The sequence below is a fragment of the Carex rostrata genome, chromosome 4, assembly GCF_964058835.1.
Source record: "Carex rostrata chromosome 4, lpCarRost1.2, whole genome shotgun sequence".
Classification (NCBI taxonomy): domain Eukaryota; kingdom Viridiplantae; phylum Streptophyta; class Magnoliopsida; order Poales; family Cyperaceae; genus Carex; species Carex rostrata.
The window spans coordinates 3,103,717-3,247,895 of record NC_135921.1 but is presented as its reverse complement, the minus strand read 5'-3'; the positions used below and the strand labels follow the sequence as shown (position 1 = coordinate 3,247,895).

Genomic DNA, 144,179 nt, shown 5'->3' with positions numbered 1-144,179 from the left:
GAAGAGAGACATTTCAAAAGAGTAATAAAGTCATTGTATTGTTGAAAATAGATCAAATCTCAGTAACTTTGGAAGAAAATAAAATGTTAGGCAGCTACCAATTCTATCAACGCAGATACATTTACGCACAACGCCGCTATTTAGCAACAGAAAGCACAAAATAATTAGAAGAAAAAATTAAATGCAGACTATCAGTTATTTCAAAAAAGAGAATTAAATGCAGATTGCTGAAAATAGCAAATCATGAACCTGTAAAACTAACAAACTAGATGCAGCCATAGTGACAAATGAATTATTTGGGTTCAGTTCGGTGAGATAAAAAATTACCGAGATTTTTAAAAATACCATATTACCAAAAATGATAAACCAAAAGACCATTATAGTGTGAAATATCGAAAAATAACATGGCCCCAAAATGCGGCCACCTTTATAGTGGCCGCATCTAGGGGATGCGGCCACCTTTTTTTTTTTTTAAACATGTTAAACTGCTCAATGAGAAGGCAAAAAAAAAAAAAAAGTGGCCGCATTTTGGGGATGCGGCCATGCTATTTTTTGATATTTCACAACATTATGGTCTTTTGGTTTATCATTTTTGAAAATATGGTATTTTTAAAAATTTCGGCAAAAATTATTGACTCGGGAATAATTCGGAATTATCCGGACAAGAAATCTCAGTTCTGCAAGAGAGCAATATATATATATATATAGAGATGGGCTATGGTGCATTGCAATGCATGAACCCTCTTATGCATTGCACTATAAATCATGGATTTAAAGTCCAAATGACCAATCCGAACCGTTCATCTTGTTCTTCATATTAATGTGCTTGGGGACCAAATTTTACATTTTTTGGAATTTTTTTACTATTTATTAAGCAATTTTGAAAGTCGCTGATCTGATGGTACAGAAAATTTTACTGTTCACAGCAAAACAGCAATTTTAAAAAATGCTTAATAAATAGTAAACAAATTCCAAAAAATGTAAAATTTGGTCTCCAAGCACATTTCAATATGGATTAAACATCTAACGGTTCGGATCGGTCGTTTGGACTTTAAATCCGTGATTATAGTGCAATGCATAAGGGGGTTCATGCATTGCAATGCACCATAGCCCATCTATATATATATATATATATATATATATATATATATAATGGGAAAAATTCGCGAATAATTCGTAAAATTAAGAAAAAATTCATAAAATTTGCGAATTATTCGGGTTTAATTCGGTCAAAGTTTGGTCAACCGAATAATTCGGCGTTTGGTTCGACTTCACCAAAAAATAAATTATTTAGGTATAATTCAGATATAATATGTAAATCTTGTCACTATGGATGCAGCTATGGACTATAGAATTCGTATCATGACCTAAATATTTCAAAATATAAAATCAAAAGTCAAATGCGAACTATTATTTTTTTTAAGATAGATGATATATATTTTTTCATATATAACCATCCTTTTTTCCCAATTTTATTTTATTTTTTCGATTTTTCATGTTAATATATATATGGCGTCCCACTTTTTAAAAAAAAAAAATTATTCGGGGCCTCCATATGATATGATGTCTCTAGAACATTTTATTTTTTTAGATAGAGGTCACTGTATGGTATGGCGTCCCAGCGGGATGCCATATCAAACACATGCCTTTTCATTTTTAAAATTTGTCCATATCCTTTTCTATTTTTTAATTTTTTTCTTTTTCTATTTACCATGAATAAAAATGTCGACAGTTCAACACTACACAAACAAGGCATATGTTAACACAGACAAGGTTTAAGTCAACACAAGTTAGTAAGTCTACCCAATTTGCACCCAAATTGTACTAGATATGTACACTAAAAAATGCTTTTGATAGTAGAAAACACACACACACATATATATATAAATAGCCATTTTAACCATACGAATTTAAAATAAAAATTAGCAACATGTTATTCGGCTAACTAGTTTTAACATAATTTTCATGATTTTGTGTTGTAATTAAACCGTGTAGAGAATTTATTCATCAACAAAAAAAAAAAAAAATAGACAAAAAAAAATACACAGTGCATAAAGAAATTTGAAAAAAAAAAAAGCAATAGCCTTCTTTTTTTCCCTTATTTTTTATTTTTCTAAGCAAGCCCTTTTTCTTTATTCAACTGTGCTTTATTAGACTTCTTTTTTGAAAACTTGATAGTAGCTATCAAGATTCGTGAGGGGGAATCGAATTCTCGACCTTTGGGTATAACAATTATAGAATATTTTTCTAGCCAATTGTGCTACCTCCCCTTTCGTGCCTTATTAGACTTCAGCGCTAGGTTTTAACATAATGATTTTGACACTTGAAATTGCAGCAATGGGCCTGAGAGCCTAAGGTTTTATTTCTCTTTTTCTAGTAAACTAGAAAACGAAGAAAAGTATGAGGAGAGGTAAATAACTAAATATTATGCGACATAACTTCAATTTTAAAGAATGATACCATCATATATACAAATAATTAAGGTTAAAAAATTGTACAAAGTTTGACAAAACATAATTAATTTTTAAAACACAATTCTCTAGCAATCAAATTAATAAATGGCAGCAATTCATTACATAGTTTTATTAATAATTACATCTATCTACCAATCACATGACATCGACAGAACTTTACATGCCAAGTATGTAGTTTTCTTACATAAAAACTGAATCAATATACACAGAGAGACAAATGAATTAATGAATGAAACTTCAGCATAATTATTAAACAGTAAAACAACTGAAAAGTTATATATAAGATAGAATTCTTCATCTTTCTCATTCCTTTGGCATCTTCAGAAGCCTCATGCGCCGCTCATCAGAGAGTATCTTGGCAAACCGAATCAATTCTTCTTCATTTGTTCCACCATTCAGCACAGGTTCAATATTTCCGTTCTCCAAGTTCACTCTAGACACCGGCTTTTTAAGAAGCTCATTTCCAATTTGGACTAGTTTTAGCAAGTTCTCATTCGACGAATTGTCCAACGATGCGGCGGTGCCCTCTAAGGAATCATCCTACAGTAACACAATACTGAATAAATTAATATTGGTACGTGCTTCAAACAAACTAATTATTTAGAAAATAATCAAATATCACCAATTATCATGCTAATTTTCTACCTGTATGCGTAAGTAGTTCTTCTCGCAATGCAACGCTTGGAAAAGAACGGATGCATGGATATCAACCAGATCAGCACTTGCTTGGCTAAAACAATCGATTAGGGGGTTGGAACCTTTATAGGTTAGCCAACTAAGCAGACCCCACTTGGCTGCTGCCTCTGCTTTGTACTTCTGTTCCTGTTTTGCTGATCCAGTTCCAAGTGAGATGAGAAGGAACTTTCCATAATCCACTGGTTTGACAGGGAAATAATCACCTCTTTGTATCACAATCTCCTTTGTCACATGATTGACAGCAAGAAGTGTCTGATATGTCACGAAAAAAGTTTAGAAGAAATATCAATCATATCAACTTCAGAGTTCAGACTGTAAGAATGCTTCTAACTATTGCAGCCAAAAGCGGTTTATACATAAAAGAGATCAAACTGTAAGAATGCTGTTTGTTATTTTGTTGCATTTATTTATGAAAGATATATTTGTACCGGATTATTTGCTGCAACACCTCCATCAACAAGATTGAAGCTCCGTGTTTTGCCGAGACGATCTTTAGTTGTGAAATGATGTGCCGGAAGATATGTTGGAGCAGCAGAAGTGCTGATACATACATCCGATAGTAGAGCATCCTTTGATGCATCCGTCTTTGCCTACAGGTTTTTAAGCTCATATGTAAATTTTAGTTGACATTGTAAATTTGACAATTTTAATTTTGTGGAAAGCAAATCGGTTGTTCCATTTTAAAATAAACAAAGCTCGAAATACATAAAATAAGATTTATAAGCGATATGTTTATATGTACCTCGTTCGTAGAGAAGATGGTTGGTTGGAGAAAATTAATGTCGAATGTCGGAACGACCACTTCTGTGACTGTCTCATGAAGCCTTGTTTCCCCGAGCAGTTCCCGAATCTTGCTTTGAAGGTATTTACCTGTGTATCTCGGACCAAAAATACTCGCTAGCAAGCCAATATTTCCATTCCTACGTACGTACAATAAAAGTTGCTCTCTATTATCTATATTGGAATATTTTACATATATTCCACAAAGCATATATACATTTACAAAGTAGATTATTGCTGAAAGAGTAAAGACAAGTCAGTAAGGCATACCTATTAGAAGGGAAAATCTTTGGGACGTTATCATTGTAGAAGCTTATAATATCTTTAGCTGAGAAGAGAGGTCGTTTTTGCTTGTTAGGAGCAGCAAGCATGGTTGCCACTAAACCTCCGGTACTAGTTCCTGAAATCACATCAAAGTAATCTGCAATTCTTGCATCTTCTCCATCAAGCTCCTACAATATTTACATGTACAACAACTAATTATGACCAAGCTAGTTTTCCTTAAATATAATTATGATACTAATTATTTCCATATTTATGAATAAATCTATATATGAACTCACAACACAAATTTGGGGATATATTATATTTAATCAGTAAATAATAAAATGATAACTCACTTGTAGCTTAGATTCGAGGAATGAAAGGATGGTCGCCGGGATGAGTCCCCTAACACCACCACCATCGATGCTTAGTATCGTCACTATGTTGCCTAATGAAGGTGGCGATTTTGGTGTAGCCGGAGTACTGTTATTTAGCACTGTTCTTGACGGAAGGCTTACTCCTAGAGAACTCATTAGAGAAGATTGTCTTACTTCGGTTTGGATGTCTTGCTAGAGAAAAGTTGACAAGTGTTGTATCTAGCAAGATTATATATATTTAGATCTTGAAGCTTATAATACTTGTACAATTTCCTTGGCTTTATTTGCTTAGTTGTGTAGTGTGGGAAGAGAGGTGTGCTTTCATGTATTATATAGACAAGAGAGAGGAGGTACAATCGTACAAGTAGGTCAAATTTAAGATTAAATTGTAGTAAGGATCCATTGTGTAAAGCTGTAGATATTTGAAAAAAAATTCCAATGATAAGAAATTAAGAAGGCGCCAATGCCACGCGACAAAACAAAACTTTTTATTTAGGGTCAAGTCACGTTGAAGATAAGATCACATCATCAAAACACGTGTAGATTTTCCAAAAAATAAAATGAAAAAGGACCGGGCTTCGTTTCTTCGTGTGTGAGCCGCGCGTGAACCATCGGCTCTGCTCTGCATTAGCAGTTGTGGACCGCGCCAACACCCAGTGATGAATCCTTCATATTGTCAAGACCGGTGTACACATCGCAATTTTAGACCGAGGGTCCAAGGCCCATCGAACTTTGTGAACCACCGCCTAGACCGGTGCGAGGAACTCTTCATTGTCTACTTGTGCACGGCACCAAATGTTTAATGATTCTCTCATTTTATCTAGTAAATTCAATTTTGCTAATTCGGGAATTGGGAAGCGTATCTTCCGCGGAGTCAATTTTTGGGAAGTTATGTAGAGTTTTTAATTTGATCCGTTCATTTCAGATCGGATGGATCAGATCAGATCTTGAAAATTTTAAGAATATATATATTTTTTAATTTGGATAAGATTCGACCTGATCCGTCCGATTCGAAACGAACGGACCAGATTAAAAGCTCCGCACAGCTCCACAAAAATTGGCTCCGCAGAGGATACACTTCCTCGGAAATTGATCGTGTCATTTTGACCAATCAGTTGATAAGGAATTCAATAGTCAAAACTCCACAAGCTTGAGACTTCAAAGTTTTAAAGGCGCACGTGCTTTAGCAAGTATGGTGACCCAGTGATGATTTTGGTGGATATTGTTCAAGTAATGAATATTTAATTCACTTGTCCAAACTTATGGTACAAGGTTAATCAAGTTGATATTTGAATTTTTTTGTGATAAGATGAGAAAGTTCAAATACTGCTCAAATATTTTGCTTAGTCAGATCAAAAATAGTGTACGGATGAAGTATATAATTTTCAGTTTGATTTGACTAATATTATATCAAGGTCCAGAAGCAACTGACTTCAACGGAAGGCTCTTCACGTGTGAAAATAATTTATATTTTAAAAATATTTTTTTGTAGTCGATTTCTCTTTGCAATAAACAATTCACAAAACAATAAAAGATCAATCCAACAAACCATTTATGTTATGAAATAAGCTATTACGTACAAATAAATTATCAAATAAACCGGAAAAAATATTATCGTTCGATTTACAGAAATAATTGATTGTGGTCAAGATATGACTTTTTACAAAACTAATAGATGTACCTTAAATTTTATTGCTTTTTAGAATTGCACTTTATTAATTGTATATTACAGAAATAAATCAATAATTGATTATGGTCCTGAATTGCAATTCTTTAAAATACGGATCGAGGTTCTCTTGCAGAAGTTGGATGTTTGACAATGCAGTCTAGAGTTGCTTATGAGTCGAGTTGAGTTTGAGTTACTATTTCAGTTCCGAGTCAGAAACTTTAATTTGGAATCAACTCGAGCAACTTGAGTCGAGGCAAGTCGACTCGTGACTCATAATATAATACATAGTGAGACAATCTAATTTAATTCTAACAAAATTAATATTACATAGTTTACCAAAATAATATATAATGAGACAATAGCTAATACATAATTAAAATTTTTGAAAATATCAAAATAGTACATCCTCTACTACTAATAGCACACATATTTTTTTGGCATCCAACCTTCTATCTGTCCAGACAAGATCTGAGCCACTCATCAAAAATATATTTCAATATCAGCCATTAACTATTAATTTCAATTTTATGTATCTATTTCATGTTGTCAATCGTGTAGAAACTTAAATTCAGAAAGAAATGTATCCGGTTCGATACAAAACAGGATCTCAACGCCACATATTTTTTTTACTTTATCTTTGTTGCTGTGCGCGGAACGCGCTTTCCTTCTTCTCGATGCAGAGAGGATGTTTTTTTTTTTCTTTTTTCTCTCCTTCCCCACGCGGTCTCCTTCTTTTTCTCATTTCTCCTTCCCAATGCCATCGACTCTCTTACTGACTCTTCTCACCTAGCTCGCGACGAAGCAACATCAATAAAAGGCTGAAGGTGACCTCCGTGGTGGTACTCCGTGCCGCGCCTCTCACGTCTCTCTCTCTCTCTAGCTTCGAAATCAGTAGCATGACTGAGAGTTTACCGACATTTTTAATAATACCCAATTAGCAAAATATTTTAATAATAATAACCATGGTTTAGGACGATTTTTAAACAGAATTTTTTATTAATAGAAAATAAATAAATAAAATATCGAAATAGGGGATAGCTTTTGTTTTTTGTCAAGAAATAAGTAGACCGGGTCAGTTTATCCCGTCCAACGGACAGGTCTAATTATCCCATCCGGCTTAATTTAGTTAACAAACAAATTAATCAAACTCAGCGGAGAGAAAAGAAAAAAAAAAGAAAAAAGAAAAAGAAAAAACCGGACGGTATAATCTGACCCTTCCGGAATAAAAAATATATATACATACATACATATATATAGAGTGTGACTAATATGCATTCGGTAGCACTTCGGCCGAAGTGCTACCAATTCATTTTTCAATTTTTAAAATTCAAATGATCGATCCAAACCGTTAGATGTCATCTCCATATTAAAATGTGCTTGGAGACCAAATTTTATATTTTTTCGAATTTTTTTACTATTTATTAAGCCACTTTGAAAATCGCTGATCCAACGGTGGCTTACCAAACAGTAAAAATCAGAAGCTACCGTTGGATCAGCGATTTTCAAAGTGGCTTAATAAATAGTAAAAAATTCCAAAAAAAAATGTAAAATTTGGTCTCCAAGCACATTTTAATATGGAGATGACATCTAACGGTTTGGATCGATCATTTGGACTTTAAAAATCGAAAAATGAATCGGTAGCACTTCGGCCGAAGTGCTACCGAATGCATATTAGTCACACTCCATATATATATATATATATATATATATGGAAATACATACATATAGAGTACGGCTAACGCGCTTCCTCTAGCATATGGGCCGAAATGCTTCCGGTGGAAATTTGAAATTTCAAAATCCAAAAAGTCGATCTGAACCGTTCATCTTCTTCTTCATATTAATATCTGCTTGGAGACCAAATTTTACATTTTTCTGAAATTTTTTACTATTTATTAAGCCATTTTGAAAATCGCTGATCCAACGGTGGCTTACCAAACAGTAAAAATCAGAAGCTACCGTTGGATCAGCGATTTTCAAAATGGCTTAATAAATAGTAAACAATTTCAGAAAAATGTAAAATTTGGTCTCCAAGCAGATATTAATATGGAGAAGAAGATGAACGGTTCAGATCGACTTTTTGGATTTTGAAATTTTAAATTTCCACCGGAAGCATTTCGGCCCATATGCTAGAGGAAGCGCGTTAGCCGTACTCCATACATATATATATATATATATGGAAATACATACATATATATATATATATAGGCTGTGGCTAATTTGCTGCCGGCGATGCTGCCACTGTTTTTTCTATTTTTTGATGTTCAAACGACAAATCTAAACCGTTAGATGTTTAATCTATATTATAATCTACTTGGAGACCAAATTTTACATTTTTTGGAATTTTTTTACTATATATTAAGCTGGTTTGAAAACCGCTGATTTCAATGCTGCAGAAATTTACTGAAATCAGCGGTTTTCAAACCAGCTTAATATATAGTAAAAAAATTCCAAAAAATGTAAAATTTTGTCTCCAAGTAGATTATAATATAGATTAAACATCTAACGGTTTGGATTTGTTGTTTGGACATCACACGGCTAAATATAGCCCCGGCAGCACCTCTGTCGAAATGCTGCCAGCAGCAATTTAGACAGACCCTATATATATATATATATATATATATAGAGATGGGCTATGGTGCATTGCAATGCATGAACCCCCTCATGCATTGCACTATAAATTATGGATTTAAAGTCCAAACGACCGATCTGAACCGTTCATCTTGTTTTTCATATTAATATGTGCTCGGGGACCAAATTTTACATTTTTTGGAATTTTTTTACTATTTATTAAGCAATTTTTAAAGTCGCTGATCTGATGGTCCAGAAAATTTTACTGTTTTTTACTGTTCACAGCAAAACAGCAATTTTCAAAAATACTTAATAAATAGTAAAAAAATTCCAAAAAATGTAAAATTTGGTTTCCAACCACATTTCAATATGGATTAAATATTTAACGGTTCGGATCGGTCGTTTAGACTTTAAATATGTGATTTATAGTGCAATGCATAAGGGGGTCCATGCATTGCAATGCACCATAGCCCATCTCTATATATATATATTTATGTATGTATGTATGTGTATATATATATATATATATATATATATATATGTATGTATGTGTATATATATATATATATATATATATATATGGAACGGTATGCTTACATATAATCATCTGGTCAATAATTCATCTAAAACCGTGGAAAAATACTTATTTATTTATTTATTTAAAAGCTATCTCCTATTTTCATATTTTATTTATTTATTTTCTATTAATAAAAATTTCGGAAAAATACCCAAATCGTGAAATTTTTTCATTGCTTGGAATTTTAATTACAAACCGTGGAAAAATTTCACGGTTCCAAATTTTTTTTTTTTAAAAGCAGAATTTTTTATTTTTTGTATTGAAATATTATAAATGTTAAATATATTTATTTAAAAATAGATGAAATACAATATAATTTGATTTATTAGAAAGACTGTAACAAATAACTCAGATCAACATTTTTCAGGCAGGATTTTTCACGGTGGTAAGAAAAATTAATATATTTCATTATGTGTTATTGTAAAAAAATAAAAATGCTTGGATTCTGAGTTATTGATCCCGATTCAAAAGCCACTTCTAGGTAATACATAAAATATTGTGATCCTGCTAGTACATTTAATTTCTAAAAAGTGATATCTATTTTAAGAATTCTTTTTGAATAATAATCATTAAATAAATTAAAGTTTTTGTTTTGACTAGTTTTTGTACCCATCTTAATAAATAGTAAAAAAATTCCAAAAAATGTAAAATTTGGTCTCCAGGAACATTTTATTGTAGAGATCATATCTAACGGTTTGGATTGACAATTTGGACTTTGAAAATGTAGAAAATGCTTGTTGTAACTCAAAAATTGTTGTAACTGATCCCTCCTCTCTCTCTCTATATATATAGAGTATTGTTACGGTGAGTTGCGAAGTAAAACACGTTTTTACTTCACGCAATATCTTCATTTTTAAAGTTCAAATAGCTGATCCAAACCGTTAGATGTTTAATTTATGTTAAAAATATGCTTGAAAACTAAATTTTATATTTTTTGAAATTTTTTTACTATTTATTAAGCCAATTTGAAAATATGAAAATCCGAGTGAACAATAAAAAACAATAAAAATTTCTGGACCGCTGGATCGGCAATTTTCAAAGTGGCTTAATAAATAGTAAAAAAATTCCAAAAAATGTAAAATTTGGTCTCTAAGCACATTTCAATATGGAGATCATGTTGAGCGGTTCGGATCGACATTTTGAACTTTAAAATCGCAAAATATGAGCGTGAAGTAAAATAGTCGCTTTACTTCGCAACTCACCGTAGCCCAACTATATATATATATATATATATATATATATATATAGAGAGAGAGAGAGAGAGATGGGCTATGGTGCATTGCAATGCATGAACCCCTTTATGCATTGCACTATAATCACGGATTTAAAGTCCAAACGACCGATCTGAACCGTTAGATGTTTAATCCATATTGAAATGTGCTTGGAGACCAAATTTTACATTTTTTGGAATTTTTTTACTATTTATTAAGTATTTTTGAAAATTGCTGTTTTGCTGTGAACAGTAAAAAACAGTAAAATTTTCTGGACCATCAGATCAGCGACTTTCAAAATTGCTTAATAAATAGTAAAAAAATTCCAAAAAATGTAAAATTTGGTCCCCAAGCACATATTAATATGAAGAACAAGATGAACGGTTCGGATCGGTCGTTTGAACTTTAAATCCTTAATTTATAGTGCAATGCATAAGAGGGTTCATGCATTGCAATGCACCATAGCCTCTCTCTCTCTCTCTCTCTATATATATATATATATATATATACACTACTAGAATTCCCAATAATAGCAACGGTACTAAGTGGTATTAGCAAGCGTAAGAAGGACCCTTGCAATAGAAATTGAGTTTTGATTTTTTCTGATTAAATTAATATAGTTGCAACGGCAGGCCCTTGCAAATAATCATGCTTGCTAATGACTCCTATTCGCCCTTGCTAATGTCTCATATTCCCCCTTGCAAATAATAAGACCCACCCCAAACATGAGTCCTAAACGGGCCCCACACACTAGTTGCAAGGGCCACCGTTGCAAATAATTTTAAAGATTCTATTTATATTATTTTATTGTGAAGTCCGTTACTATTTGCAAGTGACACCGTTGCAAATAATTTTAGTGTAGTTTTTTATATTATTATATTCAAAAAGACCTTATTATTTGCAAGAGCCATGGTTACAAAAGGCTTTAGGATGTTATTTATTATATTTTATTGTTTAATTTCTAGACATAGAGACTTTAATAGTTGAATGGTGAATATAAATATAAGCCACAACAACAAAAACTTTAATTATTTCTTTTAGAGAAGGAAAATTATAATACAAATTTATAAGTGACTACAATAATTTCATACGAAAGGTTCATGTAAATTTATTGGTGAATATATAATCTCTCCCTTTGAACGGTTAATATAATTATAAGCGATTACAACAAGAATTTTAATATTTTTTTTGGAATAAAAAATGATAATACATATTTACATCAAAACCAACAAAATTTAATGATATTTAAAAAAAAAATTATTAAAATATATCAGACACATACACTAATTAACTTCTTATAAGAGAGAAAATAATACTGTTTTTTTTAATATGCATTTCCACTATAAAAAATAATAATATAAGAGACAATTGGTGTTTAACGATTATCTTTTTTCAATAAACATTTCCAATCTAATGCCTTAATTGTTGTTTAATAATTAGAAAATATTTCTTATTATTTTTAATTAATACTATTTAATCACAATGAAATGTAATTAAGCAGCAACAACTTTTTCTCTAATTCTGACAATTTAATATATCATAAATTTTGAATTGAACATGATTTTCATAGTCTCATTTAAATAGCACAATTTGATCCGAAAAAAGTGATACAGTTACAGTAGGTAAATAGTAGTTAAATATTACAATCCTTCTTATATACCACAAATCACAAATTTTGTCTACACTTGTGTTGTCAAGTTACTGAAATGTCTCATATGTCCTCCTGCATATTTTTTTTACACATGAGATATAATCTAAATGAAAAAATTAGCATAAATTCAAAGTCACAAATAAAACTATACTTGAATTCAAGTATTTTAGCTAAGAGACTATATGCTCAAAAGCACATTTGTAAAGAAAACATAAAGAAACATTTGATATGGGAAAAAGGTCCTGTTGATGTTTCTTTTTTTGTTTGATGGACATAACTAACATAATGACGGAGGCGTGTGCACAAGCACGTATATTAAAGCCTTATCTAAGTTATCATGGCGAAAATGATATTAATATCTGGCCATCAATGGATTGGAATTCTTCTAACATTGTAAAGTACAGCTGTGGCAGCTATCTCTGACAGCTTGAACTCCAGAAAATCAACTCCTAAAATTGAATTCGGTGCAAATTTCGTCCCAAAACCTCTTCATAATTTTTTTTTGTATTCATAAATGGTATTCGCACGAGCTCATGTGCTTTTCCTGTTAAGCATCTAATTTATAATTGTTCATTGTAATGCTTAATTAAAATTAACATGTTGCCTCGATAATACAACCAAAACTGATTCCAATAGCAAGCACAGTATTAGCTACATAAAAATTTACCATTAGTATGAATCTGTATCGGGCTCTACACTAACTTAACGAATGTTAAAATTAAAAAATAATACCTCTAATCATGGTCAAGATGAAATCAGTTGACTGTAAAATCAGAAACTCCTTGGGGCCATTTCCGTCGCTGAACTTGTGGAGAAAATAATCCATGAAAGAGAAAGGTGTCACTGCTTGCATTCTAACTTAGTAGGGCCTATAATTATTTTGCAAGTCCTTAATTTGCACCTGGTTATTGCTTGTCATTTTCCTACACCTTGTCAGAATCTGAGTTACTACCATTGTATCCTACTCAAGCATACAAAAAAAATGCTTTAAACTATAGGCCCTACTAAGTGTAATTGTCTTTTTTTTTCTCTTTAAAAACTACTCTTTAAAATAATATTTTCTTCAATTCAAATTGTGTTTTAAAATTATATTGCTAAACTTTTCTTCATTTTGAAACTATTATCTTCATGACATTCCCATTAGAAATGACTTATTCTACAATTGTTTTCATCCTGTCACGAAAAGGTCCTTATCCAGGGACTGTTTTCTAAAACTATTTTATTTTCTGTCACATTTCAGTCCCTGAATACTGTCAGACTTGAAATTTTGCACTACAGACCCTGTTATTTACCAGAATTCACCCAGAGATGTATAGAATACTGGAAATTTACAGAAAAGGCCCTGGAATGTTGCAGAATAATGCAGAATTGTGCAGAATGCTGAAAAATTACAGAAATGCCCTTGAAAAAAACAAAACAGCATACCAGAACATAAAAGAGACGGGTAAAGGTCTGTACCAATGCTCAAAATTCATGAACAACACTTAATTTACTAAGCAAAACACTAATACTAACAGAAATTTTTACTATTGCAAATGCTGACGTTCCTTTATTTACTGGTAGGCTTCCAAAATTACCCTGTGTTAGTGAGATTTATTTTTTCAGTTTGCCTAGACAAGTCAGATTTAGGTCAAGGTTATGACTTGTGATGGCATATAAAATGCAAGCCTCAGGGAACAGTTGGGGTATATCATCATATAAAAAACAAAAAAAAGAGGAGAAACCTGAGTCGAACTTCCAACGGGTCCTGATCTGGGAACAGTTGGGGTATATCGTCATAGACCCGATTTGCACCTCCATCTGCACCAACCCTCAGCTGTGCTGCTCTACACATAATTTCAACAACATATGCTATGTCAAAACACTTATTCAAATTAAAGCTGTCAATAGTTGGGGTATACACCTTTTATGGTACATCTGTTAGGCATAATTGAGGGGAAGGGGGCAATTTCTTTACTTTATTTTTGTCCAATTCAGAACAGAAACCAGTTACAGTGGTCCCAAACATGCCCATTTTATGCTAAAAATTACAATTCTGGCAAGATGGAAACACGGACATTTAAAGTGCTAACATGAAAGTTAATTGAGACCATCTGTGGAAAATGTTGAACGTGTCAACTAGCACACTAATTATTCAATTAATGTTATTATAAATAATATATAACAGAAGGTAGCCTTTTTTTTAAAGCCGTGCAGCTGCACGAGTGAAGGTAGACTTTTTTTATTACTAACTTCAATTTCTTCAATTTCTTTTTGGTTCAGGCATTTTCTCGAACACTTTAAAGGCATGCATCCCTGTTATAGTGTTGTCAGTATACATACAAAAAGAAAAGATTGTGCTCCACTTAACCTAGATTCATTAATCGAGAGTTCAAATCAAGTATTATGCTCTGTCTCAGACTCCATCTTTTACTCATTTTTTGACCGGCCAACAACACAAAAGAATTCGTACCTTAATAATACACCTAAAAATTGAAGAATTGTAAAGGAGAGAGAGACACCAGGAAAGCCTAGGATGTGTCACGAGAAGTCGGCAAGCGTCGGCGGTGGTCGCGTGGAGGGGAGACACCGGATCTAATTTGGGTTCGGCTAGTGAGAAAGAGATAGGGAGACAGCAGCGAGAAAGGGCGATAGTCTTTGGATTTGGAGCGGGGAATCCAATTAGGAGGGAATGAAAAATCTCAGGCGGGAAGATGGTTTGGCGGCGGCAGTCAAAAGAGGTGGAGGGAAGATGTCAAAAAATTTGAGGGAAATGAAAATTTGGTAACTTTTGCCTCCACGAAGTCTGGTTTGGTTTTGAAAAAAAAACACCAAGTCCCAAGTCCCAGAGAAGAACTCTCTCTGTATCGCATTATGCACTTACCCACAAATTCATGTCACCTGAGGTATCATAATTTCTCCATTTTAGATTGGAGACGTCTGATCAGTTTTGGCACGAATATTGAAGGGATCTGCCTTTTCACCTAGGGCAGATTTAAACAGAAATATTAAGTTACCTCAGAGAATATAGATTTCCCTCCACAACATCTAAAATGGACACCTCCTTTGAAATCAAGACCATTCAACCCCCATCATACGCCTATAATTTACAAATCTACAATTTAAATAATAATTGTACATCAATTAATATGAAAAAAATTCAAAATAAATATTTTCTACTTTTTTACATCGTATATGGCCAAATAATACTTATGAATGTTAATTTTATATAATTTCATCATTGTTTGCCTCTTAAAATTGAGCTAATAATTTTGGACCGTTCAATTTTACGTTATCAATCAACGGTTGATTTGTAATGAAATGAATCCAAATGTGTTTTAAAATGATCAGGAGAACACTCTGAATATAAAGAACACAAAATTTCTCTAGTTTGGTTATGTCTAAACTTCGATCTAACGTAAAGTGTTTATAGCCATTCGATGATGCAATATTCCGTCAACTTGATGGATAGGTAAATAAAAATAAAATTTCATCAAACTTCGCTATAATAAAATAAATACAATACTCTTTAATTTCAACGGTTCCGATCAACCAACAAACGATATATTTCCGCATGTCTTCATTAACTTACAAAACAAGAGTTTTTGTATCATGTTCATGCATATAAGATATAAGTCATAAGCTCTAATTTTGCGAGTCGGTGAAGACGTACATAAGTACGTCGTTTGTTGGTCGATCGAAACCGTTTAAATTAAAGATCTTTCCAGTTATTTTCTTGCTACAAAAGTTTGATGAAAAAATATTTTTATTTACCTATCCATCGAGTCGACGGGATATTAAAACATCGAAGGGTTATAAACACTTCACGTTGGATCGAAGCTCAGACACAATCAGACTTAAGATATTTTGTGATAGTTACGTTCAATGTTTTCTCTAGATTATTTCAAAACTAATTTAAAATCATTTCACCAAAGATCGATCGTCAATTGCTTGTGCGAAAATGAGCAGTCCGCAAATGTTTAGAAATACCAAAAGGGTAAATAATAATAAAATTCTTCAAAATTGACAATTATAAGTATGATTTGACCACGCAAGCTGTAAAAACAAATTTAATATTTTTTTTAATATTATTTGTTGTATCAATTAAACTTATATATACACAAATTCAACATAATAAAATTAATTTTAGATGTCAAAATTTTCACTTTTATCTTAAATTTTTGCGAAAGATATTTTTGTTAAATAAAATTCAATCTAATTAAACGAATTATTTTGCTAAATCTGTAGTTTCTCTTCAATTCAAATTTTTTTATATCACCCTCTGCCAAAAATTAAATTATCTCTCTCTCTCTGCCGACTACCAAAATATCAAAGTTTTCATTTTCCCAAACCTAACCCATTCATTTTCGAATTCACATTCTCTGTGATATCTCACATTTTACGTGACTTGTTGGAAAAGCTCAACCGTTCAATACATTCTGCACGAATCTCACAGCTCAAATAACACTGGCCCCCTGTGCTATTGCCGAATAAGCACCGGACACGTCGATCACACAAAATATGAGATAACTCAGAGAATTCGCACACTTCATTTTCTCTCACTTTCTATTTTCAATTCCCTCCAAAACATCACTAGATTCATCTAACAGAGAGAGATCGAGAAATCTCACTTTTCTAACCTAGGCGCCGCTCCCCTTTCCTCTCAGAACAAAAAAACCAGCGATGCCCTCTCTCAGAAACAAAGAAAACTACCCGTTCCCCCTTTCCTCCGCCGTTCACCTCTTCCAAGCGTGTGAATCACCTGTCTCCTCCTTCGCCGCTACTCCACCACCTCCTCTGTCGCACCCTCACCCCTAACCACCACCTCGTCACATCCTAAACCCTAGTCAAGCCCTCCGCCGCTACTCCACCACTAAAACTCCAGCTAGCTGCTCCGCCACCTCCGTTGCCGCTCCACGAACCCAGCCGTACGCTCTTATCTCTGGTGCGATTCAGATCTAGAGGAAGGTTAGATCGATTTACTTCTTTGCTAGGGCAGACTTCTCTCAGGTTATTCTTTTCATTTCAAGCAATAGGTTTCTTCAACTATGATTATCCATTAATTAGGTCGAAATTTGGGATCTGAGCTAGGGTTTCTTCAATTGTGAATTGTATATGCCTAGGTTTCTTCAATTGTTCACAATTATCATTTCTGAGCTCAATTTTTGCACCGTGTGCTTTGACGTGCCTATTTGACCACTCTATAATGGTACTTATTTAATATGAATATGCATCCAATTTTCAGATTGCAAGGAATACAATGGAGCTGTTCTTGGGGCCTAGCATTAAGATTAGAGTTTGTTGTGCAAGAGAGAACACGAAACAGGTATTCAACCATTGGTTTATTTAATTAAAAGGATGCTGTGTTGATGCTACCATTGGTTTATTTGATTACAACTTAGTATTATTTTTTATGTACATTATCCAACTAAATGTTCCTCGATGAAAATGTAAAAATAGCCTTCATGACCTTTATGATTGCTTAAAGTGGTAAAACTGCACATGCCTGAAACTGCATATTTATTTACTTTACACTAGGAAGGATTATATGCAGTTTTTTCTACACGTGTTCTCTGAAATCCTGTGCAATGCACCAAATTACCAGAAAATAGTCCAAAGGGAATAAGATAAATAATGTTAAAATTTAGAGACATGAATTTAGGCTGTTGCTGTAGGAATCTCACGCGATAAATGGAGTGCGTGTAGTTGTGAAATTTGTGGTAGAGACCCATGGTTCTAATGGTGATCCTGCTCGTATGTGCGTTTCTTTCTCTGACGATGGTCATGCCCTTGTTTCGATCTGTCCTGAAGCAAGTATACCAGGTTTGTCTCTCTTCATTTGATTGGAATTCAAATGTTCAATTTGGGATAGAGGGAGGGGTTCTGTACTGATTAGAACCTTAAATTCATTGATAAAATAGATTACTTACGGGTTGATAAAAATAGATACTAGAGCTGTAGGCTCCAATGACAGTTCACTTGATGCACCCTAGCATTCCACAATATTTTACTCTCTGACCCTATCATTCCACAATATTTTCTTCAATATTTACACTTATAAGTTCAACAATTTCTTTAACTACACCCTTTGAATCAGTACCAGATTTGTTGACTCAAATCTTGACATTGCTATCATATTTGTTGACTCAGTATTCTTTTCTTTTGGCAGCATGTTGTGTGAAAAAGAAAAACTTAATCAATATATAGTTCTATTGTAGGGATATGGCCAGAATCGCCGAGATAAATCAGTGATATCGGAATTGTTTATGATTCAGTTTAGATAAAGTACAAGCATCTCATATATATACATATCAATGAGGTTTTAGGAGTTTCGGTGCAAAATTAACCGAAGATCACGGGTCACTATTGGCTGGTATGTAGTTATACACACATGCTCATCCTCTCTTGAATTGCAACCTACTTTATGTAATTTTTAATATAATAGAATGTCATTTTAATCAAAAATTAATTACTGCTTGCAAGGTCTCACTGTACCAGTCCCATTCCCCAACCCGTTAAGGATCCAATACTGGTACCAAATGCCCATTCAATCTATAAATTACATTATTCAGAAGAGACACATGCTCATACTCTCTTAAATTACAATTTGTTTCAGTTGGCTTCCATGAGCAAATTACCTTGATATTGGGTAATTTCTTTATGTACTGTTTTTTAGAAAACATGAAATGACTTGATAATTTGAATAATATTTTAGTTATAGTCTTGCCTTGAAAACAGGAAAAGTTTAGTTATAGTCTGCCTTGAAAACCTTATAGGACTTGTAAGTTGTAAACATATTTTAGTTTCTTATGGTTAAATATATGATAATTTTTTAATGTACTTTTTTTTTCCTTGTACAAATTACAGGATCGCTTCAAAGGATCTATTTGTTTTTCTTCTCGGTAATTGTTTATCATTCTGCCTAGAGAAAACTTGTAACAAGACCAAGTCAATGTTGCATATGATGATTGATGCTAATTACAAATTTTAGAATTATGCAACTAATTTGTTGACTGTAAATTATTGTAAATTTTTGTTAATGGGTCGTGGTTATATTTTTTGTACTGTTGTTGTATTGTTTTTTGGTATTTTAGCAAAATGTATGATAATACACTTTGTTGATTAATGCTTATTACATGTTATCTCTATATTTCAATCTGTTCTTGTAAATCTGGTTCAATGGAAATGTAACCACTTATTGGGTTGGTATCGGGTTGGTACCAGATTGGTACAACGTGAGAGGATAATAGGATTGGAGCATGCAAAAAGTATCAAAGATATTCTTGCCAATAGTCAGGTAGGACCACATTCATTACCCTTGCAAATAGTTAGGTGGGGCCTACGTTCGTTACCCTTGCTAATAATCAAGTGGGACCCACATGGGACATCTTTGAAAATAATACGTGGGACCCACAAATGATATCCTTGGCTCCTTGCTAATACTATGTGGGGCCTACACTACATATCCTTGCTTATACTCAGTGGGACCCACAAAACATAACCTTGCTAATACTCAGTTGGGCTCCAAAAATCAATGTATTAGCAAGCGTGCTATTTGCAAGCGTCCCGCTTGCAAATACCCTGGACAAGAATATTAGCAAGCGTAGCCCTTGCAACAAATCAGAATCTGAGTATTAGCAAGGGAGCTTTAACCAACGGTAGTTATTGCAAGCGCTGCGCTTGCTAATGGCCTTTTTCGGGCTTGTAGCAAGGGCACGCCGTTGCTACAATCAAAATCCTACCGTTGCTAATATTGGGGATTCTAGTAGTGATATATATAGGATTTGGCTAATATGCTATGGGTAGCTAAGAGGCCTCCCGTGCTACGGCTCAATATTTGACTTTTCAAAATCCTAACGGTCGATCCGAACCGTTCATCTTGTGTTTGGAGACCAAATTTTACATTTTTTGGAAATTTTTTACTATTTTTTTAGATTTATTGAATATCGTTGTTTTTTATGGTCCAGATTTGTTTGCAAAACAGCGATTTTCAATAAATCTAAAAATATAGTAAAAAATTTCCAAAAAATGTAAAATTTGGTTTCCAAGCATATATTAATATGGAGAACAAGATGAACGGTTCGGATCGACCGTTAGAATTTTGAAAAGTCGAATATTGAGCCGTAGCACGGGAGGCCTCTTAGCTACCCATAGCACCGTAGCCAAGTCCTATATATATATATATATATATATATAGACTTAGGTTGGGGTGCTATGGATAGCATAGTGGCCTCTATACTACGGCTCAATATTCGAGTTTTCAAAATCCAAACGGTCGATCCAAACCGGTCATCTTATTCTCCATATTAATATCTGCTTGGAGACCAAATTTTATAATTTTCTGAAGTTTTTTACTATTTATTAAGCCACTTTGAAAATCGCTAATCCAACGGTTTTACTGTTTTGTGCAGCCACCGTTGGATCAACAATTTTGTAAAATACTTAATAAATAGTCAAAAAAATTCAGAAAAATGTAAAATTTGGTCTCCAAGCAGATATTAATATGGAGAATAAGATGAACGGTTCGGATCGACCGTTTGGATTTTAAAAACTCGAATATTGAGCCGTAGCATAGAGGCCACTATGCTATCCATAGCACCCCAGCCTAACTCTATATATATATATATATATATATATATATAGAGAATGGCTAAGCTCAAATCGTTTGTTCCTGGGCTCAGGAACAAACGATTGGGTTCTCCAATTTCCGAAGTTTAAACGGCCGATCCAAACCGTTAGATGTTTAATCTATATTAAAATGTGCTTGGAGACAAAATTTCATATTTTTTGGAATTTTTTTACTATTTATTAAGAGGGTTTGAAAGTTGCTGTTTTTATTAAAATTCTGCACCATAAAAAAACAGCGACTTTCAAACCCTCTTAATAAATAGTAAAAAAATTCCAAAAAATATAAAATTTTGTCTCCAAGCACATTTTAATATAGATTAAACATCTAATGGTTTGGATCGGCCGTTTGAACTTTGGAAATTGGAGAACCCAATCGTTTGTTCCTGAGCCCAGGAACAAACGATTTGAGCTTAGCCACTCTATATATATATATATATATATATATATATATATATATATATAGGGATGGGCTACGCTACTCTATCGAGTAAAATGAGTTAGTGCTCTACGCCGCCATATTTTTATTTTGAGAATCCAAACGATCGATCCGAACCGTTAGATGTGATATCCATATTGAAATGTGCTTGAAGACCAAATTTTACATTTTTTGGAATTTTTTTACTATTTATTAAGCATTTTTGAAAATTGCTGATCCGATGGTCCAGAAAATTTTACTGCTTTTTACTATTCACAGCAAAATAGAAATTTTAAAAAATGCTTAATAAATAGTAAAAAAATTCCAAAAAATGTAAAATTTGGTCTCCAAGCACATTTCAATATGGAGATCACATCTAACAGTTCGGATTGGTCGTTTGTATTTTCAAAATGAAAATACAGTGTGGAGTACAAACACGTTTTACTTCATGGAGTAGCATAGCCCATCCCATATATATATAGAGAGAGAGAGATGGGCTACGGTGAGTTGCGAAGTAAAACGTGTTTCTACTTCACACCGTATTTTTATTTTGAAAGTCTAAACGACCGATCCGAACCGTTAGATGCTTAATCCATATTGAAATGTGCTTGGAGACCAAATTTTACATTTTTTAGAATTTTTTTACTATTTATTAAGTATTTTTAAAAATTGTTGTTTTGCTGTGAACAGTAAAAAACAGTAAAATTTTATGGACAATCAGATCAGCGACTTTCAAAATTGCTTAATAAAAAGTAAAAGAATTCCAAAAAATGAATATTTGGTCTCCAAGCACATTTCAATATGGAGAACAAGATGAACGGTTCGGATCGACGTTTTGAACTTTAGAATTGCAAAATATGAGCGTGAAGTAAAATAGTCGCTTTACTTCGCAACTCACCGTAGCCCATCTCTCTCTCTCTCTCTCTCTCTCTCTATACACATATTAGTCAATCTCATACACATACACATATTAGTCAATCTCATACACATATTAGTCAATCTCTGTATGAGATTGACTAATATGCTTTCGGTAGCATATGGGCCGAAGTGCTACCGGTCCAAATTTGAAATTTCAAAATCTAAAAAGTTGATATGAACCGTTCATCTTGTTCTCCATATTAATATGTGCTTGGAGACCAAATTTTACATTTTTCTGAATTTTTTTACTATTTATTAAGCCACTTTGAAAATCGCTGATCCAACGGTAGCACTGTTTTGTTAAGCCACCGTTGGATCAACGATTTTCAAAGTGGCTTAATATATAGTAAAAAAATTCAGAAAAATATAAAATTTGGTCTCCAAGCACATATTAATATGGAGAACAAGATGAACGGTTCATATCGACTTTTTGAATTTTGAAATTTAAAATTTGGACCGGTAGCACTTCGGCCGAAGTGCTACCGAAAGCATATTAGTCAATCTCTGTATATGTATATGTATATGTATATATGTATATATTATACATATATTATAAAAACCGGAAAAAGAGAAAAAGATCAACAAGCTGTCAGAGCTTGGAAATTTTTGAATATTAAAAATAAGTTAAAGAGAAAAAAAATCAAAATAAAATTGAAATGCCATAATTTTTTGCACGTGCATAAATAAAATGATGTAGATCATCTCCGACGGTTTTATTTTAACTTTTAAGTTTTAATTTGAATTATTAAAGTTTTAAAAAATGGAGGCATGGTGGAGGAACAAAAAATGGAGGCATTTGAACCCTCCTCTATATACATATACACATATACACATATACACATACACATATACACATATACATACATATATACACATATACATACATATATACATATACATACATATACACATATACACATATAAACATATACATATACATATACACATATACACATACACATACATATACATATATACAATTTTTTGGTTATAAACTCATTTTTTTATAATATATGTATATATATAAACGCATGTGCGGTTTGGTCCCCTAGGAGACCGCCCGTGGGCCAGGCGGTTAGGTTATTTTTGAAAAAAAATATAATGCGGGGTTATTTTTAAAATTAACTTTTTATTTTTGGGTATTAATAAAAATGGCCGGTTTTATTAATACATCTATCTACCAATCACATGACATCGACAGAAGTTTACATGCAAAGTATGTAGTTTTCTTAAATAAAAACTGAATCAATATACACAGAGAGACAAATGAAATTATGAATGAAACTTGAGCATAATTATTAAACAGAAAAACAACTGAAAAGTTGTATATAAGATAGTATTCTTCATCTTTTTCATTCCTTTTGCATCTTCATAAGCCTCTTGCGCCGCTCATCCGAGAGTATCTTGGCAAACCAAATCAATTCTTCTTCATTTGATCCACCATTCAGCACAGGTTCAATATTTCCGTTCTCCAAGTTCACTCTAGACACCGGCTTTTTAAGAAGTTCATTTCCAATTTGGACTAGTTTTAGCAAGTTCTCATTCGACGAATTGTCCAACGATGCGGCGGTGCCCTCTAAGGAATCATCCTACAGTAACACAATACTGATTATTGGTGCTTCAAACAAACTAATTATTTAGAAAATAATCAAATATCACCAATTATCATGCTAATTTCCTACCTGTATGCGTAAGTAGTTCTTCTCACAATACAATGCTTGAAAAAGAACGGATGCATGGATATCAACTAGATCAGCACTTGCTTGGCTAAAACAATCAATCAGAGGGTTGGAACCTTTATAGGTTAACCAGTTGAGAAGTCCCCACTTGGCCGCTGCCTCCGCTTTGTACTTCTGTTCCTGTTTTGCAGATCCCGTTCCAAGCGAGATGATAAGGAACTTTCCATAATCCACTGGTTTTACAGGGAAATAATCACCTCTTTGTATCACAATCTCCTTTGTCACGTGATTGACAGCAAGAAGTGTCTGATATGTCACGAAGAAAGAATTAAAAGGTTTAGAAGAAAATATTAATCATATCAACTTCAGACTTGAGAGACTTGGGCAATAATTTTTAAATTATAGTTGGTTCCAGAATACGGGATTTATTTAATTTGTTCAATCATTGTGTTTTCTGGTACAAATAAGTTCAAGCTATTCCAACTAAATATATATAATGGTTTATGTAAATAAGAGGTCAAACTGTAAGATTGCTGTTTCTTATTTGATTGCATTTATTTATGAAAGAAATATATACCGGATTATTTGCTGCAACACCACCATCAACAAGATTGAAGCTCCGTGTTTTTCCGAAACGATCCTTAGTTTTGAAATGATGTGCCGGGAGATATGTTGGAGCAGCAGAAGTGCTGATACATACATCCGATAGTAGAGCATCCTTTGATGCATCCACCTTTGCCTACAGGTTATCAAGCTCATATAAGTAAATTCTAGTTGACATTCTAAATTTTACAAATTTGATTTTGTGGAAAGAAAATTGGCCTGTTTCATTTTTAAATGCACGAATCTAGAAAAACACAAAATATATAAGATTTGTAAGGGATACATTTATATGTACCTCGTTCGTAGAGAAGATGGTTGGCTGAAGATAATTAATGTCAAAGGTAGGAATTACCACTTCTGTTACTGTATCTTGAAGCCTTGTTTCACCGAGCAGTTCCTGAATCTTGCTATGAAGGTATTGTCCGGTGTATCTAGGACGAAACAAACTCGCTAGCAAGCCTACAGTCCCATTCCTACAATAAAAGTTGCTCGCTATTATATATACTGCACTATTTTACATACATTCAATAAAGCATGCATTTATGAAGTACATTATTTCCGAAAGAGGAAAGAGAAGTCAGTAAGGCATACCTATTAGAAGCGAAAATCTTTGGAATGTTTTCAGTATAGAAGCTTATAATATCTTTAGCTGAGAATAGTGGTCGGTTTTGCTTGTTAGGAGCAGCGAGCATGGTTGCCACTAAACCTCCGGTACTAGTTCCTGAAATTACATCAAAGTAATCTGCAATTCTTGCATCTTCTCCATCAAGCTCCTACAATATTTACATGTACAACAACTAATTATGACCAAGTTTTCCTTAAATATAATATTTTGTAAATTATGATACTAATTATTTCCATATTTATGAATAAATCTATGAACTCACAACACAAATTCGGGGAAATATTATATTTAATCTGTAAATAAAATGATAACTCACTTGTAGCTTAGATTCGAGGAATGCAAGGATGGTAGCCGGGATGAGTCCCCTAACACCACCACCATCGATGCTTAGTATCGTTACTATGTTGCCTAACGAAGGTGGAGATTTTGGTGTAGCCGGAGTACTGTTATTCAGCACTGTTCTTGACGGAAGGTTGACTTCTAGAGAACTCATTAGAGAAGATTTTCTTACTTCGGTTTGGAAGTCTAACAATTTGAGCGTGCTAGAGAAAAGTTGTGTAGTGTGGGATGAGAGGTGTGCTTTCATGTATTATATAGACAAGAGAGAAAAGAGGTACAATCGTAGATATTTGAATAAGGACCGAAATCAGACTTATGTTAAATGAGCACATGCATGTCCTTAGTGGCACCAAAAACTAATTACTAGTATATATCATCGTAATTCGTAACAGCAAATCAACTTCAAGATGACACCTTTAGCCTTTGATCTCGTGGCAAAAACAATGATCTGTGTGTGAGAGGTCGTAGGTTCGAAATCAAACTTAGCCGGAAGACTGACCATTGCAACATTTTGAGTTCTGATCACCAGGGTTTCTCAAGATGAGATGGTTTTTAACTGATCACTGTCAATCGGGTCAGCAAAATATTTCTAATTATGGTCTATATAAAAATGAGCAAAAGGAATTTGAAAGTAGACGTATTCTGTGAGTCAAAGTAAATTGTACAAGTATTAATTATAAGCTATGGACTTGTCTTACCTTCTGAACTAACTATAGACTTGTACAATGCAAGTATATATAGATGCTAATAACGTGAAGTACTTTATGGTAAATTTTATATTTAATAAACAGCTATGGACTTGTCTTACCTTCTGTACTAACTATAGACATAGTCACTTGCACTATAGTATTAAAAAAAAATTATGCTATAGCAGCCGGCTTGTCTTATCTTCTGTACTTATCTATGCTATAGCAGCCGGCTTTCCGAAAAAAAATTAAACAAAATACTTTGAGTGAGTCTATGGTACTATGCATATCACGGGTTGTTACCGTGCTACGGCTCTATATTCGAGTTTTTAAATCCTAACGGTCGATCTGAACCGTTAATCTTGTTCTCCATATTAATGTGTTTGGAGACCAAATTTTACATTTTTTGAAAATTTTTTACTATTTTTTTAGATATTTAGAAAATCAATTGATCTGAAAATTCTAGACCATCCAAAAACAGTGATTTTCAATAAATATAAAAAAATAGTAAAAAATTTTCAAAAAATGTAAAATTTGGTCTCCAAACACATATTAATATGGAGAACAAGATGAACGGTTCGGATCGACCGTTAGGATTTGAAAACTCGAATATAGAGCCGTAGCATGGTAACAAATCGTAATATGCATAGTACCATAGACTCACTCAAATACTTTTTCTACGAATCTGTACTACTAAAAGCACCCATAAATGTTAGAAGTCGAATCGTCTATCTGTCTAGACTAAATCCCGGCCATTCATCAAATCAATCTGGGCTGTTGATCAGTAAATTAGATGTTATAAATATGTTTCATGTTGTCAACCATGTAAAAGTCCATGGGCTTCAGTAAATTAGATGTTATAAATACTGTAAGAAGCTGAAGTAGTAATTGTAGTAAGGACCCATATATTATGTAAAACTGTAGATATTTGAAGAAAAGATCACCGATCGCCAGTGCCACGCTACAAAACAATTTTTTTTATTTAGGGTCAAGTCACATGGAAGAAAAGATCACATCATCAAAACACGTGTAGATTTTCCAAAAAAATAAAATAAAAAAGGTTAGCTTTTAAATTTTTTCGGCCCATGTGCTTCAACATGCACCCAAAAAGGACCGGGCTTCGTTTCTTCGTGTGTGAGCCGCGCGTGAACCATCGGCTCTGCTGCGCGTTACCAGTTGTGGACCGCGCCAACACCCAGCGATGAATGCTTCATTGTCAAGACCGGTGTACACATCGCGATTTTAGACCAAGGCGCATCGAAATTTGTGGACTACCGTCTAGACCGGTGCGAGGAACTCTTCATTGCTAATTCAGGAATTAATCAAGTAATTTTGACCAATCAGTTGATAAGGAATTCAAAAGTCAAAACTCCACAAGCTTGTGACTTTAAACTTTTATCTAATTCAAATTAGAATTTTGATGAATCAGTGATTTTGGTGGATATTGTTCAAGTAATTAATATTTAAGTCACTTGTCCAAACTTATGGTACAGCCGATCCAGATAGGCCGATTCTGATTCCAGTTTTTCCACCAGTGAAAGCTTTTTTTTTTGGTTTCTGTAACTATACTTTTGTATATGAGAAAAAGCACTGTTAGAGCATCTACATCCCTGAAACTATTAGAGTTTCTAATCTGACGTGGCAGTTTCTAATCCAGTTTCAGGGATGTGGGAGAGTTTCTTATTTAGAAACTATGCAGAAAAATTTCTTATTAAGAAACTGTTTATAAACTCTATATTGGCCAAATGATTGGCTCAAATTGTTTCTTATTTTTAATTTGTTGCTGACGTGGCTTAATAGAAACTCTAAAATAAGTTTCAGGGATGTGAGAGTTAGAAACTTTAAAGACCATAATTTCTAAAAAGTAGTTAACAGTTATTTTGAAATCCTGTTGAGTTTTAGGGATGTAGATGCTCTTAGGTTGACGAGATTAGACAAGCTGTCAGAGGGTATGAATAAATATTAATGCTAAAATTCTAAGCTAGATTATTGTTTTCTTTTTCTATATGGTAATTTATTTCGGTGAGTAAAAATGATAAACTATGTTACTAACTTAGTTTCATTAAGAAAGCTAATATTTAAAGCAACAAATAATGGAATTTGCCAAAGGCCATTCCAACAAGAAAACGGTTATGCTGAAATATATCAGAAGGATTATAGCTCCTCTAATCAAAGTAAATATTCCATCTATTAACCATGTAATGTGTCATAAATTTTTATATTCATGATGTTCACAATAAAATATTCATTATATGAACAAATTTAACAAGTCACAACATTTATATTGTTAATAATTGAAACAAAGAAAACAGTTAGAAGAAGAGAGACATTTCAGAAAAGTAATAAAGTCATTGTATTATTGAAAATAGATAAGTCCAGTAACTTTAGATGGAAATAAAAAATGTTAGGCAGCTACCAAAATTCTATCAACGCAGATAGATTTAATAAAATAATTAGAAGAAAGAATTAAATAGAGATTGCTGAAAAAATAGCAAATCATGAACCTGTAAAACTAACAAACTAGACGCAGCTATGGAGTAAAGAATTCGTATCATGACCTAAATATTTCAAATATAAAATCAAAAGTCAAATGCGAACTATTTTTTTTTTAAAGATAGATGATATATATTTTTTCCATATATAGCCTTCCTTTTTTTCCACTTTTATTTTATTTTTTTGATTTTTCATGTTGATATATATGACGTCCCACTTTCTAAAAAAAAAAAAAAAATTCGGAGCCTCCGTATGATATGGCATCCCAGTGGAACGATATATCAAACACATGCCTTTCCATTTTAAAAATTTTTCACATCCTTTTCCATTTTTTTTCTATTTACCATGAATAAAAATTTCGACAGATTAACAGTACACAAACATGACATATGTTAACACAGACACGGTTTAAGTCAACACAAGTTAATAAGTCTACCCAGTTTGCACCCAAATTGTACAAATATGTACACTAAATAATGCTTTTAATAGTAGAAAAAAAAACACATATATAAAAATAGCCATTTTAACCTTACGAATTTAAAATAAAAAATTAGCAACTTGTTATTCAGCAAACTGGTTTTAAGATAATTTTCAAGTTTTTGTGTTGTAATTAAATCGTGTAACGAATTTATTCAGCAACAAAAAATAACACATAAAATTAGACAAAAAGAAAAGACACAGTGCATAAAGAAATTCGAAAAAAAGAAAGAACCCACCTTCTTTTTTTCTTCTAAGCAAGCTATTCAATTGGGCCTTGTTGATCCTCAGCGCTAGGTTTTAACATAATGATTTTGACACTTGAAATTGCAGCAATGGGCCTGAGAGCCTAAGGTTTTAATGTCAGACAGGCTGGTTGGCAAATCTTTTCTTTCTACAATTTCTCTTTTTCTAGTTAACTAGAAAAATAAGAGAAGTATGAGGAGAGGACTTCAAATTTAAAGAATGATACCATCATATATACAAATAATTAAGGTTAAAAAATTGTACAAAGTTTGACAAAACATAATTAATTTATAAAACACAATTCTCTAGCAATCAAATCAATAGCAGCAATTCATTACATAGTTTTATTAATTATTACATCTATCTACCAATCACATGACATCGACAGAACTTTACAAGCCAAGTATGTAGTTTTCTTACATAAAAACTGAATCAATATACACAGAGAGATAAATGAATTAATGAATGAAACTTGAGCATAATCATTAAACAGAAAACAACTGAAAAGTTATATATAAGATAGTATTCTTCATCTTTCTCATTCCTTTTGCATCTTCACAAGCCTCATGCGCCGCTCATCAGAGAGTATCTTGGCAAACCGAATCAATTCTTCTTCATTTGTTCCACCATTGAGCACAGGTTCAATATTTCCGTTCTCCAAGTTCACTCTAGACACCGGCTTTTTAAGAAGCTCATTTCCAATTTGGACTAGTTTTAGCAAGTTCTCATTCGACGAATTGTCCAACGATGCGGCGGTGCCCTCTAAGGAATCATCCTACAGTAACACAATACTGAATAAATTAATATTGGTGCACGTGCTTCAAACAAACTAATTATTTAGAAAATAATCAAATATCACCAATTATCATGCTAATTTTCTACCTGTATGCGTAAGTAGTTCTTCTCGCAATGCAACGCTTGGAAAAGAACGGATGCATGGATATCAACCAGATCAGCACTTGCTTGGCTAAAACAATCGATTAGGGGGTTGGAACCTTTATAGGTTAGCCAACTAAGCAGACCCCACTTGGCTGCTGCCTCTGCTTTGTACTTCTGTTCCTGTTTTGCTGATCCAGTTCCAAGTGAGATGAGAAGGAACTTTCCATAATCCACTGGTTTGACAGGGAAATAATCACCTCTTTGTATCACAATCTCCTTTGTCACATGATTGACAGCAAGAAGTGTCTGATATGTCACGAAAAAAGTTTAGAAGAAATATCAATCATATCAACTTCAGAGTTCAGACTGTAAGAATGCTTCTAACTATTGCAGCCAAAAGCGGTTTATACATAAAAGAGATCAAACTGTAAGAATGCTGTTTGTTATTTTGTTGCATTTATTTATGAAAGATATATTTGTACCGGATTATTTGCTGCAACACCTCCATCAACAAGATTGAAGCTCCGTGTTTTGCCGAGACGATCTTTAGTTGTGAAATGATGTGCCGGAAGATATGTTGGAGCAGCAGAAGTGCTGATACATACATCCGATAGTAGAGCATCCTTTGATGCATCCGTCTTTGCCTACAGGTTTTTAAGCTCATATGTAAATTTTAGTTGACATTGTAAATTTGACAATTTTAATTTTGTGGAAAGCAAATCGGTTGTTCCATTTTAAAATAAACAAAGCTCGAAATACATAAAATAAGATTTATAAGCGATATGTTTATATGTACCTCGTTCGTAGAGAAGATGGTTGGTTGGAGAAAATTAATGTCGAATGTCGGAACGACCACTTCTGTGACTGTCTCATGAAGCCTTGTTTCCCCGAGCAGTTCCCGAATCTTGCTTTGAAGGTATTTACCTGTGTATCTCGGACCAAAAATACTCGCTAGCAAGCCAATATTTCCATTCCTACGTACGTACAATAAAAGTTGCTCTCTATTATCTATATTGGAATATTTTACATATATTCCACAAAGCATATATACATTTACAAAGTAGATTATTGCTGAAAGAGTAAAGACAAGTCAGTAAGGCATACCTATTAGAAGGGAAAATCTTTGGAACGTTATCATTGTAGAATCTTATAATATCTTTAGCTGAGAAGAGAGGTCGTTTTTGCTTGTTAGGAGCAGCAAGCATGGTTGCCACTAAACCTCCGGTACTAGTTCCTGAAATCACATCAAAGTAATCTGCAATTCTTGCATCTTCTCCATCAAGATCCTACAATATTTACATGTAAAACAACTAATTATGACCAAGTTTTCCTTAAATATAATTATGATACAAATTATTTCCATATTTATGAATAAATCTATATATGAACTCACAACACAAATTTGGGGATATATTATATTTAATCAGTAAATAATAAAATGATAACTCACTTGTAGCTTAGATTCGAGGAATGAAAGGATGGTCGCCGGGATGAGTCCCCTAACACCACCACCATCGATGCTTAGTATCGTCACTATGTTGCCTAATGAAGGTGGCGATTTTGGTGTAGCCGGAGTACTGTTATTTAGCACTGTTCTTGACGGAAGGCTTACTCCTAGAGAACTCATTAGAGAAGATTGTCTTACTTCGGTTTGGATGTCTTACTAGAGAAAAGTTGACAAGTGTTGTATCTAGCAAGATATATATATTTAGATCTTGAAGCTTATAATACTTGTACAATTTCCTTGGCTTTATTTGCTTAGTTGTGTAGTGTGGGAAGAGAGGTGTGCTTTCATGTATTATATAGACAAGAGAGAAGAGGTACAATCGTGCAAGTAGGTCAAATTTAAGATTAAATTGTAGTAAGGATCCATTGTGTAAAGCTGTAGATATTTGAAAAAAAATTCCAATGATAAGAAATTAAGAAGGCGCCAATGCCACGCGACAAAACAAAACTTTTTATTTAGGGTCAAGTCACGTTGAAGATAAGATCACATCATCAAAACACGTGTAGATTTTCCAAAAAATAAAATGAAAAAGGACCGGGCTTCGTTTCTTCGTGTGTGAGCCGCGCGTGAACCATCGGCTCTGCTCTGCATTAGCAGTTGTGGACCGCGCCAACACCCAGTGATGAATCCTTCATATTGTCAAGACCGGTGTACACATCGCAATTTTAGACCAAGGGTCCAAGGCCCATCGAACTTTGTGAACCACCGCCTAGACCGGTGCGAGGAACTCTTCATTGTCTACTTGTGCACGGCGCCAAATGTTTAATGATTCTCTCATTTTATCTAGTAAATTCAATTTTGCTAATTCTGGAATTGGGAAGCGTATCCTCAGCGGAGCCAATTTTTGGGGAGTTATGTAGAGTTTTTAATTTGATCCGTTTATTTCGGATCGGACGGACCAGATCAGATCTTGAAAATTTTAAGAATATATATATTTTTTTAATTCGGACAAGATTCGATCTGATCCGTCCGATTCGAAACGAACGGACCAGATTAAAAGCTCTGCACAGCTCCACAAAAATTGGCTCCGCAGAGGATACACTTCCTCGGAAATTGATCGTGTCATTTTGACCAATCAGTTGATAAGGAATTCAATAGTCAAAACTCCACAAGCTTGAGACTTCAAAGTTTTAAAGGCGCACGTGCTTTAGCAAGTATGGTGACTCAGTGATGATTTTGGTGGATATTGTTCAAGTAATGAATATTTAATTCACTTGTCCAAACTTATGGTACAAGGTTAATCAAGTTGATATTTGAATTTTTTTGTGATAAGATGAGAAAGTTCAAATACTGCTCAAATATTTTGCTTAGTCAGATCAAAAATAGTGTACGGATGAAGTATATAATTTTCAGTTTGATTTGACTAATATTATATCAAGGTCCAGAAGCAACTGACTTCAACGGAAGGCTCTTCACGTGTGAAAATAATTTATATTTTAAAAATATTTTTTTGTAGTCGATTTCTCTTTGCAATAAACAATTCACAAAACAATAAAAGATCAATCCAACAAACCATTTATGTTATGAAATAAGCTATTACGTACAAATAAATTATCAAATAAACCGGAAAAAATATTATCGTTCGATTTACAGAAATAATTGATTGTGGTCAAGATATGACTTTTTACAAAACTAATAGATGTACCTTAAATTTTATTGCTTTTTAGAATTGCACTTTATTAATTGTATATTACAGAAATAAATCAATAATTGATTATGGTCCTGAATTGCAATTCTTTAAAATACGGATCGAGGTTCTCTTGCAGAAGTTGGATGTTTGACAATGCAGTCTAGAGTTGCTTATGAGTCGAGTTGAGTTTGAGTTACTATTTCAGTTCCGAGTCAGAAATTTTAATTTGGAATCAACTCGAGCAACTTGAGTCGAGGCAAGTCGACTCGTGACTCATAATATAATACATAGTGAGACAATCTAATTTAATTCTAACAAAATTAATATTACATAGTTTACCAAAATAATATATAATGAGACAATAGCTAATACATAATTAAAATTTTTGAAAATATCAAAATAGTACATCCTCTACTACTAATAGCACGCATATTTTTTTGGCATCCAACCTTCTATCTGTCCAGACAAGATCTGAGCCACTCATCAAAAATATATTTCAATATCAGCCATTAACTATTAATTTCAATTTTATGTATCTATTTCATGTTGTCAATCGTGTAGAAACTTAAATTCAGAAAGAAATGTATCCGGTTCGATACAAAACAGGATCTCAACGCCACATATTTTTTTTACTTTATCTCTGTTGCTGTGCGCGGAACGCGCTTTCCTTCTTCTCGATGTAGAGATGATGTTTTTTTTTTCTTTTTTCTCTCCTTACCCACGCGATCTCCTTCTTTTTCTCATTTCTCCTTCCCAATGCCATCGACTCTCTCACTGACTCTTCTCACCTAGCTCGCGACGAAGCAACATCAATAAAAGGCTGAAGGTGACCTCCGTGGTGCTACTCCGCGCCGCGCCTCTCACGTCTCTCTCTCTCTCTAGCTTCGAAATCAGTAGCATGACTGAGAGTTTACCGACATTTTTAATAATACCCAATTAGCAAAATATTTTAATAATAATAACCATGGTTTAGGACGATTTTTAAACCGAATTTTTTATTAATAGAAAATAAATAAATAAAATATCGAAATAGGGGATAGCTTTTGATTTTTGTCAAGAAATAAGTAGACCGGGTCAGTTTATCCCGTCCAGCGGACAGGTCTAATTATCCCGTCCGGCTTAATTTAGTTAACAAACAAATTAATCAAACTCAGCGGAGAGAAAAAAAAAAAAGAAAAAAAAAAAACCGGACGGTATAGTCTAACCCTTCCGGAATAAAAAAATATATATACATACATACATATATATAGAGTGTGACTAATATGCATTCGGTAGCACTTCGGCCGAAGTGCTACCAATTCATTTTTCAATTTTAAAATTCAAATGATCGATCCAAACCGTTAGATGTCATCTCCATATTAAAATGTACTTGGAGACCAAATTTTATATTTTTTGGAATTTTTTTACTATTTATTAAGCCACTTTGAAAATCGCTGATCCAACGGTGGCTTACCAAACAGTAAAAATCAGAAGCTATCATTGGATCAGCGATTTTCAAAGTGGCTTAATAAATAGTAAAAAATTTCCAAAAAAATGTAAAATTTGGTCTCCAAGCACATTTTAATATGGAGATGACATCTAACGGTTTGGATTGATCATTTGGACTTTAAAAATCGGAAAATGAATCGGTAGCACTTCAGCCGAAGTGCTACCGAATGCATATTAGTCACACTCCATATATATATATATATATAGAGTTAGGCTGGGGTGCTATGGATAGCATAGTGGCCTCTCGTGCTACGGCTCAATATTCGAGTTTTCAAAATTCAAACGGTCGATCCGAACCGTTCATCTTATTCTCCATATTAATATCTCCTTGGAGACCAAATTTTACATTTTTATGAATTTTTTTACTATTTATTAAGTATTTTACAAAATTGTTGATCCAACGGTTTTACTGTTTTGTGCAGCCACCGTTGGATCAACAATTTTGTAAAATACTTAATAAATAGTAAAAAAATTCAGAAAAATGTACAATTTGGTCTCCAAGCAAATATTAATATGGAGAATAAGATGAACGGTTCGGATCGACCATTTGGATTTTTGAAACTCGAATATTGAGCCGTAGCATAGAGGCCTCTATGCTATCCATAGCACCCCAGCCTAACTCTATATATATATATATATATGGAAATACATACATATATATATATATATATATATATATATATTTATGTATGTATATATATATATATATATATATATATATATATATATATATTTATGTATGTATATATATATATATATATATATATATATATTTATGTATGTATATATATATATAGGCTGTGGCTAATTTGCTGCCGGCAGCATTTCTGCCGGTAGTGCTGCCGCTGTTTTTTTATTTTGTGATGTCCAAACAATAAATCCAAACCGTTAGATGTTTAATCTATATTATAATCTACTTGGAAACAAAATTTTATATTTTTTGGAATTTTTTTACTATATATTAAGCTGGTTTGAAAACCGCTGATTTCAATGCTGCAGAAATTTACTGAAATCAGCGGTTTTCAAACCAGCTTAATATATAGTAAAAAAATTCCAAAAAATGTAAAATTTGGTCTCCAAGTAGGTTATAATATAGATTAAACATCTAACGGTTTGGATTTGTTGTTTGGACATCACACGGCTAAATATAGCCCCGGCAGCACCTCTGCTGAAATGCTGCCAGCAGCAATTTAGACAGACCCATGTATGTATGTATGTATATATGTATGTATGTATGTATATATATATATATATAGAGTTAGGCTGGGGTGCTATGGATAGCATAGAGGCCTCTATGCTACGGCTCAATATTCGAGTTTTCAAAATCCAAACGGTCGATCCGAACCGTTCATCTTATTCTCCATATTAATATCTGCTTGGAGACCAAATTTTACATTTTTCTGAATTTTTGTACTATTTATTAAGTATTTTACAAAATTGTTGATCCAACGGTGGCTGCACAAAACAGTAAAACCGTTGGATTAGCGATTTTCAAAGTGGCTTAATAAATAGTAAAAAAATTCAGAAAATTATAAAATTTGGTCTCCAAGCAGATATTAATATGGAGAATAAGATGAACGGTTCGGATCGACCGTTTGGATTTTGAAAACTTGAATATTGAGCCGTAGCACGGGAGGCCACTATGCTATCCATAACACCCCAGCCTAACTCTATATATATATATATATATACATACATACATACATGGGTCTGTCTAAATTACTGCTGGCAGCATTTCAGCAGAGGTGCTGCCGGGGCTATATTTAGCCGTGTGATGTCCAAACAATAAATCCAAACCGTTAGATGTTTAATCTATATTATAACCTACTTTGAGACCAAATTTTACATTTTTTGGAATTTTTTTACTATATATTAAGCTGGTTTGAAAACCGCTGATTTCAGTAAATTTCTGCAGCATTGAAATCAGCGGTTTTCAAACCAGCTTAATATATAGTAAAAAAATTCCAAAAAATGTAAAATTTGGTCTCCAAGTAGATTATAACATAGATTAAACATCTAACGGTTTAGATTTGTCATTTGAATAACAAAAAATAGAAAAAACAGTGGCAGCACCGTCGGCAGAAATGCTGCCGGCAGCAAATTAGCCACAGCCTATATATATATATAGAGTTAGGCTGGGGTGCTATGGATAGCATAGTGGCCTCTATGCTACGGCTCAATATTCGAGTTTTCAAAATCCAAACGGTCGATCCGAACCGTTCATCTTATTCTCCATATTAATATCTGCTTGGAGACCAAATTTTATAATTTTCTGAATTTTTTTACTATTTATTAAGCCACTTTGAAAATCGCTAATCCAACGGTTTTACTGTTTTGTGCAGCCACCGTTGGATCAACAATTTTGTAAAATACTTAATAAATAGTAAACAAATTCAGAAAAATGTAAAATTTGGTCTCCAAGCAGATATTAATATGGAGAATAAGATGAACGGTTCGGATCGACCGTTTGGATTTTGAAAACTCGAATATTGAGCCGTAGCATAGAGGCCTCTATGCTATCCATAGCACCCCAGCCTAACTCTATATATATATATATATGTATGTATGTATGTGTATATATATATATATATATGGAACGGTATGCATACATATAGTCATCTGGTCAATAATTCATCTAAAACCGTGGAAAAAGACTTATTTATTTATTTATTTAAAAGCTATCTCCTATTTTCATATTTTATTTATTTATTTTCTATTAATAAAAATTTCGGAAAAATACCCAAATCGTGAAATTTTTTCATTGCTTGAAATTTTAATTCCAAACCGTGGAAAAATTTCACGGTTTCAAATTTTTTTTTTAAAAAGCAGAATTTTTTATTTTTTGTATTGAAATATTATAAATGTTGAATATATTTATTTAAAAATAGATGAAATACAATATAATTTGATTTATTAGAAAGACTGTAACAAATAACTCGGATCAACATTTTTCAGGCAGGATTTTTCACGGTGGTAAGAAAAATTAATATATTTCATTATGTGTTATTGTAAAAAAATAAAAATGCTTGGATTCTGAGTTATTGATCCCGATTCAAAAGCCACTTCTAGGTAATACATAAAATATTGTGATCCTGCTAGTACATTTAATTTCTAAAAAGTGATATCTATTTTAAGAATTCTTTTTGAATAATAATCATTAAATAAATTAAAGTTTTTGTTTTGACTAGTTTTTGTACCCATCTTAATAAATAGTAAAAAAATTCCAAAAAATGTAAAATTTGGTCTCCAGGAACATTTTATTGTAGAGATCATATCTAACGGTTTGGATTGACAATTTGGACTTTGAAAATGTAGAAAATGCTTGTTGTAACTCAAAAATTGTTGTAACTGATCCCTCCTCTATATATATATATATATAGAGTATGGCTACGGTGAGTTGCGAAGTAAAACACGTTTTTACTTCACGCAATATCTTCATTTTTAAAGTTCAAATAGCCGATCCAAACCGTTAGATATGATCTCTACAATAAAATAAACAATAAAAAACAATAAAAATTTATGGACCACTGGATCGGCAATTTTCAAAGTGGCTTAATAAATAGTAAAAAAATTCCAAAAAATGTAAAATTTGGTCTCTAAGCACATTTCAATATGGAGATCATGTTGAGCGGTTCGGATCGACATTTTGAACTTTAAAATCGCAAAATATGAGCATGAAGTAAAATAGTCGCTTTACTTCGTAACTCACCGTAGCCCAACTATATATATATATATATATATATATATATATAGAGTACGGCTAACGCGCTTCCTCTAGCATATGGGCCGAAATGCTTCCGGTGGAAATTTGAAATTTTAAAATCCAAAAAGTCGATCTGAACCGTTCATCTTCTTCTCCATATTAATATCTGCTTGGAGACCAAATTTTACATTTTTCTGAAATTTTTTACTATTTATTAAGCCATTTTGAAAATTGCTGATCCAACGGTGGCTTACCAAACAGTAAAAATCAGAAGCTACCGTTGGATCAGCGATTTTCAAAGTGGCTTAATAAATAGTAAAAAATTTCAGAAAAATGTAAAATTTGGTCTCCAAGCAGATATTAATATGGAGAAGAAGATGAACGGTTCAGATCGACTTTTTGGATTTTGAAATTTCAAATTTTCACCGGAAGCATTTCGGCCCATATGCTAGAGGAAGCGCGTTAGCCGTACTCATATATATATATATATATATATATATATATATATATATATATATATATATGAGGTGGGCTACGGTGAGTTGCGAAGTAAAACGCGTTTCTACTTCACGCCGTATTTTTATTTTGAAAGTCCAAACGACCGATCCGAACCGTTAGATGTTTAATCCATATTGAAATGTGCTTGGAGACCAAATTTTACATTTTTTGGAATTTTTTTACTATTTATTAAGCATTTTTGAAAATTGTTGTTTTGCTGTGAACAGTAAAAAACAGTAAAATTTTCTGGACCATCAGATCAGCGACTTTCAAAATTGCTTAATAAATTGTAAAAAAATTCCAAAAAATGTAAAATTTGGTCTCCAAGCACATTTCAATATGAAGAACAAGATGAACGGTTCGGATCGACGTTTTGAACTTAAAAATCACAAAATATGAGCGTGAAGTAAAATAGTCGCTTTACTTCGCAACTCACCGTAGCCCACCTCTATATATATATATATATATAGAGTTAGGCTGGGGTGCTATCGATAGCATAGTGGCCTCTATGCTACGGCTCAATATTTGAGTTTTCAAAATCCAAACGGTCGATCCGAACCGTTCATCTTATTCTCCATATTAATATCTGCTTGGAGACCAAATTTTACATTTTTCTGAATTTTTTTACTATTTATTAAGTATTTTACAAAATTGTTGATCCAACGGTGGCTGCACAAAACAGTAAAACCGTTGGATTAGCGATTTTCAAAGTGGCTTAATAAATAGTAAAAAAATTCAGAAAATTATAAAATTTGGTCTCCAAGCAAATATTAATATGGAGAATAAGATGAACGGTTCGGATCGACCGTTTGGATTTTGAAAACTCGAATATTGAGCCGTAGCATAGAGGCCACTATGCTATCCATAGCACCCCAGCCTAACTCTATATATATATATATATATATAGAGAGAGAGAGAGAGAGAGATGGGCTATGGTGCATTGCAATGCATGAACCACTTTATGCATTGCACTATAATCACGGATTTAAAGTCCAAACGATCGATCTGAACCGTTAGATGTTTAATCGATATTGAAATGTGCTTGGAGACCAAATTTTACATTTTTTGGAATTTTTTTACTATTTATTAAGTATTTTTGAAAATTGCTGTTTTGCTGTGAACAGTAAAAAACAGTAAAATCTTTTGGACCATCAGATCAGCGACTTTCAAAATTGCTTAATAAATAGTAAAAAAATTCCAAAAAATGTAAAATTTGGTCCCCAAGCACATATTAATATGAAGAACAAGATGAACGGTTCGGATCGGTCGTTTGAACTTTAAATCCTTAATTTATAGTGCAATGCATAAGAGGGTTCATGCATTGCAATGCACCATAGCCCATCTCTTTCTCTCTCTCTCTATATATATATATATATAGGATTTGGCTAATATGCTATGGGTAGCTAAGAGGCCTCCCGTGCTACGGCTCAATATTTGACTTTTCAAAATCCTAACGGTCGATCCGAACCGTTCATCTTGTTCTCCATATTAATATGTGTTTGGAGACCAAATTTTACATTTTTTGGAAATTTTTTACTATTTTTTTAGATTTATTGAATATCGTTGTTTTTTATGGTCCAGATTTGTTTGCAAAACAGCGATTTTCAATAAATCTAAAAAAATAGTAAAAAATTTCCAAAAAATGTAAAATTTGGTTTCCAAGCATATATTAATATGGAGAACAAGATGAACGGTTTGGATCAACCGTTAGAATTTTGAAAAGTCGAATATTGAGCCGTAGCACGGGAGGCCTCTTAGCTACCCATAGCATATTAGCCAAATCTTATATATATATATATATATATAGGGATGGCCTACGCTTGTTACATTCCGAAATTTAAAACATGATTAAATGGATAAATCGATCAATTGGCTTAAATAAAAAGTTTAATTAATTTAAACTATCGTTCAGAAATTTTCTGACCGACTAAAACGAAACTAAAATTTCGTAATATAAATAATGTATGAAATTATGTATAATAAAATTTGAGATTTAGAAATAAAATAAAATAAGTACTAGGAATAAAATTATAATTATTCGGTAAATTAGAAACTTAGAAATCCGTTACAATTCCTTTTAATTTTCAGGAAAGAAGAAATTGATTTAATTAGAGTCGTGCAAATAAATAAATAAATTGAATTGAGAACGAATTATTCGAATCTTAAATTTAGAGATAAATACACAAATTATATGTACAAAAATAGTTACAAAATTTTATGAACTTTCGATTAGAATTTATGAAAGAAACGAAATTTAAACCAATTAAAAGAGACCATAATGAAATGCTGAATTATTGGGACCATCCGATTAAATCTAACACGGATCTTAAATATGGTAATTTAAATTCTGGAATTTATATCAACCCCTCATCTCATCCAACACGAATCTTAAAGCAGTCCCATTTAAACCCCCCACTCTTCTCCCTTCTCTCTTCCTCTCCTCTTTCCCAAACCGTGACAGAAAACCCCCCCACAGCCCGCCCCCCTTCCCTCTCCTCTCCGCCAAAACCAGAGAGGGCCCCGCCCTCCCCTCTTCCGTCGCCGGCGATCCCCACCGGAACCGCCCCTGTTCTCTCCTCTCCTTCCCTGTCCGTGGGCCCCAGCCCCTCCCGCCCCCTTCTTCTCTGCAGCGCCAAAAACAGGGGGCCCCGCCCCTCTCCTTCCGCCGCTGCCACGGCCAGCCGCCGCCGCCCCACTGCTCTCCTCTCTCTCTCTTTCTCGGTTTGGAAAAGCCACAGCCGCCCCCTCTCTCTCTCGGTTTCTGCCCTCCCCTCCCCTCCCTTGAAACCCTAGAAACTAGGGTTTAGGCTTGGTGCTGCCTCGGTGCTTGATTGGTGCTGTCCCGGTGCTCCCTTGGTGCTGCTATGGTGCTTGCTTGTGCTCGAGTGAGATGGCCGCGAGGCGAGGCGAAACCCTCGGAACCGATCACTTTTCTTGACATCCTCTCTTTCGGTTAATTTCTAAAATTCATGATTTGTATTTTGATGAATTGATTAATGTCGTAGGATGTGAAATTGTTAGTTTCGAGTACGGGTTGTTGATTTTCCCGACTCGATCGAATTGCTCGAATAAATTAAGTATAAGGGGTTATATTGCAAAATGATTTTATTAATGGTCGGAATTGTAAAATATATGACCATAGTGATTTGTATGAATTAAAGGGGATTGTAGTTAGGATTTTGTAAAGGGAATTATAGTTAATTACACCTTTGCTCGGGTTGTTGATTTTCCCGGTAAATGGTGCTGACTTGAGGCTTGAGTCGTGTTATTAATTTTGGATGTGCCTGTTCTGATCTGACCTGTGGCTTGTCTCTGTTTTGCTGGTTTTATGGTGCTGACTTTGTGTGTGTACCAGCCCTTGACTTGACAGGGACCAACAATGTAAATAAATTAAATTGAGGGTTGTTTCGTGCAAAATACAAGCCTTGGGAATTTTGATAAAAATAAGAGGTATGAATTGTAAAATATAAGGCCTTATATGAGTTGTATAAAAATAAGGGGCCAACTTGTAAGATGTAAATTGTTTGAGGCTATGGCCGGCCTATGCATTAGAAATGTTATAAATGGACTGGGAATAAATTGTGAATTGTTAATTAGAGGCGTAAACCTTTACTAAATTATGAGTCTTTAATTAAATTGAATTGGAATAAAATAATTGATACGTCCAATGGACCAAAGTGTAATAAGGTGAAAGTTTATATAAGGGCCGACCATATATATATAATTTTGGAATTGAACTTGAATTAAAATGATTATAAATGAGCCGAAAGGTATAAAAGAATTGACGAATTGAAAGACGGCTTTTGGAATTTAAGTTGTGATAATGTAACCGAACTAAACGAAGTAAACGTATAATATAGGTGTAGGCTCAGTCGAGCAAGATTTCGCGAGGCAATTCGAGACGCCTGATCTTTAAATTAAGCGGTACGTTCGTCATAATCAGGTGCGGGATTCTTGGACTTGTTTGATACTTTGTTTTCAGGAATTAAACTGTTTATTCGTTTGTCATGTTGAATGCTTAATTGTTGCATATTTTGGAATTCATGTTGCATATTGATTCTTGCATAAATGAGAATGATTGAATTGTTAGGTTAAGATTAATTGGCATGTTGGTATGGTTATTATTTGTTTAGTTCTATTAATTGTTCTTGATGTGAATGAATCTGCCAGACCGACCTGTTTAGGTGGCTGGATAAGGTGACGGTGACCTATCCGTTGACCTGTGTTTACGAATTTGCCAGGCCGACCTGTTTAGGTGGCTGGATAAGGTGACGCTGCTGACTTATGCGTTGACCTGTGAGAATTTTCCAGACCGACCTGTTTAGGTGGCTGGATAAGGTGACGCTGCTGACTTATGCGTTGACCTGTTAGAATTTGCCAGACCGACCTGTTTAGGTGGCTGGATAAGGTGACGCTGCTAACTTATGCGTTGACCTGTTATGATTTTGCGAGACTGACCTGTATGTGTGGCTTTGATTTATATTTGCTTGAGATTTAGCAAAGTTGACCTGTATAGGTAACTTTGATTCCGTGTGATTGCATTTGTCAAGTTGACATGTATTGGTGACTTGTAACCGGACCTTAGGAAATGGTTAAGCCAAACAGCAATTGCAGATGGGTGTATGATAAAGGGTCCAGCTTGGTTGGCCATCTGTAGGCGTCTGTAACCCTACAGATGTGGGTTTGATAACGGTTCAGCTCGAAAGAACATCTGTAGTTGCTACAAGTCCTAATGAATTGAGTTATGAATCGAGTTAAGCCAAATAATTATGTTGCGTTTTGAAACTCATCTTGTAAATTCCGTGAACTGTGTTTCAGGTTGATTAATTGTTGTCGAGCATTGGCATTCTGTTATTTATGATTATACATATATCTGTTTGCATTGTTATTGTTTGGGTTTCATTTTTGAATATGGAGTTTGATTGCAAGTCCAATAATCTAAACTGTGGCAAATTTCGCACTGAGGATTTATTCTCACCCCATCTCCCTGATTATTTTCAGGTTTATTTATCGGATGCAGCAGATGAGGATATTGGTAATGCATATAAAAGATCCACTGCCTTGCGTGTATATGTGACGATTGATTTATACACGCGGCAGGCTGTCAGACCCGGTGGATTTGGGGTGTGACAACGCTACTCCATCGAGTAAAATGAGTTAGTGTTCCACGCCGCCATATTTTTATTTTGAGAATCCAAACGATCGATCCGAACCGTTAGATGTGATCTCCATATTGAAATGTGCTTGAAGACCAAATTTTACATTTTTTGGAATTTTTTTACTATTTATTAAGCATTTTTGAAAATTGCTGATCCGATGGTCCAGAAAATTTTACTGCTTTTTACTATTCACATCAAAATAGAAATTTTAAAAAATGCTTAATAAATAGTAAAAAATTCCAAAAAATGTAAAATTTGGTCTCCAAGCACATTTCAATATGGAGATCACATCTAACGGTTCGGATTGGTCGTTTGTATTTTCAAAATGAAAATACAGTGTGGAGTACAAACACGTTTTACTTCATGGAGTAGCATAGCCCATCCCATATATATATAGAGAGAGAGAGATGGGCTACGGTGAGTTGCGATGTAAAACGTGTTTCTACTTCACACCGTATTTTTATTTTGAAAGTCCAAACGACCGATCCGAACCGTTAGATGCTTAATCCATATTGAAATGTGCTTGGAGACCAAATTTTACATTTTTTAGAATTTTTTTACTATTTATTAAGCATTTTTAAAAATTGTTGTTTTGCTGTGAACAGTAAAAAACAGTAAAATTTTATGGACAATCAGATCAGCGACTTTCAAAATTGCTTAATAAAAAGTAAAAAAATTCCAAAAAATGAATATTTGGTCTCCAAGCACATTTCAATATGGAGAACAAGATGAACGGTTCGGATCGACGTTTTGAACTTTAGAATTGCAAAATATGAGCGTGAAGTAAAATAGTCGCTTTACTTCGCAACTCACCGTAGCCCATCTCTCTCTCTCTCTCTCTCTATACACATATTAGTCAATCTCATACACATACACATATTAGTCAATCTTATACACATACACATATTAGTCAATCTCATACACATATTAGTCAATCTCTGTATGAGATTGACTAATATGCTTTCGGTAGCATATGGGCCGAAGTGCTACCGGTCCAAATTTGAAATTTCAAAATCTAAAAAGTTGATCTGAACCGTTCATCTTGTTCTCCATATTAATATGTGCTTGGAGACCAAATTTTACATTTTTCTGAATTTTTTTACTATTTATTAAGCCACTTTGAAAATCGCTGATCCAACGGTAGCACTGTTTTGTTAAGCCACCGTTGGATCAACGATTTTCAAAGTGGCTTAATATATAGTAAAAAAATTCAGAAAAATATAAAATTTGGTCTCCAAGCACATATTAATATGGAGAACAAGATGAACGGTTCAGATCGACTTTTTGAATTTTGAAATTTAAAATTTGGACCGGTAGCACTTCGGCCGAAGTGCTACCGAAAGCATATTAGTCAATCTCTGTATATGTATATGTATATATGTATATATTATACATATATTATAAAAACCGGAAAAAGAGAAAAAGATCAACAAGCTGTCAGAGCTTGGAAATTTTTTAATATTAAAAATAAGTTAAAGAGAAAAAAAATCAAAATAAAATTGAAATGCCATAATTTTTTGCACGTGCATAAATAAAATGATGTAGATCATCTCCGACGGTTTTATTTTAACTTTTAAGTTTTAAATTTTTGAATTATTAAAGTTTTAAAAAATGGAGGCATAGTGGAGGAACAAAAAATGGAGGCATTTGAACCCTCCTCTATATACATATACACATATACACATACACATATACACATATACATACATATATACACATATACATACATATATACATATACATACATATACACATATACACATATAAACATATACATATACATATACATATACACATATACATATACATATACACATATACACATACATATACATATATACAATTTTTTGGTTATAAACTCATTTTTTTATAATATATGTATATATATAAACGCATGTGCGGTTTGGTCCCCTAGGAGACCGCCCGTGGGCCAGGCGGTTAGGTTATTTTTGAAAAAAAATATAATGCGGGGTTATTTTTAAAATTAACTTTTTATTTTTGGGTATTAATAAAAATGGCCGGTTTTATTAATACATCTATCTACCAATCACATGACATCGACAGAAGTTTACATGCAAAGTATGTAGTCTTCTTAAATAAAAACTGAATCAATACACACAGAGAGACAAATGAAATTATGAATGAAACTTGAGCATAATTATTAAACAGAAAAACAACTGAAAAGTTATATATAAGATAGTATTCTTCATCTTTTTCATTCCTTTTGCATCTTCATAAGCCTCTTGCGCCGCTCATCCGAGAGTATCTTGGCAAACCAAATCAATTCTTCTTCATTTGATCCACCATTCAGCACAGGTTCAATATTTCCGTTCTCCAAGTTCACTCTAGACACCGGCTTTTTAAGAAGTTCATTTCCAATTTGGACTAGTTTTAGCAAGTTCTCATTCGACGAATTGTCCAACGATGCGGCGGTGCCCTCTAAGGAATCATCCTACAGTAACACAATACTGATTATTGGTGCTTCAAACAAACTAATTATTTAGAAAATAATCAAATATCACCAATTATCATGTTAATTTCCTACCTGTATGCGTAAGTAGTTCTTCTCGCAATACAATGCTTGAAAAAGAACGGATGCATGGATATCAACTAGATCAGCACTTGCTTGGCTAAAACAATCAATCAGGGGGTTGGAACCTTTATAGGTTAACCAGTTGAGAAGGCCCCACTTGGCCGCTGCCTCCGCTTTGTACTTCTGTTCCTGTTTTGCAGATCCCGTTCCAAGCGAGATGATAAGGAACTTTCCATAATCCACTGGTTTTACAGGGAAATAATCACCTCTTTGTATCACAATCTCCTTTGTCACGTGATTGACAGCAAGAAGTGTCTGATATGTCATGAAGAAAGAAATAAAAGGTTTAGAAGAAAATATTAATCATATCAACTTCAGACTTGAGAGACTTGGGCAATAATTTTTAAATTATAGTTGGTTCCAGAATACGGGATTTATTTAATTTGTTCAATCATTGTATTTTCTGGTACAAATAAGTTCAAACTATTCCAGCTAAATATATATAATGGTTTATGTAAATAAGAGGTCAAACTGTAAGATTGCTGTTTGTTATTTGATTGCATTTATTTATGAAATAAATATATACCGGATTATTTGCTGCAACACCACCATCAACAAGATTGAAGCTCCGTGATTTCCCGAAACGATCCTTAGTTGTGAAATGATGTGCTGGAAGATATGTTGGAGCAGCAGAAGTGCTGATACATACATCCGATAGTAGAGCATCCTTTGATGCATCCACCTTTGCCTACAGGTTATCAAGCTCATATAAGTAAATTCTAGTTGACATTCTAAATTTTACAAATTTGATTTTGTGGAAAGAAAATTGGCCTGTTTCATTTTTAAATGCACAAATCTAGAAAAACACAAAATATATAAGATTTGTAAGGGATACATTTATATGTACCTCGTTCGTAGAGAAGATGGTTGGCTGAAGATAATTAATGTCGAAGGTAGGAATTACCACTTCTGTTACTGTATCTTGAAGCCTTGTTTCACCGAGCAGTTGCAGAATCTTGCTATGAAGGTATTGTCCGGTGTATCTAGGACGAAACAAACTCGCTAGCAAGCCTACAGTCCCATTCCTACAATAAAAGTTGCTGGCTATTATATAGACTGCACTATTTTACATATATTCCACAAAGCATATATACATTTACAAAGTAGATTATTGCTGAAAGAGTAAAGACAAGTCAGTAAGGCATACCTATTAGAAGGGAAAATCTTTGGAACGTTATCATTGTAGAAGCTTATAATATCTTTAGCTGAGAAGAGAGGTCGTTTTTTCTTGTTAGGAGCAGCAAGCATGGTTGCCACTAAACCTCCGGTACTAGTTCCTGAAATTACATCAAAGTAATCTGCAATTCTTGCATCTTCTCCATCAAGCTCCTACAATATTTACATGTACAACAACTAATTATGACCAAGTTTTCCTTAAATATAATATTTTGTAAATTATGATACTAATTATTTCCATATTTATGAATAAATCTATGAACTCACAAGTCACAACACAAATTCGGGGAAATATTATATTTAATCTGTAAATAAAATGATAACTCACTTGTAGCTTAGATTCGAGGAATGCAAGGATGGTAGCCGGGATGAGTCCCCTAACACCACCACCATCGATGCTTAGTATCGTTACTATGTTGCCTAACGAAGGTGGAGATTTTGGTGTAGCCGGAGTACTGTTATTTAGTACTGTTCTTGACGGAAGGTTCACTTCTAGAGAACTCATTAGAGAAGATTTTCTTACTTCGGTTTGGAAGTCTAACAATTTGAGCGTGCTAGAGAAAAGTTGTGTAGTGTGGGATGAGAGGTGTGCTTTCATGTATTATATAGACAAGAGAGAAAAGAGGTACAATCGTAGATATTTTAATAAGGACCGAAATCAGACTTATGTTAAATGAGCACATGCATGTCCTTAGTGGCACCAAAAACTAATTACTAGTATATATCATCGTAATTCGTAACAGCAAATCAACTTCAAGATGACACCTTTAGCCTTTGATCTAGTGGCAAAAACAATGATCTGTGTGTGAGAGGTCGTAGGTTCGAAATCAGACTTAGCTGGAAGACTGACCATTGCAACATTTTGAGTTCTGATCACCAGGGTTTCTCAAGATGAGATGGTTTTTAACTGATCACTGTCAATCGGGTCAGCAAAATATTTCTAATTATGGTCTATATAAAAATGAGCAAAAGGAATTTGAAAGTAGACGTATTCTGTGAGTCAAAGTAAATTGTACAAGTATTAATTATAAGCTATGGACTTGTCTTACCTTCTGAACTAACTATAGACTTGTACAATGCAAGTATATATAGATGCTAATAACGTGAAGTACTTTATGGTAAATTTTATATTTAATAAACAGCTATGGACTTGTCTTACCTTCTGTACTAACTATAGACATAGTCACTTGCACCATAGTATTAAAAAAAAATTATGCTATAGCAGCCGGCTTGTCTTAACTTCTGTACTTATTTATGCTATAGCAGCCGGATTTCCGAAAAAAAATTAAACAAAATACTTTGAGCGAGTCTATGGTACTATGCATATCACGGGTTGTTACCGTGCTACGGCTCTATATTTGAGTTTTTAAATCCTAATGGTTGATCCGAACCGTTCATCTTGTTCTCCATATTAATATGTGTTTGGAGACCAAATTTTACATTTTTTGAAAAATTTTTACTATTTTTTTAGATATTTAGAAAATCACTTGATCTGAAAATTCTGGACCATCCAAAAACAGTGATTTTCAATAAATCTAAAAAAATAATAAAAAATTTTCAAAAAATGTAAAATTTGGTCTCCAAACACATATTAATATGGAGAACAAGATGAACGGTTCGGATCGACCGTTAGGATTTGAAAACTCGAATATAGAGCCGTAGCATGGTAACAAATCGTAATATGCATAGTGCCATAGACTCACTCAAATACTTTTTCTACGAATCTGTACTACTAAAAGCACCCATAAATGTTAGAAGTTGAATCGTCTATCTGTCTAGACTAAATCCCGGCCATTCATCAAATCAATCTGGGCCGTTGATCAGTAAATTAGATGTTATAAATATGTTTCATGTTGTCAACCATGTAAAAGTCCATGGGCTTCAGTAAATTAGATGTTATAAATACTGTAAGAAGCTGAAGTAGTAATTGTAGTAAGGACCCATATATTATGTAAAACTGTAGATATTTGAAGAAAAGATCACCGATCGCCAATGCCACGCTACAAAACAATTTTTTTTATTTAGGGTCAAGTCACATGGAAGAAAAGATCACATCATCAAAACACGTGTAGATTTTCCAAAAAAATAAAATAAAAAAGGTTAGCTTTTAAATTTTTTCGGCCCATGTGCTTCAACATGCACCCAAAAAGGACCGGGCTTCGTTTCTTCGTGTGTGAGCCGCGCGTGAACCATCGGCTCTGCTGCGCGTTACCAGTTGTGGACCGCGCCAACACCCAGCGATGAATGCTTCATTGTCAAGACCGGTGTACACATCGCGATTTTAGACCAAGGCGCATCGAAATTTGTGGACTACCGTCTAGACCGGTGCGAGGAGCTCTTCATTGCTAATTCAGGAATTAATCAAGTAATTTTGACCAATCAGTTGATAAGGAATTCAAAAGTCAAAACTCCACAAGCTTGTGACTTTAAACTTTTATCTAATTCAAATTAGAATTTTGATGAATCAGTGATTTTGGTGGATATTGTTCAAGTAATTAATATTTAAGTCACTTGTCCAAACTTATGGTACAGCCGATCCAGATAGGCCGATTCTGATTCCAGTTTTTCCACCAGTGAAAGCTTTTTTTTTTGGTTTCTGTAACTATACTTTTGTATATGAGAAAAAGCACTGTTAGAGCATCTACATCCCTGAAACTATTAGAGTTTCTAATCTGACGTGGCAGTTTCTAATCCAGTTTCAGGGATGTGGGAGAATTTCTTATTTAGAAACTATGCAGGAAAATTTCTTATTAAGAAACTGTTTATAAACTCTATATTGGCCAAATGATTGGCTCAAATTGTTTCTTATTTTTAATTTGTTGCTGACGTGGCTTAATAGAAACTCTAAAATAAGTTTCAGGGATGTGAGAGTTAGAAACTTTAAAGACCATAATTTCTAAAAAGTAGTTAACAGTTATTTTGAAATCCTGTTGAGTTTTAGGGATGTAGATGCTCTTAGGTTGACGAGATTAGACAAGCTGTCAGAGGGTATGAATAAATATTAATGCTAAAATTCTAAGCTAGATTATTGTTTTCTTTTTCTATATGGTAATTTATTTCGGTGAGTAAAAATGATAAACTATGTTACTAACGTAGTTTCATTAAGAAAGCTAATATTTAAAGCAACAAATAATGGAATTTGCCAAAGGCCATTCCAACAAGAAAACGGTTATGCTGAAAGATATCAGAAGGATTATAGCTCCTCTAATCAAAGTAAATATTCCATCTATTAACCATGTAATGTGTCATAAATTTTTATATTCATCATGTTCACAATAAAATATTCATTATATGAACAAATTTAACAAGTCACAACATTTATATTGTTAATAATTGAAACAAAGAAAACAGTTAGAAGAAGAGAGACATTTCAGAAAAGTAATAAAGTCATTGTATTGTTGAAAATAGATAAGTCCAGTAACTTTAGAAGGAAATAAAAAATGTTAGGCAGCTACCAAAATTCTATCAACGCAGATAGATTTAATAAAATAATTAGAAGAAAGAATTAAATAGAGATTGCTGAAAAAATAGCAAATCATGAACCTGTAAAACTAACAAACTAGACGCAGCTATGGAGTATAGAATTCGTATCATGACCTAAATATTTCAAATATAAAATCAAAAGTCAAATGCGAACTATTTTTTTTTTTAAAGATAGATGATATATATTTTTTCCATATATAGCCTTCCTTTTTTTCCACTTTTATTTTATTTTTTTGATTTTTCATGTTGATATATATGACGTCCCACTTTCTAAAAAAAAAAAAAAAATTCGGAGCCTCCGTGTGATATGGCATCCCAGTGGAACGATATATCAAACACATGCCTTTCCATTTTTAAAATTTTTCACATCCTTTTCCATTTTTTTTCTATTTACCATGAATAAAAATTTCGACAGATTAACAGTACACAAACATGACATATGTTAACACAGACACGGTTTAAGTCAACACAAGTTAATAAGTCTATCCAGTTTTCACCCAAATTGTACAAATATGTACACTAAAAAATGCTTTTAATAGTAGAAAAAAAACACATATATAAAAATAGCCATTTTAACCTTACGAATTTAAAATAAAAAATTGGCAACTTGTTATTCGGCAAACTGGTTTTAAGATAATTTTCAAGTTTTTGTGTTGTAATTAAATCGTGCAACGAATTTATTCAGCAACAAAAAATAACACATAAAATTAGACGAAAAGAAAAGACACAGTGCATAAAGAAATTTGAAAAAAAGAAAGAACCCACCTTTTTTTCTTCTAAGCAAGCTATTCAATTGGGCCTTATTCATCCTCAGCGGTTAGGTTTTAACATAATGATTTTGACACTTGAAATTGCAGCAATGGGCCTGAGAGCCTAAGGTTTTAATGTCAGACAGGCTGGTTGGCAAATCTTTTCTTTCTACAATTTCTCTTTTTCTAGTTAACTAGAAAAATAAGAGAAGTATGAGGAGAGGACTTCAAATTTAAAGAATGATACCATCATATATATACAAATAATTAAGGTTCAAAAATTGTACAAAGTTTGACAAAACATAATTAATTTATAAAACACAATTCTCTAGCAATCAAATCAATAGCAGCAATTCATTACATAGTTTTATTAATTATTACATCTATCTACCAATCACATGACATTGACAGAACTTTACAAGCCAAGTATGTAGTTTTCTTACATAAAAACTGAATCAATATACACAGAGAGATAAATGAATTAATGAATGAAACTTGAGCATAATCATTAAACAGAAAACAACTGAAAAGTTATACATAAGATAGTATTCTTCATCTTTCTCATTCCTTTTGCATCTTCATAAGCCTCATGCGCCGCTCATCAGAGAGTATCTTGGCAAACCGAATCAATTCTTCATTTGTTCCACCATTCAGCACAGGTTCAATATTTCCGTTCTCCAAGTTCACTCTAGACACCGGCTTTTTAAGAAGCTCATTTCCAGTTTGGACTAGTTTTAGCAAGTTCTCATTCGACGAATTGTCCAACGATGCAACAGTGCCCTCTAAGGAATCATCCTACAATCATGGTTCCAGAATCGGAATCGGACTTTTGACCACTAAGTCAGAATCGGATGAATCGGCCGGAATTGGAAGAATCGGATCGGTAACTCGGGTATTTTTGGCAGAAGTCTTGTTTTGTAGCCAAAAAATAGGAAAAAATTGATAAAAATAATTAAAAAAAAACTATATTAATTAAGACAATATTACACTCACATAATTCACTAATTATATAATGCATTACAAACATTACAAATAGAACACACTTTTATTGCCAGAAGCTATGCCGAGCTGGCTGGATCATCTCATCGTCCTCTGTATTAAAATCTAACATTAACTATCTATAATAAGAAAAATTGTACTATATTTAATGTGTAATTAAACTACGGAGAAAAAATATGAGAGCACCTGAAATAGTAGCGAAAGAATTTCTGGCTGTTAGAACTTAGAAGTTTGCAACGGGTGGAATTTCTAGCTGTTAGAAGTTTTGCTTCTTGGTCTCCAATTTATAAAGAGATCAAAGTTGTTTTAACTATTAGTAGTCACGTGCTTTATTTTAGAGTCACATGAATAAAATCTGTAGAGTCACATGAATAAATAAAATCTGTAGAGTCACATGATTTATTTAAATTATTTTATATGAATAAAATGAAAATCTGCACTGTACAAGAAAAAACAAAAGCATGTGCCAATGAGTAAAATAATTTGCAAAAACAAAATCTGCAGTTCTGCAGTGTAAATTTCCGACTTCTAAAGTTCTGAGCTTTGCCAATGGAGATTTCCGACTTCTAAAGTTCTGAGCTCCACCTTTTCCTGCGCCAATGGAGAGTTCTGAAAATCGACCAATCTCTTCTCCTTAGCCGATCTCTTCTCTTCTCCTCAGCCAGTTGAATTTCTGCGGCGATTAAGACTCTCCCTAGAAACTCGAATGGCACCTCCTACGACAGAGCACAGTACAGTCCAGGTTAGTGAGAGTCGGAAGTTTTTTCTTGGAATCGGCTCAACTCGGACAAAACTAGGTGTAACTCGGTTGACTCGGCCGGCAAATCGGAAAACTCGGCCGAGTCAAACACTGTTCATCCGAGTTTTGCTGAGAAACTCGCACAGGCGTGAGACTCGGGTAAAAATCGGCCCAGTCCCGTCCGATTTCTGGAACCATGCCTACAATAACCCAATACTGAATAAATTAATATTGATGCTTCAAACAAACTAATTATTTAGAAAATAATCAAATATCACCAATTATCATGCTAATTTCCTACCTGTATGCGTAAGTAGTTCTTCTCGCAATGCAACTCTTGGAAAAGAACGGATGCGTGGATATCAACCAGATCAGCACTTGCTTGGCTAAAACAATCAATCAGGGGGTTGGAACCTTTATAGGTTAACCAGCTGAGAAGGCCCCACTTGGCCGCTGCCTCCGCTTTGTACTTCTGGTCCTGTTTTGCAGATCCCGTTCCAAGCGAGAGGATCAGGAACTTTCCATAATCCACTGGTTTGAGAGGGAAATAATCACCTCTTTGTATCACAATCTCCTTTGTCACGTGATTGACAGCAAGAAGTGTCTGACATGTCACGAAGAAAGAAATAAAAGGTTTAGAAGAAAATATTAATCATATCAACTTCAGACTTGAGAGACTTGGGCAATAATTTTTAAAATTATAGTTGGTTCCAGAATAAGGGATTTATTTAATTTGTTCAATCATTGTGTTTTCTGGTACAAATAAGTTCAAACTATTCCAGCTAAATATATATATATAATGGTTTATGTAAATAAGAGGTCAAACTGTAAGATTGCTGTTTGTTATTTGATTGCATTTATTTATGAAAGAAATATATACCGGATTATTTGCTGCAACACCTCCATCAACAAGATTGAAGCTCCGTGATTTGCCGAAACGATCCTTAGTTTTGAAATAATGTGCCGGAAGATATGTTGGAGCAGCAGAAGTGCTGATACATACATCCGATAGTAAAGCATCCTTTGATGCATCCGACTTTGCCTACATGTTATCAAGCTCATAAGTAAATTGTAGTTGACATTATTGATTTTACAAATTTACTTTTGTGGAAAGCAGCTCGGCTATTTCATTTTTAAATGCACAAAGCTACAAAAATACAAAAATAAGATTTCTAATTAAGCGCAATGTTTATGTATACCTCGTTTGTTGAGAAGATGGTTGGCTGAAGAAAATTAATGTCGAAGGTAGGAATTATTACTTCTTTTACTGTATCTTGAAGCATTGTTTCACCGAGCAGTTCCCGAATTTTGTTATGAAGGTATTGTCCGTTGTATCTAGGACCAAACAAACTCGCTAGCAAGCCTACAGTCCCATTCCTACAATAAAAGTTGCTCGCTATTATATATACTGCACTATTTTACATACATTCAACAAAGCATGCATTTATGAAGTAGATTATTGCGGAAAGAGAAGTCAGTAAGGCATACCTATTAGAAGGAAAATCTTTGGAATGTTTTCATTATAGAAGCTTATAATATCTTTAGCTGAGAATAGAGGTCGGTTTTGCTTGTTAGGAGCAGCGAGCATGGTTGCCACCATGGTTCTAAAACTCGGAATCAGAATCGGAATTAGAATTTTGACTGTGGAATAGGAATCGGATGAATCGGCTAGAATCGGATCAGTAACTCGGTTTTTTTCGGCAGAAACTTATTTTGACTTAAAATAATAGAAGAAATTAATAAATAAAATATTTTTGATTCCTAAAGTAAATAAATATAAAAAGAAAAATAAAGGATGAAAAAGAATAAAAAAGGAGACATAAAACATAGAAAAACAATTCGAAAGCAAGTGCAAAAATGTAAAAAAAAATGCAAAAATGGATGGGTCCAACAAGGAACGAAATGGAGAGGAGAAAGAAAAGGGGAGGCAGTCTTTTATAGTTTTATATGTCATTAAACCTTACATGTGGCCCATCTCCCTATCAGAATTTTCTGGTTGCTCCTAGTTCATTATGGACCAATGTTTTTTAGATTTTTATATTTAATAGACTTGGTACACCAAGTTTATTTAAAATGTCTCTGTTAGCCTTTCTTCCTCCACAGAACCCATCGTTCTTTCTTTCCAAATCAAAAACTCCTCTTCCAATAAACCCAATTTCACATAAAGAAAAGGCAAAATCTGCTCATCTGGAGGAGAATCGTCCTGAATCGGTCTGGAATCGGTCAAGACTCGTTTGACTCGGTCTGACTCGGCTTAACTCGGCTAAGTCAAGCACTGTTCATCCGATTTTTGGTGAGAAATTCGCATAGGTGCAAGACTCGGGTAAAACTCGGCCGAGTCGACTCGGCCGAGTTGATTCGGAATCGGCCGATTTTTCGAACCATGGTTGCCACTAAACCCCCGGTACTAGTTCCTGAAATTACATCAAAGTAATATGCAATTCTTGCATCTTCTTCATCAAGCTCCTACAGGTACATGCACAAGAAGTAACATTACCAAGTTTTTCGTGAATGAAGATGATAATCACAATAATAAAAAAGAAGTGTAACACATATATACCTCTTTTAGTCTTTTTACCATTCAGAACATCAACACACAACTGGTATCCATTAAATTTAATCTGTAAATAAAATGATAACTCACTTGTAACTTAGATTCGAGGAATGCAAGGATGGCAGCTGGGATGAGTCCCCTAACACCACCACCATCGATGCTTAGTATCGTCACTATGTTGCCTAACAAAGGTGGCGATTTTGGTGTAGGCGGAGTACTGTTATTTAGCACTGTTCTTGACGGAAGGTTCACTTCTAGAGAACTCATTAGAGAAGATTTTCTTACTTCGGTTTGGAAGTCTAACAATTTGAGCGTGCTAGAGAAAAGTTGATAAGTGTTGTATCTAGCAAGATTATATATATTTAGATCTTGAAGGTTATAATACTTGTACAATTTCCTTGGCTTTATTTGCTTAGTTGTTTACTGTGGAAAGAGAGGTGTGCTTTCATGGATGAGAAAAGGTTTCTGTTCATTGGGTTTTGTCCACCATCTGTCCACAACCTTATCCAACTTCCATTCTAACTGTCGGTCCCCCCACTTTCTTCTAACGAGCTCTCTTTCTCTCTTTCCGATATCTCTTTCTCTCTTCTTTCTCTCTTTCTCTCTTCTTTCTCTCTTTCTGATCTCTCTTTCTCTCACAGAAACAAAAGTTCCGATCTCTCTTTTTGATCTCTCTTTCCGATCTCTCCTTCCCCTTATTCGATCCAGATCTTCACGACACCGCCTATGACAAGATGAAGAAGGCGCTGGTGTTGAAGTCCATTAGCGACAAAGGAAGGGATGGGAATAAGACTTCCATCAATAAAGCGGCTACCAGTATCATTGGGAGCACATAGATATCCACATACTTAAGGTTACACTTATTCTTATAATTTTCTGTAGTTTTATGATATTTTGACAAATTTCTTTCTGAAATGTTACGATTTTGAGATTTTTTAGTTTAGATTTGCGATTTTGATATTTTAAAAATGTGAAGTACATTTTTTGTAGGATTTGTTATTTAAGTTACATCATTGAATGATGAATTTTACAGTATTGGTGCATATTGAAAGTTTCTGGATGTTTGAAAATTTGAATGACATTTTTTATAAGATTTGTTATTTAAGTTACAACATTGAATGATGAATTTTACAAGATTGGTGCAAGTGAAATGACACTTTTTCTTTATGTTTGAAAATTGTTATTATATTATTTTAAGCAATGTCCTAACACTGATCCCTTTCAAGCAAGGTTCTAACAGCGCCAAACGGGTGGCAGCGACGGAGTACGAGCGTACGACTACTCGGTGGCGCTTTCTTCTCTTCAACGGACTTCTCAAACATCTCTCTTAGATTTTAATGGAGAGAGACGATCTAAGAGAGGCGATCTAGAGGAGCGATCTGGTGGAGAGAGATGAGAGCGAGGCGATCTGGAGAAGAGAGATCTAGCAGTAACAGATCTCTGTTGAAGAGCACGGCAAAATTCAAATCTAGTAAGTTATTTCTGTTGAATTTGTTGTTTTCGTTGTATGCAGTAATAGATCTAGTATTTCAAATGAAATCTGGAGGAAAGAGATGATAGAGAGGCGATATGGAGTATTGATCTGTTAATTTTACTGTATTGCCCCGTTAATTTTACAGTATTCATCTTGATGAAATCTGAAGTAAATAGATGATAGAGAAGCGATATGAAGTATTAATCTGTTAATTTTACAGTATTGCCTTGTTAATTTTACAGTATTCATATTGTCATTTTACAGTATTCATCTTGTGGAAATCTGGAAGAAAGAGATGATAGAGAGGCGATATAGAGTATTGATATGTTAATTTTATAGTATTGCCCCGTTAATTTTACAGTATTCATCTTGTCATTTTACAGTTTTCATCTTGTGAAAATCTGGAGGAAAGAGATGACTGAAAGGCGATATGGAGTATTGATTTGTTAATTTTACAGTTTTTATCTTATAATTTTACAGTATTCATCTTATAATTTTACAGTATTCATCTTGTGAAAATCTAGAAGAAAGAGATGATAGAGAGGCTTCTTACTCATCTGAACAAGATTTAATTGAAAATTCTACTGTATGCAAGATTCAATTTTACAGTTCTGCTGATTCAATTTTACAGTATACAAGATTCAATTGTAAATTTTACTGTGTAGAAGATTCAATTTTACAGTATACAAGATTCTATTGAAAATTTTACTGTATACAAGATTCAATTTTACAGTATACAAGATTCAATTTTACAGTATACAAGATTCAACCCAGTGCGGACGCTAATAATGAACTCTAATTGTCTATAACCGCTAATAACTGCTAATAACTAACTCTAACTGCCAATAACTTCCTATAACTGTAATTTCCGAAAGTTAGTTTGAAAGTACATTTATTTTGTCCTGTTGTGCAAGTTGCAATCTTTTTCTAACTATCATGGGACCACTTCAAATAGTTGCTGGATGTTTTGTGATTAACTGATATATTTTATGTGATATATTGTATAATTATACAGCATGTAGAAGTAATTTTACAGTATTCGCGCAAGTCAAAGTTGTGGACAAATGGTGGACAAAAGGCTGTGGACAATTAGACGCTTCCGGATCCGTTGTGTAAAGCTGTAGATATTTGAAAAAAAATTCCAATGATAAGAAATTAAGAAGGCGCCAATGCCACGTGACAAAACAAAACTTTTTACTTAGGGTCAAGTCAAATTGAAGATAAGATCACATCATCAAAACACGTGTTGATTTTCCAGAAAAATAATTAAAAAAGGTTAGCTATTAAATTTTTTCGGCCCATGGCTTCAGCATGCACCCAAAAATTAAGGGCGGGGCTTCGTTTCTTTGTGTGTGAGCCGCGCGTGAACCATCGGCTATGCTGCGCATTAGCAGTTGTGGACCGCGCCAACACCCAGCGAGGAATGCTTCATTGTTAAGACCGGTATACACACCGACTAGACCGGTGCGGGCAACTCTTCATTGTCTAGTTGTGCACGTTGCCAAATGTTTAATAATTCAGTCATATTATCAAGTAAATTCAAGTTTGCTAATTCAGGAATTAATCAAGTAATTTTGACCAAGTAGTTGATAAGGAATTCAATAACCAAAACTCCACAAGCTTGTGACTTAAAAACTTTTAAAGGCGCACATGCTTTAGCAAGTATGGCTCATTATTATTTTATCTAATTCAAATTATAATTTTGACGATCGAATCAGTGATTTTGGTGGATATTGTTCAAGTAATGAATATTTAATTCACTTGTCCAAACTTATGGTATAAGGTTAATCAAGTTGATATTTGAATTTTTTTTGTTATAAGATGAGAAAGTTCAAATATTATGCTTAGTCAGATAAAAAATAGTGCACGGATAAAGTATATAATATTCAGTCCGATTTGACCAATATTGCATCATTGTCCGGAAGCAACTGACTTCAACGGAAGGCTCTTCACGTGTGAAAATAATTTATATTTTAAAAACATTTTTTGTAGTCGATTGCTCTTTGCAATAAACAATTCACAAAACAATAAAAAGATCAATCCAACAAACCATTTATGTCATGAAATAAGCTATTACGTACAAATAAAGTATCAAATAAACCGGAAAAAAATATTATGGTTCGATTTACAGGAATAATTGATTGTGGTCAAGGTATTACATTTTACACAACTGGTCAAGATGTGCTACCAGTTGATGAAGGCGTCAATAGATGATTTTATTAACTTTTTAAAATAGTTGATAGGTTTACAAACTTCAAATTAGCAATTTATGAAGTTGTATAACAAGATTTACAGACTCCAATGATTCAATTTATTATTTGAATAAAGCATATCTAAAAAGATAAAATTTACAAAGTTGCTTGCTTTTCATTTTTTAAATATCCTAAAATGTTAGATTTGCAATTAAGTTTTTTAAGTTGTTATGGATTTGAATTCTTTTTAACAATTTTAGTTGTGTTTGTTTGAATGCTAGATTTGCAAAATATAAACATTTTATCAAAGAAATACAAACTTTTAATAAAATAATAAAATTTTGAAATTAGTTGTTAGGTTTATAGATTTGAAATTAACACTTTACAAATTTAAAAGATTAGATTAATTATCTAGATGCATCATATCTAAAAAAATGAAAGTCATAGTTTACTTGTTAGATTTATAAACTTTAAATCAACGTTTTACATAGTTGTGTAGCAAGTTTTAAAGTTATAATAAGCCGTAGATTTAAATGATTTAAATAATTGGAAGTAGCAACTAGCACTTGATCTAAAAAGTTTAAAATTTAGAGTAATTTACAGGTTTATAGACTTCAATCAATGTTTTTATGAAGTTGTGGTTTACAAACTTGTGAAGAACGGTTTACAATTTTGAAAGTGGTCCCAGTTAGTCGTTAGCTTTAAAATATCGGTATCGATCTTCTAAAAAGTGGCCGGTCAAAACTTTTAATTTTTGCCAGCGTCGCGTGAGCCGTGACTATGGACCGCACCAAGTCTATCTGTCTCTGCGATTCGTAGACCGCGATTAATTTTTGCCAATTCGGGAATCGAGTGTTTTTGACCAATGAATGGATAAGGAATTCAAAAGTCAAAACTACACAAGCTTGGGATTTGGATGTCGCCACGTGCTTTACCAAGTATGGTTCATGATTATTTTATCAAGTTAAAATTTGAATTTGATGAAACAGTGATTTTGGTGGATATTGTTCAAGTAATCAATGTTGATCAATTCAATAATCTAAACTTGCGGTACAAGGTTAACCAAGTTTCATATTTAAATTTTTGATGGCGCCACGTGCTGGAGAAAGTATGACTAATGATTATTTTTATCAAATTTTATTTCTCATAGTTGATGAATTATTATTGAAATTATCAAGTTACTAATATATATTGATGAGTGATGCCGTAACTCTTTAATTATAACTTTGATTTAATTTATCAGTTTGATATCACAATTCTAAATTTAAATATCGATGACACTAAGGATTTTGCCTTAATTCTTAATAATTCATTTTATTCAAATATACACAAGGAAATATGATTAGATTGTCTCAATGATGTTATCTAGGACATATATTTATGTTAATTACGAGATGAGAAAGTTCAAAATGCTAGTCAATGTTAATTATCTCAATAAAAATGCTGTCACATGACATGTTATTTAGATAATTGCAAGACTTCATGTAGTATTATATATATGGTACTATATATGACTACATATTTTGACAACTTAAGAGAAAAAAGACTAAACAACACACAACTCCCATGAAACTCCCTTTCCATCCATGTTTTATTGATAGAAAAATCTGTGATACAAAATTCTGTATTGATCAATTTCGGATCCAACAGCCTCTTCAAATAGCAAGCTTAGAAATAAAAATAGGAAAGAATAAACTAAGGAAACTGTTATTTTTGAGATGCAAAAATTCTGAGGGGATTTGAATTTCTTTTTTCTATTCTGTATATCTTACAAGGGTACAATAATCCCTTTTATACTGTCTCTATCTTTTTTACCGTTGGTACCCAAATATTGGTACCTAACGGTACATTGCCTAATCCCACTAATTACAATTTAGTCCCTAATTTCCTCTTTTACATTTTTACCCATATACTTTAATTATTCTCAACACCCCCCCTCAAGCTAGGATTATAGATGTCGAATAATCCTAGCTTGCTCGTGATTTCTTCAAAGGGCTTTGGATCCAATCCTTTCGTGAATACATCCGCTAGTTGATCTTTACTTCGAACAAACGGTGTTTCTATTTCTTTGCTTTGGATCTTTTCTCTAATGAAGTGACAATCAACTTCTATGTGTTTGGTCCGTTCGTGAAACACGGGATTTTGAGCAATGTGACGTGCGGAGTTGTTGTCACAGTACATTTTCATGGGTTGATCAATAATGATTCCCATGTCTCCAAGTAATTGCTTGAGCCATATCAATTCACTTGCGGTTGACGCCATGGCTCGATACTCCGCTTCCGCGCTTGATCGTGCCACAACATTTTGTTTCTTGCTTTTCCATGTGACTAAGTTTCCGCCTACAAATGTGCAAAAACCGGTGGTGGATTTTCTATCATAGCTACCGGCCCAATCTGCATCGGAATAGCCACATATTGCATTAGAATTATTATTCTTCATCCATATGCCCTTTCCGAGATTCCCTTTTAAATACCTTAGAACTCTATTTATAGCCTCTAGATGTGGGGTTCTCGGTGAATGCATAAACTTACTAATTTGGCTTACGGAGTATGAAATATCCGGACGTGTTACCGTAAGATAAATTAATTTTCCCACAAGTCTTTGAAATTGGCTTATGTCTTCTAAAGGTTCACCATCCTCGGTATTTAATTTATTTTTGTTATCTATTGGTGTAGAGGCCGGTTTACATCCTAATTTACCGGTTTCTTTCAAGAGATCCAAGGTGTATTTCCTTTGTGAAATTAATAATCCTTTGTTTGAAAAAGCTACTTCTATTCCTAGAAAATATTTTAAATATCCTAAATCTTTAATGTCAAATTTTTCTTTTAATTGAGATTTAATTTTTTTGATTTCTTCTAAATTGTTTCCGGTGACTATTAAGTCATCTACATAGACTAGAACAAGGGTTGTGTTTTTTCCTTCATGTTTTGCAAATAATGAGTGGTCGGCATTGCTAATTTTAAAATTACAAGAAATTAAATATGAGCTAAGTTTGCCATACCATGCTCGTGGAGATTGCTTCAATCCATATATTGATTTGTTTAATCTACAAACAAGATTAGCATTTTTTTCTTGTACATGACCCGGTGGTAGAGTCATATAAACCTCTTCCTCAAGTGTTCCTTGAAGAAATACATTTTTCACGTCCATTTGGTATAGGTTCCATCCATTGTTTACGGCAATGGAAAATAACACCCTAACGGTATTCATTTTTGCAACCGGTGCAAACGTTTCATTATAATCTATACCATAGGTTTGTGTAAATCCTTTGGCCACTAACCTTGCCTTATACCGTTCTATGGTACCGTCATAGTTATATTTGATCTTGTAAACCCACTTGCACCCCACGGGTTTTTTGTTTTTTGGTAATGAAACAATTGTCCAAATTTCATTTTTTTCGAGAGCCTTAAGCTCTTCTTTCATGGCTTTAATCCAAGTTGGTTTTTGAACCGCTTCTTGGTAGTTGTTGGGTTCTATTTCTTTTTCTAGAGTAGCAAGAAAGACTTGGTATGAAGGAAATTTTTTTTTATATGGAATAAAATTTTGTATAGGATATTGTACGGTATAAGTAACATAATCTCTAAGTCTAATTGACGGTTGTGGTATTCTAGTTGTTCGTCTAAGTCCCAAATTGTTCTCTATTTCGATTTCATTTATATGATCATTGTTTTCATCCAATTCTTCTTCAATATCACTTGTCTCATCTTCTTCTAAACTATTTTGTGCAATATAGGGTGTTACCGAATTTATGCTATTAATTTGGGTTTGATTAGGCTTTTCAATTTCTCCTAATTTTTTAAAATATGGCTCATTTTCAAAAAACACAACATTTCTAGAAATAAATAATTTTTTGTTAATAGGATCATAGCATTTGTACCCCTTTTTGAATGGTGAATACCCTAAGAAAATAGTTTTTGTTGAAACAAAATCTAGTTTATCTTTTCTTTTAATATGTACAAAACTTGTACATCCAAATATTTTTAAGTGATCAAATGTAATTTTTTGTTGGTAGAGAATTTCTAATGGGATCTTATTTTCCAACCTCGAACTTGGTAGTCTATTAATTAAGTGTGTAGCGCAAAGTATGGCATCCGACCAATATTTTTTAGGAACATTATTTTGAAACATCAATGTTCGTGTCATTTCTAATAAGTGCCTATTTTTTCTTTCCGACACTCCATTTTGCTCAGGTGAATTAATACAAGTTGTTTGATGTAAAATTCCTTTTTCTTTAAAAAAGCTTGCAAAGTTTTTATTTATGAATTCCGTCCCATTGTCCGATCTAAAGATCTTTAGTTTAGCATTAAATTGATTTTCTATGAAGTAGAAAAATTCTTTAAATTTGTCAAAAACCTCATTTTTTGATTTGAGTAAATATAACCAAGTAGTTCTTGAAAAATCATCAATAAACGAAACAAAATACTTAAATCCATTATAAGAATCAATTGGGGCCGGTCCCCACACATCCGAATGGATTAATTCAAACATAGCTTTACTTTTACTAATAGAATTAGGAAACGGAAGTTTTGTTTGTTTTGCTAACTTACAAACCTCACAATTAATACAATTTAAATTTTTACAATCTAATATGAAATTTAAAATCTTGTTGGAAGGATGCCCAAATCTTCTATGCCAAAGATCAATGTCGATGGATTTAGCGGAAGCACAAAAATAATTTTTTGGATTTAAAAAATAATGGCCATTTTCAAGAAATCCTTCACCAATCTTCATCCCGGTTTCCCGGTCCTGAAATACAACATTTTTGCAAGAAAAAATTACATCGCAATTTAATTCTTGCGTTAATTTTTGTACCGAAAGTAGATTTATAGGAAAAGTTTCTAAATATAGTACGTTGAATATTTTTTTATTGCATAAATTGGTTTCACCTATACCATTTATTTTTGCCTTCATTCCATTTGCTACCAAGACAAATTGGTTATTTTTGGTCATGTCTAAATTTTTTAGGAGTGTAAGGTTACCAAACATATGGTCGGTAGCTCCACTATCTATAATTATTCTGTCCAGTAAATTTAAATTATTAGAGTATGAAGAAATACCAGAAAAAGAGTCATTTTGTTTGTTTAGCAGCACAGAGAGCTGTTGGAGAATGGTTTGCATTTGATCCCCAGAGTCATTTGACCCGTTTCGGCCAGAGCTTGACCCGCCAGCGAAGTAATTGACACCTCCAGTGTCGCTAGCCCAGCCAGAGGAATCGGGTCCGCCAGGTCTTTTAACGGGTCCGCCTCTTTCCTTTAACGGGTCCGACCCTCTCTTTGGCTCTGCGTAATACCCGCGCGTATTCACAGCCAGAGAGTTCTCTCCTCTTTTCGTTTTCTCATAAGCTCCGCCTATTCCACTGCCTCTCCCTTTTTCCTTCCCCTTCCAGTGATTCGGTCTGAGATGGGGATGAAGGAACCAACAGGTTTCGTGAGTATGCCCCTCCTTCTTACAGTTCGAGCATTTCTCAGTTTCTCCCTGATTTTGCCGAATTTGAGAGCTAGGGTTTTGATTGTTTTTCTGAAAAAAGGGTTTCTTTGTTGCGGCAAAACCTAGGGTTTCAGTTGGCTCGTTGATTGTAATCTGTGAGCTGCTCATAGCCTCCCTTCTACTCTCTTCTTGTTGGATCATATTTTTAATTTGGGTATAGGAAGGGAGAGGTATAGTGTTCATGATTTGGGCTCGCACGGCTTCATAGCTCGGATTTAATCCCGCAAGATATTCAAAAATGTCATCCTCTTCTTCTCGTTTTCTGATTACGGTCAGGTCAGTGGTTGTCGGCCGGTATAACCGGAGTTCATCCTTTTTCTTTTGAAGAGCACCCAGGTACTCTACATGTTTCCTCTCGCCTTGCTTTTCTTGTTGAATTTCTATTTTGAGTTGATAGATGCGAGAGTAGTTGTTTTGTTGGCCGTACATAGCCTTCACAGCTTCCCATAGCTCGAAGGCTGTATCGGGGAGAAGGAACAATTCAGCAACGGAAGGCTCCATAGAATTCGTGAGCCATGTTATGATTTTATCGTTTTGAGTTCGCCACTTTCGCATTGCCTTTTTTTCTGGTTCGGTTGGCAGAAGTGGGTTTGCAAATTCTGGTATTTTATTTTCTCCTGTGATGTACTCACGCATCTCTCGGCCACTAATAGCTCTTGCTGCAGCCTTTGCCCATGTAAGATAGTTCCTGCCATTGAGCAACATATTCGTGAGCTTAGAGGAATTGGTAGCCTCGTGTTGCCCTTCTTGAGCCATTTTGTTGTTGCTGATTTTTCGGTTTGTGCTTTTGTAGATACCAGATTACTGGTACGCAATGAGCTTTCTTTGGTCACAGAACCTCAGTGCTCTGATACCATGTTATTTTTGAGATGCAAAAATTCTGAGGGGATTTGAATTTCTTTTTTCTATTCTGTATATCTTACAAGGGTACAATAATCCCTTTTATACTGTCTCTATCTTTTTTACCGTTGGTACCCAAATATTGGTACCTAACGGTACATTGCCTAATCCCACTAATTACAATTTAGTCCCTACTTTCCTCTTTTACATTTTTACCCATATACTTTAATTATTCTCAACAGAAACAATTAAATTAGTATCCTTAACCCTATCTTTACATATTTTTCCTTCTATCTTTAGATAATCTAAATAAGAAACAAATATGCTAGCTGTGCTGCTGCCGAATCTGCTTGACTTGCGCCAATATATTTTATTTGTGGTGGTTGAATAGTGCGGCATAGGTTTAGTACTAACTGATTAGTTGTAAAACTTCTTAATATGATGATCAATATATGTACCAATAAATTTCAATGTATTAATAAATTGATGTATTGATATATTTTTCAGTGAAGTTGAATATTAAGTCACTTAATTATTTAATATTCACAATAATTCTCTTCTCGGATTTTCGAATATACCACCTTTCACAGTCATAATATTGTCTTTACCATCAAACTAAAAGTTATTTCCGAATGTCTTGATATTTTTATGGTCGTGTAGTGTATTATAGATTCACTAACAAGTTATTAGTTAATATTGAATCTTGTTTAGGAAGATGACTCAGATCCAACACATAGGATAAAGTATATGTTTTTCAGTCTCATTTGACCATTATTGTATCAAATTCCGGAGCAACTGACTTCAACCTTTGCATATGAAGGCTCTCCATGTTTGAAAATAATTTATATTTAAAAACAATTTTTGTCTTCCATTTGTCTTTGCAATAAACAATTTAGACAAGAATAAAATATCAATCAACAATACAAATTATATTATAAAATAACACATAAATTATAAAGTAAACAGGAAAAAATTATAGCTGGCTGCATGTGATTGTATTAGACAAATAATTTCTAGCTACATGGGAAAAACCAATGAGGTATGAAAGTATTTTCAATATCAAGTTAATAATTCTGTACACGGCGCCAAATGTTTAATAATTCTGTCATTGTATTAGATTCAATTTTGTTTCATTAATCGAGTTATTTTGACCAATCAGTGATAAGGGATTCAAAAGTCAAAACTCCACAAGCTTGTGACTTAAAAACTTTTAAAGGCGCACGTGCTTTAGCAAGTATGGCTCATTATTATTTTATCTAATTCAAATTATAATTTTGACGATCGAATCAGTGATTTTGGTGGATATTGTTCAAGTAATGAATATTTAATTCACTTGTCCAAACTTATGGTATAAGGTTAATCAAGTTGATATTTGAATTTTTTTGTTATAAGATGAGAAAGTTCAAAAATTATGCTTAGTCAGATCAAAAATAGTGCACGGATAAAGTATATAATATTCTGTCCGATTTGACCAATACTGCATCAAGCACTACTACAAAAATGGTCATTGTACACTGCACATTGTACACGGATTTGATAATTTTACCTAAAAACCGTGGAGAAATTGTAATTTTTTGGAAGCCCGAAATATCTGTGGGATCTTTACACGGATGTTTATTAAAGAATCAGTGTAGAAATCCTTGAGAGAGCTACACGGACATTTATTAGGAACTGTACACGGATTATTATTTAAATAACAGTGTAGAAAGCTTTAAGAGAGCTACACGGATATTTATTAAAGAACCGTGTAGAAAGGTAAGAATTGTACAAGGATGTTTGTTTAAATAGCAGTGTAGAAAACTTGAGAGAGCAACACGGACGTTTAATAAAGAGCCGTGTAGAAAGGTGAAAATTGTACATGGTTTTTTGTTTAAATAACAGTATAGAAAGCCTTGAGAGAGCTACACGGATTTTTAAGTAAAAAATCCGTGTAGAAAGGTTATTCTAGGGTTTTGGTTATATAAAAGACCTCCTTCTAGCAGCGCCGTTTTGATCAATTAATACTCTCTCTCTCTCTCCTTCCAGAAGTGTCATTCTGATTTCTGTGCACAAAGAGCTAGGATCTGAGATCTTTGAAGTTAATTTGTATTTCTCCTCTCTATCTTGCTAAGCTTAGTCATGTATATATATATATATTTCTCTTTTCTGTTACTACCTTATTATTGCTTATTTAGGTCAATTATTAATTAATGCATGCATGCTTGATTTGTTAAGATAATGTAAATAATTAGTGTAATGTGGACCATTTTTTGAAAGTGAGAAGTAAAGAAAACGCCTAAGGTCTCCATCATCAGATCTGAGAAAAATCGTTGAAAGAGTAATCATACACGGCTGTTTATGTAAATATCCGTGTAGCTCGGTTATTTTGAGAGCGACGCTGGCAAGCGTTTGTACACGGTTGTTTATGTAATAATCCGTGTAGCTCTCGATAATCGCACACGGGTAAATATCCGTGTGTAAATATTCAGGGATTTCTAAACCCTCACATTCCACACGGTAGGAAATCCGTGTAGCTCTCCTATTTATGTCCGTGTACAATCACTTATTCTGTAGTAGTGAAGGTCCGGAAGCAACTGACTTCAACGGAAGGCTCTTCACGTGTGAAAATAATTTATATTTTAAAAACATTTTTTTGTAGTCGATTGCTCTTTGCAATAAACAATTCACAAAACAATAAAAAGATCAATCCAACAAATCATTTATGTCATGAAATAAGCTATTATGTACAAATAAATTATCAAATAAACCGGAAAAAATATTCTGTAAAATAATTGATTGAGATCAAGATATGACTTTTTACACAACTGGTCATGATGTTGATGAAGGCGCGCGTCAATAGAGGATTTTATTAACTTATTAAATTAGTTGTTAGGTTTACAAACGTGAAATTAGCAATTTATGAAGTTGTGTATAACAAGATTTACAGACTCCAATGATTCAATTTATAATTTGAATGCAGCACATCTAAAAATATAAATATTTACAAATTAAGTTGTATGCTTTTCATTTGTTGAATATCCTAATTAAAATGTTATCTTTTCAATTCAGTTTTTTTTATGTTGTTATGTATTTGAATTATTTTTAACAGTTTTAGTTGTGTTTGTTTAAATGTTAGATTTGCAAAATATAAACATTTTATCAAAGATATACAAACTTGTAATAAAAATAATAAAATTTTGAAATTAGTTGTTAGGTTTATAGATTTGAAATTACCACTTTACAAATTTAAAAGGTTCGATTTTATTATCTAGATGCATCATATATATATCTAAAAAGATAAAAGTCATAGTTTACTTTGTTAGCTTGGTTTACAAACTTCAAATTAATGTTTTACAAAGTTTTGTAGTAAGTTTTAAAGTTATAATAAACCTTGCTTAGATTTAAATAATTGGAAGTAGCATTTAGCACTTGATCTAAAAAGTTTAAAATTTAGAATAATTTATAGGTTTATAGACTTCAAATCAATATTTTATAAAGTTGTGATTTACAAAGTTGTGGAGAACGGTTTACATATTTGAAAGTGATCCCGGTCAGTCATTAGCTTTAAAATATCGCTATCGACCTTTTAGAATTGGTTCTGGTCAAAACTTTTAATCTAGAAATTTGATAGGTTTACATTTTACAAAAATGATTAAAAAATTAAATTACTTGATACGTTTACACTTTACAGACTTGAAATCATCACATTACATATATGTGGAGCAAGCTTTAATATGTCGTTAGCTTTAGTGCAAAGCTGCTAGTGGCCTTCTAACTAGACATGATCCCGATTATCAAAACGGTTTGAAGATTTGACTGAGAAAAATCTAGAAATTTGAGTTTTGAAGAAAATTAGTTGTTTTCTTTTTGTAATTAACACATGTATCGAATTTTTTCATCAACCATAAATAAAACATAAATTTAGACAAAAAAAAAAGGAACACAGTGCATAAAGAAATTTGAAAAAAAAAAACACTACCTTTTTTTTTCAATTATTTTTTCGTAAGCAAACCCTATTTTGTAGCAATGATTCTAACATAATGTTTTTACACTTGAAATTGCAGCAATGGGCCTGAGAGCCTAAGGTTTTAATAACAAACAGGTTCTTTGGCAATTATTGTTCTTTTTTAATTTCTCTATTTGGAGAAAAAAAGAAAACGGAAAAAGAAGAAGAAGAGAAGTATGAGTAAAGGTAAATATCTAAATATTATGAGACAGGACTTCAATATAAAAAGAATGACACCATTCTGTAACAATCAAATCAATACCAGTAGTTCATTACATAATAAAGATTCAAAGTTTGTACAAAGTTAGACAAAAGCTAATTAATTAATTTGTAAAACACAATTCTGTAGCAATCAATCAATACCAGTAGTTCATTACATAATTTTATTAATACATCTATCTACCAATCACATGACACATTGATTGCACTTTACATGCAAGGCATGTACTTTTCATAAATAAAAACTGAATCAATAAACACAGGGAGATAAATGAATTAATGAATGAAACTCAGCATAATTAGTAAACAGAAAAAACTGAAAAGCTATTTATAAGATAGTATTCTTCATCCTTCTCATTCCTTTTGCATCTTCACAAGCCTCATGCGCCGCTCATCAGAGAGTATCTTGGCAAACCGAATCAATTCTTCTTCATTTGTTCCCCCATTCAGCACAGGTTCAATATTTCCGTTCTCCAAGTTCACTCTAGACACCGGCTTTGTAAGAAGATCATTTCCAATTTGGACTAGTTTTAGCAAGTTCTCATTCGACGAATTGTCCAACGATGCAGCCGTGCCCTCTAAGGAATCATCCTACAATAACCCAATACTGAATAAATTAATATTGGTGCTTCAAACAAACTAATTATTTAGAAAATAATCAAATATAATTATCATGCTAATTTCCTACCTGTATGCGCAAGTAGTTCTTCTCGCAATGCAATGCTTGAAAAAGAACAGAAGCATGGATATCAACCAGATCAGCACTTGCTTGGCTAAAACAATCGATCAGGGGGTTGGATCCTTCATGGGTTAACCAGCTGAGAAGGCCCCACTTGGCCGCTGCCTCCGCTTTGTACTTATGTTCCTGTTTTGCAGATCCCGTTCCAAGCGAGAGGATTAGGAACTTTCCATAATCCACCGGTTTGACAGGGAAATAATCACCTCTTTGTATCAAAATCTCCTTTGTCACGTGATTCATAGCAAGAAGTGTCTGATATGTCACAAAGAAAGAAAAATAAAACGTTTAGAAGAAAATATTAATCATACCAACTTCAAACATGAGAGACTTGGGCAATAATTTTGAATTTTTAGTTGGATCCAGAATAAGGGATTTATTTAATTTATTCAATCATTGTGTTTTCTGGTACAAATATATTTCATATATAAAAGAGGTAAAACTGTAAGCATACTGGTGTTATTTGATTGCATTTATCTATGAAAGATATATATACCGGATTATTTGCTGCAACACCTCCATCAACAAGATTGAAGCTCCGTGTTTTTCCGAGACGATCCTTAGTTTTGAAATGATGTGCTGGGAGATATGTTGGAGCAGCAGAAGTGCTGATACATACATCTGATAGTAGAGCATCCTTTGATGCATCCACCTTTGCCTACAGGTTATCAAGCTCATATATGTAAATTCTAGTTGACATTCTAAATTTTACAAATTTAATTTTGTGTAAAGCAAATCGGCTGTTCCATTTTTAGATGCACAAATTAAGAAAAACACAAAAATAAGATTTGCAAGTGATATGTTTATATGTACCTCGTTCGTAGAGAAGATGGTCGGCTGAAGATAATTAATGTCGAATGTTGGGATGACCACTTCTGTGACTGTATCATGAAGCCTTGTTTCACCGAGCAGTTCCTGAACCTTGCTATGAAGGTATTTTCCTGTGTATCTTGGACCAAAAATACTCGCTAGCAAGCCTCCAGTTCCATTCCTGGAATAAAAGTTACTCGCTATTATGTTGTTTTTTTTTACATACGTTCCACAAGGCATGGATTTATGAAGAAGTAGATTACTGCCAAAAGAGTAGAGAGCAGTCAGAAAGGCATACCTATTAGAAGGGAAAATATGTGGAATGTTTTCATTGTAGAAGCTTATAATATCTTTAGCTGAGAAGAGAGGTCGTTTTTGCTTGTTAGGAGCAGCAAGCATTGTTGCCACTAAACCTCCAGTACTAGTTCCTGAAATCACATCAAAATAATCTGCAATTCTTGCATCTTCTCCGTCAAGCTCCTACAAGTACATGCGCAAGAAGTAATCACTACCAAGTTTTCCTCATATAATATTTGATACTTATTTCCATATTGAATAAATCCTTTTTCTTTTTTTTGAGAAAACATATTGAATAAATCTTATGGACTATCTAGTTTAATTCTTGTGATAATTAACAATACAAATTGAGTTAAATATAATATTTATTATCAAAAGAAATAGTTGGCTCACTTGTAGCTTAGATTCAAGGAATGTAAGGATAGCAGCAGGGATGAGTCCCCTAACGCCACCACCATCGATGCTTAGTATCGTCACTATGTTGCCTTGTGATGGTGGTGATTTTGGTGTAGCCGGACTGTTAGTTAGAACTTTGCTTGACGGAAGGCGCACTCCTAGAGAACTCATTAGAGGAGATTTTCTTACTTCGGTATGGAAGTGTAATATTAATCTCAGCACCTAGAGATCGAAAAATTGAACTGTTTTAGCTAGCAAGATTAAAGAGATCTTGATACTTATATTACTTATAAAATTTTCTTGGCTTTGCTTAGTTGTGTAGTAGTGTGGGAAGAGAGGTGTGCTTCCATGTATTATATAGGCAAGAGAAAAGAGGTCCAATCGTACTAGTAGCTGACGTAGTCAAAATATGGCATTAAATTGGAGCAAGGACCAATTCTATATAACTGCAGATAGTTTGAAAATCCAATCATATGAAGGCGCCAAAGCCACGCGAGACAGAAGAACTTTTATTTAGGTCAAGTCATATTGAAGAAAAGATCAAATCATTAACTCTGTGATATTTATTTCCTTGTGGCCCATGGGCTTCAATATGCATCAAAAAGGACCTGGCTTCGTTTCTTCGTGGGTGAGCTACGCGTAAACCATTTATCCCTGAGTCACGTGAGCCGCGACTATGGACAGCGCCAACTCGTTCTGTCTCTGCGATTCGTAGACCGCGATTTTTGCTAATGCGGGAATTCAAAAGTCAAAACTCCACAAGCTTGGGATTTGGATGATGCCACGTGCTTAGCAAGTATGGTTCATGATTAATTGATCAAGTAAAAATTTGAATTTGATGAAACAGTGTTTCCGGTGGATATTGTTAAGTAATCAATGTTGATCAATTCAATAACCTAAACTTGCGGTACAAGGTTAACCAAGTTACATATTTAAATTTTTGATGGCGCCACGTGCTACAGAAAGTATGACTGATGATTATTTTGTCAAATTTATTTGTCATATTTGATGAATTATTTTTAAAATTATCAAGCTACCATTATATATTGATGAATGATGTCGTAACTTTTTATAACTTTGACTTAAGTTGTCAGTTTGATAACATAAGTCTAAAGATGATACTAAGGACATATGATTAGATTGCTTCAATGATGTTAACTAGGACATATATTTGTGTTAATTATGAGATGAGATCATGATAAATTTCAAAATACTGATCAATTTTAATTATCTCAATAAATTTTTTGGCACATGACATGTTATATAGATAATTCCAAGACTTAAATGTAATATTATATGGTAGTTGTTGAATAGTGCGGTATAGGGTTAGTACTAACTGATTAGTTGTAAAACTTCTTAATTTTATGATCAATATATGTACCAATAAATTTCAATGTATTAATAAATTGATGTATTGATAATTTTTCAGTGAAGTTGAATATCAAGTCACTTTATTATTTAATATTCACAATAAATCTCTTCTCGGATTTTCGAATATACCACCATTCACGGACATAATATTGTCTTTACCATCAAACAAAAAATTATTTCCGGATGTCTTGATATGTTTGACTAGTGTGTCATAAACCCAATAACAAGTTATTAGTTAAAATTGAATCTTGTTTAAGCAGATGACTCAGATCCAATATATAGGATAAAGTATATGTTTTTCAGTCTCATTTTTGACCATTATTTATCAAATTCCGAAGCAACTGACTTCAACCTTTGCATAAGAATTGAAGGCTCTCCATGTGTGAAAATAATTTATATTTAAAAATAATTGTTGTAGTCCATTTGTCTTTGCAATAAACAATTTAGACAAATTGCAATAAACAATTTAAACAATTTAACATTACAATTTGACAGTTTTTTTCTCTACGTACTAAGGCAAAAGCTTGTTCTATTGTGGGAAAAGGTTTTAGTTGTAGGACAGTTGCCCAGATGGAATCCAAGCGGTCATCAAGACTATCCAGAAAGGTCAAAACACGATATTCTTGAACAAGGTAATTACATTTCTCAATATTAATTAGGGGAGGTCATAGGGTTTGGCCTACGTATATCTAACTCTTTCCATATCCCCTGTAATTGGGTGTAATAAACCTCAACAGAACCACCACCTTGTTTGACACGATTAACTCTCCTTTTCAAGTCAAAAAACTAGGTCAAATCATCTCCATAAAAAAAGGTTGTTCTTATCGAGTCCCATACCTCTTTGGTCGTAGAGAAAGGAAGAAATTACCTACTAAGGAGGGATCCATGGATTCAATTATGTAATCTTTAACTGAGGAGTCTTCCATCTGCAACTTGCGATAGCCATCAATTGACTTGGGTTTGAGAATTGACCCATCGATATAGCCGAGTTTATCCTTCCCTGACAGTTTCATCTTCAACATCTGCGACCACAGGTTGAAGTTCTTCCGATCGAGTTTGTTCGTCATGGCTGAAATGTGCCCATTTAGATTAGAGTTGTCCGATTTTTGTTGTAATAGTTGTGACAAGGTTGTAGTCAAACTCTCCAAGAGTAGAACGGATTCAGATTTCTCCACAGATTTTTCTATTGGCTCAGACATTCTTCTCACACTCAGAAATCAGAGGAGAAAGAAAAACAAAATCAGAAAGAAAAAAACAGATTAAAAAAAAAACAGAGGAATAACACGGATCTGATCCGGCTTCAGAAATGCTCAAAATCGACACTTGTGCTCTGATACCATGACAACTTATGAGAAAAAAGAGTAAACAACACACAACTCCCATGAAACTCCCTTCCCACCCATGTTTTATTGATAAAAAAATCTGTGATACAAAATTCTATATTGATCAATTTCGGATCCAGCAGCCTCTTCAAATAGCAAGCTTAGAAATGAAAATAGGAAATAATAAACTAGGGAAACAAATACATTAGTATCCTTAACCCTATCTTTACATATTTTTCCTTCTATCTTTAGACAACCTAAATAAGAAACAAATATGCTAGCTGTGCTGCTGCCGAATCTGCTTGACTTGCGCCAATATATTTTAGTTGTGGTGGTTGAATAGTGCGGCATAAGTTTAGTACTAATTGATTAGTTGTAAAACTTCTTAATATGATGTTCAATATATATACCAATAAATTTCAATGTATTAATAAATTGATGTATTGATATATTTTTCAGTGAAGTTGAACATTAAGTCACTTAATTGTTTAATATTCACAATAAATCTCTTCTCGGATTTTTGAATATACCACCTTTTACAGTCATAATATTGTCTTTACCATCAAACTAAAAGTTATTTTCGGATGTCTTGATATTTTTATGGTTGTGTAGTGTGTTATAGACCCACTAACAAGTTATTAGTTAATATTGAATCTTGTTTAGGAAGATGACTCAGATCCAACATATAGGATAAAGTACATGTTTTTCAGTTTCATTTGACCATTATTGTATCAAATTCCGGCCATGGAGCAACTGACTTCAACCTTTGCATATGAAGGCTATCCATGTTTGAAAATAATTTATATTTAAAAACAATTTTTGTCGTCCATTTGTCTTTGCAATAAACAATTTAGACAAGAATAAAATATCAATCAACAATACCAATTATATTATAAAATAACACATAAATTATAAAGTAAACAGGAAAAAATTATAGCTGGCTGCATGTGATTGTATTAGACAAATAATTTCTAGCTACATGGAAAAACCAATGAAGTATGAAAGTATTTTCAATATCAAGTTAATAATTCTGTACACGGCGCCAAATGTTTAATAATTCTGTCATTGTATTAGATTCAATTTTGTTTCATTAATCGAGTTATTTTGACCAATCAGTGATAAGGGATTCAAAAGTCAAAACTCCACAAGCTTGTGACTTAAAAACTTTTAAAGGCGCACGTGCTTTAGCAAGTATGGCTCATTATTATTTTATCCAATTCAAATTATAATTTTGACGATCGAATCAGTGATTTTGGTGGATATTGTTCAAGTAATGAATATTAAATTCACTTGTCCAAACTTATGGTATAAGGTTAATCAAGTTGATATTTGAATTTTTTTGTTATAAGATGAGAAAGTTCAAAAATTATGCTTAGTCAGATCAAAAATAGTGCACGGATAAAGTATATAATATTCTGTCCGATTTGACCAATACTGCATCAAGGTCCGGAAGCAACTGACTTCAACGGAAGGCTCTTCGCGTGTGAAAATAATTTATATTTTAAAAACATTTTTTTGTAGTCGATTGCTCTTTGCAATAAACAATTCACAAAACAATAAAAAGATCAATCCAACAAATCATTTATGTCATGAAATAAGCTATTATGTACAAATAAATTATCAAATAAACCGGAAAAAATATTCTGTAAAATAATTGATTGAGATCAAGATATGACTTTTTACACAACTGGTCAAGATGTTGATGAAGGCGCGCGTCAATAGAGGATTTTATTAACTTATTAAATTAGTTGTTAGGTTTACAAACGTGAAATTAGCAATTTATGAAGTTGTGTATAACAAGATTTACAGACTCCAATGATTCAATTTATTATTTGAATGCATCACATCTAAAAATATAAATATTTACAAATTAAGTTGCATGCTTTTCATTTGTTGAATATCCTAATTAAAATGTTATCTTTGCAATTCAGTTTTTTTATGTTGTTATGTATTTGAATTATTTTTAACAGTTTTAGTTGTGTTTGTTTAAATGTTAGATTTGCAAAATATAAACATTTTATCAAAGATATACAAACTTGTAATAAAAATAATAAAATTTTGAAATTAGTTGTTAGGTTTATAGATTTGAAATTACCACTTTACAAATTTAAAAGGTTCGATTTTATTATCTAGATGCATCATATATCTAAAAAGATAAAAGTCATAGTTTACTTTGTTAGCTTGGTTTACAAACTTCGAATTAATGTTTTACAAAGTTGTGTAGTAAGTTTTAATGTTATAATAAACCTTGCTTAGATTTAAATAATTGGATTTAAATAATTGGAAGTAGCATTTAACACTTGATCTAAAAAGTTTAAAATTTAGAATAATTTATAGGTTTATAGATTTCAAATCAATATTTTATAAAGTTGTGGAGAACGGTTTACATATTTGAAAGTGACTCCGGTCAGTCTTTAGCTTTAAAATATCGCTTTCGACCTTTTAGAATTGGTTCTGGTAAAAACTTTTAATCTAGAAATTTGATAGGTTTACAAAAATGATTAAAAAAATTAAATTACTTGATAGGTTTACACTGTACAGACTTGAAATCATCACATTGAGCAAGCTTCACTATGTCGTTAGCTTTAGTGCAAAGGTGCTAGTGGCCTTCTAGCTAGACATGATCCCGATCATCGAAACAGTTTGAAGATTTGACAGAGAAAAATCTAGAAATTTGAGTTTTGAAGACAATTATTTGTTTTCTTTTTGTAATTAACACATGTATCGAATTTTTCATCAACCAAAAATAAAACATAAAATTAGACAAAAAAAAGGAACACAGTGCATAAAGAAATTTGAAAAAAGGAAAAACACTACTTTTTTTTTCAATTATTTTTTTCGTAAGCAAACCCTATTTTGTAAGAAAAAGCACTACCTTATTGGTCCTCAGCGGCTAAGATTCTAACATAATGTTTTTACACTTGAAATTGCAGCAATGGGCCTGAGAGCCTAAGGTTTTAATAACGAGCAGGTTGTTTGGCAATTATATATTGTTCTTTTATAATTTCTCTATTTTGAGAAAAAAAGAAAAAGGAAAAAGAAGAAGAAGAGAAGTATTGAGTAAAGGTAAATAACTAAATATTATGAGACAGGACTTCAATATAAAAAGAATGACACCATTCTGTAGCAATCAAATCAATACCATTAGTTCATTACATAATTAAGGTTCAAACTTTGTACAAAGTTAGACAAAAGCTAATTAATTAATTTGTAAAACACAATTCTGTAGCAATCAAATCAATACCAGTAGTTCATTACATAATTTTATTAATACATCTATCTACCAATCACAAGACACATTAATTGGACTTTACATGCAAGGTATGTTCTTTTCTTAAATTAAAACTGAATCAATTTACACAGAGAGATAAATATATTAATGAATGAAACTCAGCATTATTAGTAAACAGAAAAAACTGAAAAGCTATTGATAAGATAGTATTCTTCAATCTTCATCTTAATTCTCATTCCTTTTGCATCTTCATAAGCCTCATGCGCCGCTGATCAGAGAGTATCTTGGCAAACCGAATCAATTCTTCTTCATTTGTTCCCCCATTCAGCACAGGTTCAATATTTCCTTTATCCAAGTTCACTCTAGACACCGGCTTTTTAAGAAGCTCATTACCAATTTGGACTAGTTTTAACAAGTTCTCATTCGATGAATTGTCCAACGATGCAGCGGTGCCCTCTAAGGAATCATCCTACAATAATATAATACTGAATAAATTAATATTGGTGCTTCAAAGAAACTAATTATTTAGAAAATAATAAAATATAATTATCATGCTAAATTCCTACCTGTATGCGTAAGTAGTTCTTCTCGCAATGTAATGCTTGAAAAAGAACGGAAGCATGGATATCAACCAGATCAGCACTTGCTTGGCTAAAACAATCGATCAGGGGGTTGGATCCATCATGGGTTAACCAGCTGAGAAGGCCCCACTTGGCCGCTGCCTCCGCTTTGTACTTTTGTTCTTGTTTTGCTGATCCTGTTCCAAGCGAGAGGATAAGGAACTTCCCATAATCCACTGGTTTGACAGGGAAATAATCACCTCTTTGTATCAAAATCTCCTTTGTCACGTGATTCATAGCAAGAAGTGTCTGATATGTCACAAAGAAAGAAAAAATAAATTGTTTAGAAGAAAATATTAATCATACCAACTTCAAACTTGAGAGACTTGGGCAATAATTTTGAAATTTTAGTTGGATCCAGAATATGGGATTTATTTAATTTATTCAATCATTGTGTTTTCAGGTACAAATATAATTCATATATAAAAGAGGTAAAACTGTAAGCATAATGGTGTTATTTGATTGCATTTATCTATGAAAGATATATATACCGGATTATTTGCTGCAACACCTCCATCAACAAGATTGAAGCTCCGTGTTTTTCCGAGACGATCCTTAGTTTTGAAATGATGTGCCGGGAGATATGTTGGAGCAGCAGAAGTGCTGATACATACATCCGATAGTAGAGCATCCTTTGATGCATCCACCTTTGCCTAGAGGTTATCAAGCTCATATATGTAAATTCTAGTTGACATTCTAAATTTTACAAATTTAATTTTGTGTAAAGCAAATCGGCTGTTCCATTTTTAGATGCACAAATTTAGAAAAACACAAAAATAAGATTTGTAAGTGATATATTTATATGTACCTCGTTCGTAGAGAAGATGGTCGGCTGAAGATAATTAATGTCGAATGTTGGGATGACCACTTCTGTGACTGTATCATGAAGCCTTGTTTGGCCGAGCAGTTCCTGAACCTTGCTATGAAGGTATTGTCCTGTGTATCTCGGACCAGAAAGACTCGCTAGCAAGCCTCCAGTTCCATTCCTACAAAAAAAGGTACTCACTATTATGTATATTGCACTATTTGGTTTTACATACGTTCCACAAAGCATGCATTTACAAGAAGTAGATTACTGCCAAAAGAGTAAAGAGAAGTCAGAAAGGCATACCTATTAGAAGGGAAAATCTTTGGAATGTTTTCATTGTAGAAGCTTATAATATCTTTAGCTGAGAAGAGAGGTCGTTTTTGCTTGTTAGGAGCAGCAAGCATTGTTGCCACTAAACCTCCAGTACTAGTTCCTGAAATCACATCAAAATAATCTGCAATTCTTGCATCTTCTCCATCAAGCTCCTACAAGTACATGCACAAGAAGTAATCACTACCAAGTTTTCCTTATATATAATATTTGATACTTATTTCCCTAAATCTTATGGACTAGCTAGTTTCTTGAGTTAAATATAATATTTATTGTCAAAATAAATAGTTAACTCACTTGTAGCTTAGATTCAAGGAATGTAAGGATAGCAGCAGGGATGAGTCCCCTAACGCCACCACCATCGATGCTTAGTATCGTCACTATGTTGCCTTGTGATGGTGGTGATTTTGGTGTAGCCGGACTGTTAGTTAGAACTTTGCTTGACGGAATGCGCACTCCTAGAGAATCCATTAGAGAAGATTTTCTTGCTTCGGTATGGAAGTGTAATATTAATCTCAACACGCTAGAGAAAAATTGTAATGTTTTAGCTAGCAAGATTAAAGAGATCTTGAAGCTTGTATTACTTATAAAATTTTCTTGTCTTTGCTTAGTTGTGTAGTAGTATGGGAAGAGAGGTGTGCTTTCATGTATTATATAGGCAAGAGAAAAGAGGTACAATCGTACAAGTAGCTGAAGGAGTCAAAATTTAAGATTAAATTGTAGTAAGGACCCATTCTGCAAAACTGTAGATATTTAAAAAAAAAAATCCAATGATAAGAAATTAAGAAGGCGCCAATGGCACGCGACAAACAGAACTTTTTATTTGGTCGAAGTCACATTGAAGAAAAGATCACATCATCGAAACACGTGTAGATTTTCCAAAAAATAAAATGAAAAAGGACCGGGCTTCGTTTCTTCGTGTGTGAGCCGCGCGTGAACCATCGGCTCTGCTGCGCCTTAGCAGTTATGGACCGCGCCAACACCCAGCGATGAATCCCTTATACATCGCGATTTTAGACCAAGAACCAGCGATGAATCCTTCATTGTCTAGTTGTGCACGGCGCCAAATGTTTAATAATTCAGTCATTTTATCAAGTAAATTCAAGTTTGTTAATTCAGGAATTAATCAAGTAATTTTGACCAAGCAGTTGATAAGGAATTCCATAGTCAAAACTCCACAAGCTTGTGACTTAAAAACTTTTAAAGGCGCACATGCTTTAGCAAGTATGGCTCATTATTATTTTATCTAATTCAAATTAGAATTTTGATGAATCAGTGATTTTGGTGGATATTGTTCAAGTAATTAATATTTAATTCATTGTAGGAAAAATCGGCCGATTCCGATCCGATACTCCGATCCCGTATCGGTATCGGCCGGCCCCGATCCGATCCTGAGCCGATCCTCACATAGCAAATCATAAAGAAAAAAGAAAAAAAAAACCCGATTCTGAGCCGATCCCGATCCGATACTCCGATCCCGTATCGGTATCGGCCGGGACCGATCCCGATACCGATACCGATTTTTCCTACTATGATTTAATTCACGTGTCGAAACTGATGGTACAAGGTTAATCAAGTTGATATTTGAATTTTTTTGTTATAAGATGAGAAATTAAGTTCAAATAGTGCATGGATAAAGTATATAATATTTAGTCCGATTTGACCAATATTGCATCAATGTCCGGAAGCAACTGAGTTCAACGGAAGGCTCTTCACGTGTGAAAATAATTTATATTTTAAAAACATTTTTTGTAGTCGATTGCTCTTTTGCAATAAATAATTCACAGAACAATAAATAGATCAATCCAACAAACCATTTATGTCATGAAATAAGCTATTCCGTACAAATAAATTATCAAATAAACAGGAAAAAATATTATCTGTAAAATAATTGATTGTGATCAAGATATATGACTTTTTACACAACGTATTGGTCAAGATGTACTACCAGTAGATGAAGGCGTCAATAGAGGATTTTATTAATTTATTAAATTAGTTGTTAGGTTTATGAACTTGAAATTAGCAATTTATGAAGTTGTATAACAAGATTTACAGACTCCAATGATTCAATTTATTATTTGAATGCAGCATATCTAAAAAGATAAAATTTACAAAGTTGCATGCTTTTCTTTTGTTGAATGTCCTAATTAAAATGTGAGGTTTGCAATTCAGTCTTTTTATGTTGTTATGTATTTGAATTCTTTTTAACAGTTTTAGTTGTGTTTGTTTGAATGTTAGATTTGCAAAACATAAACATTTTATCTAAGATATACAAACTTTTAATAAAAATAATAAAATTTTGAAATTAGTTGTTAGGTTTATAGATTTGAAATTAACACTTTATAGATTTAAAAGATTCGATTTATTATCTAGATGCATCATATCTAAAAGGATAGAAGTCATAGTTTAAATTGTTAAGTTTACAAACTTCAAATTAACGTTTTACAAAGTTGTGTAGTAAGTTTTAAAGTTATAATAAACCTAGCCTAGATTTAAATAATTGGAAGTACCATTTTGCTTTTGATCTAAAAAGTTTAAAATTTAGAATAATTTATAGGTTTATAGACTTCAAATCAATATTTTACAAAGTTGTGGTTACAAACTTGTGGAGAATGGTTTACATATTTGAAAGTGATCCCGGTCAGTCGTTAGCTGGAAAATATTGCTATCGATCTTCTAGAAGTGCTCCCGGTCAAAACTTTTAATTTAGAAATTTGATAGGGACCGCATCTTAAATGATTAAAAAAAATTAGATTACTTGGTAGGTTTACACTTTACAGACTTGAAATAATCAAAGTGAGTCTATGGTACTATGCATATCACGGGTTGTTACCGTGGTACGGCTCTATATTCGAGTTTTCAAATTCTAACGGTCGATCCGAACCGTTCATCTTGTTCTCCATATTAATATGTGTTTGGAGACCAAATTTTACATTTTTTGAAATTTTTTTACTATTTTTTTAGATATTTAGAAAATCACTTGATCTGAAAATTCTGGACCATCCAAAAACAGTGATTTTCAATAAATCTAAAAAAATAGTAAACAAATTTCAAAAAATGTAAAATTTGGTCTCCAAACACATATTAATATGGAGAACAAGATGAACGGTTCGGATCGACCGTTAGGATTTGAAAACTCGAATATAGAGCCGTATCACAGTAACAAATCGTAATATGCATAGTACCATAGACTCACTCTTATCACATTACAAATATGTGAAGCAAGGTTATTGGTTTGAGTGCAAAGCTGCTAGCGGCCTTCTAGACATGATCCAGATGAAAACGGTTAGTCTGAAGATTTGACTGAGAAAATCTAGAGATTTGAGTCTTGAAGACAATTAGGTGCTTGAATTGCTTTCTATTTGGAATTAACACATGTATCAATTTTTTCATCAACCAAAAATAAAACATAAAATTAGACCAAAAAAAAGGAACACAGTGCATAAAGAAATTTGAAAAAAGGAAAAGCACTACCATTTTTTTCACTTATTTTTTTTCGTAAGCAAGCCCTATTTCGTAAGAAAAAGCACTACCTTATTTATTCTTAGCGGATATGATTCTAACATAATGTTTTTACACTTGAAATTGCAGCAATGAGCCTGAGTGCCTGAGGTTTTAATAACAAACAGGGTGGTTGGCAATATTTTTTTCTATATAATTTCTCTATTTTGAGAAAAAATAGAAAAAACAGAAGTATGAGTAAAGTTAAATAACTAAATATTATGAGATATGACTTTAATATAAAAGAATGACACTATCATCATACATAAACAGACACACAAATAATTAAGGTTAAAAATTTGTACAAAGTTAGACAAATGCGAAGTACCAAATCAAATACTAACAAGAAAGGAAGATGGCGACTAGAGTGGCGATCAGGATGGCGATTATGAAGAAAAGAAAGGAGGACGTCAGTCGACTAACCATGATCTCAACCAAAACCTATCCGACAGCCTATGCTACGGTGGCAGCTTTCCCACCCTCTTCTTTCGTTTCCAAAAACCCTAGACACAGAAAACCCTTTCTCGCTACAAAACCAAATGATTTTACATCAGATCTGGTGTTTCCATTTAATCGCAATAACAAAAATCAGGGATTGAAGATTAATGGAGACTTTACTAGGCCTAATAATGACATGAAGGTTGCTGCTGCTCCAATATTTACACCGAATAGAAAGGAGTTAATAGATGAAGATGGATGGACCCTTGTTACCAGAAGACGAAGGGTTACCAAATCAAATTTAGTCAAAAATTCTTCAGTCAAAAAATCCTGGCCAAAACTCAAAGGTCACCATACAGATTTGTTCACACTAGGGAAATGCTTCAGGTGTTTACAAAAGGGGCATAAGAGCATGTATTGCAAAAACCAAAGGCGCTGCTTTAATTGTCAAGGAATAGACCACCTCTTCAAAAATTGCAAATTACGTGCTTCAACTAATTCAATCAATTCAGCAATCAAGAAGGACAGTAGATTCATGCATGACACTAATGAGGAAGACAAACAGACTAGAGAGGAATTCAGGTCTTGGATGCCTATAAAAAGAAGGCAACAGGTTACACAAAAAATTCCACACCACTTTCGCTGCAAATTGGAAAATATGGCAACTCCACCAAACTGGCAAAGAATACCGATGCAGGACCCGGCCAACATTCAAGGTCGAGTCAATGAACTCCGAGTCTATCTACCTCCCAGGGAGGAGATGGCCGAGGAAAATCAATTCTTGGTACGCTCTGCAATAGTTTTCACAGGTCCGCATTACAATGACCGTCATCTTGCACACCGTCTGGCAAATGTCCTGGGGAGATATTTCGGAATACCACAACAGAACTTCCGCGTATCTGAGATTGATCCTTCCATAGGTGATTTTATTGCTACCTTCCCAAATCCAATCATGCGAGATGAAGCAGTCAGGGTAGGTGTATTTACGCTGGATCGAGATGCTGAAGTACAACTTGTTGAGTGGACAGAGGAACTGACAATGATTCACGAGCCAACAACTCATCGTGCAAGAATTAGACTACATGGTGTTCCTTTGCAATACTGGAACAAAGAAGATCTCTCCGACCTCGTCTCTGGTTTTGGTTATCTGGTAAGAGTGGCGCCATTTTTTGAAAATGGAAATTATGAAATTCTGAGAGTGTTAATCAATTGCCATGACCCAGCAAACATTCCAAAAAACATCCTACTCACTGATGACCCAAATTCGACCATAGTTCAAGTTGAGTTAGAAGGTTATATGCTAAGAGCCGGAAACATCCCTCCCCCACCTCCACCACATCCAAACATGGGTAACCCACCGCCTCCACCACCACCACCAACACCACCATCGAACCAATCTTCTGATTCTCGTCGCATTAACCGCATCAACCGTCGCCAACCACCTTACAATAATCAGAGGTTCGGCCAGGGAGGTCATTTTGGTGCTTCATCATCGAGCTATCCAAACAGGAGATGTCCAGTGCAAATTAATGGAGACAAAAAGGTAATGGAGGGACTGGTAACAATGGGGAATGGAGAGGATAGTTGGGTCAAAGATAAATTTATGAATGGTCAAGTTACTATGCAGTCTCTATTAATTCTGTTAATGGGAAGTGTGATCTTAAACGCAATGTTTTACAACAAAGAGGCAAAAATTCAAACCACCAACCAAGGGGTCAATGTTGATGCTGGAAATTCTGGGGAACTAGCAAGAATTTCTTGGTCTGCGGTGAGACTTTACAACAGTCAAAATTCAATTAATGAAGGAGCATCTACTCAGCTGGGCCATGTCCCTCTACCTGGTCCAGTTATTGAGGAGTTGTTTGACAGCCCAACAGGCCGAGTTAACCCAGCAGCCGAGCAGGCTGAAAACCCAGCAGTTGAGCAGACTTTAAATGCTGAAGAAGAAGAATGGCTTTCTTACCTCAGCAGCCCAGCGGGCCTTGATGACAAGGATGAGGAGGAAAAAGGCTTATCAATCTCTTTTGAAAATGCAACGGTCCAGCAGCAGGTAATGTTAAATAGAGAGGAAGAGGGGTCTGTCCTATCAGCTCAAGATGAACAAATCTCAAACAGGTATGAAGGTGAACAAATTTCAAATAGAGATGAAGGAGGCGACATACAAATGCCTACAGCCGATTTGAAAAACCGCAACAAGGAGATCATGCAAGAAAATTTACTGGAACAATCACCACGAATTGAAGAAGGACAAGCTGATTGCAATCAACCAAGGAGGTCTGTAAGATTATCATCAAAGAACAAAGGTGTTTATGTTTCCTCTATACAAAAGGCGCAGATTACTCAAGGATATGCTGGTGATGCTTCAAGCCAAAAGCAAAGTAAGAAGAGGAAGATAAAATCTAACAACTTGAAGAATGAAGAATATATGCAATCCTCCAATCCTCTAACCATAGAACATGCAGAAGCGGTGGTTTTTACAGCTGGGATACAAATTTCTGATGAAGTGCAAAAGGAAATTGAGGAAGCTCTCAAGAAGGATGCTCATCAGGGCACTTAATAATTGGTTTAGAATTGTAATAACGGGTAGTACCCGTCTAGTGGGGTCTGGAGTTTTTTTAAGGTTTAAAATGATTAGTTTAAATTATGTCAAGTTGGGTAGTACCCGAATCTGTTTAGAGGGTTTAAAATTTCTGATGTTGCAAGGGAAAGGTGGGAGTAGTCAACAGGTTCAAGTCAAAGTCTTGAGTTATATCATAGTGGCGCTAGCTTCACAGCCACTGAAAGTATTAATGAGATGTTTTTAGTTTGTCAAAGGATGTTGTTATTTAAAGTTTCCATGAATTACAAACAAAAATATAATTTTCTGAGTTGGAATGTTCGGGGTCTTAATGAGCGTACCAAGAGATTGACAGTGAGACAAACAATAATACTAGAGAATCCGGATGTGGTAGTTTTTCAAGAAACAAAATTGCAACATATTTCTGATCAGATTACTAGGGAAATTTGTGGTTATAGACTTGATGCATATCGAGTCCTGGAGTCAAGAGGCACAAGAGGAGGTATAATTTTGGCGGTTCAATCAAGAAAGTTCTCAATTCTACAGACAGAAATTGGACAACATTCTGTCTCAGTTTTACTACAAAGTAATGGTGATGGAAAAAAATTTTGGTTCACTGGAGTGTATGGACCTTCAACAGGCAGCAATCGACAAAACTTTTTTCGAGAATTAGCGGCACTAAAACCCTCTAACAATGTTCCTTGGGTTTTATGTGGGGACTTCAACATGACACTTGAAGCACATGACAGAAATCATCCAAGCAGTTCTAATTGGAGGTTACCTCTACAGTTCTCAAATTTCATCTCTTCACTAGGCTTGTTAAACACAACTTTACATGGTGGACAATTTACATGGTCAAATGGGCAGGATCAAGCAACTATGGCGAGACTAGATCGTTTCCTAGTCTCCACAGAATGGAATAATATATATCCAAATTCAGCTCAGAAAACTTTGCCGAATACCTCCTCGGATCACTGTCCTGTTCTTTACACGGCAAAGACAGACTTTATGAAGACCAACTTTTTCAGATTTGAAAATGTATGGTTAAGGTTTGATGAACTAGAAGGAGTGGTTAAACAATCGTGGGAATCAACAGGAACTGCTACAGACCCGAATCAGTTAAGCAATAAAATAAAAAGGCTGCAGCAAGATATTAAAGGATGGGCAAATTCAAGAACAGGGAAAATAAAGGACCAAATCAGAAGTTGCAGAAATTTTCTAGGATGGATGGATGGAGTCAAAGAAATTAGACCAGCAACAAATTTAGAGAAGCTAGTAACAGCTTTAATCAAGAAAAGATATGCAGACTTGGCCGTTTATGAGGAAGATTTATGGAGACAGAGAGCAAAAACAAAGTGGGAATTGCATGGTGATAAGGGAACAAAATACTTCCATTCTTTTGCGTCAAACTCAAAGAGAATTAATGCAGTACCACAGATTGAGTATAATGGTGTTCAATATACAGATCAAAGAGCTAAGGGAGAAGCCTTCTTTCAACACTACATCAAATTAATGGGAGCCGAATCAAACCCAGTACCAGAAATTTGTTGGACAAATTTGTATCCAAGTAAGCATAATCTACAACATTTGGTACAAGAGATATCAACTCAGGAAATTAAGGATGTCATACATCAATGGCCATCGAATAAAAGCCCGGGTCCGGATGGATTCACGGGAGAATTTTTCAAAAGATTTTGTGATGTTATAATAAAAGATATTCATCAAGTTTTTAAAAGAGTAATTCATGAAGGAATATCTCTCAGGCCTCTCAACACATCTTATATAGTCCTTATACCGAAAAAAGAGCATGCGGTTAGACCAGAGGATTTTCGGCCAATTAGCTTGATACATGCTGTTCAAAAAATTTTCTCGAAGATACTTGCAAATAGAGTTCAACAGCATATACACAACATCGTGGATATATCACAAACAGGTTTTGTGAAGGGTCGCCAAATAACAGAGGGGTTTATATATGCACAACAAGTTCTTCATAATTGCAAAGATCAGAATATACCGCTTGCAATTTTCAAGGCAGATATCCAAAAGGCGTTTGACACAATAAGCTGGAATTTTTTAGCACAAGTCATGCACAATCTCGGCTTTCCTTTAAGATGGCTTACAATAATTAAGGAAGCGGTACTTCAAGGCACGTCACAAGTTATTATTAATGGCTTATTAGGAAAGAAGATTAATCTCAAGAGAGGGGTGAGACAAGGTGATCCATTGTCGCCATTTTTGTTTATTATTTCTATGGATTTTATCTCGAGGTGGTTTAAAAAATTGGTAAATAATGGGGTGATAAGGTTGCCATATCATGGAATGAAGCCGTGTCTATTATATGCTGACGATGCATTGTTTTTTGTCAAACCGGAGATTCAACAACTACAGATACTTGCAATTGCTTTTGCGGCCTTCAAAAATATCTCGGGTCTTCAAGTAAACTTACAAAAATCTGAACTGTTGCTCACACAAAACTCAGAAACACAGGGACCAGTTTTGGCACAAACGATTGGATGTAGACTGGGTAGCTTCCCATTCACATATCTGGGTCTTCCTCTATCCTACAAATCATTAAACAAACAAGCATTTCTTCCCTTAATAAACAGATTTCAGAGAAGATTAGCGGGATGGTCAGCAAAGCAATTGTCAATTGCCGGAAGATTGGTGCTTCTTAATAATGTGCTCTCCTCTCTGCCAATATATTACATGACGGTTTTTGTATTACCAAAATGGGTTTTAAAAGAAATTGATAAGATAAGGAGGCGTTTCTTGTGGCATGGTGCAAGTCCAACAACAAAAAAATTGAACTTAGCGAATTGGGAAATGGTATGCAAACCAAAGAAGATGGGCGGTTTAGGTGTGATGGATCTGGCCATGTTTAATGAGGCATTGCTAATGAAATGGTTATGGCAATGGATTGAACCGAAACAGAGATTGTGGAAGACAATATTCAAGATCACAAATGGTTTGCAAAGGCCTTATCCGAACTCATACTTCTTCAATAAAACTTTGAAGGGTATATATTCCAAGTTTATCATATCAATGATAAGATTGCCAGGAGATGGTTCTACCATACGATTCTGGATGGAGAACTGGGGTTTAGGATTACTATGCCAAGATTATCCAAACTTATATACATATGCATTGGATAATGAAACAACACTGCAAGAAGTTTTCAATTCGGGTTCTTTTCAAAATTGCTTCATACATAACCTTTCAGAGGAAGCAACAAGTGAAATGATAAACTTAGAGAATGCAATCACTACATCAATGGTGCAGTTATCACAAACAGAAGATGGAATTAAATGGAGATGGACAGAAGGAGGAATTTTTACAGTGAAATCAGCATATCAAGCGATAATGAACAGACCGAGTAGAAAGGAAACGGTCCATAGAATATGGAAATTGAAGGCGCCTCCAAGGTTCAAGGTTTTTGCATGGTTAATTGTGCTTCAATAAAATACTGACGGTCGATAATTTAAATAGACGGGGATGGTGTCTCACCAACAGATGTATCATGTGCAAGGTACAATCTAAATCGGTTTCACATTTATTCAGTGAATGTGTGCAAGCAAAGCTATTATACAGGATAATAGAATTAAGGATGAAGGTTAAAATACCTGGAGGAATATCATATGGGAATGAAAACACTGTAGTGAGTCTCAAGGAATCAAAGTTCAGCAAGAAAGAAAGATCCATCTTGTTAATCACACAATTTGTAATATGGAGGGAACGCTGTAGCAGAACTTTTAGAGAAGAATACTGCAATTTACTGCAACTATCCCAACAAGTGGAAGCACAATGGAGATATAGTTTATTAACAGGAGCTCACCAAGAATAAATTAGCTTATTTTACTTAATACTTCAATTTTGGTTTTTTAAATTTATTTTCTATTTCATTATGTTTTCTTTAGTTTCTTTTCATTTGCTTTATGCTCAAATGTTTGAGCAGAATTTATTGCTTTTCTTATTTAGTTACATATCTTTTGTAACTCCAAAATGATTAATGAAACAAGGGCTAGACCCTTTTTTCTTTGTCAAAAAAAAAAGTTAGACAAATGCTAATTAATTAATTTGTAAAACACAATTCTGTAGCAATCAAATCAATACGAGCAGTTCATTACATAATTTTATTAATACATCTATGTACCAATCACATGACACATTGATTGGACTTTACATGCAAGGCATGTACTTTTCTTAAATAAAAACTGAATCAATAAACACAGGGAGATAAATGAATTAATGAATGAAACTCACCATTATTAGTAAACAGAAAAAACTGAAAAGCTATTGATAAGATAGTATTCTTCAATCTTCATCTTAATTCTCATTCCTTTTGCATCTTCATAAGCCTCATGCGCCGCTCATCAGAGAGTATCTTGGCAAACCGAATCAATTCTTCTTCATTTGTTCCACCATTCAGCACAGGTTCAATATTTCCGTTCTCCAAGTTCACTCTAGACACCGGCTTTGTAAGAAGATCATTTCCAATTTGGACTAGTTTTAGCAAGTTCTCATTCGACGAATTGTCCAACGATGCAGCCGTGCCCTCTAAGGAATCATCCTACAATAAACCAATACTGAATAAATTAATATTGGTGCTTCAAACAAACTAATTATTTAGAAAATAATCAAATATAATTATCATGCTAATTTCCTACCTGTATGCGCAAGTAGTTCTTCTCGCAATGCAATGCTTGAAAAAGAACAGAAGCATGGATATCAACCAGATCAGCACTTGCTTGGCTAAAACAATCAATCAGGGGGTTGGATCCTTCATGGGTTAACCAGCAGAGAAGGCCCCACTTGGCCGCTGCCTCGGCTTTGTACTTATGTTCCTGTTTTGCAGATCCCGTTCCAAGCGAGAGGATTAGGAACTTTCCATAATCCACCGGTTTGACAGGGAAATAATCACCTCTTTGTATCAAAATCTCCTTTGTCACGTGATTCATAGCAAGAAGTGTCTGATATGTCACAAAGAAATAAAAATAAAACGTTTAGAAGAAAATATTAATCATACCAACTTCAAACATGAGAGACATGGGCAATAATTTTGAATTTTTAGTTGGATCCAGAATAAGGGATTTATTTAATTTATTCAATCATTGTGTTTTCTGGTACAAATATATTTCATATATAAAAGAGGTAAAACTGTAAGAATACTGGTTGTGATTTGATTGCATTTATCTATGAAAGATATATATACCGGATTATTTGCTGCAACACCTCCATCAACAAGGTTGAAGCTCCGTGTTTTTCCGAGACGATCCTTAGTTTTGAAATGATGTGCTGGGAGATATGTTGGAGCAGTAGAAGTGCTGATACATACATCTGATAGTAGAGCATCCTTTGATGCATCCACCTTTGCCTACAGGTTATCAAGCTCATATATGTAAATTCTAGTTGACATTCTAAATTTTACAAATTAAATTTTGTGTAAAGCAAATCGGCTGTTCCATTTTTAGATGCACAAATTAAGAAAAACACAAAAATAAGATTTGCAAGTGATATGTTTATGTGTACCTCGTTCGTAGAGAAGATGGTCGGCTGAAGATAATTAATGTCAAATGTTGGGATGACCACTTCTGTGACTGTATCATGAAGCCTTGTTTCACCGAGCAGTTCCTGAACCTTGCTATGAAGGTATTTTCCTGTGTATCTTGGACCAAAAATACTCGCTAGCAAGCCTCCAGTTCCATTCCTGTAATAAAAGTTACTCGCTATTATGTTTTTTTTTTTTACATACGTTCCACAAGGCATGGATTTATGAAGAAGTAGATTACTGCCAAAAGAGTAGAGAGCAGTCAGAAAGGCATACCTATTAGAAGGGAAAATCTGTGGAATGTTTTCATTGTAGAAGCTTATAATATCTTTAGCTGAGAAGAGAGGTCGTTTTTGCTTGTTAGGAGCAGCAAGCATTGTTGCCACTAAACCTCCAGTACTAGTTCCTGAAATCACATCAAAATAATCTGCAATTCTTGCATCTTCTCCGTCAAGCTCCTACAAGTACATGCGCAAGAAGTAATCACTACCAAGTTTTCCTCATATAATATTTGATACTTATTTCCATATTGAATAAATCCTTTTTCTTTTTTTTGAGAAAACATATTGAATAAATCTTATGGACTATCTAGTTTAATTCTTGTGATAATTAACAATACAAATTGAGTTAAATATAGTATTTATTATCAAAATAAATAGTTGGCTCACTTGTAGCTTAGATTCAAGGAATGTAAGGATAGCAGCAGGGATGAGTCCCCTAACGCCACCACCATCGATGCTTAGTATCGTCACTATGTTGCCTTGTGATGGTGGTGATTTTGGTGTAGCCGGACTGTTAGTTAGAACTTTGCTTGACGGAAGGCGCACTCCTAGAGAACTCATTAGAGGAGATTTTCTTACTTCGGTATGGAAGTGTAATATTAATCTCAGCACCTAGAGATCGAAAAATTGAACTGTTTTAGCTAGCAAGATTAAAGAGATCTTGATACTTATATTACTTATAAAATTTTCTTGGCTTTGCTTAGTTGTGTAGTAGTGTGGGAAGAGAGGTGTGCTTCCATGTATTATATAGGCAAGAGAAAAGAGGTCCAATCGTACTAGTAGCTGACGTAGTCAAAATATGGCATTAAATTGGAGCAAGGACCAATTCTATATAACTGCAGATAGTTTGAAAATCCAATCATATGAAGGCGCCAAAGCCACGCGAGACAGAAGAACTTTTATTTAGGTCAAGTCATATTGAAGAAAAGATCAAATCATTAACTCTGTGATATTTATTTCCTTGTGGCCCATGGGCTTCAATATGCATCAAAAAGGACCTGGCTTCGTTTCTTCGTGGGTGAGCTACGCGTAAACCATTTATCCCTGAGTCACGTGAGCCGCGACTATGGACAGCGCCAACTCGTTCTGTCTCTGCGATTCGTAGACCGCGATTTTTGCTAATGCGGGAATTCAAAAGTCAAAACTCCACAAGCTTGGGATTTGGATGATGCCACGTGCTTAGCAAGTATGGTTCATGATTAATTGATCAAGTAAAAATTTGAATTTGATGAAACAGTGTTTCCGGTGGATATTGTTAAGTAATCAATGTTGATCAATTCAATAACCTAAACTTGCGGTACAAGGTTAACCAAGTTACATATTTAAATTTTTGATGGCGCCACGTGCTACAGAAAGTATGACTGATGATTATTTTGTCAAATTTATTTGTCATATTTGATGAATTATTTTTAAAATTATCAAGCTACCATTATATATTGATGAATGATGTCGTAACTTTTTATAACTTTGACTTAAGTTGTCAGTTTGATAACATAAGTCTAAAGATGATACTAAGGACATATGATTAGATTGCTTCAATGATGTTAACTAGGACATATATTTGTGTTAATTATGAGATGAGATCATGATAAATTTCAAAATACTGATCAATTTTAATTATCTCAATAAATTTTTTGGCACATGACATGTTATATAGATAATTCCAAGACTTAAATGTAATATTATATGGTAGTTGTTGAATAGTGCGGTATAGGGTTAGTACTAACTGATTAGTTGTAAAACTTCTTAATTTTATGATCAATATATGTACCAATAAATTTCAATGTATTAATAAATTGATGTATTGATAATTTTTCAGTGAAGTTGAATATCAAGTCACTTTATTATTTAATATTCACAATAAATCTCTTCTCGGATTTTCGAATATACCACCATTCACGGACATAATATTGTCTTTACCATCAAACAAAAAATTATTTCCGGATGTCTTGATATGTTTGACTAGTGTGTCATAAACCCAATAACAAGTTATTAGTTAAAATTGAATCTTGTTTAAGCAGATGACTCAGATCCAATATATAGGATAAAGTATATGTTTTTCAGTCTCATTTTTGACCATTATTTATCAAATTCCGAAGCAACTGACTTCAACCTTTGCATAAGAATTGAAGGCTCTCCATGTGTGAAAATAATTTATATTTAAAAATAATTGTTGTAGTCCATTTGTCTTTGCAATAAACAATTTAGACAAATTGCAATAAACAATTTAAACAATTTAACATTACAATTTGACAGTTTTTTTCTCTACGTACTAAGGCAAAAGCTTGTTCTATTGTGGGAAAAGGTTTTAGTTGTAGGACAGTTGCCCAGATGGAATCCAAGCGGTCATCAAGACTATCCAGAAAGGTCAAAACACGATATTCTTGAACAAGGTAATTACATTTCTCAATATTAATTAGGGGAGGTCATAGGGTTTGGCCTACGTATATCTAACTCTTTCCATATCCCCTGTAATTGGGTGTAATAAACCTCAACAGAACCACCACCTTGTTTGACACGATTAACTCTCCTTTTCAAGTCAAAAAACTAGGTCAAATCATCTCCATAAAAAAAGGTTGTTCTTATCGAGTCCCATACCTCTTTGGTCGTAGAGAAAGGAAGAAATTACCTACTAAGGAGGGATCCATGGATTCAATTATGTAATCTTTAACTGAGGAGTCTTCCATCTGCAACTTGCGATAGCCATCAATTGACTTGGGTTTGAGAATTGACCCATCGATATAGCCGAGTTTATCCTTCCCTGACAGTTTCATCTTCAACATCTGCGACCACAGGTTGAAGTTCTTCCGATCGAGTTTGTTCGTCATGGCTGAAATGTGCCCATTTAGATTAGAGTTGTCCGATTTTTGTTGTAATAGTTGTGACAAGGTTGTAGTCAAACTCTCCAAGAGTAGAACGGATTCAGATTTCTCCACAGATTTTTCTATTGGCTCAGACATTCTTCTCACACTCAGAAATCAGAGGAGAAAGAAAAACAAAATCAGAAAGAAAAAAACAGATTAAAAAAAAAACAGAGGAATAACACGGATCTGATCCGGCTTCAGAAATGCTCAAAATCGACACTTGTGCTCTGATACCATGACAACTTATGAGAAAAAAGAGTAAACAACACACAACTCCCATGAAACTCCCTTCCCACCCATGTTTTATTGATAAAAAAATCTGTGATACAAAATTCTATATTGATCAATTTCGGATCCAGCAGCCTCTTCAAATAGCAAGCTTAGAAATGAAAATAGGAAATAATAAACTAGGGAAACAAATACATTAGTATCCTTAACCCTATCTTTACATATTTTTCCTTCTATCTTTAGACAACCTAAATAAGAAACAAATATGCTAGCTGTGCTGCTGCCGAATCTGCTTGACTTGCGCCAATATATTTTAGTTGTGGTGGTTGAATAGTGCGGCATAAGTTTAGTACTAATTGATTAGTTGTAAAACTTCTTAATATGATGTTCAATATATATACCAATAAATTTCAATGTATTAATAAATTGATGTATTGATATATTTTTCAGTGAAGTTGAACATTAAGTCACTTAATTGTTTAATATTCACAATAAATCTCTTCTCGGATTTTTGAATATACCACCTTTTACAGTCATAATATTGTCTTTACCATCAAACTAAAAGTTATTTTCGGATGTCTTGATATTTTTATGGTTGTGTAGTGTGTTATAGACCCACTAACAAGTTATTAGTTAATATTGAATCTTGTTTAGGAAGATGACTCAGATCCAACATATAGGATAAAGTACATGTTTTTCAGTTTCATTTGACCATTATTGTATCAAATTCCGGCCATGGAGCAACTGACTTCAACCTTTGCATATGAAGGCTATCCATGTTTGAAAATAATTTATATTTAAAAACAATTTTTGTCGTCCATTTGTCTTTGCAATAAACAATTTAGACAAGAATAAAATATCAATCAACAATACCAATTATATTATAAAATAACACATAAATTATAAAGTAAACAGGAAAAAATTATAGCTGGCTGCATGTGATTGTATTAGACAAATAATTTCTAGCTACATGGAAAAACCAATGAAGTATGAAAGTATTTTCAATATCAAGTTAATAATTCTGTACACGGCGCCAAATGTTTAATAATTCTGTCATTGTATTAGATTCAATTTTGTTTCATTAATCGAGTTATTTTGACCAATCAGTGATAAGGGATTCAAAAGTCAAAACTCCACAAGCTTGTGACTTAAAAACTTTTAAAGGCGCACGTGCTTTAGCAAGTATGGCTCATTATTATTTTATCCAATTCAAATTATAATTTTGACGATCGAATCAGTGATTTTGGTGGATATTGTTCAAGTAATGAATATTAAATTCACTTGTCCAAACTTATGGTATAAGGTTAATCAAGTTGATATTTGAATTTTTTTGTTATAAGATGAGAAAGTTCAAAAATTATGCTTAGTCAGATCAAAAATAGTGCACGGATAAAGTATATAATATTCTGTCCGATTTGACCAATACTGCATCAAGGTCCGGAAGCAACTGACTTCAACGGAAGGCTCTTCGCGTGTGAAAATAATTTATATTTTAAAAACATTTTTTTGTAGTCGATTGCTCTTTGCAATAAACAATTCACAAAACAATAAAAAGATCAATCCAACAAATCATTTATGTCATGAAATAAGCTATTATGTACAAATAAATTATCAAATAAACCGGAAAAAATATTCTGTAAAATAATTGATTGAGATCAAGATATGACTTTTTACACAACTGGTCAAGATGTTGATGAAGGCGCGCGTCAATAGAGGATTTTATTAACTTATTAAATTAGTTGTTAGGTTTACAAACGTGAAATTAGCAATTTATGAAGTTGTGTATAACAAGATTTACAGACTCCAATGATTCAATTTATTATTTGAATGCATCACATCTAAAAATATAAATATTTACAAATTAAGTTGCATGCTTTTCATTTGTTGAATATCCTAATTAAAATGTTATCTTTGCAATTCAGTTTTTTTATGTTGTTATGTATTTGAATTATTTTTAACAGTTTTAGTTGTGTTTGTTTAAATGTTAGATTTGCAAAATATAAACATTTTATCAAAGATATACAAACTTGTAATAAAAATAATAAAATTTTGAAATTAGTTGTTAGGTTTATAGATTTGAAATTACCACTTTACAAATTTAAAAGGTTCGATTTTATTATCTAGATGCATCATATATCTAAAAAGATAAAAGTCATAGTTTACTTTGTTAGCTTGGTTTACAAACTTCGAATTAATGTTTTACAAAGTTGTGTAGTAAGTTTTAATGTTATAATAAACCTTGCTTAGATTTAAATAATTGGATTTAAATAATTGGAAGTAGCATTTAACACTTGATCTAAAAAGTTTAAAATTTAGAATAATTTATAGGTTTATAGATTTCAAATCAATATTTTATAAAGTTGTGGAGAACGGTTTACATATTTGAAAGTGACTCCGGTCAGTCTTTAGCTTTAAAATATCGCTTTCGACCTTTTAGAATTGGTTCTGGTAAAAACTTTTAATCTAGAAATTTGATAGGTTTACAAAAATGATTAAAAAAATTAAATTACTTGATAGGTTTACACTGTACAGACTTGAAATCATCACATTGAGCAAGCTTCACTATGTCGTTAGCTTTAGTGCAAAGGTGCTAGTGGCCTTCTAGCTAGACATGATCCCGATCATCGAAACAGTTTGAAGATTTGACAGAGAAAAATCTAGAAATTTGAGTTTTGAAGACAATTATTTGTTTTCTTTTTGTAATTAACACATGTATCGAATTTTTCATCAACCAAAAATAAAACATAAAATTAGACAAAAAAAAGGAACACAGTGCATAAAGAAATTTGAAAAAAGGAAAAACACTACTTTTTTTTTCAATTATTTTTTTCGTAAGCAAACCCTATTTTGTAAGAAAAAGCACTACCTTATTGGTCCTCAGCGGCTAAGATTCTAACATAATGTTTTTACACTTGAAATTGCAGCAATGGGCCTGAGAGCCTAAGGTTTTAATAACGAGCAGGTTGTTTGGCAATTATATATTGTTCTTTTATAATTTCTCTATTTTGAGAAAAAAAGAAAAAGGAAAAAGAAGAAGAAGAGAAGTATTGAGTAAAGGTAAATAACTAAATATTATGAGACAGGACTTCAATATAAAAAGAATGACACCATTCTGTAGCAATCAAATCAATACCATTAGTTCATTACATAATTAAGGTTCAAACTTTGTACAAAGTTAGACAAAAGCTAATTAATTAATTTGTAAAACACAATTCTGTAGCAATCAAATCAATACCAGTAGTTCATTACATAATTTTATTAATACATCTATCTACCAATCACAAGACACATTAATTGGACTTTACATGCAAGGTATGTTCTTTTCTTAAATTAAAACTGAATCAATTTACACAGAGAGATAAATATATTAATGAATGAAACTCAGCATTATTAGTAAACAGAAAAAACTGAAAAGCTATTGATAAGATAGTATTCTTCAATCTTCATCTTAATTCTCATTCCTTTTGCATCTTCATAAGCCTCATGCGCCGCTGATCAGAGAGTATCTTGGCAAACCGAATCAATTCTTCTTCATTTGTTCCCCCATTCAGCACAGGTTCAATATTTCCTTTATCCAAGTTCACTCTAGACACCGGCTTTTTAAGAAGCTCATTACCAATTTGGACTAGTTTTAACAAGTTCTCATTCGATGAATTGTCCAACGATGCAGCGGTGCCCTCTAAGGAATCATCCTACAATAATATAATACTGAATAAATTAATATTGGTGCTTCAAAGAAACTAATTATTTAGAAAATAATAAAATATAATTATCATGCTAAATTCCTACCTGTATGCGTAAGTAGTTCTTCTCGCAATGTAATGCTTGAAAAAGAACGGAAGCATGGATATCAACCAGATCAGCACTTGCTTGGCTAAAACAATCGATCAGGGGGTTGGATCCATCATGGGTTAACCAGCTGAGAAGGCCCCACTTGGCCGCTGCCTCCGCTTTGTACTTTTGTTCTTGTTTTGCTGATCCTGTTCCAAGCGAGAGGATAAGGAACTTCCCATAATCCACTGGTTTGACAGGGAAATAATCACCTCTTTGTATCAAAATCTCCTTTGTCACGTGATTCATAGCAAGAAGTGTCTGATATGTCACAAAGAAAGAAAAAATAAATTGTTTAGAAGAAAATATTAATCATACCAACTTCAAACTTGAGAGACTTGGGCAATAATTTTGAAATTTTAGTTGGATCCAGAATATGGGATTTATTTAATTTATTCAATCATTGTGTTTTCAGGTACAAATATAATTCATATATAAAAGAGGTAAAACTGTAAGCATAATGGTGTTATTTGATTGCATTTATCTATGAAAGATATATATACCGGATTATTTGCTGCAACACCTCCATCAACAAGATTGAAGCTCCGTGTTTTTCCGAGACGATCCTTAGTTTTGAAATGATGTGCCGGGAGATATGTTGGAGCAGCAGAAGTGCTGATACATACATCCGATAGTAGAGCATCCTTTGATGCATCCACCTTTGCCTAGAGGTTATCAAGCTCATATATGTAAATTCTAGTTGACATTCTAAATTTTACAAATTTAATTTTGTGTAAAGCAAATCGGCTGTTCCATTTTTAGATGCACAAATTTAGAAAAACACAAAAATAAGATTTGTAAGTGATATATTTATATGTACCTCGTTCATAGAGAAGATGGTCGGCTGAAGATAATTAATGTCGAATGTTGGGATGACCACTTCTGTGACTGTATCATGAAGCCTTGTTTGGCCGAGCAGTTCCTGAACCTTGCTATGAAGGTATTGTCCTGTGTATCTCGGACCAGAAAGACTCGCTAGCAAGCCTCCAGTTCCATTCCTACAAAAAAAGGTACTCACTATTATGTATATTGCACTATTTGGTTTTACATACGTTCCACAAAGCATGCATTTACAAGAAGTAGATTACTGCCAAAAGAGTAAAGAGAAGTCAGAAAGGCATACCTATTAGAAGGGAAAATCTTTGGAATGTTTTCATTGTAGAAACTTATAATATCTTTAGCTGAGAAGAGAGGTCGTTTTTGCTTGTTAGGAGCAGCAAGCATTGTTGCCACTAAACCTCCAGTACTAGTTCCTGAAATCACATCAAAATAATCTGCAATTCTTGCATCTTCTCCATCAAGCTCCTACAAGTACATGCACAAGAAGTAATCACTACCAAGTTTTCCTTATATATAATATTTGATACTTATTTCCCTAAATCTTATGGACTAGCTAGTTTCTTGAGTTAAATATAATATTTATTGTCAAAATAAATAGTTAACTCACTTGTAGCTTAGATTCAAGGAATGTAAGGATAGCAGCAGGGATGAGTCCCCTAACGCCACCACCATCGATGCTTAGTATCGTCACTATGTTGCCTTGTGATGGTGGTGATTTTGGTGTAGCCGGACTGTTAGTTAGAACTTTGCTTGACGGAATGCGCACTCCTAGAGAATCCATTAGAGAAGATTTTCTTGCTTCGGTATGGAAGTGTAATATTAATCTCAACACGCTAGAGAAAAATTGTAATGTTTTAGCTAGCAAGATTAAAGAGATCTTGAAGCTTGTATTACTTATAAAATTTTCTTGTCTTTGCTTAGTTGTGTAGTAGTATGGGAAGAGAGGTGTGCTTTCATGTATTATATAGGCAAGAGAAAAGAGGTACAATCGTACAAGTAGCTGAAGGAGTCAAAATTTAAGATTAAATTGTAGTAAGGACCCATTCTGCAAAACTGTAGATATTTAAAAAAAAAAATCCAATGATAAGAAATTAAGAAGGCGCCAATGGCACGCGACAAACAGAACTTTTTATTTGGTCGAAGTCACATTGAAGAAAAGATCACATCATCGAAACACGTGTAGATTTTCCAAAAAATAAAATGAAAAAGGACCGGGCTTCGTTTCTTCGTGTGTGAGCCGCGCGTGAACCATCGGCTCTGCTGCGCCTTAGCAGTTATGGACCGCGCCAACACCCAGCGATGAATCCCTTATACATCGCGATTTTAGACCAAGAACCAGCGATGAATCCTTCATTGTCTAGTTGTGCACGGCGCCAAATGTTTAATAATTCAGTCATTTTATCAAGTAAATTCAAGTTTGTTAATTCAGGAATTAATCAAGTAATTTTGACCAAGCAGTTGATAAGGAATTCCATAGTCAAAACTCCACAAGCTTGTGACTTAAAAACTTTTAAAGGCGCACATGCTTTAGCAAGTATGGCTCATTATTATTTTATCTAATTCAAATTAGAATTTTGATGAATCAGTGATTTTGGTGGATATTGTTCAAGTAATTAATATTTAATTCATTGTAGGAAAAATCGGCCGATTCCGATCCGATACTCCGATCCCGTATCGGTATCGGCCGGCCCCGATCCGATCCTGAGCCGATCCTCACATAGCAAATCATAAAGAAAAAAGAAAAAAAAAACCCGATTCTGAGCCGATCCCGATCCGATACTCCGATCCCGTATCGGTATCGGCCGGGACCGATCCCGATACCGATACCGATTTTTCCTACTATGATTTAATTCACGTGTCGAAACTGATGGTACAAGGTTAATCAAGTTGATATTTGAATTTTTTTGTTATAAGATGAGAAATTAAGTTCAAATAGTGCATGGATAAAGTATATAATATTTAGTCCGATTTGACCAATATTGCATCAATGTCCGGAAGCAACTGAGTTCAACGGAAGGCTCTTCACGTGTGAAAATAATTTATATTTTAAAAACATTTTTTGTAGTCGATTGCTCTTTTGCAATAAATAATTCACAGAACAATAAATAGATCAATCCAACAAACCATTTATGTCATGAAATAAGCTATTCCGTACAAATAAATTATCAAATAAACAGGAAAAAATATTATCTGTAAAATAATTGATTGTGATCAAGATATATGACTTTTTACACAACGTATTGGTCAAGATGTACTACCAGTAGATGAAGGCGTCAATAGAGGATTTTATTAATTTATTAAATTAGTTGTTAGGTTTATGAACTTGAAATTAGCAATTTATGAAGTTGTATAACAAGATTTACAGACTCCAATGATTCAATTTATTATTTGAATGCAGCATATCTAAAAAGATAAAATTTACAAAGTTGCATGCTTTTCTTTTGTTGAATGTCCTAATTAAAATGTGAGGTTTGCAATTCAGTCTTTTTATGTTGTTATGTATTTGAATTCTTTTTAACAGTTTTAGTTGTGTTTGTTTGAATGTTAGATTTGCAAAACATAAACATTTTATCTAAGATATACAAACTTTTAATAAAAATAATAAAATTTTGAAATTAGTTGTTAGGTTTATAGATTTGAAATTAACACTTTATAGATTTAAAAGATTCGATTTATTATCTAGATGCATCATATCTAAAAGGATAGAAGTCATAGTTTAAATTGTTAAGTTTACAAACTTCAAATTAACGTTTTACAAAGTTGTGTAGTAAGTTTTAAAGTTATAATAAACCTAGCCTAGATTTAAATAATTGGAAGTACCATTTTGCTTTTGATCTAAAAAGTTTAAAATTTAGAATAATTTATAGGTTTATAGACTTCAAATCAATATTTTACAAAGTTGTGGTTACAAACTTGTGGAGAATGGTTTACATATTTGAAAGTGATCCCGGTCAGTCGTTAGCTGGAAAATATTGCTATCGATCTTCTAGAAGTGCTCCCGGTCAAAACTTTTAATTTAGAAATTTGATAGGGACCGCATCTTAAATGATTAAAAAAAATTAGATTACTTGGTAGGTTTACACTTTACAGACTTGAAATAATCAAAGTGAGTCTATGGTACTATGCATATCACGGGTTGTTACCGTGGTACGGCTCTATATTCGAGTTTTCAAATTCTAACGGTCGATCCGAACCGTTCATCTTGTTCTCCATATTAATATGTGTTTGGAGACCAAATTTTACATTTTTTGAAATTTTTTTACTATTTTTTTAGATATTTAGAAAATCACTTGATCTGAAAATTCTGGACCATCCAAAAACAGTGATTTTCAATAAATCTAAAAAAATAGTAAACAAATTTCAAAAAATGTAAAATTTGGTCTCCAAACACATATTAATATGGAGAACAAGATGAACGGTTCGGATCGACCGTTAGGATTTGAAAACTCGAATATAGAGCCGTATCACAGTAACAAATCGTAATATGCATAGTACCATAGACTCACTCTTATCACATTACAAATATGTGAAGCAAGGTTATTGGTTTGAGTGCAAAGCTGCTAGCGGCCTTCTAGACATGATCCAGATGAAAACGGTTAGTCTGAAGATTTGACTGAGAAAATCTAGAGATTTGAGTCTTGAAGACAATTAGGTGCTTGCTTTCTATTTGGAATTAACACATGTATCAATTTTTTCATCAACCAAAAATAAAACATAAAATTAGACCAAAAAAAAGGAACACAGTGCATAAAGAAATTTGAAAAAAGGAAAAGCACTACCATTTTTTTCACTTATTTTTTTTCGTAAGCAAGCCCTATTTCGTAAGAAAAAGCACTACCTTATTTATTCTTAGCGGATATGATTCTAACATAATGTTTTTACACTTGAAATTGCAGCAATGAGCCTGAGTGCCTGAGGTTTTAATAACAAACAGGGTGGTTGGCAATATTTTTTTCTATATAATTTCTCTATTTTGAGAAAAAATAGAAAAAACAGAAGTATGAGTAAAGTTAAATAACTAAATATTATGAGATATGACTTTAATATAAAAGAATGACACTATCATCATACATAAACAGACACACAAATAATTAAGGTTAAAAATTTGTACAAAGTTAGACAAATGCGAAGTACCAAATCAAATACTAACAAGAAAGGAAGATGGCGACTAGAGTGGCGATCAGGATGGCGATTATGAAGAAAAGAAAGGAGGACGTCAGTCGACTAACCATGATCTCAACCAAAACCTATCCGACAGCCTATGCTACGGTGGCAGCTTTCCCACCCTCTTCTTTCGTTTCCAAAAACCCTAGACACAGAAAACCCTTTCTCGCTACAAAACCAAATGATTTTACATCAGATCTGGTGTTTCCATTTAATCGCAATAACAAAAATCAGGGATTGAAGATTAATGGAGACTTTACTAGGCCTAATAATGACATGAAGGTTGCTGCTGCTCCAATATTTACACCGAATAGAAAGGAGTTAATAGATGAAGATGGATGGACCCTTGTTACCAGAAGACGAAGGGTTACCAAATCAAATTTAGTCAAAAATTCTTCAGTCAAAAAATCCTGGCCAAAACTCAAAGGTCACCATACAGATTTGTTCACACTAGGGAAATGCTTCAGGTGTTTACAAAAGGGGCATAAGAGCATGTATTGCAAAAACCAAAGGCGCTGCTTTAATTGTCAAGGAATAGACCACCTCTTCAAAAATTGCAAATTACGTGCTTCAACTAATTCAATCAATTCAGCAATCAAGAAGGACAGTAGATTCATGCATGACACTAATGAGGAAGACAAACAGACTAGAGAGGAATTCAGGTCTTGGATGCCTATAAAAAGAAGGCAACAGGTTACACAAAAAATTCCACACCACTTTCGCTGCAAATTGGAAAATATGGCAACTCCACCAAACTGGCAAAGAATACCGATGCAGGACCCGGCCAACATTCAAGGTCGAGTCAATGAACTCCGAGTCTATCTACCTCCCAGGGAGGAGATGGCCGAGGAAAATCAATTCTTGGTACGCTCTGCAATAGTTTTCACAGGTCCGCATTACAATGACCGTCATCTTGCACACCGTCTGGCAAATGTCCTGGGGAGATATTTCGGAATACCACAACAGAACTTCCGCGTATCTGAGATTGATCCTTCCATAGGTGATTTTATTGCTACCTTCCCAAATCCAATCATGCGAGATGAAGCAGTCAGGGTAGGTGTATTTACGCTGGATCGAGATGCTGAAGTACAACTTGTTGAGTGGACAGAGGAACTGACAATGATTCACGAGCCAACAACTCATCGTGCAAGAATTAGACTACATGGTGTTCCTTTGCAATACTGGAACAAAGAAGATCTCTCCGACCTCGTCTCTGGTTTTGGTTATCTGGTAAGAGTGGCGCCATTTTTTGAAAATGGAAATTATGAAATTCTGAGAGTGTTAATCAATTGCCATGACCCAGCAAACATTCCAAAAAACATCCTACTCACTGATGACCCAAATTCGACCATAGTTCAAGTTGAGTTAGAAGGTTATATGCTAAGAGCCGGAAACATCCCTCCCCCACCTCCACCACATCCAAACATGGGTAACCCACCGCCTCCACCACCACCACCAACACCACCATCGAACCAATCTTCTGATTCTCGTCGCATTAACCGCATCAACCGTCGCCAACCACCTTACAATAATCAGAGGTTCGGCCAGGGAGGTCATTTTGGTGCTTCATCATCGAGCTATCCAAACAGGAGATGTCCAGTGCAAATTAATGGAGACAAAAAGGTAATGGAGGGACTGGTAACAATGGGGAATGGAGAGGATAGTTGGGTCAAAGATAAATTTATGAATGGTCAAGTTACTATGCAGTCTCTATTAATTCTGTTAATGGGAAGTGTGATCTTAAACGCAATGTTTTACAACAAAGAGGCAAAAATTCAAACCACCAACCAAGGGGTCAATGTTGATGCTGGAAATTCTGGGGAACTAGCAAGAATTTCTTGGTCTGCGGTGAGACTTTACAACAGTCAAAATTCAATTAATGAAGGAGCATCTACTCAGCTGGGCCATGTCCCTCTACCTGGTCCAGTTATTGAGGAGTTGTTTGACAGCCCAACAGGCCGAGTTAACCCAGCAGCCGAGCAGGCTGAAAACCCAGCAGTTGAGCAGACTTTAAATGCTGAAGAAGAAGAATGGCTTTCTTACCTCAGCAGCCCAGCGGGCCTTGATGACAAGGATGAGGAGGAAAAAGGCTTATCAATCTCTTTTGAAAATGCAACGGTCCAGCAGCAGGTAATGTTAAATAGAGAGGAAGAGGGGTCTGTCCTATCAGCTCAAGATGAACAAATCTCAAACAGGTATGAAGGTGAACAAATTTCAAATAGAGATGAAGGAGGCGACATACAAATGCCTACAGCCGATTTGAAAAACCGCAACAAGGAGATCATGCAAGAAAATTTACTGGAACAATCACCACGAATTGAAGAAGGACAAGCTGATTGCAATCAACCAAGGAGGTCTGTAAGATTATCATCAAAGAACAAAGGTGTTTATGTTTCCTCTATACAAAAGGCGCAGATTACTCAAGGATATGCTGGTGATGCTTCAAGCCAAAAGCAAAGTAAGAAGAGGAAGATAAAATCTAACAACTTGAAGAATGAAGAATATATGCAATCCTCCAATCCTCTAACCATAGAACATGCAGAAGCGGTGGTTTTTACAGCTGGGATACAAATTTCTGATGAAGTGCAAAAGGAAATTGAGGAAGCTCTCAAGAAGGATGCTCATCAGGGCACTTAATAATTGGTTTAGAATTGTAATAACGGGTAGTACCCGTCTAGTGGGGTCTGGAGTTTTTTTAAGGTTTAAAATGATTAGTTTAAATTATGTCAAGTTGGGTAGTACCCGAATCTGTTTAGAGGGTTTAAAATTTCTGATGTTGCAAGGGAAAGGTGGGAGTAGTCAACAGGTTCAAGTCAAAGTCTTGAGTTATATCATAGTGGCGCTAGCTTCACAGCCACTGAAAGTATTAATGAGATGTTTTTAGTTTGTCAAAGGATGTTGTTATTTAAAGTTTCCATGAATTACAAACAAAAATATAATTTTCTGAGTTGGAATGTTCGGGGTCTTAATGAGCGTACCAAGAGATTGACAGTGAGACAAACAATAATACTAGAGAATCCGGATGTGGTAGTTTTTCAAGAAACAAAATTGCAACATATTTCTGATCAGATTACTAGGGAAATTTGTGGTTATAGACTTGATGCATATCGAGTCCTGGAGTCAAGAGGCACAAGAGGAGGTATAATTTTGGCGGTTCAATCAAGAAAGTTCTCAATTCTACAGACAGAAATTGGACAACATTCTGTCTCAGTTTTACTACAAAGTAATGGTGATGGAAAAAAATTTTGGTTCACTGGAGTGTATGGACCTTCAACAGGCAGCAATCGACAAAACTTTTTTCGAGAATTAGCGGCACTAAAACCCTCTAACAATGTTCCTTGGGTTTTATGTGGGGACTTCAACATGACACTTGAAGCACATGACAGAAATCATCCAAGCAGTTCTAATTGGAGGTTACCTCTACAGTTCTCAAATTTCATCTCTTCACTAGGCTTGTTAAACACAACTTTACATGGTGGACAATTTACATGGTCAAATGGGCAGGATCAAGCAACTATGGCGAGACTAGATCGTTTCCTAGTCTCCACAGAATGGAATAATATATATCCAAATTCAGCTCAGAAAACTTTGCCGAATACCTCCTCGGATCACTGTCCTGTTCTTTACACGGCAAAGACAGACTTTATGAAGACCAACTTTTTCAGATTTGAAAATGTATGGTTAAGGTTTGATGAACTAGAAGGAGTGGTTAAACAATCGTGGGAATCAACAGGAACTGCTACAGACCCGAATCAGTTAAGCAATAAAATAAAAAGGCTGCAGCAAGATATTAAAGGATGGGCAAATTCAAGAACAGGGAAAATAAAGGACCAAATCAGAAGTTGCAGAAATTTTCTAGGATGGATGGATGGAGTCAAAGAAATTAGACCAGCAACAAATTTAGAGAAGCTAGTAACAGCTTTAATCAAGAAAAGATATGCAGACTTGGCCGTTTATGAGGAAGATTTATGGAGACAGAGAGCAAAAACAAAGTGGGAATTGCATGGTGATAAGGGAACAAAATACTTCCATTCTTTTGCGTCAAACTCAAAGAGAATTAATGCAGTACCACAGATTGAGTATAATGGTGTTCAATATACAGATCAAAGAGCTAAGGGAGAAGCCTTCTTTCAACACTACATCAAATTAATGGGAGCCGAATCAAACCCAGTACCAGAAATTTGTTGGACAAATTTGTATCCAAGTAAGCATAATCTACAACATTTGGTACAAGAGATATCAACTCAGGAAATTAAGGATGTCATACATCAATGGCCATCGAATAAAAGCCCGGGTCCGGATGGATTCACGGGAGAATTTTTCAAAAGATTTTGTGATGTTATAATAAAAGATATTCATCAAGTTTTTAAAAGAGTAATTCATGAAGGAATATCTCTCAGGCCTCTCAACACATCTTATATAGTCCTTATACCGAAAAAAGAGCATGCGGTTAGACCAGAGGATTTTCGGCCAATTAGCTTGATACATGCTGTTCAAAAAATTTTCTCGAAGATACTTGCAAATAGAGTTCAACAGCATATACACAACATCGTGGATATATCACAAACAGGTTTTGTGAAGGGTCGCCAAATAACAGAGGGGTTTATATATGCACAACAAGTTCTTCATAATTGCAAAGATCAGAATATACCGCTTGCAATTTTCAAGGCAGATATCCAAAAGGCGTTTGACACAATAAGCTGGAATTTTTTAGCACAAGTCATGCACAATCTCGGCTTTCCTTTAAGATGGCTTACAATAATTAAGGAAGCGGTACTTCAAGGCACGTCACAAGTTATTATTAATGGCTTATTAGGAAAGAAGATTAATCTCAAGAGAGGGGTGAGACAAGGTGATCCATTGTCGCCATTTTTGTTTATTATTTCTATGGATTTTATCTCGAGGTGGTTTAAAAAATTGGTAAATAATGGGGTGATAAGGTTGCCATATCATGGAATGAAGCCGTGTCTATTATATGCTGACGATGCATTGTTTTTTGTCAAACCGGAGATTCAACAACTACAGATACTTGCAATTGCTTTTGCGGCCTTCAAAAATATCTCGGGTCTTCAAGTAAACTTACAAAAATCTGAACTGTTGCTCACACAAAACTCAGAAACACAGGGACCAGTTTTGGCACAAACGATTGGATGTAGACTGGGTAGCTTCCCATTCACATATCTGGGTCTTCCTCTATCCTACAAATCATTAAACAAACAAGCATTTCTTCCCTTAATAAACAGATTTCAGAGAAGATTAGCGGGATGGTCAGCAAAGCAATTGTCAATTGCCGGAAGATTGGTGCTTCTTAATAATGTGCTCTCCTCTCTGCCAATATATTACATGACGGTTTTTGTATTACCAAAATGGGTTTTAAAAGAAATTGATAAGATAAGGAGGCGTTTCTTGTGGCATGGTGCAAGTCCAACAACAAAAAAATTGAACTTAGCGAATTGGGAAATGGTATGCAAACCAAAGAAGATGGGCGGTTTAGGTGTGATGGATCTGGCCATGTTTAATGAGGCATTGCTAATGAAATGGTTATGGCAATGGATTGAACCGAAACAGAGATTGTGGAAGACAATATTCAAGATCACAAATGGTTTGCAAAGGCCTTATCCGAACTCATACTTCTTCAATAAAACTTTGAAGGGTATATATTCCAAGTTTATCATATCAATGATAAGATTGCCAGGAGATGGTTCTACCATACGATTCTGGATGGAGAACTGGGGTTTAGGATTACTATGCCAAGATTATCCAAACTTATATACATATGCATTGGATAATGAAACAACACTGCAAGAAGTTTTCAATTCGGGTTCTTTTCAAAATTGCTTCATACATAACCTTTCAGAGGAAGCAACAAGTGAAATGATAAACTTAGAGAATGCAATCACTACATCAATGGTGCAGTTATCACAAATAGAAGATGGAATTAAATGGAGATGGACAGAAGGAGGAATTTTTACAGTGAAATCAGCATATCAAGCGATAATGAACAGACCGAGTAGAAAGGAAACGGTCCATAGAATATGGAAATTGAAGGCGCCTCCAAGGTTCAAGGTTTTTGCATGGTTATTGTGCTTCAATAAAATACTGACGGTCGATAATTTAAATAGACGGGGATGGTGTCTCACCAACAGATGTATCATGTGCAAGGTACAATCTGAATCGGTTTCACATTTATTCAGTGAATGTGTGCAAGCAAAGCTATTATACAGGATAATAGAATTAAGGATGAAGGTTAAAATACCTGGAGGAATATCATATGGGAATGAAAACACTGTAGTGAGTCTCAAGGAATCAAAGTTCAGCAAGAAAGAAAGATCCATCTTGTTAATCACACAATTTGTAATATGGAGGGAACGCTGTAGCAGAACTTTTAGAGAAGAATACTGCAATTTACTGCAACTATCCCAACAAGTGGAAGCACAATGGAGATATAGTTTATTAACAGGAGCTCACCAAGAATAAATTAGCTTATTTTACTTAATACTTCAATTTTGGTTTTTTAAATTTATTTTCTATTTCATTATGTTTTCTTTAGTTTCTTTTCATTTGCTTTATGCTCAAATGTTTGAGCAGAATTTATTGCTTTTCTTATTTAGTTACATATCTTTTGTAACTCCAAAATGATTAATGAAACAAGGGCTAGACCCTTTTTTCTTTGTCAAAAAAAAAAGTTAGACAAATGCTAATTAATTAATTTGTAAAACACAATTCTGTAGCAATCAAATCAATACGAGCAGTTCATTACATAATTTTATTAATACATCTATGTACCAATCACATGACACATTGATTGGACTTTACATGCAAGGCATGTACTTTTCTTAAATAAAAACTGAATCAATAAACACAGGGAGATAAATGAATTAATGAATGAAACTCACCATTATTAGTAAACAGAAAAAACTGAAAAGCTATTGATAAGATAGTATTCTTCAATCTTCATCTTAATTCTCATTCCTTTTGCATCTTCATAAGCCTCATGCGCCGCTCATCAGAGAGTATCTTGGCAAACCGAATCAATTCTTCTTCATTTGTTCCACCATTCAGCACAGGTTCAATATTTCCGTTCTCCAAGTTCACTCTAGACACCGGCTTTGTAAGAAGATCATTTCCAATTTGGACTAGTTTTAGCAAGTTCTCATTCGACGAATTGTCCAACGATGCAGCCGTGCCCTCTAAGGAATCATCCTACAATAAACCAATACTGAATAAATTAATATTGGTGCTTCAAACAAACTAATTATTTAGAAAATAATCAAATATAATTATCATGCTAATTTCCTACCTGTATGCGCAAGTAGTTCTTCTCGCAATGCAATGCTTGAAATAGAACAGAAGCATGGATATCAACCAGATCAGCACTTGCTTGGCTAAAACAATCTATCAGGGGGTTGGATCCTTCATGGGTTAACCAGCTGAGAAGGCCCCACTTGGCCGCTGCCTCCGCTTTGTACTTGTGTTCCTGTTTTGCAGCTCCCGTTCCAAGCGAGAGGATTAGGAACTTTCCATAATCCACCGGTTTGACAGGGAAATAATCACCTCTTTGTATCAAAATCTCCTTTGTCACGTGATTCATAGCAAGAAGTGTCTGATATGTCACAAAGAAAGAAAAATTAAACGTTTAGAAGAAAATATTAATCATACCAACTTCAAACATGAGAGACTTGGGCAATAATTTTAAATTTTTAGTTGGATCCAGAATAAGGGATTTATTTAATTTATTCAATCATTGTGTTTTCTGGTACAAATATATTTCATATATAAAAGAGGTAAAACTGTAAGAATACTGGTTGTGATTTGATTGCATTTATCTATGAAAGATATATATACCGGATTATTTGCTGCAACACCTCCATCAACAAGATTGAAGCTCCGTGTTTTTCCGAGACGATCCTCAGTTTTGAAATGATGTGCCGGGAGATATGTTGGAGCAGCAGAAGTGCTGATACATACATCTGATAGTAGAGCATCCTTTGATGCATCCACCTTTGCCTACAGGTTATCAAGCTCATATATGTAAATTCTAGTTGACATTCTAAATTTTACAAATTTAATTTTGTGTAAAGCAAATCGGCTGTTCCATTTTTAGATGCACAAATTAAGAAAAACACAAAAATAAGATTTGCAAGTGATATGTTTATCTGTACCTCGTTCGTAGAGAAGATGGTCGGCTGAAGATAATTAATGTCGAATGTTGGGATGACCACTTCTGTGACTGTATCATGAAGCCTTGTTTCACCGAGCAGTTCCTGAACCTTGCTATGAAGGTATTTTCCTGTGTATCTTGGACCAAAAATACTCGCTAGCAAGCCTCCAGTTCCATTCCTGCAATAAAAGTTACTCGCTGTTATGTTGTTTTTTTTTTACATACGTTCCACAAGGCATGCATTTATGAAGAAGTAGATTACTGCCAAAAGAGTAGAGAGCAGTCAGAAAGGCATACCTATTAGAAGGGAAAATATGTGGAATGTTTTCATTGTAGAAGCTTATAATATCTTTAGCTGAGAAGAGAGGTCGTTTTTGCTTGTTAGGAGCAGCAAGCATTGTTGCCACTAAACCTCCAGTACTAGTTCCTGAAATCACATCAAAATAATCTGCAATTCTTGCATCTTCTCCGTCAAGCTCCTACAAGTACATGCGCAAGAAGTAATCACTACCAAGTTTTCCTCATATAATATTTGATACTTATTTCCATATTGAATAAATCCTTTTTCTTTTTTTTGAGAAAACATATTGAATAAATCTTATGGACTATCTAGTTTAATTCTTGTGATAATTAACAATACAAATTGAGTTAAATATAATATTTATTATCAAAATAAATAGTTGGCTCACTTGTAGCTTAGATTCAAGGAATGTAAGGATAGCAGCAGGGATGAGTCCCCTAACGCCACCACCATCGATGCTTAGTATCGTCACTATGTTGCCTTGTGATGGTGGTGATTTTGGTGTAGCCGGACTGTTAGTTAGAACTTTGCTTGACGGAAGGCGCACTCCTAGAGAACTCATTAGAGGAGATTTTCTTACTTCGGTATGGAAGTGTAATATTAATCTCAGCACCTAGAGATCGAAAAATTGAACTGTTTTAGCTAGCAAGATTAAAGAGATCTTGATACTTATATTACTTATAAAATTTTCTTGGCTTTGCTTAGTTGTGTAGTAGTGTGGGAAGAGAGGTGTGCTTCCATGTATTATATAGGCAAGAGAAAAGAGGTCCAATCGTACTAGTAGCTGACGTAGTCAAAATATGGCATTAAATTGGAGCAAGGACCAATTCTATATAACTGCAGATAGTTTGAAAATCCAATCATATGAAGGCGCCAAAGCCACGCGAGAAAGAAGAACTTTTATTTAGGTCAAGTCATATTGAAGAAAAGATCAAATCATTAACTCTGTGATATTTATTTCCTTGTGGCCCATGGGCTTCAATATGCATCAAAAAGGACCTGGCTTCGTTTCTTCGTGGGTGAGCTACGCGTAAACCATTTATCCCTGAGTCGCGGGAGCCGCGACTATGGACCGCGCCAACTCGTTCTGTCTCTGCGATTCGTAGACCGCGATTTTTGCTAATTCGGGAATTGAGTGTTTTTGACCAATGAATTGATAAGGAATTCAAAAGTCAAAACTCCACAAGCTTGGGATTTGGATGGCGCCACGTGCTTTACCAAGTATGGTTCATGATTATTTTATCAAGTAAAAATTTGAATTTGATGAAACAGTGTTTTCGGTGGATATTGTTCAAGTAATCAATGTTGATCAATTCAATAACCTAAACTTGCGGTACAAGGTTAACCAAGTTTCATATTTAAATTTTTGATGGCGCCACGTGCTACAGAAAGTATGACTGATGATTATTTTGTCAAATTTATTTGTCATATGTGATGAATTATTTTTAAAATTATCAAGTTACTAATATATATTGATGAATAATATCGTAACTTTTTATAACTTTGATTTAATTTGTCAGTTTGATAACATAAGTCTAAAGATGATACTAAGGACTTGGTCTTGATTTTTAATAATTTATTTTATTCAAATATACACAAGAACATATGATTAGATTGCTTCAATGATGTTAACTAGGGCATATATCTGTGTTAATTATGAGATGAGAAAGTTCAAAATGTTGATCAATTTTAATTATCTCAATAAATTTTTTGGCACATGACATGTTATATAGATAATTCCAAGACTTAAATGTAATATTATATCGTAGTGGTTGAATAGTGCGGTATAGGGTTAGTACTAATTGATTAGTTGTAAAACTTCTTAATTTTATGATCAATATATGTACCAATAAATTTCAGTGTATTAATAAATTGATGTATTGATAATTTTTCAGTGAAGTTGAATATCAAATCACTTTATTATTTAATATTAACAATAAATCTCTTCTCGGATTTTTGAATATACCACCTTTCACGGACATAATATTGTCTTTATCATCAAACAAAAAATTATTTCCGGATGTCTTGATATTATTATGTTTGAGTAGTGTGTCATAAATCCAATAACAAGTTACTAGTTAAAATTGAATCTTGTTTAAGTAGATGACTCAGATCCAATATATAGGATAAAGTATATGTTTTCAGTCTCATTTGACCATTATTGAAGCAAATGAGTTCAACCTTTTGCATAGGAATTGAAGGCTCTCCATGTGTGAAAATAATTTATATTTAAAAATAATTGTTGTAGTCCATTTGTCTTTGCAATAAACAATTTAGACAAGAATAAAATATCAAGCTAGAGTTGAGCGGAGATAGGCGGGCTTAGATAGGCTCCTGGCCTTTCTAATTTTATTAGCAGGCCTTTCAGGCAAATGAGCTGTAATAATTAGGCTAAAATCCGAATACCGTTGGTAATCGGTACTGTAAATACTTTTTCTTATCAATATACCTTTTAGTGGTCGAACCACTAAACATAAAAAAAAAAGAATAAAATATCAATCAAGAATACCAATTATATTATAAAATAACAAATAAATTATAAAGTAAACAGGAAAAAATTATTGCTGGCTGTGATTGTATTAGACAAATAATTTCTAGCTACATGGGAAAAAACAATGAAGTATGAAAGTATTTTTCAATATCAAGTTAAGTCGGCCGAAATGTTTAATTTAACAAAGCCCATAGTTGGTAATTAAGCAACTAAGGCTGATGTTGACCCAGCGGTCCCCCCAGTAGAAATTAGTCTTGTAAACCGAAATAAATTTGTAATGGGAATTGGCCTTCGGTCTAGTGGTCAAGGCATATGGTCTCTACATAAAAGATTGTGTGTTTGAAATTCAAATGGGAAAAATCATTTGTTTTAATAACAGTATTAAATAATTGGGTGACTTGATCTCTAACATTTACTTATTTTGTAATGGAAACAAACATCATTCATTCTAATAAAATCCTTTCAAATAGTCTCCTTATGAATTTGGAAAACCGGAATAGATTTTGTTGAAAATTTCACCATTATGCTGCTTAATTACAAGTGGCAAAAAGAAAAATTCCAGGAACATAATTCTCTGCCCACAAGTGAGAAAATCCTGTGACTATGTCATTGTGTTAAATAATGGATATTATGTGCGAATTAGAGATTTACTAAACTCAATGATTGACAAGATTTTCCCACTTATGATATACAAAAATGGATACCTCAGCCCACAATTAGTTTAAATTAATTTACACATTAAACTTGTTTCTTAATTTACTAACGAGTTATATTCCTAGAATCTTAGGTCAATTATCAAAGCTGCAGCAGTTGCAACTAAGTACCAATAACCATACTGGTATAATACCAACAAAAAAATTCCGATTACACCTATTGACTAATTTTGAGGTGGATAACAATGCATTTTCTGGACAAATTGATATAGATATTCCTAGAATCTTATTCTATGCATGACAAAGTTGCTTGACTTGTATTGTACCGAACGATCTAGCCAATTGTCAAAATGTGCAACAAGAAAATATAAACAATAATTTATATGTACATATTTTGCTACTTTAATCTAACTCAAGAAATTTTCATGACAAGAGATTGTTTAAGCCTTAGAAATTCTCTTTATCTCACCGTTGAGAGGTACAAAGTAGGTGAATAGTTCGTAAAGTTTTTTGTTTTTTTTAATTAGTTATGAAATGAAAGATGAAGAGACAAAGGAAAGAGAAAAGAAAAGATCCCCATTAATTAGTTCGGAAAGTTATTGTTTTAATATATCCATATAATTAAATAAAAAGATTCTCATTAATGAGACAAAAGATGAATGAGCCCCTTTAAAGATATTCTGGTCACAGATTTGTTTAGAATATATATTTAGGGTTTAGGCTCCTTAATTAATTCGGAAATTATGACCATAATTAATTAGTTATGAGTCATTTAAGGGGCTCATGTTTGGGTCCTGACTCTGCAGTATTCCATTGTACAGCGTCTCCAGGACCAGATGGGCTGACAGTAGAGTTTTTGGCAGATAGACTCAATTCAGTGCATAAAATTTTCTTCAAGATCATGGCAGATAGACTCAAGAAGAAAATAGGAGGATTGGTATCCCCAAGTCAGACATGATTCCTTCAAGGGAGACATATAAATGAAGGATTTCTGTATGCACAGGAGCTGGTTACATTAGCAACAAGGCAAAAGAAACAGGTCGGATTGTTCAAAGCAGATGTATACAAGGAATTTGACACACTGTCATGGTAGTTTCTGGCACAAATGCTCAAAGCAAAGGGGTTCCCAGCAAGATGGATACAGAGAGCAGTCCTCAGGGGAGAATCCAGAGTGCTCGTAAATTCAATTACTGGGAATTAACCTGAGAAGAGGACTAAGGCATGGAAACCCATTGTCACCTTACTTGTTCATACTGGCAATGGACTTCCTGGTGACATGGACACAGAAATTTCAAACATTGGGATTGTTACAAACTCCTTTTGTAGGATGTAAGCAGTGTTTATAGTATGCAGATGATACTTTATTCATGATTACACCAAAATTATTCTAAAAATATTTGCAACACTCTCAGGTTTGTCTGTCAATCTGAGTAAGTAAGAGTTCCTCATGACATCAGCAAGTGAGGAAGAAACCAACCAAATGGTACAAATAATGGGATGCAAAGCAGCAATCCAATCACATACCTGTAAATGCCACTGTCTAACAAAAAATTGAGGAAATAACGCTACATACCACTCATTCAAAAAATAACAGCAAAGCTGTCAATATGGAAAACTTCTTTATTATCCATGGGAGGTAGAATAACACTGCTAAATGCTACACTGAAAAAATGCCAGTGTACATGATACAAACTTTTCTATTGCCCAAATGGATAATCAAGAAAATTGATCAACTAAGAAGAAAGTGTTGGAATTAATTTTAATTAATTATAACATATGTGGGCTTATATGTAATATAAATATATATTGAATAATAGACTGTCAAAATTAGACCCGTTATGAAGTGATCAAATTAAGTATTATTTATCGGGTTGAATATGTGTCATGAGAAGTTGGGCCTTTAATGTGTAGAACGCGTATTAATAACTTTATGATTTAGTGATGGTCTAAATTATATAAAGTTTGGTAATAATACAATTATGCTATTGGTCTCTGGGGAACACAATCAAATATGACAATGTTCCGTAAATAAGGAAATACCCAATAAGGCAAGTTTTGTATTCAGACCCGCTAAGGATCCAATAAGGAAAATAAGATTAATTAATTAATTAATTAATTAATCTTATTTAAAGGAAGAGACCTATTCATTTGATTAAAATAAAAAGGCATATTAATCAGATGGATTTCGGCACCTATTCATCTGATTAATAAAAGGGCGCATAAGGATCTGTATCCTACTTGGATATATACATGGGCCTGTATCCATTCAGAAAAAATACGACTCTATCTCTCTCTCTCTAGTTTCTCTCTCTACAGAAAACAAAATTAGAGATTGATCTCTTGTGATTGAGAAGGTGATTTTCGGAAAAGAACTTGTGATTCGGGTATCTCTTCTTGTGAAGAACGAAGTGTTGTTGTTGCCGCCTCTCTCGCTCTCTCCATCGGACTTGAGAGGTATTACTTGGAAATCTAAGGGCTTCCGGTGATCAACGGTGATTGTGCATCTCTGGAAGACCATGGCTACCGATCAAGGTAACTTTAAATTTCAAATTAGGGTTCACTAGAGAATCATGGCAATTTAGGGTTTATATATGCAATACGGTTCTGCATAGAAATAAATCCAACAAGTGGTGTATTATTACCAAACTTTATATAATTTAGACCATCACTAAATCATAAAGTTATTAATACGCGTTCTACACATTAAATGCCCCACTTCTCATGACACATATTCAACCCGATAAATAATACTTAATTTGATCACTTCATAACGGGTCTAATTTTGACAGTCTATTATTCAATATATATTTATATTACATATAAGCCCACATATGTTGTAATTAATTAAAATTAATTCCAACAATCTCCCACTTGGGCTATATGTATAACCGAATAATATATATTGATAAAACCGAATTGAGTACTCAAACTGTGTGCTGTCACAGCCTTTTGTGTCATCAACCAATTCCGTCCATCAATCATATTCACAAGGACTTAAGCAGTATTCGTCTCATGAATCGAAACTAAACCAACATAAATCACAGTGTAAACATAACTGAATGACATGAATCATGAAGGGGATGTGTAGTTTGGAAATTACATGCAATGTGATCCACATGCCTATCTCCAATTTGGTCACTTTATCAGTTTATCTTAATTTGACTTTGAGGTCAATCATAAATTCAGAGTGCATAATAAACTGAATAACTGAAAGCTGAATAACTAAAGTCTGAATAACTGCATGATACATACAAATTACAGAATATCATATAAAAGTTAACTGCATGATATCTGAAAAAAGTATATCATATAAAACATGATACATAAAATACAAACTCCCACTAAATTTGACAATCCTCTTTAACATAGATACCCATATGAGCAACATGCTCGTGAAACTGTTTGGGTACTAATCCCTTAGTTAGTGGATCTGTCAGCATGGAATTTGTACTAACAGAAAGGTCTTATGGCATGGTCACAAGTCATAAAGGTACAAGTATCTATGCCAAATATCATCGGAACATGTTACAAGGACAAAAGATAAAGGAGGGCTGGGAGTAAAAACCTGACAATCATGAATCAGGCATTGTTAGCAAAAATAATGTGGCAGTGGTTACAAGGGCAGAAGCCACCTTGGATGGAAATTGTGAGGTTTGAACATGTGACAATAAGGCCTTGGCAAATAAATGATCCAACACCAGTTTGGAAAAACATGGTGGCAATGATAAATTTCATAGAGATATCAATGCAGATGATACCACCACAGGGACAAAATATCCAGTTTTGGAATGACAACTGGATGGAGGGACCAGTCAAGTACAGATACCCAGAACTGTATGAGAAAACAAGGGAGAAACATATAACAATAATAAGCCAAGCAAGACTAGGGGGACAATGAAACCTAGGAATGGAGCAGCAATTGTCAGAGGAGGAATTAGAACAACACCAAGCACTGATACATGAAGTAGGCCAGTACATATTTAGAGAGCAAGAACAGGGGGATTTAGTCATGTGGAGATGGCTGAAGCATGGGTCATTTACGGGAACCTCCTTCACCAGGGCTATGGAGGACAGACCTAGTGTGCAATCCAGGGTTCTGTATATATGGGATATCAAGGCACCAGGAAGGGTAATGATTTTTACATGGCTAATGTTGAAAAACAAGATACTGACAATTGATAACCTAATGGCTAGAGGGTAGAGGGTGAGAAATGGCAAACATGTTTGCTTTATGCGGAAGGGAATCAGAGACAATGAGGCATTTATTCAAGCATGTTCTTTCACACAACAGGTCAAAATGAGGCTGCAGCAAGTGACACAAACATCAAATTCTCAAATATTCACACTTGGAGAATGTAAGAGAACAATCCTTCGTAGGAACAACATAAAGAATGGCAAATGCAAGTTACATTATGTTTTGTACTCTTGAGAGAAAGATGCACTAGAATCTTCCAAGGGGAGCAAAAGACTGTTAATATACTGGCGTGAGAAGTGCTGCAAGAGTATAACTCATGGTTCAGAGATGGAGTAGGCTGAAATTGGAAGTTTCCTTTTCAGTGTCAATCATTAAGAGCATTTGCTTCATTTTTAATTTATTTTGTTTGCTTTTGTTGCTTTCTACTTTATTTTAATTTCTTACGATTTTAACTTTATTTACTTTGTAAAACTTGGCACCTCTAGTGTCTGATCAATGGAATAAGGAGGCTTGACCTCCACATTTCTACTTTAAAAAAGAAAAAAAAAGAAAAGAAGTTTTATGCATAACAATGCAATCAACTTTTATCAAAAGTTCGGATAAAGTTAGTAAAATTAAATAAAAAAGGTAAATCAATTTAAAATAAAAAACTTTTTTAAAGTGAAAAAAAATATTAAAAGAGAAAAAAGTACTTTTTGGGTTTTTGTTTCCTCGTGTTTGTGTTAGCAAAACGTATCAGCTAGCCTTCTTATTTATTTATTTATTTATTTATTAATTTATTGTTTTTTTTTCTTTCTTCTTTAAGTGATTCTATCCTCTCTTTTTTATACCTGGCATGTACTTATATAATTCATAAAAACTTCAGCAATATAATACTGGACGTGACAAACGGACGTGCAATTCTGTTGCCAAAAATAAGGTTTAATAATGACATTCGAAAATCATCCCAAAATACCAGTCCAAAAAATACAGCAGTTGATCAAGCAAAAAGATCATACTTATTTTTTTTCTAATAAAAGGTTGCAAATTTAATATCTATTTTTTTTACGAAATCCAAAAGGTTGCAAATTTATAATAGTAAAAAAAAATTGTCTAACTTTTAATGCACTAAAAATTGATGAGACGATCTAATTAAATCTCTGATCCGTACAAGAACAGAAATAAATCCAGTATATTAATATCTCATCATTTTAATCACCGTACTGAAACCATCCCAAATTGACAACCATTTCAAAAACTTTTCTTTCATTTTCTCGTTTCCATGAAAACAATCTCTGAAAACTGGGCGGATCTTCCCCCAGATCTCCTCCAACTCATCCTGGCAAAGATCTCCGACATTTGCGATTACATCCAATTACGTGCAGTTTGCAAATCATGGCGTTGCTCTATCTCAGTTTCTGATCTGCCACCACAATTTCCTTGGATAATAAAGATTGGTGACAATAAGGGATCTCTCATGGAGTTCTACTCCTTTACTTCCAAAAAGGTATATACTATGCATGCTCCCAATTCCTCCAATAAGTCTCTTGACCTAACCAGTATGCTTGTTCGTCAATTTGGAAGTGATGATCTATTTTCGCTTGTGTGTTACGAACAATCTTGTGAGTTTCGTGAGGGATACTGTTCTTTTCTGAATCCAGTTAACAATAGCGAGGTTTATCTCCCTGTTGTGCATAATCATGATCCTAAACCTTTGGGGTTTCCATTTTGTTGTTCTGGTCCTAGAAGTTTCCACAGTGAGAAATGTGTAATTTTTAGTTATGGGCTTAATCGATTGACTGTTTGTAAATCCGATGGTGACAAGTGGAATTGTGTTGGAGGAGACTTGGGATACAAGCATGCCTATTTGAACGGTTTGCTTTTCACGATTGAATATTGGAAATCTGGGTTTACGAGGGTTATAGATATCGGTACCCACCAAGAGGTCTATGTCATACCTCCACCAAAAACTGGAATGACATGTTTTTCATTCTTGGTCGAGTCTTCGGGAGAGATTCTGCTCGTTTGTTATATTCATACCTATGTAAGATTAATAAATAATTACTCATGGAGTAGTATTTGCTCTGCAATGGAAATACATAATGACAATAGAAGAGATAAAGTTCATAAATTTTATATTCACCGGCTGGAATTTGGAAATGGAGAAGGAAAGCCTTGTTGGGTCAAGATCAAAAGCATCAGAGACCAAATGTTATTCGTTGATTTTGTTGGTCGTCGAGCTTTCTCTTTAAAAGCTAGTGATTTTCCTGGCTTTAATGGGAACTCTATCTACTTCATATACACTCACGATAGCAAGATTTATAGATATAACATGGAGAATGGTAAAACAATATCTGTTAATTGCCCTCTCAATGGACCTGGTTTGAGGTGGTTCTTGCCCTCTTTAAAACCATGCCTGACATCAATGTTTTAGTCATCTGAAAAAAACAATTTATATATTTAATTATATTAATGCATGAAAAATCTTGATTGATGAGCTCTCCTTGTGCAACTCAAATCAATTTTTATTGTTTATTATAACAATTTGTTCAAATATGGGGGTTTGTTGGAGTACAAAGAAAAAGATTCTTGCAAACTATCATGCTGATGTTTTTTTCCACCTGATTGTATTAGTACGATATAAAATACTGCTTATTTGTTTTTCATTTTAGTCAATGTTTTAGTCATCTGCAAAACAGTTTATCTAATGTAATGCATACTAGGTCAGATGCTGACCCAACGGGCCCACTGCCGAAATTTTAGGCTTGTAAAACGAAACAAATGAAGTTTATGTTTTTCAATTTTTCAATTTGAACCTTTTGATATGTGATAAACCATGATGTACCTTCAATTTCAATTTTCTATTGCTTGTTAGTATCATGAAGAAATACTTTTAAATTATTTGTGTTACTATTTTTCATTATAGTTTTTGTCTATGATAATTTTAAATTCTGAAGCCTTTAAACATCTGTCTACAACTTTTTTAAAAACCTTCGTCAAGCATTTAAATATTTATCTACAACCATTAACTTATTATATTTTAATTAATTAATTATTTTTATAATTTTTATTTTGTTTCACAACTCTTTGAAGTACTTTGTGTCCAATGTTTTAAATAACGGTATGTGTCGTATAGACAAGGTACCTGTCCCCAAGTGATTAATTGTGAATAATCTAGAATAATCGTCCAAAACGGGAATAATTGACTGATTAGTCGGGAAAATTCGTGAGAGTTTGGTCATCGCCAATGACTAACCATCCGATTAATCGACCTAAATGGACGTTTTTTACATCACCGCTCGTGTCAATACTTTCAAATAGGGGGTAGAGATTGGAGGAGAACACTATTCATTTTTGTGTCTTAGTTCTCTTTCTTTCTCCTTTGCTCCCATTCAAAATTTAAGTTTGTGGAGCCAATAAAATTGCCTGGGCAACCCGATCACCCCTCCTCTATCCTCCCTTTCTTTCATCTCCCCTCTTGTTGAGGACACTCTCAAAGTACTAGTGTAGAGCCTTTAAATGTTTGTCTACTTGTGCTGCAAAGCTGATAGTGAAAGGGCAAACTCGGACCCCCCCTCGAGGCTAATTATCTAGCTTCTTCTTCGAGTTCTTTAATCTTTCTCGTTGCATCTCCCTCTAGATCTCAAATCGTACACTGCCATCTCTGAAAAACAACGATTTTCAATAAAACTAAAAAAATAGTAAAAAATTTCCAAAAAAATGTAAAGTTTGGTCTCCAAACACATATTAATATGGAGAACAAGATGAACGGTTCAGATCGACCGTTAGAATTTGAAAACTCAAATATTGAGCAGTAGCACTGTAGCCCTCTATACAACCCATAGCACCGTAGCCAAATCCATATATATATATATATATATATATATATATATATATATGAGATAGGCTAATATCAAAACGTTTGTTCCTGAGTCCAGGAACAAACGTTTTGATATTAGACTATCTCTCTCTCTCTCTCTATATATATATATATATCTCCATTTTTATATTATGCACGTAGTTGTCCTGATCTGTCAACAGCTGAGATTAAAAGATGAATTTTCAGATTAAATAACAGTCCTCCAATTACATAATTTGTCTCTTTTGATTAAATACATATGTTTTATGTATAGAAGTTTAAATTTAGTTAAAAACATACTCGCTACATAAACTGTTACATGATTGTCACAATTAAAATTGAATGTTCCCTAGCGATCCATTTCCTTATTTCTCCTTATAGCTATATATATTTGATTCATGCAATTCAATTATTTCCTTATTTGTTTGATTCTTTGCAATTAAATAATGTCCTATATATTTTCGATAATGAAAATAGAAATTATTCAATCTTTTCAAATCTGTAGAGAAAATCATTTTTTTCTGAAATGCTACATTCATGTGTGAAGAGGAGAAATAGTCTTTATTAGAGCTACTAATATGCCTTCACAATTTCTTAATTTGTTGCTTGCTACTAATATGCATTTCACAATTTCTCTTCACATACTATTAAATCCAGCAATATGTTCCCGTTGCAATGCACGGGCATGATTTTTGTTTTTCAATTTTGAAAGTTCAAAATGTCGATCCAAACCGTTCAAGTTGATCTCTATATCAAAATATGCTTGGAGACCAAATTTTATGTTTTTCTGAATTTTTTTACTATTTATTAAGCAACTTTGAAAATCGCTGATCCAACGGTGGCTTCTGATTTTACTGTTTTGTTAAGCCACCGTTGGATCAGTGATTTTCAAAGTGGCTTAATAAATAGTAAAAAAAATCAAAAAAATGTAAAATTTGGTCTCCAAACATATTTTAATTTAGAGATTGACTTGAACAGTTCGGATCGATGTTTTGAACTTTGAAAATTAAAAAACAAATTGGTAGCACCAAAGCTCAGGAACTACCACTTTGATCTTAGCCAAACTCTATATATATATATATATATATATATGTGTGTGTGTGTGTGTGTGAGGAGGGATCCGATTACACCCTTTTTTGGTGACACCGAATTACACTCTCCATTTTCAAAGTTTACAAAGTCCAAACAGATGATCCAAACCATTCAACTTGTTGGATATGTTAAAATGTGCTTGCAGATCAAATTTTACATTTTTTGGAACTTTTTCACTATTTATTACGTATTTAACAAAATCGCTATGTTCAGACTGTTGAATTTTTGTACCCATCTTAATACATAGTAAAAAAAAGCAAAAAAAATGTAAAATTTGATCTACAAACACATTTTAACATATCCAACAAGTTGAACGGTTTGGATCGACTGTTTGGACTTTGTAAACATAGGATGTAATCCGGTGTCACCAAAAAAGGGTGTAATAGGATCCCTCCTCTCTCTCTCTCTCTCTCTCTATATATCCTCCCTACTAATAGCACGTTGAATTTTTTGGGATCCAACCCTCTATTTGTCCAAACAAGATCTAAGCCGTTAATTCAAGAGATCTCAGCCACTTATCAAAACAAATATCAATCTCAGCCTTTAATTACTAATCTCGATTTTATGCATCTATTTTATAGTATCAAACGTGTAAAAATCTAAATTTAACTAAAAACATACCCGTTTCAACACAACACATAATCTGAGTCATTATACTCGCTACATACTTTTCATTTTTTTTCTCGGTTGCTGTGCGCGGAACGCGCTTTCCTTCTTCTCTTCCCGATGCAGACGCGTTAGTCTCCTCTCCTTTTTTTTCTTTCTCTCTCCTTCCCGAAGGACACCGACCTAGCGAAGGATTCAACCTTTTTTCCTTTCAAAATACTGAAATCCACAGTTCCGACGCGGCTCCTCTCCTTTCCGCGCGACTCCTTTGATATCCCTTCCATCATGGATTCGAAATCCACAGGTAATCTCGATCCAAGTTCAATTTGACCGGCTCCTTTTTGCTATTTTGACTGCATTACCTATGTTTATCAGATCGGACTTATAAAATTTGAAAATTGTCTCCTCTTTCGTTGTTTCAACTACTCTTTCTCATTTTATCAAGCACGTCAGCTGGTTCTTTGTTTTCCAAGAAATTAGAAGAGCAACAAAGACAGTTGGTTTGGGGTCAAATTGGACAACTTACTTGGCGTGCCACTATCCTTTATTGCCAAAATGCATCTCTCATCTCAACATATTTTGAGCCCAACCTGAGGTAGATTCAGAAAGCGACGGAATGCCATCTGTCTACAGAAAAGGGGATAGATTTGTTAAAATGTTTGTTTATTTTTGACTAAGCCTAGATATTACTTATCTGAAATTCAATCATAAACAGTAAGTAGTATAAAATCTAGCTATGTTCATATTTAATTTGATTATAATAATAACATGGCTGTCCATTGATTTTCACTATTCTCATTTTCTGAATGTTTTCAAGACAACTTTATTTCGGAATTATTTACAATTAATTATCTCCACTAATATGAATTACCAAGTGAAGACAAATAATATACTATCAAGTTCTATAGTTATTATTTGCTCTTATTATTGACTAATATATGATGAAAAAATTAAATAAAAATTAATTACATATAAAGAAAGTGATCAAAATAATATTATAATATCCGTTGCAATGCACGGACACTTGACTAGTATATATATAAGAAGGGTTAAAATACACCATTGGTTTTGTGCCCCAACCATACCCCACGTCTCTATCTCCGTTTACAAAGTTCTAACAGTCGATCTGAACCGTTCATCTTGTTCTACATATTAAAATGTGCTTAGAGACTAAATTTTTTTACTATTTTTTTAGATAGGTACAAAATCACTGTTTTTGGATGGTCCAGATGAAGTGATTTTGTACCTATCTAAAAAAATAGTAAAAAATTTCAAAAAAATATAAAATTTGATTTCTAAGCACATTTTAATATGTAGAATAAGATGAGCAGTTCGGATTGACTGTTTGAACTTTGTAAATAGAGATAGAGATGTGAGGTATGATTGTGACACAAAACCAATGGTGCATTTGAAACCTCCTCATATATGACTTTCTAGTTTCTACATATGAAAAACCTATATAAAAAGTGTTTTCTGGATCACTTTAAATGGGCCGAAATGTTTACTTTATCTAGGCCCCTATTAAGGCTGATGTTGACCCAGCGGGCCCACAGCGGAAATTTTAGTCTTGCAAACCGAAATAAATGAAGTTTATTCTAGGTCTGGCTATAACTTATGATGCCGAGTGTTAAATTTTGTAAAGAATGTTAAAATCTCAACCGTTCAAATACCATTATGCATTAATCTCAATGCACAAATAATAGTGCCCCGTGCTATCGCCTAATAGGCACTGCACACGTCGGTTTCCCAAAAACTAAGATATCTCAGAGGATACGCAATCGAAGATAGCAATCCTTCTAATATAATCTCCTTAAAAAAATGTCTACTTTATTAATTTTCAAAACCATCCAGGTTGCAAAAATAAACTTTGATGACATTCGAAAATCATCTTAGGTTGCAAATATAGAATACCCATAAAAAAATAATTTCTAATTATGATGGTCTAAATATTGATGAGGCGTCTATTTGAATCTCCGGTCCGTAAATCCCGTACTAGATCCATTCGACAAAACCCTTCCATAACTCCTGTCTTTTCTTTCATTTTTCTCATAAATCCGTACTGAAACCATCACAATTTGACAAAACCCTTTCAAAGACTTCTTTCATATTCTCGTTTCCATGAAAACATTCCCTGAAAACTGGGCGGATCTTCCCCCAGATCTCTGACATTTGCGATTACATTCGATTACCTGCAGTTTGCAAATCGTGGCGTTGCTCTATCTCAGTTTCTGATCTGCCACCGCAATTTCCTTGGATAATAAAACTCGGTGACAATAAGGGATCTCTCTTTGAGTTCTACTCCTTCACTTCTAAAAAGGTATATACCATGCTGCATTCTTCCAATTCCTCCAATAAGTCTCTTGACCTAACCTTTAATCTTGTTCGTCAATTTGGAAGCGATGATCTATTTTCGCTTGTGCGTTACAAACAATCTTGTCGGTTTCATGAGGGATACTGTTGTTTTCTGAATCCAATTAACAATAGTGAGGTTTGTCTCCCTGTTGTGCATGATCCTAAACCTTCGCGCTTTCCGTTTTGTTGGTCTTGTCCTACAAGTTTCCTGAGTGAGAAATGTGTAATTTTTAGTTATGGGATTAATCAATTGGCTGTTTTTAAATCCGATGGTGACAAGTGGAATTGTGTTGGAGGAGACTTGGGATACGAGTATGCCTATTTGAACGGTTTTCTTTTCATGAATGAATCTTTGAAATTCGGATTTACGACGGTTATAGATATCGGTACCCACCAAGAGGTCTATGTCATACCACCACCAAAAATGGGAATTACAGAGATTCCATTCTTGGTCGAGTCTTCGGGAGAGATTCTGCTCGTTTGTTATATTCATACCTTAGTAAGAGATATAAATAATGACTATACAGGAGATTCAGTTTATAAATTTTATATTCACCGGCTGGAATTTGGAAATGGAGAAGGAAAGCCTTGTTGGGTTACCACAAGCATCAGAGACCAAATGTTATTCATTGATTTTTTTGCTGGTCGAGCTTTTTCTTTAAAAGCTGGTGATTTTCCTGGCTTTAATGGGAACTCTATCTACTTCATAAACACTCCGGATGGAAAGATTCACACATATAACATGGAGAGTGGTAAAACAATATCTGTTAATTGCCCTCTTAATAGACGTGGTAATTTCATGAAGTGGTTCTTGCCTACTTTGAAACCATGTTTGACATCAATGTTTTAGTCATCTGCAGAAAAACAATTTATATATTTAATTATATTAATGCATGATAAAGAAAAATCTTGATTGATGCGCTCTCCTTGTGCAACTCAAATAAACTTTTATTGCTTATCTATTATAACAATTTGTTCAAATATGGGGGTTTGTTGGAGTACAAAGAAAATTCTCCTTGCAAAACTATCATGCGTGTGTTTTTTTTTCCACCTGATTGTATTAGTAGGATATAAAATACTGCTTATTTGTTTTTTTCATTTTATTGATTTTTTTCTTTGTTTTTCTTTTTTGTATGGGTGATTAAAGCCTATTTTTTTCTTTATTAATTACTCCTCTAAATAACAACTTCTGTAATTTGGAACTAAAGAAAAAAAAATTAACCGTTCATATTTTCTATTATTCCTAACGATAATTTAAATTCTTTTTTAAATAATTATTGTTAGAGTTATTATTAAATGACATACAAAAATTCAGCAACATCTTATTTTCATTAATATCTGAGATCAGCAAAAGAATTTGATTCTAAAAAATAATAATAAAAGAAAGAAGCCAACTAAAGTATTTCACTCAAAAAATATCAATTGAAGGAACAGGTGTAACTTCTTTATTAATCATTTCATTTATTAACTTTCTCAATTAATGACTTCTTTATTAAAACACAAAGCTAATAATAACTTCAAATAGCATTTCAACAATACCATAATAATTGATCAAACACAAAACTAAAAATAATTAAACAAAACAGCTGAATTTAAAAGTACAAGAAATTTTAATTGAACAAAACACAAAACAAATTTTTAAGTTCATATTCTAACGTAATACATAATCATTCCAACATCCTAACAACTTTCTCATGCATTTGCCGAATACCTATATTCTAAAAATTTTCATGGTCTAAATGACTTTGGTTTTGACAAATTGAAATTCCTATAGCCATATTGAAGATTCTCATACCCACAAAATTTCCATGTTGTCAAACAGGCCCTTAATGAAACAGATATAAGAGAGAGGAGTTGAGGGGTATAGTAGGTATCTAGAGAGAAAATTTTCTTTCAGCACCTAATATTTTAATTATAGTGCTGAAAATAACACTTTTGTTATTTTGAAAAGCGCTACAGATTGTGACGAAATTTTCATCATTTTTCTGGTTAATTATATTTGGTAAAAAAAAAGGAAATTGTATCCCAATTTCATTTTTTTTTCACAATTATGTTCAATTCAAATTTTATGTGGCATCTATTGCAACACACTTCCAAAAAAATATTTCTATGACTTTTATCCATACCAAACAAACTGGTCGACTTGAAAAATATTTGATCTTCCATTAATCCGTGCATTTAACGCAATATGATATGCCAAAAATATCAGATTTCATGACATTCGAAAATCTTCCCAATTCATCCATCCATCTCATGTATGGAAGAAAATCTACTCCTTTTATTTAATTTTTTTGGAAAAAGAAGAATCTGTTTTTCATCATTCATCCGTTCAATTTTTTTCTAATTCGGAATGCTCTAAAAATTAATGAGGTCTCTAATTACATCTCCGGTCCTCAGAGGAGACTAAGTACTGTCCATTTCCAATTGACAAAATCCTTGGAAAAACACGACATGTCTTTCAATTTCTTGTCTCCATGAAAACAATCACAGGAAACTGGGTGGATCTTCCCCCAGATCTCCTCCATCTCATTATGGGGAAACACAAGCTCTCCGACATCTGTGACTACATCCGATTATGTGCAGTTTGCAAATAGTGCCGATCTCTCTTGGAATTGTACTCAATTTGATACCCAAACATTGGAAATAGATCATAACTATTTATGGGGTAGTTATGGCTTTGGAATTAAAATACTTAATGACTATACAAGTGAAGAATATAAATTTTATATTCACCAGCTGAAATTTAGAAATGGAGAAGAAAAGCCTTGTTGGGTGAAGATCACAAGCGAGCATTGGGGACCAAATGTTATTCATTGATTTTGTTGCTGGTCATGCTTTCTCTCTTAAAGCTAGTGATTTTGCTTTCTTTAATGGAAACTCTATTTACTTCATACACACTCGTAGCAAGATTATAAGACATGACCAGGGTTGCATGATTTATAGATATGATATGGAAAATAGTAAAACAGTATCTGTTAATTGCCCTCTTGATGGACGGAAAGGTATGACCTGGTTTGTGCCTACTTTAAAACCATGTCTGAAGTCAATGTTTCAGTCATCTGAAAAAGATAATTTATCTAATATTAATGCATGATAAAGGCAAAAGCTTGATTGATGTGCTCTCCATTTGAAATCAAATCAACTTTTATTGCTTGTTGAATTACAAAGAAAAAGCTCCTTGCTAAAATATCATGTCCGTGTGTTTTTTTCCACCTGTTTGTTTGTGTTAGTAGGATATAATATACTACTTATTTCTTTTTTAATTTATTGATTTTTTTTTCTTTGTTTTTCTTTCTTCTATGGGCTATTAAAACCCGTTTTTTCCCTAATTTTTCTTTATTAATTACTCTGTCTGTAATTTATTTTTTTCGAGTAAACTAAATTTGTCTGTAGGTTCTTTAAAAAAGAAAATGGGTCGGTGTGCTTAGCGGTAAATAATTAAATATGATGCAAAAGAACTTAAATTTTAAAATACGATTATCATAGCTCTTATGGGCTAAGATTATCATAGCACTACTTAACACGAAAAACTTAAAATTTACTCGAACCTTCAAATTGTTTTCCCAAAATCTACATCCCTCGTATTAGATTTTCTCTTAGGCGTAAATTAAAAATAAGAAAATTTGGATGTACATAAAATTTATAAGCTAGCTCTTGATAAGAATCATTGTTAAATTTTCAAATACAATTATGTCATCACGTTGATAATAATTTAATTTTAACTTCGCGAATGTTTAACATTGCTTAACTATTTTTGTGTGGCTACATTGAACTGTTTAATCTTTGTTTTTATTTGTCCTATTATAGCAAGGTGTACGATGGTTTTAAATGTATGCAAAATATTTAAATACATCTTGAATCAGTTGAATGAACTTAAGTTTATTAAACTATTTAATGAACTTAATCTAAGAAATCAAAATCAAACAATAAAAATTGTTGATCTTGAGTTCACGAGGCATGCATTATATCTACATTTTTATACTAAGTATGTAGATGTTTTGATTTGCCAACAACAATAATTAAAAGAAAAAATATCAGATTAAATATCATGCTTCCAATCAAACAATTTGCCTTTTTTTTTAATTTTAAGCATCTTTTTTATGTTTTTTTTTTCTCTGTGTGAAAGTCTAAATTAATTTAGACACGTACTTGCTACATGTTGGTGTCATAACTTCTCTATTTTTTTTTCTAGAACTTTTCTAATTAAATACGCAAATTAGACAATTATAACTAGTTGTCAACAACAATATATAAATTGCAATCATTCATCGTACCTAATTTGGATCACAGTTCATCATAGTCTAACCAATTATCTTACATTTCATATATTTGAACCTGATGGGAAACGTAATTAATAAGATTATCTACTTTTACGAGAATCATTATAATACTAGTATTATGCCCGTGCGTTGCAATGGGATATATAGTAAGAGAAACAAATTATGAAAAGAAAACATTCAATAAAATTAATAATTATTCAAAATTTGAGGGACATGATCTTTGAATAGAATTATATAATTATGTATTTTAATTACTTCGAATCGTGATCCCTTATAATAATTTGATGATGTGATGGTTATATATTTTAAGTACCAATGATTTCAAATATAGCTTTCTAATTTTAAATTAATTTGTATAAAATAGAATAAGTGATATAGTTGATTAGATATAATACCCATGCTGTAAGCAAACTGAATGAAGAAACCTGAAATTAAAAATACATTGGTATTTGAAGTACCAATGATTTCATATTTTTGGTGACCTTTCAAATTTTTTTTCTCTCCATTTTTCTTGTCATGTATAGGAACAAAATTGATAAAATTCCTAAAATTCTCATGGCAATAGCTATAGAAACATAGAAGAGCAATAAGGAATGAAATAAGGAAAGAAATAAGGAAACAAAATTATATCACTAAATTGGAGAGGAAGAAATAAGGAAACAAATTATATTGCTTTATTTCAGAGATTATTTAATTGGAAGCATCTAATTGTCCACAGCTTTTTGTCCACCATTTGTCCACAGCTTTGACTTGCGCGTATACTGTAAAATTACTTCTACATGCTGTATAATTATACAATATATCACATAAAATATATCAGTTAATCATACAACATCCAGCAACTATTTGAAGTGGTCCCAAGATAGTTAAAAAAAGATTGCAACTTGCACAACAGGGCAAAAAAGTTGTACTTTCAGACTGTACTTGCGAAAATTGTAGTTATAGGAAGTTATTGACAGTTAGTGTTAGTTATTAGCGGTTATTCTGACAAAAGAAGGTGATAAAAAAGGCAAAATTACATTTCACTTGCGTGAATACTGTAAAATTGAGCACTAAAACCATAAAAATAATATTGTCAAACTATAAATTTACAGACATGCAATTTTTAATGCTGAAGATGGACAAATGAAAACGATAAAATAAAATGTTCAAAAATAACAATTTTTAATGCTGTAAAAATATCAAGTTAAACTTTGAAATGAAAAGGTAAAAAATATAAAATTACATAATTGTAACATTAGCACATTAAGTAAAAACAAAAAAATGACAATTTTTAATACTGTAAATTTGTAAACGTAAACTGTGAAAATACAAAGTATACACTATAAATTAGCAAACTGTCAAATTTTAACGTAAAAACTATAAAATTACAATTTAAAAAATGTAAATTTGCAATACTGTAAAATTGTTAAGTTAAACTGTGAAAATAAAACAAAAAAACTATCAAATTTCAATACAGTAAAATAAGATGTAAAAAAAATGCAACAATTCAGCTTAAATAACAACCTGCAAAGAATCATGAATACTGTAAACTTTCTACTTGTAAACCATAAAATAATAACATGTATACTATAAAACGTCTAAAACTATACATCCATTCATCATTTGTTCTAACAAAACAATATTACCACACATGACAACTGTCCAAAACAAACAATATTCACCACAATATTTTACTACATCATCCAACACGAACTACAGTATCAACCAGAAAGTAGAAAACTATATCATTGAACATTCAGACTAAAAACTTTTGGTGTACATTGTTGGGATGAGTGAGAAGCCTCATCACAAGAACAACACGTTCTTTGGAGATATCATCATGCATAACAATAAAATAAACAATGAAACAAAACAAATTGCATTTATTGCAAATAAGAATTAGAAAATAATCTTACAAGTTATTTACCTGATTAAAAATCATAGGACTGTCTTCATTATTAAAACTGCAGTTAATGGCCACAATAAAGGAAAACTAGTACAGCAATACTGTAAAATTTTAGAAGAAGAAAGTATCATACAATAAAAAAACACTCACAAGTTCTCCAAGAAAGAAAAGTCTTAAGCCAGCTGATAGTGTGCCAATGGTATTCCATATATGCCCCTTCTTCACCAGCAGATGTGTAATAGTGGATTTCCATGGTAGGAACATCCACTGCATAAAGAACCCAGTGATTTTTCTTGCAAATGGGAACAAAAAAACATTTTATAGTATCGAACTGAGGCCCAAACAACTGAGGGAGGGCCTGCAAGGCTGCATATGCAGTGTAATCATGCATACAAACATGTATCATACAAAATAAAACGCATTAAAGAGTACTCAAGTATTTCAACAGCAAAAATAAAAAGATTAAATTAATAAAGAAATAATAAAATAAAAAAATAAAAAAAGAACTTACTGACAACTAATGATTAATGAAGAACCATTTATCCTTGATAGGCATCTCAAATTGCATGACACTCAGAACCATTTCAACCAACTACAAAAATAAACGATAAAAAACATTCAAATCAAAATCACTGATGTATCCAGTAAAGTAAAATTACTTCATATATACTGTAAAATTACTTCATATATGCAGTAAAATTACTTCATATATACTGTAAAATTACTTCATATATGCAGTAAAATTACTTCATGTATCATGTAAAATTACTTCATATATCATGTAAAATTACTTCATATATCAAATTACTTCATGTATCCTGTAAAATTACTTCATATATCCAGTAAAGTAAAATTACTTCATATATCCAGTAAAATTACTTCATGTATCATGTAAAATTACTTAATATATCCAGTAAAGTATAATTACATCATATATCCTGTAAAATTATTTCATATATCAAATTACTTCATGTATCCTGTAAAATTACTTCATATATCCAGTAAAGTAAAACTACTTCATATATCCTCTAAAATTATAGTTCATGAATACTGTAAAACAACAAAGTCAATATTGTAAAATAACAAGATGAACAGTCGATCCATCAAAAATTAGAAAATCAGACCAGATCGACAGCTGACATATTAGATCAAATTAGATCAGACTCAAAGTATTACCAGATCGGATCAAGATCAACTAGAATCTCTGTAAAACATCATCTCGTTGCTGTTGCGGCCGTCGCTGCCGCTCCTTTTCAAAAAATGAAATAGAGACGGAAGGAAGGTTAAATAGTCATAAAAATTCAAATTAGATATTGAAATCGACAACTAACCTGTCAGATCAGATCAAATCAGACTTAAAGTATTACCATATCGGATCAGGATTCGCGAGAAACAATGAATCGATTTGTAGATCTAGAAATTTCTGTACGCCCTTTGCATCTCCCACTTAACTCCTGGCGAACCACAAACAAAGGATCTCAATGTGCAAACACTTCAACCTTATCAAGAATGACGATCAACGCTCAGCAGGTCCCTGAGTCAAGAAAGCATTTGATTCGTTGAAAGAATTTCAGCCAGTCTTCCATCTTCTGGAAGCACAGTGGGTCCCACCTGTAGAGAGAAGAAATTCAATGGGAAAACTCGGCATGTCGCTGCGGAGGTGAAGAACTGAGTTTCATTCTTCAAAAGAATGAGTGCTATCTCCGTACGTGAAGCGACAAAGAAATATTGGAAACAAATCGTTTCAGAAAGGAAACAAATTGATCGGAGAAGGAAGGTTTTGAAAAGGAGATTCAAAAAATGAAATAGAGACACGGAAGGAAAGTTAAATAGTCGGAGTAAGTGGTCAGTTAGAAGTGGGGACCAAAGACAGTTGAACCGGAGTCGGATAAGGCTGTGGACAAATGGTGGACAAAACACGATGGACAGAAACCTTTTCTCTAATTTTAATTGTAATGCATCGTGTGGCGGTATGTGTGGTGAGTATGTTTGTAGTTAAATTTAGACTTCTACACATTATTCAGATGCATTTAATCAAAATAAGACAGATTATGTGATTGGAGGGTTGAGATTAAATTTGAAATTTTATTTTTCAATCGTAGCCGTTGGCGGATCAGACACCTAACGTGCTTAATAATGGAATGGAGAAATGGAGATTTGCATGTGAAACATTACAATATATAGAGAGAAAAACTATATTGCCAAGTATAATAATTATACAAGGAGACTTTATATGTTTTTGTTTTTTTTCTTTTTTTATAATGTCTTCGTATTTTTATTTTTTGATAATAAAATATTAAAAATTATATATCAATATAAAATCATTAGATGTGATATGTATTAAATTTTTCTACAATAAGATAAATAATTATCACTTTTCAATTATTTTTATATGAATTAGCATGTAGAAATACCAGTGTTCATAAATTAGCAGTATTAGTGTATTTTTGCAAGCTCTTGAGAACAATCAAAATAATTAATATGGATCATACCTGACAGTTTTAGTTGACATTTAAGTTTTAAATTTTAAGCTACTAAAATTTAAAAAATGGAGGCATATGAAAATATTGGAGTCTTCTCTAATTTTATGCATCTAGTTCGGCTCATTGTAGGTACAATAGCTAAAACTACAAAGATTCTCAAGCAAGAAGACTATAAAAGATTGATAAAATTAGGGGTGTCAATGGTACCTTTTTAGCCGTTTATCCGACCCGTATCGTATTCGATAAGACGGGTATGGGTAAGATTTTTTTTCCGTTAGCTTATTGGGTATGGGTATGGGTAAGAATTTTTTTTTGTTAAATAAATGGATAAGGGTATGAGTAATGACTATTTCGTACCCGTTACCCTATAGGGTAATTATAAAATCCAAATATATATTAAATTCAATTTCCAACCCACTTAAATGTATACTCAATTCAATTTTCAACCCACTTAATTGTATATTCGTGTTTTTAAATTTTTATTTTTTATAAAAAATAATTTAGTTGGAATTGATTGCACATTTATTTTATTTTTTTATTAGAAATGCAATTATATATGTGTTAAAATGAATGAGTTTTTGATGTTTAATTTGTAAAATATAATAAAACTAATTATTATACTAGTATTATCCGTTATTCACCCGCTACCGTTTCGTTACCCGATAATATTAACGGGTAAGGGTAGGGTAGGGTAAGATCAATTTTTAATGAGTATGGGTAGGGTATGGGTAAGGTCAATTTTAATGGGTATGGGTATGAAAATTTCTCCACCCGACCCGTACCGTACCCATTGACACCCCTAGATAAAATAGTCTAAAATATCACACAAAATCAACGTGTGTATGAATTAAAATTCCTCCAACTTATTTTCTATAAAACAATGAATGTTGAACATATTTGCTCTCATATAATGTCCCCGTTTCAATCTATTTTATACCATTCATGAGTATTGTTGAATAATTATTCTTTTCATTGGTCTATTTTTTTTTAATGAAAATACGTTATTTTCTATGATGATTTTTCTATGATAATTTCTATACACAAGTACCTATCACTCTACTATATGTAGAATCCTTGTATGGCTTTTTACATATATGGAATCGTGATCTTAAAGCAGTGGTATAAGCTATCATCGCATCAGAGTAAAAAAAATTAAAATTTTCCAAAATAGTATCTAAAAGAAAGGAAATTTCAACCCAATTTATTTGGCTCTAATTACTACACAACTCCAATATAATATTTTTATTATCCATGCATACCAAACATACTCGCCCACTTCAAAAATGTTTAAACTTTTATTAATCCATGCATTTAACACAGTCAATTTTGTTACATCTCCTAATAAATAAACTTTCTAAAATACTTTTCTTTTTTGAATAGAACAGATTAACTATTATTGTTTTAAAAATTAAATTTTAACCATTTGATGTGTGATTAACCAAGATGTACCTTGTATTTTTAATTCTAGTTAGAATCACACTTTTCAAAATACGAAGTTTGATAAAGTAAAAGCTCCTTGCAGAAGTTTCATGCATAACAATGCGGTCTCTGTAAAAATTTAGAAAATTTATTTGCTACCTGTAATTTGAGTTTTTTTTTATAAGAAATGTAAAGATGAAGTCTTCAAATTCTATTTATATAGACATAAATGGTACAAACTTTAACAAAAGTTAATGTATAAATTTAGTAGTAGAACTAATAAAAGCTAATAAAATAAAAATAAAAATTATTAAATAAAATGAAAAAATATAATAAATGAGAAAATAGATAGTTCTTGGGTTTTTGTTTCCCCCTGATTGAATTAGTAGGATATATAAGACTTCTTATTTATTTATTAATTATTACATATTTTTTAATTTTTTTTCTTTTGGTGATTCTATCGTGCTTTTTTGTCCTTGGCTTAGACTTATGATTCATAAAATTAAACTTCAGCAAATATAATATTCAACGCGAAAAACAAACATACAATTTTAATGCCAAAAATAAACTTTGATGACAATTGAAAATCATCCCAAATCATGAGTCCTCTAAATACCGCAATCCAACAAACAAAAATATAATACTTATTTATTTTTCCTAATAAAACAGGTAAAAATGAAACGATTTCAGTTTCTTTTTTTACGAAATCTAAAAGATTATATTTATAGATTAGGTAAAAAAAGATTACGAAATCTTAATACTCTAAAAATAGATTAGGCGTCTAATTAAATCTCCGGTCTTTTAATCCAGTCAATTAAAATCTCATCATTATAAATTCCATTTTAAAACCAATCTCAATTAGAAAAACCCTTCTAATTAAAAACTTCGACTTTTCTTTCTTTTTCTCCTAAATAACAAAATCTTTAAAAAAAACCAACCTTATTTCATTTTCTCGTCTCCATGAAAACAATCACAGGAAACTGGGCGGATCTTGCACCAGATCTCCTCCATCTCATCCTGGCAAAGCTCTCCGACACCTTTGAGATCTGCGATTACATTCAATTACGCACAGTTTGTAAATCGTGGCATTGCTCTATCTCTGTTTCTGATCTGCCGCCGCAATTTCCTTGGATCCTAAGGCTTGAGGGATCTCTCATGAAGTTCTACTCCATCGCTTCCAAAAAGGTATACACTATGCATGTTCCCAATTCCTCCAACAAGTCTTTTGGCCTTACCAGCATGCTTGTTCGTCAATTTGAAAGCGATGATCAATTTTCGCTTGTGCGTTGCAAACAATCTTGTCATGAGTTTCGTGAGGGATACTGTTCTTTCCTGAATCCAGTTAACAATAGCGAGGTTTATCTCCCTGTTGTGCATGATCCTGAACCTTCGGGCTTTCGGTTCTGTTGGTCTTGTCCTAGAAGTTTTTACAGCGAGGACTGTGTAATTTTTAGTTATGGGACTAATCGATTGGCAGTTTGTAAATCTGATGGTGACAAGTTGGATTGCATTGGAGGAGAGTTGGGATACAACTATGCCTTTTTGAATGGCTTGCTTTTCACGATTGACCATTGGAAATCTGAGTTTACGAGGGTTATAGATACCAGTACTGGTCAAGATGCCTATGTCATACTGCCACCAGATTCTTATAGAAAAGGTATTCCATTCTTGGTCGAGTCTTTGGGAAAGATTTTGCGAGTTCGTTATTATCATTATACAAAGGGAATACTTGATAAAAATAGAAGTCAAGTAGTACATAAATTTTCTATCCACCGTCTGGTATTTGGAAATGGAGAAGGAAAGCCTTGTTGGGTCAAGATCAAAAGCATCAGAGACCAAATGTTATTCATTGATTTTGGTGCTCAACGAGCTTTCTCTTTAAAAGCTAGTGATTTTCCTGGCTTTAATGGGAACTCTATCTACTTCATAGACACTAAGGTTCACAAGATTTATAAGTATGACATAAAGAATGGTAAAACAATACCTGTTGATTGCCCTTTTGATGGAAGGAATGGTTTGACGTGGTTCGTGCCTACTTTAAAACCATGTCTGACATCAATGTTTTAGTCATCAGCAAAAACATTTAGCTAATGTAATGCAGAGTCTTGCAGACTACGGCAGATGATGACTGAACGGGCCCACTGCCGAAATTTTAGGTTTGTAAAACCAAAGAAATGAAGTTTATGTTTTTCACTTTTTCATTTTAAACCTTTTGATCATGTGTGATAAACCATGATGTACCTTCAATTTTTTATTGCTTTCTTAGTATCACAACGTTTGAAAATACGGAGGGTTTGTTGAATTACAAAGCAAAAGCTCCTTGCAGAAGTCTCCATGTCTTTATGTTTCCTCCTGTTTGTATTATTAGTCGGATATAAAAGACTGCTTATTTGTTTGTTCAATTATTGTTTTTTTTCCTTTTTTATTCCTTCATCTTTGGGTGATTCATGACTGCTGCTTTTCCTATATTTTTTTCTTTATTAATTACTCTTTTGATAATTTCTATGTTTGGAATAATCTAAATGTTTTTTCGTAGATTCTTTAAAAAAAAAAGATGCATGTTTTGGTGTGCTTAGAGATAAATAACTAAATATTATATAACAGGGCTGAAATTTTAAAATACGGGACTATCATATATACAAATAATTAAGGTTAAAATCTTGTACAAAATTTGACAAAAGATATTTATAACTAATTTGTGAAACAAAATTTTGTAGCAATCAAATTAACAACAGCAATTCATTACATAGTTCTATAATTAATTAGTATATCTATCTACCAATCTCATGACGCCGATTGGACTTCTACAAGTAAAGTATGTATTTTTTTTTAAAAATATGATCTCAATCAATATACACAGACATGAATGAATGAATGAATGACTTGCTAATTAGTTAACAGAAAAAAAACAATAAATCTATTTATAAGATAGGCTATATTTGATGGCATTCGAAAATCATCTTAGTTTGCAAATATAGAATACCCAAAAAATTGATTTCTAATTCTGATGCTCTAAATATTGATGAGGCGTTTATTTAAATCTCTGGTCCGTAAATCTCGTACTAAATCCATTCGACAAAACCCTTCCATAACTCCCGAAGAATACGCATGCACTCGATCGAAGATAGCAATCCTTTCTATTATAATCTCCTATAAAAAGGTCTACTTTATTCATTATCAAAACCATCCAGGTTGCAACTTGCAAGATAAACTTTGATGACATTCGAAAATCATCTTAGGTTGCAAAAATAGAATACCCAAAAAGAATGAAATCTAATTGTGATGCTCTAAATATTGATGGGGCGTCTATTTAAATCTCCGGTCTGTAAATCCCGTACTAAATCTATTTGACAAAAACCCTTCCATAATTACCGACTTTTATTTCATTTTTGATTATTCTCATAAATCCATACTGAAACTATTACAATTGACAATACACTTTCAAAGACTTTTCTTTCATTTTCTCGATTTCATGAAAACAATAGCCGAAAACTGGTCGGATCTTCCCCCAGATCTCCTCCATCTCATCCTGGCAAAGCTCTCCGACATCTCCGACATATGCGATTACATCCGATTACGCGCAGTTTGCAAATCATGGCGTTGCTCTATCTCTGTTTCTAATCTGCCACCACAATTTTCTTGGATCCTGAATCTTGATGACAATGAGGGATCTCTCTTGGAGTTCTACTCCTTCACTTCCAAAAAGGTATATACTATGCATGCTCCCAATTCCTCCAATAAGTCTCTTGACCTTACCAGCATGCTTGTTCGTCAATTTGGATGTGATGATCTATTTTCACTTGTGTGTTACAAACAGTCTAGTCAGTTTCGTGAGGGGTACTGTTCTTTTCTGAATCCTGTTAACAATAGTGAGGTTTATCTCCCTGTTGTGCATGATCCTGAACCTTCAGGCTTTCGGTTCTGTTGGTCTGGTCCTAGAAGTTTTTACAGCGAGGACTGTGTAACTTTTAGTTATGGGATTAATCGATTGGCTGTTTGTAAATCCGATGGTGACAAGTGGGATTGCATTGGAGGAGACTTGGGATATGAGTATGCCTATTTGAACGGTTTGCTTTTAACGATTGAATATTGGAAATCCGGGTTTACGAGGGTTATAGATATCGGTACCCACCAAGAGGTCTATGTCATACCACCACCAAAATCTGAAATGAGAGGTATTCCATTCTTGGTCGAGTCTTCGGGAGAGATTCTTCTCATTTGTTATATTCATATCTATATAACAGCAGCAAATAATTACTCATGGAGTAGTCTTTGTTCTGCATTGGAAAATTGGGAACTACATAATTACTATAATAATAGAATTAGAAGGGATGATGTTCATAAATTTTATATCGAACGGCTGGAATTTGGAAATACAGAAGAGAAGCCTTCTTGGGTGAAGGTCACAAGCATTGGAGACCAAATGTTATTCATTGATTTTGTTGCTGGTCGTGCTTTCTCTTTAAAAGCTAGTGATTTTCCTGGCTTTAATGGGAACTCTATCTACTTCATAGACACTCAGAATAGCAAGATTTGTAGATATGACATGGAGAATGGTAAAACAAGCTCTGTTAATTGCCCTCTTAATGGACGGAAAGGTTTGACGTGGTTCCTACCTACTTTAAAACCATGTCTGACGTCAATGTTTTAGTCTATGTGCAAAAGACAATTCATATATGATCTTATTATATTAGTGCATGATAAAGCAAAAGATTGATTAATGCGCTCTCCATGTGTAATTCAAATCAATTTTTATTGCTTGCTAGATGGTATCACAATTTGTTAAAATACAGAGGTTTGTTGAATTACAATGAAAAAGCTAGCTAAAATATCTTGCCCATGTGTTGTTTTTGCACCTGTTTGTATTAGTAGGATATAAAATACTGCATTAATTATTTTTTAATTTATTTTATCTTTTGGTTTTCTTTATTTATTGGGTGATTAAAGCCTGTGTTTTACCCCTAATTATTTCTTTATTAATTACTCTTTTTGTAATTTCTCTTTTGTTTTTAGATTCTTTAAAAAAAGAAAATTGGTCGGTGTACTTAGAGGTAAATAACTAAATACGAATATTATGCAACATAACTTAAATTTAAAAATACGAATATCATAGAACCTATGACTAAAATACGTCTAAGGTAGCATAGCACCTAACACAAAAAACTAAAAATTTACTCGAACCTTCAATTTGTTTTCCCAAAATCTACTTCTCTCATTTTAGATTTTCTTTTTATACGTAATTTGTTTTCCCCTAACATAGAACCGGCCCAAGTCATTGAAGCAGATCAGATGGTCAGAATTCAGTAGCTCAAAAGATTTCCTTTTGAGTTAATGTAGAGGGTACGAGTTCCTGGTAACCAAGACTGGTGTATAGAGTATGATTTCAGACTGAAGCCCATCGAACTTTGGGTATCCACCTAGACCGGTGCGAGTAACTCCTCAGACCGGTGCGAGTAACTCCGTAAATGTGCGCTGATTCTATGATTTTCTCTGATTCAACTTTTGCTAATTGGGGAATTGAGTGATTTGGTGGTATGATG

At 33.5% G+C, this 144,179-nt stretch overlaps 8 protein-coding genes, 2 long non-coding RNA genes and 2 pseudogenes across 16 annotated transcripts; 1 reads left to right on the top strand and 11 right to left on the bottom strand.

The window, feature by feature from the left end:
- Positions 1-2,568: 2,568 nt before the first annotated feature.
- Positions 2,569-4,747, bottom strand: LOC144552494 (patatin-like protein 2). Its single transcript, XM_078300474.1, has 6 exons — positions 4,571-4,747; positions 4,221-4,402; positions 3,913-4,090; positions 3,599-3,760; positions 3,120-3,422; positions 2,569-3,014 (listed from the first exon to the last, which is right to left on the bottom strand). Exons 1-6 carry the CDS (start codon positions 4,745-4,747, stop codon positions 2,778-2,780), a joined length of 1,239 nt encoding a protein of 412 aa, XP_078156600.1. The 3' UTR covers positions 2,569-2,777.
- A 7,452-nt stretch (positions 4,748-12,199) lies between these two features.
- Positions 12,200-15,044, bottom strand: LOC144552944 (uncharacterized). Of its 3 annotated transcripts, none has more exons than XR_013511281.1 (4): positions 14,720-15,044; positions 13,992-14,093; positions 13,000-13,228; positions 12,200-12,339 (listed from the first exon to the last, which is right to left on the bottom strand). It is a non-coding gene; the product is annotated as an uncharacterized LOC144552944 (long non-coding RNA). The 3 variants fall into 3 exon arrangements; XR_013511279.1 differs by having other exon boundaries at positions 13,000-13,067; XR_013511280.1 differs by lacking the exon at positions 12,200-12,339 and having other exon boundaries at positions 12,731-13,228.
- Positions 15,045-16,871: 1,827 nt separating this feature from the next.
- LOC144552994 (uncharacterized) lies at positions 16,872-19,394 on the top strand. Of its 3 annotated transcripts, none has more exons than XR_013511295.1 (5): positions 16,872-17,214; positions 17,492-17,572; positions 17,922-18,069; positions 18,465-18,619; positions 19,114-19,394. It is a non-coding gene; the product is annotated as an uncharacterized LOC144552994 (long non-coding RNA). The 3 variants fall into 3 exon arrangements; XR_013511294.1 differs by having other exon boundaries at positions 16,872-17,256; XR_013511296.1 differs by having other exon boundaries at positions 16,872-17,256; positions 18,454-18,619.
- Positions 19,395-23,389: 3,995 nt separating this feature from the next.
- LOC144552943 (patatin-like protein 2) lies at positions 23,390-25,196 on the bottom strand. The gene is made up of 5 exons (XM_078300990.1): positions 25,081-25,196; positions 24,785-24,962; positions 24,464-24,625; positions 23,890-24,192; positions 23,390-23,796 (listed from the first exon to the last, which is right to left on the bottom strand). The coding sequence occupies exons 1-5, from the start codon at positions 25,179-25,181 to the stop codon at positions 23,560-23,562; spliced, it is 981 nt and encodes a 326-aa protein (XP_078157116.1). The 5' UTR covers positions 25,182-25,196; the 3' UTR covers positions 23,390-23,559.
- Positions 25,197-29,672: 4,476 nt separating this feature from the next.
- LOC144552493 (patatin-like protein 2) lies at positions 29,673-31,861 on the bottom strand. The gene is made up of 6 exons (XM_078300473.1): positions 31,685-31,861; positions 31,339-31,520; positions 31,031-31,208; positions 30,717-30,878; positions 30,238-30,540; positions 29,673-30,130 (listed from the first exon to the last, which is right to left on the bottom strand). The coding sequence occupies exons 1-6, from the start codon at positions 31,859-31,861 to the stop codon at positions 29,894-29,896; spliced, it is 1,239 nt and encodes a 412-aa protein (XP_078156599.1). The 3' UTR covers positions 29,673-29,893.
- Positions 31,862-46,434: 14,573 nt separating this feature from the next.
- LOC144552492 (patatin-like protein 2) lies at positions 46,435-48,586 on the bottom strand. The gene is made up of 6 exons (XM_078300472.1): positions 48,317-48,586; positions 47,960-48,141; positions 47,660-47,837; positions 47,339-47,494; positions 46,765-47,067; positions 46,435-46,671 (listed from the first exon to the last, which is right to left on the bottom strand). The coding sequence occupies exons 1-6, from the start codon at positions 48,584-48,586 to the stop codon at positions 46,435-46,437; spliced, it is 1,326 nt and encodes a 441-aa protein (XP_078156598.1).
- Positions 48,587-52,691: 4,105 nt separating this feature from the next.
- On the bottom strand, positions 52,692-66,421 carry LOC144552491 (uncharacterized). The gene is made up of 8 exons (XM_078300471.1): positions 65,236-66,421; positions 56,603-56,811; positions 56,340-56,424; positions 55,447-55,542; positions 55,158-55,321; positions 54,839-55,000; positions 54,260-54,562; positions 52,692-53,015 (listed from the first exon to the last, which is right to left on the bottom strand). The coding sequence occupies exons 1-8, from the start codon at positions 66,419-66,421 to the stop codon at positions 52,782-52,784; spliced, it is 2,439 nt and encodes an 812-aa protein (XP_078156597.1). The 3' UTR covers positions 52,692-52,781.
- Positions 66,422-70,895: 4,474 nt separating this feature from the next.
- LOC144552711 (patatin-like protein 2) lies at positions 70,896-73,279 on the bottom strand. The gene is made up of 6 exons (XM_078300706.1): positions 72,946-73,279; positions 72,554-72,735; positions 72,259-72,436; positions 71,942-72,103; positions 71,398-71,700; positions 70,896-71,300 (listed from the first exon to the last, which is right to left on the bottom strand). Exons 1-6 carry the CDS (start codon positions 73,117-73,119, stop codon positions 71,064-71,066), a joined length of 1,236 nt encoding a protein of 411 aa, XP_078156832.1. The 5' UTR covers positions 73,120-73,279; the 3' UTR covers positions 70,896-71,063.
- A 5,747-nt stretch (positions 73,280-79,026) lies between these two features.
- LOC144552707 (patatin-like protein 2) lies at positions 79,027-81,248 on the bottom strand. Its single transcript, XM_078300700.1, has 6 exons — positions 80,929-81,248; positions 80,605-80,786; positions 80,302-80,479; positions 79,985-80,146; positions 79,440-79,742; positions 79,027-79,342 (listed from the first exon to the last, which is right to left on the bottom strand). Exons 1-6 carry the CDS (start codon positions 81,100-81,102, stop codon positions 79,106-79,108), a joined length of 1,236 nt encoding a protein of 411 aa, XP_078156826.1. The 5' UTR covers positions 81,103-81,248; the 3' UTR covers positions 79,027-79,105.
- A 10,209-nt stretch (positions 81,249-91,457) lies between these two features.
- LOC144552453 (patatin-like protein 2) lies at positions 91,458-95,033 on the bottom strand. The gene is made up of 7 exons (XM_078300434.1): positions 95,000-95,033; positions 93,341-93,453; positions 92,917-93,130; positions 92,654-92,808; positions 92,337-92,498; positions 91,792-92,094; positions 91,458-91,694 (listed from the first exon to the last, which is right to left on the bottom strand). Exons 1-7 carry the CDS (start codon positions 95,031-95,033, stop codon positions 91,458-91,460), a joined length of 1,218 nt encoding a protein of 405 aa, XP_078156560.1.
- A 4,455-nt stretch (positions 95,034-99,488) lies between these two features.
- LOC144552452 (patatin-like protein 2) lies at positions 99,489-101,640 on the bottom strand (annotated as a pseudogene). Its single transcript, XR_013511156.1, has 6 exons — positions 101,324-101,640; positions 101,000-101,181; positions 100,697-100,874; positions 100,380-100,541; positions 99,835-100,137; positions 99,489-99,737 (listed from the first exon to the last, which is right to left on the bottom strand). The product of XR_013511156.1 is annotated as a patatin-like protein 2 (transcript).
- A 10,194-nt stretch (positions 101,641-111,834) lies between these two features.
- Positions 111,835-114,059, bottom strand: LOC144552451 (patatin-like protein 2; annotated as a pseudogene). The gene is made up of 6 exons (XR_013511155.1): positions 113,731-114,059; positions 113,339-113,520; positions 113,043-113,220; positions 112,726-112,887; positions 112,181-112,483; positions 111,835-112,083 (listed from the first exon to the last, which is right to left on the bottom strand). The product of XR_013511155.1 is annotated as a patatin-like protein 2 (transcript).
- Between the last annotated feature and the right edge of the window lie 30,120 nt (positions 114,060-144,179).

Excerpts from the sequence above, each read along its gene's own strand:
- LOC144552494 (XM_078300474.1), bottom strand. The coding sequence starts at position 4,747 with ATGAGTTCTCTAGGAGTAAGCCTTCCGTCAAGAACAGTGCTAAATAAC. Across the intron at positions 4,091-4,220 it reads AAGATTTTCCCTTCTAATAG|GAATGGAAATATTGGCTTGC; the intron begins GTATGCCTTACT and ends GTACGTACGTAG. Across the intron at positions 3,761-3,912 it reads CCATCTTCTCTACGAACGAG|GCAAAGACGGATGCATCAAA; the intron begins GTACATATAAAC and ends AAAAACCTGTAG.
- LOC144552943 (XM_078300990.1), bottom strand. The coding sequence starts at position 25,181 with ATGCTCGCTGCTCCTAACAAGCAAAACCGACCACTATTCTCAGCTAAA. Across the intron at positions 24,193-24,463 it reads GTGTTGCAGCAAATAATCCG|ACACTTCTTGCTGTCAATCA; the intron begins GTATATATTTCT and ends GTGACATATCAG. Across the intron at positions 23,797-23,889 it reads AGAACTACTTACGCATACAG|GATGATTCCTTAGAGGGCAC; the intron begins GTAGGAAATTAG and ends GTGTTACTGTAG.
- LOC144552493 (XM_078300473.1), bottom strand. The coding sequence starts at position 31,861 with ATGAGTTCTCTAGGAGTAAGCCTTCCGTCAAGAACAGTGCTAAATAAC. Across the intron at positions 31,521-31,684 it reads TCCTCGAATCTAAGCTACAA|GATCTTGATGGAGAAGATGC; the intron begins GTGAGTTATCAT and ends TAAATATTGTAG. Across the intron at positions 30,541-30,716 it reads GTGTTGCAGCAAATAATCCG|ACACTTCTTGCTGTCAATCA; the intron begins GTACAAATATAT and ends GTGACATATCAG.
- LOC144552492 (XM_078300472.1), bottom strand. The coding sequence starts at position 48,586 with ATGAAAGCACACCTCTCATCCCACACTACACAACTTTTCTCTAGCACG. Across the intron at positions 47,495-47,659 it reads CCATCTTCTCTACGAACGAG|GTGGATGCATCAAAGGATGC; the intron begins GTACATATAAAT and ends CTGTAGGCAAAG. Across the intron at positions 47,068-47,338 it reads GTGTTGCAGCAAATAATCCG|ACACTTCTTGCTGTCAATCA; the intron begins GTATATATTTAT and ends ATGACATATCAG.
- LOC144552491 (XM_078300471.1), bottom strand. The coding sequence starts at position 66,421 with ATGGCTCAAGAAGGGCAACACGAGGCTACCAATTCCTCTAAGCTCACG. Across the intron at positions 56,425-56,602 it reads TCCTCGAATCTAAGTTACAA|GAGCTTGATGAAGAAGATGC; the intron begins GTGAGTTATCAT and ends ATGTACCTGTAG. Across the intron at positions 55,001-55,157 it reads CCATCTTCTCAACAAACGAG|GCAAAGTCGGATGCATCAAA; the intron begins GTATACATAAAC and ends GATAACATGTAG.
- LOC144552711 (XM_078300706.1), bottom strand. The coding sequence starts at position 73,119 with ATGAGTTCTCTAGGAGTGCGCCTTCCGTCAAGCAAAGTTCTAACTAAC. Across the intron at positions 72,736-72,945 it reads TCCTTGAATCTAAGCTACAA|GAGCTTGACGGAGAAGATGC; the intron begins GTGAGCCAACTA and ends ATGTACTTGTAG. Across the intron at positions 72,437-72,553 it reads CATATTTTCCCTTCTAATAG|GAATGGAACTGGAGGCTTGC; the intron begins GTATGCCTTTCT and ends CTTTTATTCCAG.
- LOC144552707 (XM_078300700.1), bottom strand. The coding sequence starts at position 81,102 with ATGGATTCTCTAGGAGTGCGCATTCCGTCAAGCAAAGTTCTAACTAAC. Across the intron at positions 80,480-80,604 it reads AAGATTTTCCCTTCTAATAG|GAATGGAACTGGAGGCTTGC; the intron begins GTATGCCTTTCT and ends CTTTTTTTGTAG. Across the intron at positions 79,743-79,984 it reads GTGTTGCAGCAAATAATCCG|ACACTTCTTGCTATGAATCA; the intron begins GTATATATATCT and ends GTGACATATCAG.
- LOC144552453 (XM_078300434.1), bottom strand. The coding sequence starts at position 95,033 with ATGGTCAAAAATGAGACTGAAAAACATATACTTT. Across the intron at positions 93,454-94,999 it reads GACTGAAAAACATATACTTT|CAAAATCACCACCATCACAA; the intron begins ATCCTATATATT and ends GTCCGGCTACAC. Across the intron at positions 91,695-91,791 it reads AGAACTACTTGCGCATACAG|GATGATTCCTTAGAGGGCAC; the intron begins GTAGGAAATTAG and ends GGTTTATTGTAG.